The sequence below is a fragment of the Vulpes lagopus genome, chromosome 1, assembly GCF_018345385.1.
Source record: "Vulpes lagopus strain Blue_001 chromosome 1, ASM1834538v1, whole genome shotgun sequence".
Taxonomy (NCBI): domain Eukaryota; kingdom Metazoa; phylum Chordata; class Mammalia; order Carnivora; family Canidae; genus Vulpes; species Vulpes lagopus.
In genome coordinates, this window is record NC_054824.1 from 47,851,421 (window position 1) to 47,995,599 (window position 144,179).

The 144,179-nt window shown below is 37.7% G+C and overlaps 1 pseudogene; it reads left to right on the top strand.

The window, feature by feature from the left end:
• The first annotated feature begins 12,579 nt into the window (after positions 1 to 12,579).
• Positions 12,580 to 69,518, top strand: LOC121486646 (annotated as a pseudogene).
• The last annotated feature ends 74,661 nt before the right edge of the window (positions 69,519 to 144,179 follow it).

Below are 144,179 nucleotides of genomic sequence, written 5' to 3' on the forward strand. Positions count from 1 at the left end.
GCAGGGAACCTGACGTGGGACTCGATCCCAGGTCTCCAGGATCAGGACCTGGGCTGAAGGCGGCGCTAAACCGCTGAGCCAACCCGGGATGCCTATATATAAAGTTCCTGATAAATTAGTTACATCAGTTGTCTGGTGTTAAACATTAGGAGGTAATAACAATACATGCCACATACACCCATTGCTTATGACGCACCTACCCATATCAGGAACTGTGGTAGATGAGAGATTAGCTATAGATTGCCCTCAAGAAGCAGTTCACTTCTCCCTTTCTTGCTATTTAATGAAATAATGAATAGCTCAGCTTTTTAGAGGAGATTCCCAACATTCCCTGAAGATAAAATATATTCATGTAACTAATAGAATGTACACAATTTAGAAGTATACTATATCCACACTTCTCCTGAGACAGAGCAAGAATTTTGACAACTTACCAAAGAATATTGGTAAAGCATTAATTAGGGTAAAAACTTGCATCCTGCCAGATGTCATGGATGATCAAAATTCAGAAGCACCATCAACACTAAAAGCCTAAACCCTTCATTTGAGTGCTTTGGTGCTTTGTTTCTCTTAACCACAGGAGATACAAGAGATAAGAATGTTTAAGAAATGCTATGTTAATAATAGCAAGGGATGGATGTAATCAAATACTCGGTTGACTGCATAGTGTTTAGGTTGCACATGTACAGTTATAGCTATATCTTTGTTACTGAAATGTACCACTAAAAATCTGACACTGAAACTATAGTTTATAAATGAGATCTTCTACACACTTTTCCCTATTAATTTAATTATGTCTTTTTTTATTTCACAGGTTTTCCTAATAAGATAATTATCAGAAAGAAAAGAAATAAAAGTTGGCAAGAATGTGAAGAAAAATGAACCCTCATACACTGTTGGTGGCAATGTAAGTTGGTACAACCACTGTGGAACACTGTATGAAAGTTCCTCAAAGGATTAAAAATGGGAATAACATATAATCCAATCATTCCACTACTGAGTACCCAAAGGAAACAAAGACACTAATTCTAAAAGATATATGCACCCCCATGTTTATTGTAGTATTATTTATAATAGCCAAGATATAGAAGCAATCTAAGTGTCCATTGATAGTAGGATGGATAAAAAAATATGATACACACACACACACACACACATGCACACATGCACACATACACTGGAATAATACACAGCCATAAAAAGGATGAGATCTTGCCATTTGTGATAACATGGGTGGACTTAGAAGGTATTATACAAAGTGAAATAAATCAGATTGAGAAAGACAAATACGATTTCACTTATATGTGGAAACTTAAAAAAAAAAAATCAGAATCAGACTTATAAACACAGAGTACAAACTGATAATGGCCAAAGGGAAGGGAGCTGAGGGGATGGGCAAAATGGGTTGAGAAGAGTAGGAAATACATGCTTCCAGTCACAGAATGAGTGAATCATGGGAATAAAGGAACAGCACAAGGAATACAGTCAGTGATATTGTAATAGTGCTGACAGGTAGATGGTAGCTACAATTGAGATAAGCAAAGCACAATGCACAGAGAAGTTGAACCACTATTCCATATACCTGAAACTAATTTAGCACTGTGTGTCAACTACACTCAAAAAATAATTATTATTATTAGCATGTAACAGAACAGCCTGTATAGGATTAAATGGTAAAAAAGAAATGATAGGTGCTTAAAAGGCACTATACAAACAGATAGACAAAAGAAAACCCAGATAAACAAATGGTAAAAATGGATAGAGTATTTTCGAAGGAATTTATTTATTTATTTATTTATTTATTTATTTATTTGAGAGAAAATAAAGCATGAGCATCCAGTAGATTGCCTTTTCATTCTATTGATGGCTTCTTTTTCTGTGCAAAAGCTTTTTATTTTGATGTAGTCTCAATTGTTTACTTTTGCTTTTGTTTCCTTTGCCTGAGGAGACATATCCAGAAAAATACTGATAAGGTCAATGTCCAAGAGATTACTACCTATGTTTTCTATCAGGAGTTATATGGCGTCAGATCTTACATTTAGATCTTTAATTCATTTTCAGTTTATTTTTGTATATGATGTAACAAAGTGGTCTAGTTTTATTCTTTTGCATGTAGCTATCCAATTCTTCCAACAAAATTTATTTGAGGGACTGTCTTCTGTCATAGTATATATTCTTGCCTCCTTTGCTGCAGATTTACCATATAAGCATGACTTCGTTTCTGGGTTTTCTATTCTGTTCCATTGATCTATGTGCCTATTTTTGTGCCAGTACCATACTGTTTTGATTACTATAATGTTATTGTATAGTTTGAAATCTGGATTATGATATCTTTACAGTTTTGTTCTTTCTCAAGGTTGCTTTGACTATTCAGTGTCTTTTGTTGTTCCACACAATTTTAGGATTATGTGTTCTAGTTCTGTAAAAAATAGTATTGGTATTTTGATAGGCATTGCACTGAATCTGTAGGAATGGACATTTTAATAATATTAATTCTTCCAATCCATAAGGATGGTATATCATTCTGTTATTTGTGTCATCTTTTATTACTTTCATCAATGTAATGGTTTTCAGAGTCCAGATATTTCACCTCCTTGGTTAAATTTATTCCTAGATATTTTATTCTTTTCAAGGCAATTGTAAATGGTACTGTTTCTTTATTTCTCTTTCTGATAGTTCATTACTACTTTTGTAAATTACAACAGGTTTCTATATATTGATTTTGTATCCTATGACTCTTTTGAATTCATTTATAATTCCAATAGTTTTTTGATGGAATCCTTAGAGTTTTCTACATATAGTATTATGTCATCTGTGAACAGTGATGGTTTTATTTTATCCTTGTATTTCTTTTCCCTGTCTGATTGCTGTGGTAGAACCACCAGTAATGTGTTGAAAAAAAAGTGGTGAGAATGAACTGTCTTGTCTTGTTCCTGATTTTAGAGAAAAAGTTTAAGCCTTTCACCACTGAGTATGATGCTTGCTATGTGTTTGTCATATATGGCCTTTATTATGTTAAGATATGTTTACTTTATATCCACTTTGTTAACTGTTTTTATTATGAATGGATGCTAAATTTTGTCAAGGGCTTTTTCTGCATCCATTGAGATGATAATTTTTATCCATCATTTTATCAATGTGGTGTTATCACATAGATTGATCTACAAATATTGAACCATCCTTGCATCCCTGAAATAAATTCCACTTGATTGTGGTGAATGATCTTTTTGATGTATTGTTGAATTCACTTTATTAATATTTTGTTGAGGTTTTTGCATCTATGGTCATCAGGGATATTGATCTACAGTTTCCTTTACTTGTATTGTCTATGTCTGGTTTTGCTATCAGTGTCATGCTGGTCTGGTATAATCAATGTGGAAGTTTTCTTTCCTCTTCTGTTTTCCAGAGTAGTTTGAAAAAGATATATATTAACTCTTCTTTAAATTTTTGGTAGAATTCACCTATGAAGCCATCTGGTCCTGGATTTTTGTTTGCTTGGAATTTTTTGATTACCAAATTAAATTTCATTACTAGTAATCAGTCTGCTGGAATTTTCTATTTCTTTTTTATTCCATCTTAGAAGACTGCAAATTTCTAGAAATTTATTCATTTCTTCTAGGTTGTCCAATTCATTATTGTATAATTTTTCATAGCAGTCTCTTAAAATCCTTTGTATTACTGTGGTGTCAATTGTAACTTCCTTAAATTCTGATTTTAAGTCTCTTTTTTTCTTGATGAATAGGGCTATAGGTTTATTTATTTTGTTGATCTTTTCCAAGAATCAGCTTTTAATTTCACTTATCTTTCCTTTTTTTAATATTTTATTTATTTATTTACAAGAGACACAGAGAGAGAAAGACAGAGACACAGGCAGAGGGAGAAGCAGGCTCCATGCAGGGAGCCTAATGTGGGACTCGATTCCGGGGCTCCAGGATCATGCCTTGGGCCGAAGGCAGGCTCTAAACTGCTGTGCCACCCAGGGATCCCTTCATTTATCTTTCCTATTACCTTTTTATTCTCTATTTGATTTATTTCCCCCCTGATCTTTTATTCCCTTCCTTCTACTAACTTTGGCCTTTGTTTGTTCTTCTTTTTCTAGTTCCTTTAGGTATAAAGTTAGATTGTTTATTAAGATTTTTCGTGGGGAACCCTGGGTGGCGCAGCAGAGAACCCTGGGTGGCGCGGTGGTTTAGCGCCTGCCTTTGGCCCAGGGCGCGATCCTGGAGACCCGGGATCGAATCCCACGTCGGGCTCCCGGTACATGGAGCCTGATTCTCCCTCTGCCTATGTCTCTGCTTCTCTCTCTCTCTCTGTGTGTGTGACTATCATAAATAAATAAATTTAAAAAAAAAAGATTTTTCGTGTTTCTCAACCTAAGCCTGTATCACTATCATCTTCATTTTACAGCTGCTTTTCCTATATTCCAAAGATTTTAAACAGCTGTGTTTCCATTTCCATTTGTCTCAAGGTATTTTTTTATCTCTTCTTTGATTAAAATCAAATTTACCCACTGGATATTAGTAGCATGCTGTTTAGCCTCCATGTGTGTGTTTTTCCCTTGTATTTGGTTTCTAGTTTCCTATTTTTGTGGTCAGAACAGATTCTTACTATATTTTTAATCTTCTTCAATTTATTGAGACTGGTTTTATGGCCTAACATTTGTTTTAACTTAAAGAATGTTCTATGTGCACTTGAAAGAAAAATGTGTATTCTGCTGTTTTTGCATGGAATGTTATATACATCAGCCAAGTACATCTGGACTAGTATATCATTCAAAACCACTGTTTCCTTATAGATTTCTGTCTAGAAGATCTACCCATTGATGTAAGTGGAGTGCTGTTAAATTCCCCTACCATTATTATATTACTGTCAATTTCTTCCTTTATGTTTGTTAATATTTGTTTTATATATTTAGGTGGTTTTATATTGGGTGCTTAGATATTTTAAAATGTTATATTATCTTATTGGATTGATCTTTTTATCATTATGTAATGGCTTTTTTTTTCTCATTACAGTATTTGTTTTAAAGTTTATTATGCCTGATATTGCCACCCCAGTGGTTTGTTTTTTGTTTTGTCATGTTTTTTTCCTCCATTTGATGATATATCTTTTTATATCCCTTTACGTTCAGTCTGCATGTCTTTAGGTTTGAAATAAGTCTCTTAAAGGCAGCACAGTGATGGGTCTTGTTTTTTATCCATTCACTCCCCCATGCCTTTGGATTGGAGAATTTAGTCCATTGACATTTAAAGTAGATGTTGATAGATGTACAGTTCCCATCTTGTTCATTGTTTCCTGGTTGTTTTTGTAGTTCTCTGTTTCTTTCTTCTTCTCTTGCTCTCACCCTTGTGATTTAATGACTTTTAGTGGTATGCTTGAATTACTTTCTCTTTATTTTTCGTTTACCTCTAGGTTTTTGATTTATGGTTACCACTGGGTTCATATGTAACATTTTATGTGTACAGCAGTCTATATTAAGTTGATGATCACTTAAGTTCTAATACATTCTAAAAGCATTAAATTTTTACTACCTCCTCCACCTTATATGTACAATTCATAGTATATTTTTACATATTTTATTTTGTATATCCCTTGATATATTTGTAGGTACAATTGATTTTACTACTTTTGTGTTTTAAACTCTGTACTGGCTTTATAAGTGATTAATCAACTATCTTTATTATATATTTGCATTTACCTGTTAAATTTTTTTCTTTCATACCATTCTTACTTTCAGTTATGGCCTTTTCCGTCTACTTAAAGAAGCCCCTTTAACATTTCTTGTAAAGCCAGTATTTTATTTTTTATTTTTTATTTTTATAATAAAACAATTTTAAATTGGTGTTCAATTTGTCAACATACAAAATAACACCCAGCGTTCATCCCGTCAGGTGCCCCACTCAGTGCTGGTCACCCATTTACCCCCACCCCCGCCCTCCTCCCCTTCCACCACCCCTAGTTCGTTTCCAAGAGTTAGGAGTCTTTATGTTCTGTCTCCCTTTCTGATATTTCCTACCCATTTCTTCTCCCCTCCCGTCTATTCCTTTTCACTATTATTTATATTCCCCAAATGAATGAGAACATATAATGTTTGTCCTTCTCCGATTGACTTATTTCACTCAGCATAATACCCTCCAGGTCCATCCACATTGAAGCAAATCGTGGGTATTTGTCATTTCTAAAGGCTGAGTAATATTCCATTGTATACATAAACCACATCTTCTTTATCCATTCATCTTTTTTTTTTTTTTTTTTTTTTTTTTATCCATTCATCTTTTGATGGACACCGAAGCAACTTCCACAGTTTGGCTATTGTGGACATTGCTGCTATAAACATCGGGGTGCAGGTGTCCCGGCATTTCACTGCATCTGTATCTTTGGGGTAAATCCGCAACAGTGCAATTGCTGGGTCATAGGGCAGGTCTATTTTTAACTCTTTGAGGAACCTCCACACAGTTTTCCAGAGTGGCTGCACCAGTTCACATTCCCACCAACAGTGTAAGAAGGTTCCCTTTTCTCCACATCCTCTCCAACATTTGTGGTTTCCTGCGTTGTTAATTTTCCCCATTCTCACTGGTGTGAGGTGGTATCTCATTGTGGTTTAGATTTGTATTTCCCTGATGGCAAGTGATGCAGAGCATTTTCTCATGTGCGTGTTGGCCATGTCTATGTCTTCCTCTGTGAGATTTCCCTTCATGTCTTTGCCCATTTCATGATTGGATTGTTTGTTTCTTTGGTGTTGAGTTTAATAAGTTCTTTATAGATCTTGGAAACTAGCCCTTTATCTGATAGGTCATTTGCAAATATCTTCTCCCATTCTGTAGGTTGTCTTTTAGTTTTGTTGACTGTATCCTTTGCTGTGCAAAAGCTTCTTATCTTGATGAAGTCCCTATTCTTGATGAATAGTTCATTTTTGCTTTTGTTTCTTTTGCCTTCGTGGATGTATCTTGCAAGAAGTTACTGTGGCTGAGTTCAAAAATGGTGTTGCCTGTGTTCTCTTCCAGGATTTTGATGGAACCTTGTCTCACATTTAGATAGTTCATCAATTTTGAGTTTATCTTTGTGTATGGTGCAACAGAGTGGTCTAGTTTCATTCTTCTGCATGTGGATGTCCAATTTTCCCAGCACCATTTATTGAAGAGACTGACGTTCTTTCAACGGATAATCTTTCCGCCTTTATCGAATATTAGTTGACCATAAAGTTCAGGGTCCAATTCTGGATTCTCTATTCTGTTCCATTGATCTATGTGTCTGTTTTTGTGCCAGTACCACACTGTCTTGATGACCACAGCTTTGTAGTACAACCTGAAATCTGGCATTGTGATGCCCCCAGCTATGGTTTACTTTTTTAAAATTCCCCTGGCTATTCAGGTCTCTTCTGATTCCACACAAATCTTAAAATAATTTGTTCTAACTCTCTGAACAAAGTCCATGGTATTTTGATAGGGATTGCATTAAACGTGTAAATTGCCCTGGGTAACATTGACATTTTCACAATATTAATTCTGCCAATCCAGGAGCATGGAATATTTTTCCATCTCTTTGTGTCTTCCTCAATTTCTATCAGAAGTGTTCTATAGTTTTTAGGGTATAGACCCTTTACCTCTTTGGTTAGGTTTATTCCTAGGTATCTTATGCTTTTGGGTGCAATTGTAAATGGGATTGGCTCCTTAATTTCTCTTTCTTCAGTCTCATTGTTAGTGTAGAGAAATGCCATTGATTTCTGGGCATTGATTTTGTATCCTGCCACGCTACCAAATTGCTGTATGAGTTCTAGCAATCTTGGGGTGGAGGCTTTTGGGTTTTCTATGTAGAGTATCATGTCATCAGTGAAGAGGGAGAGTTTGACTTCTTCTTTGCCAATTCGAATGCCTTTAGTGTCTTTTTGTTGTCTGATTGCTGAGGCGAGGACTTCCAGTACTATGTTGAATAGCAGTGGTGAGAGTGGACATCCCTGTCTTGTTAATGATCTTAGGGGAAAGGCTCCCAGTGCTTCCCTATTGAGAATGATATTTGCTGTGGGCTTTTCGTAGATGGCTTTTAAGATGTTGAGGATAGTTCCCTCTATCCCAACACTCTGAAGTGTTTTGATCAGGAATGGATGCTATATTTTGTCACATGCTTTCTCTGCATCTAATGAGAGGATCATATGGTTCTTGGTTTTTGTCTTGCTGATATGATGAATCACATTGATTGTTTTACGAGTGTTGAACCAGCCTTGTGTCCCTGGGATAAATCCTACTTGGTCATGGTGAATAATTTTCTTAATGTGTTGTTGGATCCTATTGGCTAGTATCTTGTTGAGAATTTTTGCATCCATGTTCATCAGGGATATGGGTCTATAATTCTCCTTTCGGGTGGGGTGTTTGTCTGGTTTTGGAATTAAGGTGATTCTGGCCTCATAGAACGAATTTGGAAGTACTCCATCTCTTTCTATCTTTCCAAAAAGCTTTAGTAGAATAAGTATGATTTCTTCTTTAAACGTTTGATAGAATTCCCCTGGGAAGCCATCTGGCCCTGGACTTTTGTGTCTTGGGAGGTTTTTGATGACTGCTTCAATTTCCTCCCTGGTTATTGGCCTGTTCAGGTTTTCTATTTCTTCCTGCTCCAGTTTTGGTAGTTTGTGGCTTTCCAGGAATGCGTCCATTTCTTCTAGATTGCCTAATTTATTGGCGTATAGCTGTTCATAATATGTTTTTAAAATCATTTGTATTTCCTTGGTGTTGGTAGTGATCTGTCCTTTCTCATTCATGATTTTATTAATTTGAGTCTTCTCTCTCTTCTTTTTAATAAGGTTGGCTAATGGTTTATCTATCTTATTAATTCTTTCAAAGAACCAACTCCTGGTTCTGTTGATCTGTTCCACAGTTCTTTTGGTCTCGATTTCATTTAGTTCTGCTCGAATTTTAATTAACTCTCTTCTTCTGCTGGGCATGGGGTCCATTTGCTGTTTTTTTCTCTAGCTCCTTTATGTGTAAGGTGAGCTTTTGTATTTGAGTTCTTTCCAGCTTTTGAATGGATGCTTGTATTGCGATGTATTTCCCCCTCAGGACTGCTTTTGCTGCATCCCAAAGATTTTGAACGGTTGTATCTTCATTCTCATTAGTTTCCATGGATCTTTTTAATTCTTCCTTAATTTACTGGTTGACCTTTTCATCTTTTAGCAGGATGGTCCTTAACCTCCACGTGTTTGTGGTCCTTTCAAACTTCTTGTTGTGATTAAGTTCTAATTTCAAGGCATTATGGTCTGAGAATATACAGGGGACTATCCCGATCTTTTGGTATCGGTTCAGACCCGATTTGTGACCCAGTATGTGGTCTATTCTGGAGAAAGTTCCATGTGCACTTGAGAAGAATATATATTCAGCTGAGTTTGGATGTAAAGTTCTGTAGATATCTGGAAATCCATCTGTTCCAGTGTATGATTTAACGCTCTCATTTCTTTGGAGATGTTGTGCTTAGAAGACCTATCGAGGGTAGAAAGAGCTAGATTGAAGTCACCAAGTGTTAGTGTATTATTATCTAAGTATTTCTTCAGTTTGGTTATTAATTGGTTTAAATATTTGGCAGCTCCCACATTCGGGGCATATATATTGAGGATTGTTAAGTCCTCTTGTTGGATAGATCCTTTGAGTATGATATAGTGTCCCTCTTCATCTCTCACTATAGTCTTTGGGGTAAATTTTAGTTTATCTGATATGAGGATGGCTCCCCCTGCTTTCTTTTGAGGACCATTTGAATGGTAAATGGCTCTCCAACCTTTTATTTTCAGGTTGTAGGTGTCCTTCTGTCTAAAATGACTCTCTTGTAGACAGCAAATAGATGGGTCCTGCTTTTTTATCCAGTCTGAAATCCTGCACCTTTTGATGGGGTCATTAAGCCCGTTCACGTTCAGAGTTACTATTGACAGATATGAGTTTAGTGTCATCATGATATCTATTCAGTCCTTGTTTTTGTGGATTGTTCCACTGAACTTCTTCTTAAAGGGGAATTTTTAGAGTCCCCCTTAAAATTTCTTGCAGAGCTGGTTTGGAGGTCACATATTCTTTCAGTTCCTGCCTGTCTTGGAAGCTCTTTATCTCTCCTTCTATTCTGAATGAGAGCCTTGCTGGATAAAGTATTCTTGTTGCATGTTCTTCTCATTGAGGACCCTGAATATATCCTGCCAGCACTTTCTGGCCTGCCAGGTCTCTGTGGAGAGGTCTGCTGTTACCCTAATATTCCTCCCCATAAAAGTCAGGGATTTCTTGTCTTTTGTTGCTTTAAGGATCTTCTCTTTATCTTCGGAATTTCCAAGCTTAACTATTAATTGTCGAGGTGTTGAACGGTTTTTATTGATTTTAGGGGGGGATCTCTCTATTTCCTGGATCTGAATGCCTGTTTCCCTTCCCAGATTAGGAAAGTTTTTAGCTATGATTTGTTCAAATATATATTCTGGCCCTCTGGCTCTTTTGGCGCCCTCGGGAACCCCAATTAAACGTAGGTTTTTCTTCCTCAGGCTGTCGTTTATTTCCCTTAATCTGTCTTCATGGTCTTTTAATTGTCTGTCTCTTTTTTCCTAAGTTTCCCTCTTTGCCATCAACTTGTCTTCTATGTCACTCACTCCTTCTTCCACCTCGTTAAGCCTTGTTGTTAGGACTTCTAGCTTGGATTGCATCTCATTTAATTGATTTTTAATTTCTGCCTGATTGGATCTAAATTCTGCAGTCATGAAGTCTCTTGAGTCCTTTATGCTTTTTTCTAGAGCCACCAGTAGCTGTATAATAGTGCTTCTGAATTGGCTTTCTGACATTGAATTGTAATCCAGATTTTGTAACTCTGTGGGAGAGAGGACTGTTTCTGATTCTTTCTTTTGAGGTGAGGTTTTCCTTCTAGTCATTTTGCTTAGTGCAGAGTGGCCAAAAACAAGTTGTATGGGTAAAGGAGAAAGAGAGAGAGAGAGAGAGGGAAAGAAAAGAGAAAAAGAAAAAAGAGAAAGAAGAAAAAAAGGGAAAAAAGAGAAGAAAAAGAGAAAGAAAAAGAAAGGTGAAAAAAAGGGGGTGGGGGAAGCAATCAGAAATCAAAAAGGAAGAAAGAAAAAAAAACACAAAACAAAACAAACAAAAAACAAAAAACAAAAAACACAGGGGAGTATCTTCTGATTCTGTATACTTTAAGTCCCTTGACTTCTCCTGGAACTGGTCCGTCTAGCTGGTCTTCCAGGGTGGGGCCTGCTGTGCTGATTATCAGGTGTGAGCACTTGGGGCTGCTGCTCTGCCCCCTGCCTGGTGCAGGGCTCAGTGGGGGTTGTTTTCCCCGTGAGGCCCCAGCAGGAAGAACCGCAGTGGCGGCCACCAGCTCTGGAGCTCTGGAGTCGGCTCCTGCAGTAACTCCGGAGCTCTCAGTCTGCAGCGCCTGGAGGCTGCGGGGCGGGGCCGCCAATCTGCTCAGCTCAGGGCAGGAGCATCCTTGCTGTCCTGGGCCCTCCCAGCCTCTGCCTGTCCCGGGGGGAGGCCGAATCCTGGGATGTGTCCCGGCGCCCTGTGCTCCGGGGCCTGCGCTGTTGGATTCACGCTCCCGGCCGCGCAGCCCCCTCCAGCCCCCTCCGCCTGGAGCCTCTTCCTCTGCCCGAGTCCCTTCGAGCTGCTCCGAGTCCCGCCCTGCGTGCTGCAGCCCTTAGGGAGCTCAGCGCACTGTCCTCGGGGCGCAGGTGCCTGTTAGTGTCCCCGGGAGCCCGAGGGCATCCCCGCCCTCCTGGGTCCTGCTCTAACTCCCTGCGGGCCCCTTTCCGCCCGGGAAGGTTGGTGAAGCTCCTGCTTCTCCAGGACGGGGCTCTCCTGTCCTGGGGACACTCACCCCGGTCTCAGCCCGGCTCCTCCCCCCCCTCCCCCTTGGAGGCCTTTGTTTCTTTATTTCTTTTTCCCCGGTCTTCCTACCTTGAGAGAAGCGCAAACTCTTCTCACTGTAGCGTTCCAGCTGGTCTCTCTTTAAATCTCAGGCCGAATTCGTCGATTTTCAGGATGATTTGAAGGTTACCTAGGTAATTTGTTGGGGACAGGTGATTTGGGGACCCTACTCTTCCACCGTCTTGCCCCTCCCCTCAGTAGCTCATTTTCTGAATCCATTTCCACTTTAGTAGAGACTTTTTCATTTAGGTTTTCTTGTGTCATACCTTCCTCCACACCATTCCTATAGAAGTAGATACCTTTCCTAGATGCTAGTCGCCTGCATGACTTTGAATCAACTTCCCAAGCATACTCATGTTAATTTTAATAATCAAAAGAAATACTCTTCCTCCATCCTGATTTCGGACATCATTATGCATATGATGCTTATGATGGTATGGTAAGGTAATACCATATGGTATTACTAATATGGTAAGGTAAGAAGGGTTCCTTGTAACCAAATGTTGGTGCTTTCTTTTAAGCACTTCTTTTATAATTTTGTACAGAAGTCTGATTCTGAGATGAGAAATATGCATAAATTTAATCTGTATGGATTCCTCATGAGACTTTCTCACAAGCAAGGCAGTTAAAAGAACACCTTTACCTCCTAGGCTTCTCTGTGTGCTTCTTTTCACATGAAGCAAAGGATGATAACATGGAGTTTGGAAGATGTTCAGTTTTCCCTGGTAGTCCTGACCCAGTGGGTTCTAGTGGAAATCCCTGTGGTCATGCCTGGGAGGGAGATGGTGTAACATGGTATAAGGATGGAGGGCATGAATGGGAGAAGATGTTGGAGGATTGGAAGCTGAGAGTGGGAAAAGGAAAGTTAGGGGAAGTGAGTGCTGTCCTTTGGAGCAGTAAGGAAGGGGGCAGTGAATGTTGAGAAAGGATTAACCCAGATGTTTAGCTGTTCATTAGGAAAGACTGTTATCTTTTGGGCTTTTCTCAGGAGACTGAATAGGAGTTGGCATACTTTTAGTTAACTTTTGTTTGCTGGACATTCCTTAATTAGTTTCTCTAAGTAGAATATGGATAATTATTTGTGCCCTGTTGTAGAATTTATGGGCAGATAGTGGGACCTATACCTATTTATCAGTTCTGCCATGGTATAGCCCTACAATGGATTCTCACTCTTTTCTGGGAAAGGACAAGTGGAAGATGTCTGTTACTTATCCTGAACATTTTCTCTTTGCTTTTTGGTATAGGATTTTTAGGACAAGGTGTATTTTTAAAGCACATGTAAAGTTTTTTTAATGTTTAATACTTTCTTGACCACAGACTTATACCAGACTTCTTATCTGGTATTTATTCTGTTGTCTCAAATTGTATCAACTTCTGCTTCTATTTATAAACTTCCTGATAAGTTCATTGAAATACTGTCATTTTATTTTTAGATACAACATTTTAGTCAGTTTTGATGCAAGCATGACCATGAGGTCCATTTCCTTTTTGTTCTAAAATTCTGGACTTTACAAGTCGTATTATTTTTTTATAGTTCCTTGAAACTCATCTTTAATAAAAAAGGCCCACAGTCTGCTTTTTTATATTGTGAATGTCTTGATATTACTATTTTTTTTGTTTAAAAATAACCTGTTTTTCCCAGAAAAATATTTAGCTACTTTCTAAGATAACTTTCCTTTGCAACTGTTTTCATTTGGAGGATAGATTTTTAAACTTTTGTAGCAAATAAATATTTACATACTTGAATGGACCTAATCAGTGAGAAATGTTGCATTTTGAATTGATTACTGCTGAGTCCATTAATCTGAATGAAAAAACAAAAAGACTGTCTTTAATTTTGGAATTATATGTAAACTCTACTGTTGAAAAAGACACACTGGAAAAAACCTTTCCTTATCCCTGGTGAATTTGAATATATATGTAAATACATTATACTACATAAGAGAGTTAAGAAGAGGTTTTCTTCAGTGTGTGTTACACACATACACACACACAAAGCTACCAAAATTTTTTGAGAAGTTTATATTTTAGGCTTTTGTTTGGTTGTTTCTATACATGCATATATGCATGTTTACAGTACAATTCACTTTAGTAATTTCATAATTTGCCTTCTAGTAAAGTACTTCTTTCTGTTTTAAACAAATTACCTTGGTCTTTTAAAAAAGGATATGGGGAAAATAATGATTTTTTTTTTTTGTATTTTATCCCCAAAGCTCATTCAAAAGCTTTAGAATTCTCACAGAAAGTAGCAAGCATTTACTCAGAAAGTAAATCCAAAGAAAAGAGGATTTATATGAGACCAACTAACCAAGCAGGCAGTGAATTCCAAATTCAGAGAATAAAGAAGGTTTATTAAAATGTGTCAGCTCATCACTTCTAGGCTATGCTTTTGAAATAGCCAATGGCCCTCTTTTAGGTAATTTCAGACAGTGGTTCATTTTCGTTTAGTTAATAGGAATGAATAAATAGAGAAAGAAGTATTTCTGGCTAATATTTAATCCCTTGATGCTGGCATGTACCATCATGTTATTAACTATACTTCTGTTTATGATTCAAGTTTTTGTTCTGTTACATTTAAATTATAGAAATAATTTCAATCTGTAACCATTTAAAGTGTATCCTAGCTCAGCTCAAATAGACAATAAGCCTCTTACTGTTCGCTGAGCCAATATGCTGGTGACCCATGAGGACATCTGTTAGCATGTATTGATATGCCCAAGAGATTTTGTTTTAGGTTAAAGCAGAAAGAATATTTTTTTTTATTTTTTAAAACGATTTTCTTTATTTATTTGAGAGAGAGAGAGATAAAGCATGTGAGCATGAGTGGGGGGAGGGACAGAGGAAGAGGGAGAAGGGAGAAGCAGGATCCCTACTGATCTGGGAGCCCAACTGGGGTGGAGGGCTTGATTCCAGGACCCTGGGATCATGACCGGAGCCCAAGGGAGATGCTTAACCAACTGAGCCACCCAGGCATCCCGAAAGAATTTCTTTTTCAATTGCAAGAGCACCTCAGGCTGAGGTGGAAGAAATATCAACCAAGGAGGGAGCAGAATGGCTACAGCACATTTGGAGTTTTGAGCACTGATAGAGTGAGGTGGAGGAAAAAGCTGAAGGAGCTGCTTTGATGAGAAATACTAGGTATTTGCATGATACCTGTGGGAGGAGCTAGGTTTCTCCAAGGATGATGATAGAGCACTGGACAGAACATGTGGGAAGGACTTCTTTCCAACCTCAACAATGGGCAAAGCTCTGAGTTTTCAGGGACCCACTACTTTGGAACACAGGAAGGTGGCACCTTGACATGGGCACAGACATTTCACAGGGCACATGAAACAATGGCAGTGACTAGCGATTTTCATGCTGGAAGGCATCCCCCTAGAAGGAAGAGTTGGGAACAGATAACGGCAGATTTTTTCTTTGCCTTACAAGGATGCCCACAAATTCCTGGGCAGGGGATCTTTCCAGGGACTGGAGTCCTTCCTTCATGAGTCAGTAGGAATATTGACCCAGAAAATTTTGGATGTCTACTGTTAATGTACTAATGTCAACTGGAGTCATCTATATTGTCTTTTTAAATCATGTTTCAAAATTACCATGATTATCCTCTTTAATAAAAGGTCTTTCTAATTACAGACAAATAAAAAAACTCCACAAACCTGATATTTTCTTTCTTTCTTTCTTTCTTTCTTTCTTTCTTTCTTTCTTTCTTTCTTTCTTCTTTTTCTTTCTTTCTTTCTTTCTTTCTTTCTTTCTTTCTTTCTTTCTTTCTTTCTTTCTTCTTTTTTCTCTTTCTCTTTCTTTCTTTTTCTTTCTTTCTTCTTTTCTTTCTTTCTTTCTTCTTTTCTTTCTTCTTTCTTCTTTCCTTTCTTCTTTCTTTTTTCTAACTGATATTTTCTGATATAGTTTTGCTTCTACAGTCTGGGTTCATTATAAAACATCTGAAATGTCTTTGTACATAATAATGAGTTTAATAATTAGATGAAGAATGCATAGTTTAGGAACAATTAGTCAACATTATTAAAACACATCCTATAAATTGTATCTATATTTATTAGAAAGATTGCATTCTCAGTTTGAGAATTTAAGAATTATATATTAAATTATCAGATAACTTATTTGATAGTAAAATTAGGATTATAATTCTATTTTTATTTATTCAGTGCTAGGACATAGCATTAAACTAAAGTACACGTTATTTGAATATGCTGTGCTGAAAAATGAAGGTTGTTAGCTAGACAATGAACAATTTTCAACATACCCTATGCTATGTTATTTTACTTTAGAACTTCAAAAAACTTCAGATTGAGGAATACTATTGCTATACTATGGGATGTTGTGATTCAATATTAATATATTTAATATATTTAAGCTTCATGCTTCTACTCTATTTTATAGTGATTGGGGCTGTGTGGCTCAGAAAATTTACATTCTGTCCAAAAATATATATTCAAGAGCTATTTATTTCATTTGCATTCTTTGACTGCTGAAGCAATAGTATGGTCTTCCACTTATTGACTGAAAGATATTGAACAAGTCATTGATTCTCTTTTAGTCTCAATTTTGTCCTACTCTATAAAGACCGGATAAAAGAAGCCCTAATCGTGATGCATTAAGGAACTGAGATATGCTGGCTCCCAGCATCTGGTTGTTGGGCATTCTCCTTCCTTCTTGCAATGCACTTCTTCTAAACAGCAAAGTCTTGTCCTTAACTTTCAGTGAGTGGTCTTTTTTTTTAGGCTGATAATTATATTGTCTTCATATTATAATTCTATATTCTTAGGTTTGCTACTGTTAATGAAACAGGAGAAAATATATCTATTTTTAATTCTAGTAAATCTCCAATTCCATTATGTTCCTTTGAAATGTCTTTTATATTTTTTATTTCTCTGACCTTTCTAACAGCATAATTCTAGTTTGGGTCCTATCCTCCTCATGCAAGGGTTACTGAAAAACACTAGCAGGCATCTATCTCTAACAGCAGATTCCCCCCATTTCTATTTGTTGTGCATTATAATGCCAGAATTACTTTTCTTAAAAATCATATCATTCCCCTCATGAACAAAATAAAATTTTAGCAGATTAATAAACATTTAAATATATCATGTCCTAATGGACATGGAGCTAGATAAAAGTTCTTGATTTTTTTTTCTGTAGAAGTGAGATTTTGCACTATAAACTTCTCAAGTATAGCAGTTATATTCAGTTCTTACTCTCTATTACTATATTTATCATGTTGAATATTCAGTGGCTATCTAATGAATGTATTCTAGTTGCTTTGAGGTGGGTTCATTCAAGCTATATCATAGGGCAGTTTCCATGGTGATTTTAACCATTTTTTTAATTGATTAATTGATTCTAAAATTATGGTCATTATTGAGGAGAGACCTTGATATCTGTTTTGCCTTAAAAAAATCTCAATTTATCAATAGGCTTTGCTGTGCTATAGATAATCTTAAGACTTAGAGGTTTAGAAAGATGTCATTAGCTCATTCACTGATGATGCTGTGGGTTGATAATTTGGGCTAGGTTCAGCTGGGCAGTTTTTTGAGTTCGCTTCTATGGATGCAGTCAACTGTCAGTTAGGTTGGGATCTGGTAGCTTTACTCACAAGTGTGCCACTTGGTTTGGTGCCTAAAGTTACTGAGTCATTTATCTACCCTCTAGCAGACTAGGCCAGATTTCTTCTTGGGGTTTCAAAAGCAACAGGAAAGAGCATGCTACAGTGTGCAAGCTTTCTTCATGTCTCTGTCTCATGTTTACTAAGGGTTTCTGGCCAAAGAACTCATGTGGCTAAGCCCAAATTCAGGAGAAAGAGAAAAACATTCTGTCTCTACATGGAAGGAGCTGAAACTTACTCTGATCATTTTTTTGTTTTCTGTCTACCAGGTTGTCAGTATCAACACATGGCCTTGTTTTTTCATGTGGTATAACCCCCTTGTGAAAACTGTATTTTCAAAGTATAACATTAATATGTTTTAAAATAGATTGAAGCCATACATAAAGGATCTGAAATGGCATGAGGCTTGGATTTCTTCTTTGTTTGAATTTATAGTTTAAAATATTTTTCAACAGGTTTTTTTAATCAATTGCTTGCCTTTTTGTCAGACTTTTCAGGGTATGAAAATTACAAAATACTAAAATCACTGTGCATTAATCATATAAGACAATTGCATTACAAAAATGTTAACATCAAATCACTCCCCAAAGTAGCTTTGTCCTTTTAAATTTTAATTTCTATACAATATCAAAAAAAAGGAAGAAGGGAGTAAAAAAGCACATATAGAGTAAAATTGTAGTCATAAATCTATTGAAGTTACCTAAGTTATTTGGAAGCTAATTATGACTGTGTGCAAAGCAAATGATGTGAGAACTGAATTAATGAAGACTAGCTACCTCCCACAAGCTAATGAGGCATACTTTATACCAATAGTGCCACATATTGAAAAATTAAACCTCTTGGTGGAGAGAAAAAAGGAGCAGCCCAAGTTAAGAATAACATGCAAGGCCAAAGAAATCCTCAAAGGCCCTTTCTGCAATTAACAGTCTTTGCTTGCTTTTGTATGATATAGAATATAGAATATAAAATCCTTGAAATTCCCTTGTATTTTATCCTTGCTGCCCCTCCCCCCATAATAATTCATAGACACTGTAGTTTGCTTTAGCCCACAGAATCAGTGTAATGCTAGCATTCAAATGTATCTCCATTTCTCAGGTATTGGCACTTACCATATATGAAACTATATATATGAGCTTATTACATATAAATTCAAAAGGAATATACATTTGTGTATTTCTACATATTTATATTTACATATAATGCAACTTGCTCTGAAAACAATCTAAAAGATTGGCAGAATAGATCTTACACAGTTTTAAACAGAAAGATAAGGCCAAATCAAAAAGGATAGAAGGGTCAGAGATACTGTTGGACACCAAATCTCTAATGTAGTAACCCAAGGTGTCAGGGATATACAGGCACAGAGATCCTCCCTGGGTGAGGAGATCAAGCTCCATATCAGGTACCCCTGGCCCAGGGGATCTATGCTGGGAAGATGAACCTCCATAATGTCTGGCTTTGAAAATCAGAAGGGTTTAACTCTTGGAGAGCTGAAGCACTTTGGGAAACTAGGACTCTATAAAAGGGCCAACATGCTATATCACTGGGTCTGAGATTCAGCATTGAAACAGCAGCTTTAAAAGCATCTGGGTTAAATGTGCAGGAGTATATTGAATAATTTTAGGGTATGTACCAAAGGATCAGGGACCTGTAGGAACTTTCTACAGGAATGGAAGTGCTGGAAAATGCCATTTTTTCTCTCCCTTTCAACCTATCTGATACTCTGACACTCTTCATCTTCTTTGCTAGCACCATTTACTTTGCCTTCTCATTCTCCTGCATATCTGTCCACCCTGGCAGGTGCCTCTCCGAAGTGACTCCTACTTGTCATACCTGGCAGGCAAACTTAGTTGGGACTGGCATCTCTTCAGAGTAGCTACTATCCATCACACTAGATGGGCACCTCTGGCCAGGAATGACATTCCTCCAAAGTGACTTGAGCCCTGATGTGGAGAAGAATCTGTTCCACTCAATAGCACACCATGGCAACTGTGGCTAGGCCTCTCAGCTACTTGTGCTGGGGGCTAACCCCACTACCAGCAGGCCTGCAGCAGTTACAACCTGCCCTCCCAGCCACATGCACCAGGAGCAAACCCCCACCTGCTAGGAAGCTGGCAGCGGTGACAGCTGGGCCTTTCAGCCAGTTACACTGGGAGCCATTCCTGCTTACCAGGGCTCCTGCATTATTCATGGCCAGTCATAGCTGACAGCTAGGCTGAAGGCCAATGCCACCTGCCAGTTTACCTGCAGCAGTTCCAGCCCAGTCACAATCAAAGGGTATGTACAACCCACCCACAGGGGGACACCACTGGATGGCCTGGTTCTGGTGGCCTGGGGGCAGGGTCCGGGGGGGGGGGGCAGCATATTGCACTACTGAGTCCCATAGGTAGTCTTCCACATAGGCAGCTATTTTCAAGAGCAGATGTTGCTGATCTACTTAATATAAAGAAACAAACATGGGAAGATCAGACAAATGAGGAGACAGAGGAATAGGTTCCAAATGAAAAAAACAAAACCTCACAAAAAGTTAAATGAAACAAAGATAAGAAAACTACCAGGGATCCCTGGGTGGCGCAGCGGTTTGGCGCCTGCCTTTGGCCCAGGGCGCGATCCTGGAGACCCGGGATCGAATCCCACATCAGGCTCCCAGTTCATGGAGCCTGCTTCTCCCTCCGCCTGTGTCTCTGCCTCTTTCTCTCTCTGTGTGACTATCATAAATAAATAAAAATTTAAAAAAAAAGAAAAGAAAACTACCAATAAAGAGTTCAAAGCCATCATCATAAAGATGTTCATCAGACTTGTAAGAAGAGTGGATGAACTCTGTGAGAACTTTAACAAAGAGAAAATATAAAAATGAATCCGATGAAAACCAAAATAACTGAAATGAAAAATACACTTGAGGGGATCAACAGCAAATTAGAGGATGTGGGAGGGATCAGCAATCTGGAAGATAGGGTTGTGGAAAGAAATTAAGCTGAACAGCAAAAAGAAAAAAATGAGAATAGATTAAGGGAATTCTGTGACATCATCAAGCATAAAAACATTCACATTATGGAGATTTCAGAAGTAGAAGAGTGAAAGAAGGGGGCAGAAAGTTTATTGGACAGAATCATAACTGAACACATCCCTAATCTGGAAAGAAACAGACATCAAGATTCAAGAATCATGGAGAGTCCCTAACAAGATGAACCCAAAGAAGCCCACACCAAGATACATAATAATTTAAAAAGGCAAAATATAATGATAAAGAGAGAATTTTAAAGGCAGCAAGAGAAAAGAAAGCAGTTATGTACAAAGAAAATCCCATAAGGCTATCAGCTGATTTTTCAGCAGAAATTTTGCACACCAGAAGAGAGTGACATGATATATTCAGAGTGCTGAATGAAAAAAACTGACAACCAAAAATACTCTATGCAGTAATGTTATCACTCAGAAAAGGAGAGACAAAGACTTTTCCAGACAAACAAAAGCTAAAGGAGTTTATTATCACTAAATAGTGGCCTTACCTCGGAGGAGGGGCAAGATGGTGGAAGAGTAGGGTCCCCAAATCACCTGTCCCCACCAAAGTACCTAGATAACCTTCAAATCATCCTGAAAATCTACGAATTCGGCCTGAGATTTAAAGAGAGAACAGCTGGAATGCTACAGTGAGAAGAGTTCACACTTCTATCGAGGTAGGAAGACGGGGAAAAAAAGAAATAAAGCAAAAGGCCTCCAAGGGGGAGGGGCCCCTCGAGGAGCCGGGATGAGGCCGGGGCGAGTGCCCCCAGGACAGGAAAGCCTGGTCCCGGAGGAGCAGGAGCTTCACCAATCTTCCGGGATGGAAAGGCGCTCTCAGGGAGTTAGAGCAGGACCCCAGGAGGGCGGGGATGCCCTCAGGCTACCTGGGGCACTAACAGACACCTGCGCTCTGGGGAGAGTGCGCCGAGATCCATAAAGGACTGCAGCGGGCACGGCGGGACCCAGAGCAGCTCAGAGGGGCTCGGGCTGCGGCTCCACGGAGGGGGCTACAAGGCCGGGAGCGCGAATCCAACAGTGCAGGCCCCGGACACAGGGCGCCAGGACACAGCCCAGGATCCGGCCTCCCCCCGGGACAGGCAGAGGCCGGGAGGGCCCAGGACAGCAAGGACGCTCCTGCCCCGAGCTGAGCAGATCAGCGGCCCCAACCGCGGAGCATCCAGGCCCCTGCAGACTGAGAGCTCCGTAGTTACTGCAGGAGCTGACTCCAGGGCTCCAGAGCTGGCCGCCGCCACTGTGGTTGTTCCTCCTGGGGCCTCACGGGGTAAACAACCCCCACTGAGCCCTGCACCAGCCAGGGGGCAGAGCAGCACCCCCAAGTGCTGACACCTGAAAATCAGCACAACAGGCCCCTGCTCCAGAAGACCAGCTAGACGGACAAGTTCCAGGGGAAGTCAAGGGAGTTAAAGTATATAGAATCAGAAGATACTCCCATGTGTTTTTTTGTTTTCTTTTTGATTTCTGCTTGCTTCCCCCACCCTTTTTTCCTTTCTTTCTTTTTCTTCTCTTTTTTTTTTCTTCCTTTTTTCTTTTCTCTTTTTCTCTTTTCTTTCCTTCTTTCTCTCCTCTCTTTTTCTCCTTTTCCCAATACAACTTGTTTTTGGCCGCTCTGCACTAAGCAAAATGACTAGAAGGAAAACCTCACCTCAAAAGAAAGAATCAGAAACAGTCCTCTCTCCCACAGTTTTACAAAATCTGGATTACAATTCAATGTCAGAAATCCAATTCAGAAGCACTATTATACAGCTACTGGTGGCTCTAGAAAAAAGCATAAAGGACTCAAGAGACTTCAACACTGCAGAATTTAGATCCAATCAGGCAGAAATTAAAAATCAATTGAATGAGATGCAATCCAAACTAGAAGTCCTAAGGAGGAGGGTTAACAAGGTGGAAGAAGGAGTGAGTGACATAGAAGACAAGTTGATGGCAAAGAGGGAAACTGAGGAAAAAAGAGACAAACAATTAAAAGACCATGAAGACAGATTAAGGGAAATAAACAACAGCCTGAGTAAGAAAAACCTGCGTTTAATTGGGGTTCCCGAGGGCGCCGAAAGGGCCAGAGGGCCATAATATATATTTGAACAAATCATAGCTAAAAACTTTCCTAATCTGGGAAGGGAAACAGGCATTCAGATCCAGGAAATAGAGAGATCCCCCCCTAAAATCAATAAAAACCATTCAACACCTCGACATTTAATAGTTCAGCTTGCAAATTCCAAACATAAGGAGAAGATCCTTAAAGCAGCAAGAGACAAAAAGTCCCTGACTTTTATGGGGAGAAATATTAGGGTAACAGCAGACCTCTCCACAGAGACCTCGCAGGCAAGAAAGTGCTGGCAGGATATTCAGGGTCCTAAATGAGAAGAACATGCAACCAAGAATACTTTATCCAGCAAGGCTCTCATTCAAAATGGAAGGAGAGATAAAGAGCTTCCAAGACAGGCAGGAACTGAAAGAATATGTAACCTCCCAACCAGCTCTGCAAGAAATTTTAAGGGGAACTTTTAAATTCCCCTTTAAGAAGAAGTTCAGTGGAACAATCCACAAAAACAAGGACTGAATAGATATGATGACACTAAACTCATATCTGTCAATAGTAACTCTGAACGTGAACGGGCTTAACGACCCCATCAAAAGGTGCCGGGTTTCAGACTGGATAAAAAAGCAGGACCCATCTATTTGCTGTCTACAAGACTCATTTTAGACAGAAGGACACCTACAACCTGAAAATAAAAGGTTGGAAAACCATTTACCATTCAAATGGCCCTCAAAAGAGAGCAGGGGTAGCCATCCTCATATCAGATAAACTAAAATTTACCCCAAAGACTATAGTGAGAGATGAAGAGGGACACTATATCATACTCAAAGGATCTATCCAACAAGAGGACTTAACAATCCTCAATATATATGCCCCGAATGTGGGAGCTGCCAAATATTTAAACCAATTAATAACCAAACTGAAGAAATACTTAGATAATAATACACTAACACTTGGTGACTTCAATCTAGCTCTTTCTACCCTCGATAGGTCTTCTAAGCACAACATCTCCAAAGAAATGAGAGCGTTAAATCATACACTGGAACAGATGGATTTCCAGATATCTACAGAACTTTACATCCAAACTCAGCTGAATACACATTCTTCTCAAGTGCACATGGAACATTCTCCAGAATAGACCACATACTGGGTCACAAATCGGGTCTGAACTGATATCAAAAGATCGGGATAGTCCCCTGTATATTCTCAGACCATAATGCCTTGAAATTAGAACTTAATCACAACAAGAAGTTTGAAAGGACCACAAACACGTGGAGGTTAAGGACCATCCTGCTAAAATATGAAAAGGTCAACCAGTAAATTAAGGAAGAATTAAAAAGATCCATGGAAACTAATGAGAATGAAGATACAACCGTTCAAAATCTTTGGGATGCAGCAAAAGCAGTCCTGAGGGGGAAATACATCGCAATACAAGCATCCATTCAAAAGCTGGAAAGAACTCAAATACAAAAGCTCACCTTACACATAAAGGAGCTAGAGAAAAAAACAGCAAATGGACCCCATGCCCAGCAGAAGAAGAGAGTTAATTAAAATTCGAGCAGAACTAAATGAAATCGAGACCAAAAGAACTGTGAAACAGTTCAACAGAACCAGGAGTTGGTTCTTTGAAAGAATTAATAAGATAGATAAACCATTAGCCAACCTTATTAAAAAGAAGAGAGAGAAGACTCAAATTAATAAAATCATGAATGAGAAAGGACAGATCACTACCAACACCAAGGAAATACAAATGATTTTAAAAACATATTATGAACAGCTATACGCCAATAAATTAGGCAATCTAGAAGAAATGGACGCATTCCTGGAAAGCCACAAACTACCAAAACTGGAGCAGGAAGAAATAGAAAACCTGAACAGGCCAATAACCAGGGAGGAAATTGAAGCAGTCATCAAAAACCTCCCAAGACACAAAAGTCCAGGCCCAGATGGCTTCCCAGGGGAATTCTATCAAACGTTTAAAGAAGAAACCATACCTATTCTACTAAAGCTGTTTGGAAAGATAGAAAGAGATGGAGTACTTCCAAATTCGTTCTATGAGGCCAGAATCACCTTAATTCCAAAACCAGACAAAGACCCCACCAAAAAGGAGAATTACAGACCAATATCCCTGATGAACATGGATGCAAAAATTCTCAACAAGATACTAGCCAATAGGATCCAACAACACATTAAGAAAATTATTCACCATGACCAAGTAGGATTTATCCCTGGGACACAAGGCTGGTTCAACACTCGTAAAACAATCAGTGTGATTCATCATATCAGCAAGACAAAAACCAAGAACCATATGATCCTCTCATTAGATGCAGAGAAAGCATGTGACAAAATACAGCATCCATTCCTGATCAAAACACTTTAGAGTGTAGGGATAGAGGGAACATTCCTCGACATCCTAAAAGCCATCTACGAAAAGCCCACAGCAAATATCATTCTCAATAGGGAAGCACTGGGAGCCTTTCCCCTAAGATCATTAACAAGACAGGGATGTCCACTCTCACCACTGCTATTCAACATAGTACTGGAAGTCCTCGCCTCAGCAATCAGACAACAAAAAGACACTAAAGGCATTCGAATTGGCAAAGAAGAAGTCAAACTCTCCCTCTTCACTGATGACATGATACTCTACATAGAAAACCCAAAAGCCTCCACCCCAAGATTGCTAGAACTCATACAGCAATTTGGTAGCGTGGCAGGATACAAAATCAATGCCCAGAAATCAATGGCATTTCTCTACACTAACAATGAGACTGAAGAAAGAGAAATTAAGGAGCCAATCCCATTTACAATTGCACCCAAAAGCATAAGATACCTAGGAATAAACCTAACCAAAGAGGTAAAGGATCTATACCCTAAAAACTATAGAATACTTCTGAAAGTAATTGAGGAAGACACAAAGAGATGAAAAAATATTCCATACTCCTGGGTTGGCAGAATTAATATTGTAAAAATGTCAGTGTCACCCAGGGCAATTTACACGTTTAATGCAATCCCTATCAAAATACCATGGACTTTGTTCAGAGAGTTAGAACAAATTATTTTAAGATTTGTGTGGAATCAGAAAAGACCCCGAATAGCCAGGGGTTTTTAAAAAAGAAAACCATAGCTGGGGGCATCACAATGCCAGATTTCAGGTTGTACTACAAAGTTGTGGTCATCAAGACAGTGTGGTACTAGCACAAAAACAGACACATAGATCAATGGAACAGAATAGAGAATCCAGAATTGGACCCTGAACTTTATGGTCAACTAATATTCAATAAAGGAGGAAATACTATCCATTGGAAGAAAGACAGTCTCTTCAATAAATGGTGCTGGGAAAATTGGACACCCACATTGCAGAAGAATGAAACTAGACCACTCTCTTTCACCATACACAAAGATAAACTCAAAATGGATGAGAGATCTAAATATGAGACAGGATTCCATCAAAATCCTAGAGGAAAACACAGGCAACACCCTTTTTGAACTGGCCCCAGTAACTTCTTGCAAGATACATCCACGAAGGCAAAAGAAACAAAAGCAAAAATGAACTATTGGGACTTCATCAAGATAAGAAGCTTTTGCACAGCAAAGGATACAGTCAACAAAACTAAAAGACAACCTACAGAATGGGAGAAGATATTTGCAAGTGACATATCAGATAAAGGGCTAGTTTCCAAGATCTATAAAGAACTTATTAAACTCAACACCAAAGAAACAAATAATCCAATTATGAAATGGCAAAAGACATGAAGAGAAATCTCACAGAGGAAGACATGGACATGGCCAACATGCACATGAGAAAATGCTCTGCATCACTTGCCATCAAGGAAATACAAATCAAAACCACAAAGAGATACCACCTCACACCAGTGAGAATGGGGAAACTTAACAAGGCAGGAAACAACAAATGTTGGAGAGGATGCGGAGAAAAGGGAACCTTCTTACACTATTGGTGGGAATGTGAACTGGTGCAGCCACTCTGGAAAACTGTGTGGAGGTGCCTCAAAGAGTTAAAAATAGACCTGCCCTACGACCCAGCAATTGCACTGTTGGGGATTTACCCCAAAGATTCAGATGCAATGAAATGCCGGGACACCTGCACCCCGATGTTTATCCAGCAATGTCCACAATAGCCAAACTGTGGAAGGAGCCTCGGTGTCCATCGAAAGATGAATGGATAAAGAAGATGTGGTTTATGTATACAATGGAATATTACTCAGCAATTAGAAACGACAAATACCCACCATTTGCTTCAACGTGGATGGAACTGAAGGGTATTATGCTGAGTGCAGTAAGTCAATCGGATAAGGACAAACATTGTATGTTCTCATTCTTTTGGGGAATATAAATAATAGTGAAAGGGAATATAAAGGAAGGGAGAAGAAATGTGTGGGAAATATCAGAAAGGGAGACAGAACATAAAGACTCCTAACTCTGGGAAACGAACTAGGGGTGGCGGAAGGGGAGGAGGGCGGGGGGTGGGGGGGAATGGGTGATGGGCACTGAGGGGGACACTTGACGGGATGAGCACTGGGTGTTATTCTGTATGTTGGTAAATTGAACACCAATAAAAATTAATTTATTAAAAAAAATAAATGAAAATAAAAATAAAAAATAAAAATTAAAAAAAAAAGAAAACGAGCTACTGGAGAGCAGGAAAGAAACTACATGTTACCAGAAAAAGAGACTGTGTCAAGGTGTTTCCTGTTATATTCAGCTAGAGATGTATACAACTCCATTTGAATGATTTTTAAAGATTTGTTATTACTACTTTTAAACACAGGCTTTGCTATAAAGAAGCTTGTTTCAAAAAGAATTTGTGGAAATATCATCATATTTACATACAAATACATACACACAAACACATCTACACATTGTTTTTAATCTAGTCTTACACTCTATAAGCCTGAAACTTGGAGATAAGACTAGAGGTAATATATAGAACCTGATGAAAATAAAATAACAAATTGGGAATGAGAGATAAATTCCTGTCACATAACCCTTCCATAAATTTTATAGTGACTAAATGAAGACAGATGTACCCTTGTGAATTGTTCAACGAGCAGATGATGCTCTTCAAAATTGTCAGTACACTTGCTTTATTCCCCCTTGTATGAAAAGCTCAACTATTTATTGGTCATGTAAGAAGTATAGTACTTTTGGGCACCTGAGTGACTCAGTGGTTGAGTATCTGCCTTTGGATCAGGTCGTGATCCTGGGATCAAGTCCCACATCAGGCTCACTTCAGGGAGCCTACTTCTCCTTCCACTTCTCTCTCTCTGTGTCTCTCATGAATAAATAAATAAATTTTTAAAAAAAAATACAGTGCTTAAATGTAAAATATTCCAATAAATTCTAAATGATGATTAAATATAATGATTCTTTGTGATTTCATCTCAATGAGGTCCATGTAAATATTTCTTCTAGTAAAATGGTAGTCAATATGGAGCAATTTTGCCTAAAAGAGAACATTTGACCCTATCTGGGCACATTTTTGTCAAACCTGGAGGATGCTACTAGCATATAGAGCCAGAGGTGCTGCTAAACATATCGCAATGCACAGGACAGCCCCTTGCAACAAAGAAGTGTCTGGCCCAAAATGTCAATAGTATTGAGTTCTTTTAGTCCATGAAGAATGTATGCTAATTTGTGAATATTCTTTCCCTTTTACCTTCCCATTTCTCCATCTCCTACTCCAAATCCATTCAGAAATCTTCATTCAGAATCTTATAGTCCACATGATTTAACATGGTTGCTTTGTACTATTTCAGCTTGCCTGGTCATTTCTGTGGTTCCATACTATCATACAAAGGGCACAGTGCCGGTTTTCATATTCCTAGTCACCTACTTCAGGCCAGATCAGTGTCTGGGTAAATCTATGCTGCAAAAACCATAAGCACCCAAGATGCTAGGCACAACTTACCCGGAAGTTCATACTCAAGAAATCCTTCTTAAATTAATGAAGAAATAATGAAGTTCTTTTTAGAACACTGAGTTGGAGTAGAAGTCAACCAAAAGTAAATAAATGTCTTTATCAAGATTTTTTTAAATTTTTTTTTTTAGTTTTATTTATTTATGATAGTCACAGAGAGAGAGAGAGAGGCAGAGACACAGGCAGAGGGAGAAGCAGGCTCCATGCACCGGGAGCCCGACGTGGGATTTGATCCCGGGTCTCCAGGATCGCACCCTGGGCCAAAGGCAGGCGCCAAACCGCTGCACCACCCAGGGATCCCTATCAAGATTTTTTTAATTGGCTTATTTTCATAGCAGTTTTGGGTTAACAAAAAAAAAACTAAGAGGAAGCCACAGAGATTTCCCATATACCCTCTGCCCTTATGAATGAATAGCTTCTCCTATTATCAACATACCTCACCAGAGTGGTACATTTGTTGAAACTGATGAATCTATATTGACACATCATTATCACCTAGAGTCCATAGTTTACATTTGGATTCATTCTTAGTGTTGTACTTTCTATGGGTGTGACCAAAATTTTAATGACATGTATCCACCTTATAGTATCATACAGGGTATTTTCACTGTCATAAAAATGCTCTGGGCTCCATGTGTTTTGTCTTTTCCAGAATGTCATATAGTACATACCCTTTCAGATTGGCTTCTGTTAGTAATAAGCCCCTTGTCTATTCATGGCTTGATAGCTCATTTTTTTTAGTGCTAAGTAATATTCAATTTTCTGGAGGCACCATAGTATATTTATCCTTTCACATACTGGAGGACATCTTGGTCAGGCTGCTTCCAAGTTTTGACAATTATAAATACTGACATTTGGGGTTTTTTTCCCAAGATTTTATTTGACAGAGAGAGAGCATGCACAAGCAGGGGGAGCAGCAGTCAGAGGGAACCCAATGTAGGGCTCCATCCCAGGACCCTGGGATCATGACCTGATCTGAAGGCAGACTCTTAACCTACTGAGCCACCCAGGCACTCCAGTGACATTTGTTTCTTAAAAAGCAAATATTATTTTAAAATCTCTGAGAATGAACAGTCATTAGAAGTAAAGTAGAAAGAAACATTTGGTCATATCTTGGTCCAAGTATTTATCAAATACCAACCATTGCATTGGTTGTTTTTTTTTCTTTATTGGTCTTCCTATCTAAACCATAATGTATAGGAATCTAATAAAATTTGTTTCTTGTGTTTTATAATATATCACTAAAAATAAAATAGTTCTGAAACTAAGATAAGTATCAGAATCACCTGGGGAACTTAACAAAAAAGTCCTGGACTTGGTCCACCTCTCAAAATAAAAATAGACTGAATACTTGACAAAAACAGCAAGGCAATTTTATTAGGTCTATTGCAAGTAAGGGAGAGAGATTTTAGTATAGGACTAAGCTCAACTCTGCTGAAACAAATGATGGGAGGGTTTTTAGGCACTGGAGTGGGCTAGTGAAAAAGTACTGAAAAAAAAAACTGGTCAATGTGATTAGAGCACCTGTGTTTGCTAATTGTCTATTATTGAAGGTAGGCTCCTTATCCTAAAACAGAGACTGGGAGACAGGGACACTCTCTTATTACATCTCAAAGGAATTGCTCCCAGGTTCTTGAGAAAAACATTAATGTTTTGTAAAAATGGCAAGTGGCTGGAAGAAGTTTTAAATCTAAAAGGGCAAAAAAATAAATAAATAAATAAAAAATAAATAAATCTAAAAGGGCAAAGATAAAATTTACAATTGCAATTTTACCAAAATAAATGTTCTAAGAAAAGGGAGATCAGGGACCCATAATCAAGAAGAAGCCCTTCTAAAGTTTAGTCAAGCTGAGGGGGAAATGTTAGGGCCATCTTGATCATACTTTAATGGATTTTATCAGTTCTCCAAGCAAGAATCTACTAAGTACTCAAATTTGGAAATCAATACTTTAAAATATTTTTTTAAAAATCTCAAAACTGCTCCAAACTAAATTATATGAAATTTTGGCAAAATAACATTATCATATCAATCTGAATATCATCTGTGCCATTTTCATGAATTCTTATTATCTGTGACAAGAGAATAAATGTAATTTTTATGCTAGATTTAAAAAAATAGAACTCAAAAAAAATTTAAAAAATTAAAAAATAGAACTCAAATGTAGAGTTTCCAGATACAATACAGGGTGTATGGCACACACCTGTTTTCCGAAATTCAAATTTAGCTGGGGGGCATGCAATTTTATTCACTAAATCTGGGCACTCTGTGATGGAGATCATACCTATACTTGCCCTATTAGCACACAGAAAGTTCCTAATTAAAAATAATAAAAGAAAGGATAAGAACCATATGATCATTTCAATAGATGCAGAAAAAGCATTTGACAAAGTAAAACATTCATCGTGCTAAAAAAAAAAAAAAAAAAAAAAAAAAAAAAAAAACTCTGTACAAAGTAGGTTTAGAAGGAAAATACCTCAGCATAATAAGGGCCACATATGAAAAACCCACAGCTAACATCACCTTCACTGGGGAAAAACTGAGAGCCTTTCCCCTAAGGCCAGGAATAAGACAAGGATGTCTATTCTCAGTGATTTTATTCAACACAGTAGTAGGAGTCCTAGCCACAGCAATCAGACAGCAAAAAGAAATAAAAGCCATCCAACCTGACAAGAAATCAAACGTTCGCTATTTGCAGATATTATACTATATATAGAAAACCCAAAAGACTCCACCAAAAATCTGCTAGAACTGATGAATGAATTCAGTAAAGATACAAGATACAAAATCAATGTTCAGAAAACTATTACATTTCTATATAACAATAATGAAGCAGCAGAAAGAGAAATTAAGAAAATAATCCCATTTACCAAAACAATAAGATACCCAGGAATAAACCTACTCATAGAAGTGAAAGACCCATATTCTGAAAACTATAAAACACTGATGTAAGAAATTAAAGACAACAAAAAGAAATGGAAAGATATTTCATGCTTATAGATTGGATTGGAACAAATATTGTTAAAATGTCTACAATACTCAAAGCAATCTACAGACTTAATACAATCTCTATCCAAATACCAACAGCATTTGGGGCACCTGGGCGGCCCTGCCTTCAGCTCAGGACATGATCACAGGGTCCTGGAATCAAGGCCCCTATGCTTCTCTCTCCCCCCTGCATGTGCTCTCTTGTGCTCTCTCTCTCAAATAAATAAATAAAATCTTTTTTAAAAAACTTTCACAGAACTAGAACAAACAATTCTAAAATTTGTTTTGAACCAGAAAAGATCCTGAAATAGCCAAAACAATCTTGGGAGGAAAAAAAAAAGTAAAGCTGGAGGAATCACAATTCCACGCTTTAAGTTATATTACAAGGCTGTAATAATCAAAACAGTATGATACTGACACAAAAAATAGACACATAGATCAACAGAACAAAATAGAATATCCAAAAATAAACCCATAATTATATGGTCAATTAATCTCCAACAAAGAATATCTAATGGGAAAAAGTCTCTTTAACAAATGATGTTGGGAAAACTGGACTGCTACATGCAAAAGAAAGAAACTGGACCACTTTCTTACACCATACACAAAAATAAATTCAAAGGGGTGTAAACCTAAATATGAGACCCGAAATCATAAAAATCCTAGAAGAAAGCACAGGCAGTAATTTCTCTGACAGCAGCTGTAGCCACTTTTTTCTAGAGAGGTCCCCTGACACAAGGGAAACAAAAGCAAAAATAAACCATAGGGATTATATCAAAATAAAAAGCTTCTGTACAATGAAGAAAACAATCAACAGAATTAAAAGGCAACCTATGGGATGGGAGAAGATACTTGCAAATGACATAACTGATAAAAGGTTAGTATCCAAAATACATAAAGAACTTATAAAACTCAACACCCAAAACCCTAATTAATCCAATTAAAAAATGGGCTGATGATATGCACTGATATTTCTCCAAAGAAGACATATAGATGACTAAAGGAGACATGAAAAGATGGTTATCATCACTCATCATCAGGGAAATGCAAATCAAAACCACAATCTCATGTCCGTCGCAATGGCTAAGCATAATAACACAAGAAACGAGTGTTGGCAAGGATTTGGAGAAAAAGTAACCCTCATGCACTGGTGGTGGAAATGCAAACTGGTGCAACCATTCTGGAAAACAGTATGGAGGTTCCCCAAAAAGTTAAAAATAGAACTACCCTGTGATTGAGCAATCACAGTACCTGGTATTACCCAAAGAATATAAGAACTCTAATTCAAAGGGATGTCTGTACATCTATGTTTATTATTAGCAACATTATTTACAATAGCCAACATATGAAAGCAGCCCAAGTGTCCATCAATTGATGAATGGAACCAGAACATGTGATAGATAGATTAGATATATAGATAGATAGATAGATAGATAGATAGATAGATAGATAGATAGAGACAGAGATAGATATGCAATGAAATATTATTCAGCCATAAAAAAGAATGAAATTTTGCCATTTCCAATGGCATGGTGGAGCGAGAGAGTATAATGCTAAGCAAAATAAGTCAGAGAAAAGACAAATATCATATGATTTCACTCATATGTGGAATTTAAGAAACAAAGGAGCAAAGGGAAAAAGAGCGAGAAACCAAGAAACAGACCCTTACCTACAGAGAACAAACTGATGGTTACCAGAGGGGAGGTAGCTGGGGGAAAGGATGAAATAGATGGTGGGGATTAAGGAGTGTATTTATGGGGATCCCTGGGTGGCGCAGTGGTTTGGCGCCTGCCTTTGGCCCAGGGCGTGATCCTGGAGACCCGGGATCGAATCCCACGTCTGGCTCCCAGTGCATGGAGCCTGCTTCTCCCTCTGCCTGTGTCTCTGCCTCTCTCTCTCTCTCTCTCTCTGTGACTATCATAAATAAATAAAAATTTAAAAAAAAATTATAAAAAAAAGGAGTGTATTTATGATGAGCACCAGGTGATTAAAATAAAAACTTTTTAAAAAGTCTTAAAGCTATTACCTCAATATTTTCACGGAGAGTAATTTTTAACTGAGTCAAGACAGAAAGGAATCTTTAGTACATTAACTTTTTAGAACTGTCATTTGCTGAACATCCCTTCTCCACAATTCAGCTGGCTTAACAATGCAGCTTCTTGATGTGCCTACAGTCAGGTGGCTCTCTCAGCCATTGTTTGTGAGGCAAGTCTTTGCTACCTGGGGTGCCTTGATTTGTAGAAGCCACTTATTCTCTTTTAAATGTGAGGAGCTCAGCAGGTTGAAATATAAACATATTTTTCCAACCAAGTTCAAAGAACATGAACAATCTACAAAGGACATAATCAAATGTCATCCAAATTGCAAAGCCATAGGTTCCAGACCCCACCAGATTTCAGTTTTGTGAATATTTCATCAACCATTTGAACAAGAGAGAGCAGCTGACCTACCTGGCTTAGTTATCAAAGGGATCTGTTGTTATCCTGTAATGACAAAAGTAGGTCTGCATGACAATTTAACAGCAAAAGCCATTTCTTTCAATTTTATCCTTTAAAAAACTGCCAGGTAATTAACTTCACAGCAGTTTTGTTGGCACAGTAATACTACAGATAAAATGAAACTTTCATTAATAATCGACCATGAAAGCTGTAGTTATATGCTGTTGAGCTAATATAATGACTAATGGAAGTAGGTAGAGCAAAATGATTGTGAGAGGCTGGGGCAGAAGCAATCACAGGGTGTTACAGCACTAAAGGGCTAACAGATGAAATAAAGTGGGAGATAAAAAAAACAAGAGGCAAACTATTATTTACAATACCTGTATTTTTACATATTTATTGGCTAAACAATTGATTACACTATTCAAAGTCCAACTTGAATTCTCCTTTAAAAGACACTTACTCAGAAGTCTTTCATTTGAATGAAAACTCAAAAGAGAACACATGACCATGATAAATAACCTAAGCCCATCATAGCACATGATGAAATACCCAATTAAGCCATTGATAACTATTCATCAAAGCAAGCACCTTATTTCTACTTTAAGGCCTATGTTTTGTCCATTTTATTGTCCTCTAACTAGTAGGCCTATATCTTGTCCATTTTACAGTCCTCTAAGTGCTACTGACAATGACTACTTTTCCAGTTACAGTGTGACTGTTGTTTTTTTCCCCACATATACAATCTTCTGAATAACTTCAGCAAAAAATAGTTTGAGTTCAAAGGAATCTTTGGATAAATAAAACCTTTCATCTACAAAACATCTACAATTCCTTTTATGCAGAAAACAAAACAGAAGGCAAAAGAAATAATTTCCTTTTCCTCAAAGGGATGTATATCTTAGCTTTAGTATCTAGGTTACCCAAGCAATTTGAGCAAAATCATGGAAAGTAGGGAGACTAACCTCACACTAAAGATAATTTCTTAGCTTTTATACTTGTATGCTGTTAAAATGATGCATATTTATACTACTTTGATCTGAAGATCACTAAAGAGAATCAAGTCTTTTCTACTGATAATTAAGTATCTTCAAGGATAAATTAAACTTCCATTTTTTTATAATGGGGAGACCCAGATATTGAACTTGCTACTAAATTGCTATGGACAAAGATCAGAAATAGAAAATAAAATTTTCCACTTTTGTTAACCTGTTCTAAGCAGCAGACCACATTATATCCTAGGGAATTGTTTTTAATAAAATTGTTAAAAAGGAAAAAAGCAATGATGTTGCAGAAAAGGGATACAGGGCACGGATATAGTCATAAACAAAAATCTCTATTGCAAAGGACTTTTGTTGCACCAATGGTGGCATTAGAACATCAACAATCTGTTTTGAACTGGTCCATAATTTTTGGTGTAATTCAGAAATAATTGCTAATGTGCTTTTTAACTTGCAATTTTCAGAGTCATAAACCTTAAAATTCACTCTGGAAATATTGGGGCTCTTTATTTTAAAATCTGAGAAAGGAAATGCCTGATATCTTTTCTGAATGAGACTAACAACTCTCTGGATCTATAATAGGGAGGTATGATTTGGTCTGTTATACAAAGGACCAAGGGCATGAAAAAAAGGTGGGAAAAGGTAAATAGAGAGGAGTACTTGGCTGCCCCTCATCAAACTAATACACAAAAAACTACACTTTTCTGACTCAAATATTTTAATTAGTTTAAGTCAAATACAGCCCAGTTATTTGGCTTTAAAGTGAAAAAAAAAAGCTTATTCTTTAAGCTAAAACACAATTTATTTATGAAGAATGATTTTGGATAAATAACTTAATGCCCAAATACTGGAAAATATACTATTATGGATAATTTGTGAGGTTTCTTTTAAAGAACTCTAACAAAATACATTACTGCACAATCTATTTTCCCATTTAACAAACTTAAAATCTTTTTTACAAATCTAAAGTAATTTTAGCGGTGACTGTACAGTTATACACAAAGCCTGGCAAAATCATACTAATTGAATTTAAAATAAATTTCTAAGATAAATACTGAAAGTAAAATATTTTGCAAATCCATTCCCAGTCTAATCAGTTGTCTTTCTCACCAATGGACTGAACAAGCACACTGTTAAATCATTGGCCTCAACCGCAATTACAAACCAGTTACCTCCCAGTTGATTCGTCTTCATCTACTCTGGGCTCTTTCTTGGCTGATGCTTGAGAGTGCTGGAAAATGACATTCCCACTTCACGTCTTCATGCCACAGCTACACATGGGACCACAGGAAGCATCCATACAAGATACTTCATATTATAATAACCCTAATCTAAGACATCTTCCTCCAAACACACACATGCACACATACACACATATATACATACAAAAGCACACATACACACACACACACACACACACACATACACAAGATCCATATTGTTCTGTCCCTGCAAATGGCTCAAGCACACATCCTGCCTCTCCTGATATGAGCTTTTCCTATTAGAATGAAGAATTCTGGGTTTTATGACCAGAATTAGATACAAGCTCCCAGAAGAACAGGGTCTGCCTGATGAGTCTGGCGCTGCCTCACTATCCCTTATCAGAACAGATCACCTCAAAATAGGCTCCCTGACAGGTTTGTGTCTAGACAGATACTTAGATATTGAAAGGTTCATGGACATGCCTGTTGTCTTCTGAAGACTGGAATACAAAGGTCTTTAGCTTTCTTCATCATTTTTATAATATAAGAAGTTTTATAAGTATTTACTTTATAAACTATTCTCTTAAAAGGTATTTTATCCCTAAATATTGCTCTGCTCTGTGTCATTTATCTGCTTTGATTCACCAAAGCTGAATAATATCAGTATTGAACAAGATTACCCGTGCTACTCTGTTTCTTTTTTTTTAAATTTTTTTTTATTTATTTATGTTTCTAAACAAGTCCTTAACTTCAATTATTATTTTAGATTACAGGTACATCTTTAAAATTACTATATGCTTAGAAAATCCGTTACACATAATAGTGATTCTAAAACTCAGCTTTTGCTATAAACTCAAATACAGTCTCTGAATCATTTTAGGTAACAAACTGAATCATAGGTTATACATTGATTTCTTAAAAACTCGCTTACAAAGAGGATAAATTTCTTAAAAGCTTTCCTGTGATTTAAATAATTTATAAAAGTAGATTTTCCATTCCATTGAATTAAAGTTTGAGATGTATTCTACATAAAATAGCTGAAATAAATTTTGAGTTTTTAGTGGGGTTAAGTGGCTAAGTTCCTAAATTAGTATTGAAGAACCCCCGCCCCCCCTTGTGAGTAGGACCAGCCCTAATCCAGAGGCAGCCCATCCCTGCACCTCCCTGGAATTTAAGCAACAAAAAAAATATTCTGGTTGTCCAAGATAAGAAAACCATCCCCCCGCCCCACGTCCTGACTGAAATGTCCCTGAACAGGTTCATGTTGAGAAATCAATAACCTGGATGCTATGCTACTCCCCCGGTTTCTTTGCCTTTAAGCGGTCTTTTTGCCTTTAAAAGATGCCTGTAATTGCTAATCGGGGCTCTCTTCCTCTTCGGAGGCGGAGAGCCCATTTGCGCAAACGTCCAATAAACCCTCTTGCTAATTGCATCTGCCTGTCTGGGGTCTGAGTCTCTGGGGCGTCCGCCGGGACACGTTGGCACCCGTGAGCCAGGGTCCAACAGTATATATTTTCCTACTATAATATGCTACCCGTTAAACTACAAATGTTTTTTAAAGTTAGATATAATTTTATGAAACATAGAAAGGGCTAATGACTATTTTTAAAGCCTTGCGATATTTTGGTTAGCTTTTTGTGTTCCAAAAAATTTTTATTTACAAAATTAGGTGCTGAGCTGGATTTGGCCATGGACTGTAGTTTGCCTACCTGTGTGTGCTATAGAAGATTGTTTTATCTGGAATATCTGGGACTCTATTCTCAATTAGGAATTGCAAATACATACTTTAAAACAGTTGTTACTGCCAAAATGTGTTATACCTAAGGATTTTCTCAATATAGAAAGATCATCAATGATCCTACAGTCATGGCTGGAGATTATTGTTTATCAATTCTTTTTTTTTACTCTTTTATTTAGATATAGTTGACACACAATGTTACATTAGTTTTAGGTGTAAAAGATAGTGATTTCACAACTCTATACTATGGTCAACAGAAGTGTAGCTACCAGCTGTCACCATACAATACTATTACAATACCAAAGATTATATTCCCTATACTGTACCTTTTATGCCTGAGATTTATTCATTCTATAATTGGAAATCTGTATTTCTCACTCCCCTTCACCCATTTTGCCCATCCTTCCAACCACCTCCCCTCTGAGAACCATCAGATTGTTCTCTGTATTTACAAGTCTAATTCTTTTTTGTAAATTCATTTTATTTTTTTAGATTCCACATAAAAGTGAATCATGTGGCTATTTTGTCTTTCTCTGTCTTAGTTCACTAAGAAAAATACTCTCTAGGTCCATCCATGTTGTCACAAATGGCAATATTTCATTTTTTAAATGACTTCATAACATTCCACTGTGTGTGTGTGTGTATGTGTGTGTATCGCATCTCCTTTATCCATTCATCTATAGATGGACGTGTAGGTTCCTTCCACAGCTTGGCTATTCTAAATGCTTCTGCAACATTAATGTAAAAGTGCATATATTTTTTTGAATTACTGTTTTCACTGAGTAAACACCCACTAATGGAATTATTGGATCATATGGTAGTTCTATTTTTAATTTTTGAGGACCCTCCACACTGTATTCCATAGTGGTTATACCAATTTACATTCTTACCAGTAGTGCATGAGAGTTCCTATTTCTCCACATCCTCAACAACACACTTGTTATTTCTTGTATTTTTATTATAGCCATTCTGACAGATGTAAGATGATATCACACAGTGGTTTTGATTTGCATTTTCCTCATGATTAGTGATAATGAACATCTTTTCATATGTCTGTTGGCCATCTGTATGTCTTCTTTGGAGAAATGTCTGTTCAGGTCTTCTGCCCATTTCTTAATTAGATTATTTGGGTTTCTGGTGTTGACTTGTTGTTCTTATATGTTTTGGAGATGTCTATATAATATATACTTTATATATATTCTGCATTTTATATAAACATATATTATATACACTTGTATATGCATATATATGTATATATATAAAACTCCTTACTGGATATATCATTTGCAAATATCTTCTCCATTCAGTAGGATGCCTTTTTGTTTTGTTGATGGTTTCCCGCACTGTGAAAAAGCTTTTTATTTTTATAGTTTATTTTTGCTTTTGTTTCCCTTACCTCAAGACACATATCTAGAAAATGCTGGTACAGGCAATGTTAAAGAAGTTACTGCCTATGTTTTAGGAACTTTATAGTTTCAGGTCTCACATTTAGGCCTTTAGTTCATTTTGAGTTTATTTTTGTATATGGTATGAGAAAGTGGTCCAGTTTTTCTTTTGCCTATAACTATTCAGTTTTTCCAATGCTATTTGTTAAATAAATTCTTTTCCCAAATGTATATTCTGCCTCCTTTGTGATAGATTGACCACATAAATATGTGTTTATTTCTGAGATCTATATTCTCTTCCATTGATCTATGTGTTTATTTTTGTACCATTACCACTCTATTTTGATTACTATAAGCTTTGTGATATATCTTGAAATCTAGAACCATGATACCTCCAGCTTTATTATTCTTTCTCAAGACTGCTTTGGCTATATGGAATCCTCTGTGGTTCCAAATAAATTTTAGTATTAAGTGTTCTAAATCTGTGAAAAATGCTGCTGGTATTTTGAAAGAGATTGCATTGACTCTGTAGATTTCTCTGGGTAGTATGAAAATCTTAACAATATTAATTCTTCCAATTCATGAGCATAAAATAGCTTTCCATTTGTTTGAGGCATCTTCAATTCCTTTCAACGGTGTTTTACAGTTTTCAGAGTACAGGTCTTTTATCTCTTTGGTTGAGTTTATTCCCAGGTATTTTATTTTATTTGGTCCAAACATAAATGGGATGGTTTTCTTAATTTCTCTTTCTGCTACTTTGCTATTACTATATAGAAACACTACCAATTTCTGGGTATTAATATTGTATCCTGCTAACTTTACTACATTCATTAATTATTTCTAATAGTTTTTTTGGTGCAGTCTTTGGGGGCTTCTATGTATAATATGATGCCGTCTACAAGTAGTGACAGTTTAATTTCTGCCTTGCCAGTATGGATTCCCATTATTTCTTTTTCTTGTCTAATTTCTGTGACTAGGACTTCTAATACTATTGAATAAGTAGTAAGAATGAATATCCTTGTCTTATTCCTGACCTTAGGGGAAAAGGTCTCAATTTTTCACCATTCTGATATTGGCGTTAGGTTTTTCATACATGGCCTTTATAACATTGAGGCATGTTTCCTCTAAAGTCACTTTGCCGAGACTTTTTGTCATGAACAGGTGTTGAATTTTGTCAAATGCTTTTCCTGCATCTACTGAGATGATCATATGATTTTATCTTTCCTTTCTAATGGATATATCACACTGACTGATTTACAAATATCAAACCATCCTTGCATCCCCTGGAATAAATCCCACTTGATCATGGTGAATGATCCTTTTGAGCCTTAGGATATTTTTTAACTTGCCAGGGAAACAGACAACTGACTTTTGTGGCTGGTCAAGGTAAAACGATAAAATGAAACAAGAATTCTTATTTACCCATCTGTACAGAGTCCTATATAATTTACCTACACATGGCCCAACTATTAAATCATGTTACCTCTATAAAGACTTAATGAAGATACCAGATTTATGTGGTGTTTCCAATCTAAAAATATTGTGCCCTGATAAGTATACCAAATATTTCAGTCAGAATTATATTCTATGTGTTTACAAACAAATTATATATGCATGACAGGACAATGCTATATTTTTTTCTATATCTCCAAAACCTACAATGTTTATAATATATGAAATTACTCAATGAATGTAAACTGAATTGATATGAAACACGTATCAGCTAGTAAAAGGAAGAGAAAGAATGAGAGGAGAAAGAGACCTATATTGGCCAATTATATGTACTCATGTACCAAGTAGTCCAAACATGCATACAGAAATATATTTTTAGGTATAAGAAGCTGAAACCCATTCCTAAAGTTTCCAACAAGCCAAAAATACACATTTTTTTCATTCATTCATACACATTCATATAGGAGGCCTGTTTTAAGTTATAAATATAGCTTATATATTAATGCATATAACATGCATACAGAAATATATTTTTAGGTATAAGAAGCTGAAACCCATTCCTAAAGTTTCCAACAAGCCAAATACACATTTTTTTCATTCATTCATACACATTCATATAGGAGGCCTGTTTTAAGTTATAAATATAACTTTATCATCCTTTGTTAGGAATGTATAATGAAAGGAAGATAGACCCCAGGGTACTGATTTACTGTACTCTTGTGCCTTTCCTTGCTGATTTATTAAGGTGCCATGAAAATGCCTTTGGAAGAAGCCTGTTTCCTTTTTCAGGGAATAGTTATTTTCTGACATTCATCTATAGAGCACAGAGAGCAAAATATAGAAATTAAGATGATAAAAAGTAATTTTTAGGTAAAATATGTATTTTTCTTCATGCCCCATTAGTTTTTACAAATAGTTAGTATTTGAACAACAGCAGGTTATATGGAATTATGCTATAAACTTTCACTACCAAAAATAGTACCTGTCAGTGTTTATAAAGTCATTAGGTTCTAACATTCTAAATAAATTTTAGGTGACAAAATACTGCAAAACAGTCCTAGTAAAGTGAAGAAAAACATTAACTGATTTTGTTTGTTGTTGTTAAGTAAAAACTACAGAATTTTTCTGATTAAGAAATGGTACATAATTCCTACAATGAAACCTACAATACTTATACTACCAATAACAAACAGACATGTCCAAACCCAGGACTGTGTAAAATTCTAGGAAAGGTTGAAGTTCCTGTTTACCCCATCCCCCTTCTTGAGATCAATGCAACTACTAATTACCCTAGCAGAGCAGCGCTGCCTTCCTCCCCACTACCCACCCATTGCCCATAACACATACCAGCAGCCACAGACCAAACCGACATGGGCTACCTTGTGAAGTAGCACTGCCAGAGGAAAAGATGACTACTGAACCAAAAAAGAACAAGAAGATGTGAGAAGATTTAAATTCAGCATGACAAAAGACACAACAGGATTTTCAAATTAAAAATTTAGTAAAGAATTTAAGAAAAAGATGGACAAAAAAAACAAACAAACAAACAAAAAAACAAAAAAAAAAAAAAAAAAACAAAAAAAAAAAACAAAAAAGATGGACCACCTCCTCTTTTTTTTTTTTTTTTTAGCCTCTTGGGCCACTAATTCAGCTCCCAGGTGGACAAATATCTAAAAACAAACATCTTCAGGAAAAAGTTAAGGGTCTTTAAGTGTATATCACAAAGGATACGTGGTTCAGAATAAGGAAAAATTAAATGGGATAATGATACAGAGAACAGACAAAATTTCTTTGAGCTGAAGAAAAAACCTTAGTTTCCTAATTAAAACAGCTCACCAAACGTGATAAATGTTTGACATACACTTAACCACATTCTGGTACAGTTATTAATTTTGTTACAAATGATCCAAATTTTCAAAAATGAAGGAAAAAATCTTAAAACCTCCTAGGTAGAGAGTACTTGACACCTTACAATACAAAGTAAAACACCCAAATCAGAAGATACTTCAAGATAGTAAACAATAGTGGGAGTGGGAGTGGGAGAACATACATAAATATGTTATATAACAACATAATTTCATATATATATGAAATGACACTTAGGTTAAGTGTATCTCTGACACTTAGGTTAAGTGTATCTCTTCCTTAGTATGAAATTGAGATATCACTATTATTCACATTGTATTATTATTGGCTATTTGGAGCATATGTTGGCCCTGGATATACCTCTCCTTTTTTAAGACAAGGGGGGAAACGTAGAACAAATAAAAATATTTGGTAACATAAAATAAAAAGATGAGCATGCCATAGAAAACAGAAGTATGTGTTTTTTTAATGACCTCAATTTTTCTTAAATGTAACTGGACTACAAAATGAGAGGAGTCTAAAGATTGATTAAAAAAAAAAAGTCTAAACCAAAAGGTTATTTTGCTGAAAAAAGGCAGAAGAGCTAGGTGAGTCACTGAATTTGAACTAAATGTCTTAAAATCACTAAAGATCAGAATCAACAATGCAGAAAATCTAATGGAAAAAATGCTTTAGAATTTTACCTATAACACAGAAAGAATAATTAAGAGATAAAAAAATCATAAGAGAAAATAGATATGTAGGAAAGTGATTCATCAGTACATATAATCAGAGCTACTAAAAAGGAGGAAAGAACAAATGGAAGCAAAGTAGTATAAAAAGTTGTAATACAAGAAAATTTTCCTAAACTTATAGAAAACACATATAAATCTATTATTTAAAAGAATTCATCATAATTAAAGCAAACACAATGAATATAGGCCAACATTCAAAACTATGTTGGAGTAAACATTTCACTTTTAAGAGTAAATAATGATTTATACATATTCAATTAAAAAATAGATTTCATGTACAAAGTTCAAAAAAGAAAAGGAGAATTAAGCCATCTTCATTAAAAAGTGAGACACAGTGAAGCAATGTCTACAGAATTTTAGGTGAAAAAAGTCTGACCCAGAGGTCTACACTTAATCCTGCTAACATTCATACATGAAGTCAACAGAAATGTATTCTTCAGTCATACCAAGGACAAAAAATATTCTACTACATACACCAAAATCAATTTCCAATATATTAAAAAGTAAAATGTACAATGAAATAAAAAGGTATTAGAGAAAAATATTCATTACTACTATTCTGATTTCATGATAAGAAAGACTTTTTAAGCATAAATACAAAGGTAGAAAACATAGAGAGGATAATAGATTTTGCTTTCAAAAATGCATTTGTATACATAAATATCAAAAGCCAAAAGCTTATAAACTGAAAAAGTTAAGCCCAGGTATAAGACAGCTAGAGGTATAAGACAGCTATACACTTAATATAACAGGAAATTTCACAGTAGTGTGAAGAATAACTCAATAAAAAATAAGTATAAACTATGATCAAGTAAATCACTGAAAGAAAATTTAAAATGTAATAAATATGAAAAAATAAAAAATGATCAACTATGCTTTTATACACACACACATACACAGGGAATAATTATTTTTTGCATATACAATATATTTTATTGTGCACATTCTTTTTTTTTAAGATTTTATTTATTTATTCATAGAAACACAGAGAGAGAATGAGAGGTAGAGCCTGCAGAGGGAGAAGCAGGCTCCATGCAGAGAGCCCAACGCCGGACTCTAGCCAGGGTCTCCAGGATCACGCCCTGGGCTGCAGGCGGCGCTAAACCGCTGCGCCACCGGGGCTGCCCTACTGTGCACATTCTAACAGAGAAATTCCAATTTCAGAAAATCACCCAGCAATATTTATGGTGGCCCTAAATGTAATCACCAAAAATGACCAACAGTATTTGATTGTTTCACCATGCTTCCAGAAAATGGAATACCATGCGGCTACTAAAGATGTAATAGAAAAATATCTAAACCCATGATGATTTTCAATAAATATTTAGTAAATTAATAAGCAAATGATTAACTGATACAGTGAAAAACAGAATACAGTGCTAATTTCATTTAAATTATCAATATACATATAGAATATACTTGAAAAAGTAATTGAAAGATCTATGCCAAAATATTCATTATGACTATCTTTGAATAATGGAATTATTGGTGATTTTGTGGTCTTCATTATACTTGCATGAAAATTTCCAGAATTATTACAGTAAGCATGCGTTAACTGATATAACTGAAAATGTACAAAAATTTTATGTAAGGTACTGAACACAAAGTAAGAAATCAATAAATTACAGGCATTTTAAGCATTAAGTAGTGATTTTCTCTCTTTAATGAAAAGCAGCTCATCAAAGCTAAAGACAAAGACAGCTAATATTATGAAAAATATTTACTGAGAACCTACTTTTTTTTTTTTTTTGAGAACCTACTTTTATATTAAGTCTTATAATATTATTTTTTAGTCCTTTCCCTCTGGTAAAGAATTATGACATTTTATATGAGATAGTTAGTGCCTAGTGTTTGAAACCACCATTAGAGAATTTCTCAAGAACTTGGATGCCAGTTCATTTATTCAGATATATCCAGGGCATAGTGCAATACCTCTGGTTCATAACACATAGAGGGGATTAATAAATGTAATTTTTAAAAAACTAATCTAAATCTATCACAGTCATATGATGGCACGGGAATTGATTTTTATATAAAATCACCTTAAACCAAAAGAAATGAAGCTTTTACTATAAAAAAAAAAATTTAAGCCAGAGATGAGGAGAGAGTGAAGAGAACTTCCTTGCTTTCCATGAACAGCTAAGCACCCTTAAAATTCATGCCTTCTGTGTGCTATGACCATTTCTTCCCTATATAGGCACTATTTATTTTCAGGGTAGGCCTGCAATTGTACTACTCAAGTCTGTTCTGCAGGATAAAATCCAACTTCCCAGGCAGAACTGGTATAAAAATAATTAGTTTTACAGAGCAAGGAAGATCTAGTACTAAAATTATATGGTGACAATAATAGTAATCACAGTGATCACAAAAGCAAGCATACATCAGACTCAACATAAAACATAAAGTCAACCCCACCTTGACAGATTTATCTAAACCTCACAGACAAGACAAATGAAAAGGAAGAGTAAGGAAAAATTATAAGTGGGAACTGAATATCTATCACAGAAAAAATATCTGGAAATAGGTATATGTGGTTAAAATACACAGATAATGATCTTTCAGTAACACAAAAACATTCCTTATCTTCCTTATTCGTGAACTCATACTATTACATCAAAACTGATATAATCTGTGTTCTCCCATCCAAGGTTGAAGTCTGCATATACTGTACTATTAGCCTGGAGACACCACAGGAACTAGGAGAATGCCAGATAGGATGAATGTGTCTGTCAAGAAAGAAAGAAAAATCCCAGTTTTCCCCATCTCCTGAGCTTTAAAGTGGATTTTTCATTCAACTGTGCTTGAGACATCATTACTGTACATACTGCATTATCCTATAATGTGTATATTTACAAATAAACACTTAAACCAGAATATAATCTGTGACCCAAGACAATGACATACAAACAAAATTTTTAAAGTAACAATCAAAATGTCAATCTATACAGGCACATCACATAAAACTTGAGAATATTTATACTCATTTTTCTACTGTAAATTATGAACTATGGTCATAATTAATATTACAAAAACAAGGTTTATGAAAAACATTTTAAAATAAAATCAAGATACTTTAAAGTACTTTTATAATATTTACTCTACACAATGTGCTTTTATTAAGTATAAGGTATTACTATTTATAATCATCTCTCAATTTTTAGATAAAAATGTAATATCACTGTAATATATTATCCCTTTTCTGTGTACCTTAAATGAGCTAGAGTTTTAAATTAGATAACTTCAGATAATGTGAGAGGTTTTGTACTTGTAAGGAAGTTTTGCAATTATAAAAATTAAATCAATCACTAAACATTAAAGAACATTTAAATTCAACAATATATAGGGACACCTGGGTGGCTCAGCAGTTAAGTATTTGCCTTCGGCCCAGGGCATGATCCAGTCCCACGTTGGGATCCCTGCTTGGAGCCTGCTTCTCTCTCTGCCTATGTCTCTGCCTCTCTCTCCATGTGTCTCTCATGAATAAATAAATGAAATATTTAAATATATGTATATATATATATATATAAATAAAATAAGTGTGCATTTAATAAAAAAACAGAAAAGAAATATCCCTCCAACTCTAATTGTTAATATGTAAGAGTAATGGAATTATAGTTGGTTTATTCTCTTTTCCAAAGTTAATTTCCTCTCATCTTACTGTTTTGTAAGTAGCAATAACAATGACAATAATAATAATCCAAGTAATTTTGAAAAATTTATAAGGAGAAATAAAATAGGTAGAGGCCTCAGTAAGACAGTTGAAAAAGAGTCCTGAAATTCATTTACCTCGAAACAAGGAAGACAAAATTTGATGCAATGTGGTCTGAGAATATTTTAACCAACACAACATAGAGAGTAGAAGTGAGTGATATATTTATTAGAAAGATAATGCCCTATTTTAATTGTTTCAAAAGTTCCAATCAATACAACAAAGCTGAAAACTCTTCACTTTTGAAAAAAGACAAAATGATCACTATTTTTAAATATTTTGATGTTCTATCCAGATAGAATATGAAAAATAGCTGGAAAATTATTAGAATTCATAAAATTAATTATTTAATAAAACTACTTGAATTCTAATAGCTTTCATATATTATTGAGATATTTAGAAAACAAGATAGAAAAAGATCCCAGTAACAGAATGAGATATGAAACTAACAAGAAGTCCCCAGAACTTATATAAAGAAAACTACAAAACTTTATTGGGAGGGATAGATAAGACTTGAAAAAGTGGATAGACACAACCCTGCTCTTGAATGAAAAAGAATATTACAAAGATTTCAAATCTCCCTAAATTAATGTACAAACTTAGAACTTCACCAAATGATTTTGAAGCTTAGCTAAGAGATTAAAGGACCCAGGGAAAAAAAAAAAAAAAAACAGCCAAGACCAATTTGAACACAAAAATAATCAGGGGAAGTGTAAACTATCAGATAGTAAAGCATATTATCAAATTCTAATAAAATTAAAAGCAAATTAGCAAAATATCCTAAAAAGTTCTCAATTTCCTATCACTCGAAGTATAACTAAGAGACATAGTAGAGTATAATAAAGAGTATAATAAAGAGTATAATAAAGAGAATCTTCTTATTGAGCTATAAGCTGTTCTACATTATTTCTAGTTTCCTTGAACATTATATTCTATGCCTCTATGTATTAACAATGATACATCAGATATCTCTGAAATACATATTATTTTACAGTGAGAATTTCATAATTTACCTTGAGTCATAAGTATATACATGCTGAGTCTGCCTGCCTCTAACTCAAGTGCCCCAACACAGCACAAATAGCAACCTATACATTCCCAAAGGGTACCCACCTAGTAACAGCAGGAGGTCCAGAAAGTAAAACAAGTGCAAAGGCCTTGAGGTAGAAATAAGCTTAGTGCCTTAGTGTCTGCAAGGTAAGCAGAGAGTAGTTGGAGAAAATCTGCAAGGGGAAGAATAAAGAAAGATAATGTTGAATAAATACTCAGAGATCAAATCATGCAGGGCCTTAAGGCTACTGTCAAGCTATTTGATTTGATTTTATATACCACTGGAAATCATTAATGGGTTTTAAACCGGAGTGGTTAATTTTTTTCTTTTTTAAAGATCACTCCAGTTGTTATGTGGAAAATGGACGGAGGTAGGCAAAGAAGGAAATAAGATGAGCATTGTAGGCAAGAGATGATGGTGATTTGTTTGGTCATTTGTTTTTGATGATGGTTTTTATAAGGGTATTTTCTGATGTGAAAAGCTGGGAAGGGAGATAGTACCAATTACTAAATGGAAGGAGAGCATGTTTGAGAGATGGCACTCAGGAGTTCAATCTCGAACATATGTATGAAGTGTAGTATAAGCATCAGGACCATGAAACTGCGAACTGAGCTGGAGATAAGAATTTGAGTTATTGGGCACCTGGGTGGCTCAGTGGTTGAGCATCTCTCTTTGGCTCAGGTTGTGATCCCGGGATCCTGGGATCAAGCCCTGCATCAGACTCCTTGCAGGGAGCCTGCTTCTCCTTCTGCCTGTGTCTCTCCCTCTCTCTCTCTCTGTCTCTCAAATAAATAAATAAATAAATAAATAAATAAAATCTTTTAAAAAAATTGAGTTATTTGCCTAGAAGTGGTATTGAAAGTCATAAAACCACACAAGATGACCAAAAGAGAGTGTACAGTGAAAGAAAGAAAGAAAGAGAGGGGGGAGGGGCAAGATGGCGGCAGAGTAGGGTCTCCAGGTCACCTGTCCTCAACAAATTACCTAGAAAACCATCCAATCATCCTGAAAATCTACGAATTTGGCCTGAGATTTAAAGAGAGACCACCTGGAACGCTCCAGTGAGAAGAGTTCGCACTTCTATCAAGGTAGGAAGACGGGGAAAAAGAAATAAAGGAACAAAAGGCCTCCGAGGGGGAGGGGCCCCGCGAGGAGCCAGGCTGAGGCCGGGGCGAGTGTCCCCAGGACAGGAGAGCCCCGTCCCGGAGGAGCAGGAGCTGCACCGACCTTCCCGGGGGAAAGGCCTCCCGGGGAATTGGAGCAGGATCCCCAGAAAGGCGGGGACGCCCTCGGGCTCCCTGGGACAGTAACAGAGGAACTGCGCCCCGGGAGATGCGCCGAGCTCCCTAAGGGCTGCAGCGCTCGGCGGGACCCGGGGCAGCTCGGAGGGGCTCGGGCGGCGGCTCCGCGGAGGGGGCTGCGGGGCGGGAGCGCGAATCCAACAGCGCAGGCCCCGGAGCACAGGGCGCCGGGACACAGCCCAGGATCCGGCCTCCCCCGGGACAGGCAGAGGCCGGGAGGGCCCAGGACAGCGAGGACGCTCCTGCCTGGAACTGAGCAGATCAGCGGCCCCGCCCGGGAGCCCCCGGGCCCTGCAGACAGAGAGCCCCGGAGTTACTGCCGGAGCTGACTCCAGGGTCCCAGAGCTTCCCCCGCCACTGTGGCTTCCTCCCGGGGCGAACAACCCCCACTGAGCCCTGCACCAGGCAGGGGCAGAGCAGCTCCCCCAAGTGCTAACACCTGAGAATCAGCACAGCAGGCCCCTCCCCCAGAAGACCAGCGAGACGGACCAGTTCCAGGGGAAGTCAAGGGACTTAAAGTACACAGAATCGGAAGATACTCCCCCGTGTTTTTTTTTTTTTCTTTCTTCTTGATTTCTGATTGCTTCCCCCACCCCACCCCACCCTTTTATTTTCTTTTTTCTCCTTTCTTTCTTTTTCTTTCTTTTTCTTCTCTTCCCCCCCCCTTTTTTTTCTTCTTTCTCTTTTTTCTTTTTCTCTTTTCTTTCCTTCTCTCTCTTTTTCTCCTTTTCCCAATACAACTTGTTTTTGGCCACTCTGCACTGAGCAAAATGACTAGAAGGAAAACCTCACCTCAAAAAAAAGAATCAGAAACAGCCCACTCTCCCACAGAGTTACAAAATATGGATTACAATTCAATGTCAGAAAGCCAATTCAGAAGCACTATTTTACAGCTACTGGTGGCTCTAGAAAAAACCATAAAGGACTCAAGAGACTTCATGACTGCAGAATTTACATCCAATCAGGCAGAAATTAAAAATCAATTAAATGAGATGCAATCCAAGCTAGAAGTCCTAACGACGAGGCTTGACGAGGTGGAAGAACGAGTGAGTGACATAGAAGACAAGTTGATGGCAAAGAGGGAAACTGAGGAAAAAAGAGACAAGCAATTAAAAGATCATGAGGATAGATTAAGGGAAATAAATGACAGCCTGAGGAAGAAAAACCTACGTTTAATTGGGGTTCCTGAGGGCGCGGAAAGGGACAGAGGGCCAGAATATGTATTTGAACAAATCCTAGCTGAAAACTTTCCTAATCTGGGAAGGGAAACAGGCATTCAGATCCAGGAAATAGAGAGATCCCCCCCTAAAATCAACAAAAACCGTTTGACACCTCGACATTTAATAGTGAAGCTTGCAAATTGCAAAGATAAGGAGAAGATCCTTAAAGCAGCAAGAGAAAAAAAGTCCCTGACTTTTATGGGGAGGAATATTAGGGTAACAGCAGACCTCTCCACAGAGACCTGGCAGGCCAGAAAGGGCTGGCAGGACATATTCAGGGTCCTAAATGAAAAGAACATGCAACCAAGAATACTTTATCCAGCAAGGCTTTCATTCAAAATGGAAGGAGAGATAAAGAGCTTCCAAGACAGGCAGGAACTGAAAGAATATGTAACCTCCAAACCAGCTCTGCAAGAAATTTTAAGGGGGACTCTTAAAATTCCCCTTTAAGAAGAAGTTCAGTGGAACAATCCACAAAAACAAGGACTGAATAGATATGATGACACTAAACTCATATCTATCAATAGTAACTCTGAACGTGAACGGGCTTAATGACCCCATCAAAAGGCGCAGGGTTTCAGACTGGATAAAAAAGCAGGACCCATCTATTTGCTGTCTACAAGAGAGTCATTTTAGACAGAAGGACACCTACAACCTGAAAATAAAAGGTTGGAGAACCATTTACCATTCAAATGGTCCTCAAAAGAAAGCAGGGGTTGCCATCCTTATATCAGATAAATTAAAATTTACCCCAAAGACTATAGTGAGAGATGAAGAGGGACACTATCTCATACTCAAAGGATCTATCCAACAAGAGGACTTAACAATCCTCAGTATATATGCCCCGAATGTGGGAGCTGCCAAATATTTAAACCAATTAATAACCAAACTCAAGAAATACCTTGATAATAATACACTTATACTTGGTGACTTCAATCTAGCTCTTTCTACCCTGGATAGGTCTTCTAAGCACAACATCTCCAAAGAAACGAGAGCTTTAAATGATACACTGGACCAGATGGATTTCACAGATATCTACAGAACTTTACATCCAAACTCAACTGAATACACATTCTTCTCAAGTGCACATGGAACTTTCTCCAGAATAGACCACATACTGGGTCACAAATCGGGTCTGAACCGATACCAAAAGATCAGGATAGTCCCTTGTATATTCTCAGACCATAATGCCTTGAAATTAGAACTTAATCACAACAAGAAGTATGGAAGGACCACAAACACGTGGAGGTTAAGGACCATCCTGCTAAAAGATGAAAAGGTCAACCAGGAAATTAAGGAAGAATTAAAAAGATTAATGGAAACTAATGAGAATGAAGATACAACCGTTCAAAATCTTTGGGATGCAGCAAAAGCAGTCCTGAGGGGGAAATACATCGCAATACAAGCATCCATTCAAAAACTGGAAAGATCTCAAATTCAAAAGCTCACCTTACACATAAAGGAACTAGAGAAAAAGCAACAAATAGACCCCACCCCCAGCAGAAGAAGAGAGTTAATTAAAATTCGAGCAGAACTCAATGATATCGAGACCAAAAGAACTGTGTAACAGATCAACAGAACCAGGAGTTGGTTCTTTGAAAGAATTAATAAGATAGATAAACCATTAGCCAACCTTATTAAAAAGAAGAGAGAGAAGACTCAAATTAATAAAATCATGAATGAGAAAGGACAGATCACTACCAACACCAAGGAAATACAAACGATTTTAAAAACATATTATGAACAGCTGTACGCCAATAAATTAGGCAATCTAGAAGAAATGGACGCATTCCTGGAAAGCCACAAACTACCAAAACTGGAGCAGGAAGAAATAGAAAACCTGAACAGGCCAATAACCAGGGAGGAAATTGAAGCAGTCATCAAAAACCTCCCAAGACACAAGAGTCCAGGGCCAGATGGCTTCCCAGGGGAATTCTATCAAACGTTTAAAGAAGAAATCATACCTATTCTACTAAAGCTGTTTGGAAAGAGAGAAAGAGATGGAGTACTTCCAAATTCGTTCTATGAGGCCAGCATCACCTTAATTCCGAAACCAGACAAAGACCGCAGCAAAAAGGAGAATTACAGACCAATATCCCTGATGAACATGGATGCAAAAATTCTCAACAAGATACTAGCCAATAGGATCCAACAACACATTAAGAAAATTATTCACCATGACCAAGTAGGATTTATCCCTGGGACACAAGGCTGGTTCAACACTCGTAAAACCATCAGTGTGATTCATCATATCAGCAAAAGAAAAACCAAGAACCATATGATCCTCTCATTAGATGCAGAGAAAGCATTTGACAAAATACAGCATGCATTCCTGATCAAAACCCTTCAGAGTGTTGGGATAGAGGGAACTTTCCTCGACATCTTAAAAGCCATCTACGAAAAGCCCACAGCAAATATCATTCTCAATGGGGAAGCACTGGGAGCCTTTCCCCTAAGATCAGGAATAAGACAGGGATGTCCACTCTCACCACTGCTGTTCAACATCGTTCTGGAAGTCCTCGCCTCAGCAATCAGACAACAAAAAGACATTAAAGGCATTCAAATTGGCAAAGAAGAAGTCAAACTCTCCCTCTTCGCCGATGACATGATACTCTACATAGAAAACCCAAAAGCCTCCACCCCCAGATTGCTAGAACTCATACAGCAATTTGGTAGCGTGGCAGGATACAAAATCAATGCCCAGAAATCAATGGCATTTCTATACACTAACAATGAGACTGAAGAAAGAGAAATTAAGGAGTCAATCCCATTTACAATTGCACCCAAAAGCATAAGATACCTAGGAATAAACCTAACCAAAGAGGTAAAAGATCTATACCCTAAAAACTATAGAACACTTCTGAAAGAAATTGAGGAAGACACAAAGAGATGGAAAAATATTCCATGCTCATGGATTGGCAGAATTAATATTGTAAAAATGTCAATGTTACCCAGGGCAATTTACACGTTTAATGCAATCCCTATCAAAATACCATGGACTTCCTTCAGAGAGTTAGAACAAATTATTTTAAGATTTGTGTGGAATCAGAAAAGACCCCGAATAGCCAGGGGAATTTTAAAAAAGAAAACCATATCTGGGGGCATCACAATGCCAGATTTCAGGTTGTACTACAAAGCTGTGGTCATCAAGACAGTGTGGTACTGGCACAAAAACAGACACATAGATCAATGGAACAGAATAGAGAACCCAGAAGTGGACCCTGAAATGTACGGTCATCTAATATTCGATAAAGGAGGAAAGACTATCCATTGGAAGAAAGATAGTCTCTTCAATAAATGGTGCTGGGAAAATTGGACATCCACATGCAGAAGAATGAAACTGGACCACTCTCTTTCACCATACACAAAGATAAACTCAAAATGGATGAGAGATCTAAATGTGAGACAAGATTCCATCAAAATCCTAGAGGAGAACACAGGCAACACCCTTTTTGAACTTGGCCACAGTAACTTCTTGCAAGATACATCCACAAAGGCAAAAGAAACAAAAGCAAAAATGAACTATTGGGACTTCATCAAGATAAGAAGCTTTTGCACAGCAAAGGATACAGTCAACAAAACTAAAAGACAACCTACAGAATGGGAGAAGATATTTGCAAATGACGTATCAGATAAAGGGCTAGTTTCCAAAATCTATAAAGAACTTATTAAACTCAACACCAAAGAAACAAACAATCCAATCATGAAATGGGCAAAAGACATGAAGAGAAATCTCACAGAGGAAGACATGGACATGGCCAACATGCACATGAGAAAATGCTCTGCATCACTTGCCATCAGGGCAATACAAATCAAAACCACAATGAGATACCACCTCACACCAGTGAGAATGGGGAAAATTAACAAGGCAGGAAACCACAAATGTTGGAGAGGATGTGGAGAAAGGGGAACCCTCCTGCACTGTTGGTGGGAATGTGAACTGGTGCAGCCACTCTGGAAAACTGTGTGGAGGTTCCTCAAAGATTAAAAATAGACCTGCCCTACGACCCAGCAATTGCACTGTTGGGGATTTACCCCAAAGATTCAGATGCAATGAAACGTCGGGACACCTGCACCCCGATGTTTCTATCAGCAATGGCCACAATAGCCAAACTGTGGAAGGAGCCTCGGTGTCCATCGAAAGATGAATGGATAAAGAAGATGTGGTTTATGTATACAATGGAATATTACTCAGCAATTAGAAACGACAAATACCCACCATTTGCTTCAACGTGGATGGAACTGGAGGGTATTATGCTGAGTGAAATAAGTCAATCGGAGAGGGACAAACAGTGTATGTTCTCATTCATTTGGGGAATATGAATAATGGTGAAAGGGAATATAAAGGAAGGGAGAAGAAATGTTGGGAAATATCAGGAAGGGAGACAGAACATAAAGACTCCTAACCCGGGGAAACGAACTAGGGGTGGTGGAAGGGGAGGAGGGCGGGTGTTGGAGGGGAAGGGGTGACGAGCACTGAGGTGGACACTTGACGGGATGAGCACTGGGTGTTTTTCTGTATGTTGGTAAATTGAACACCAATAAAAATTAATTAAAAAAAAGAAAGAAAGAAAGAAAGAAAGAAAGAAAGAAAGAAAGAAAGAAAGAAAGAAAGAAAGAAGAAAGAAAGAAAGAAAGAAAGAAAGAAAGAAAGAAAGAAAGAAGAAAAGAAAGAAAGAAAGAAAGAAAGAAAGAAAGAAAGAAAGAAAGAAGAAAAGTAAATACATAAGTAAGGCTGAGATGGAGTCTTGGTAACTCCAACATCAGAAGTCTGTGAACAAATAGCCACTTCTATGTAACTAGTCCCAAAGAACTTACATCAGTGAGCAATGCCAACTGCATCAATCAGATGAGAAGACTGAGATCCCCTATGGTAGGACAAACTTTAAACCCTTCAGTTACATGTCCCATATTATCAACATACACATGTACAGCTTTACATGCATCAGAGCCCAATAAATGTGGGTTAAGAAGTTACTCATTACTGACTGATTATGATGTATCAGACATTATACTAGGTCATTTGAATACATTAGGAAAAGTCACTGGGCTTTGGAGAGTAATGGCTAAGCACAGAGTACAAAGTTTAACAAAGATCTATAATCTTGGTGCCAGGCAACAGCACACCAACTTTGAGAAACAAAGACAGCAGGGGATGTCAGACTCCAAATCTCTCTCTGTTCAAGCACATAGAAGATTAATTCCTCCCATTTCCCACTCTGAACTAAATAAGATCCCAGGGTTCTTTGGCAGGCTCAAGAAGAAAATGCTACATTTTGGCTAATAGGACAGAAGGGAACTCAAATGAGATGTTATAATAGATGTACCCAGATCTGAAACAGTGAGTCATAGGAGTTAAATATATATAACTAGTGTTAAGTAAGCTTATTCAGGAAGATACACCTAAAAATTGTCTTTTTCCCCTCCTTCCTATTGTCTTTCAATCTGGTCTCTGCATCTCCCATCCCTGTTGGTAGGTTACAGTGGAGATAAGCTCCTATTTTACAGTCTCCTAATAACCAGCGCTGACATGCAGAACGAAAGACAGAACCACTTAAAAACCACCTCTCAGGCTGAGGCCACAGCATCAGGGAGAATCTGTATGGGATGTACTGAAACAGGAAGGCAGGATCATGCATTTAAGGTAACCCCTTCAAATGAATCTTTTATTCTGATCAGTTCGCCTGCAGATTTTCTCTTTATATGTGGCCTTTGTGTATCAAGATGACTTTGGCCACTTCTTACCAAGTCATTCTCTTTAGAATGTTTGGGATCTTGTCACCTATTACCTTTAGCATTGAGGATCCATCCAAGACTCTTAAACAACAAGGTTGTAACCCATTAAGCAAACGCTTTGTCATAAATGATATCATCCCCATTTTCCAAATGAGAAAAATGAGGCTCAGAGAGATTAAGTGACTTGCCCAAGGTACAGAGAGGCAAGGTGAGATTTGTTCCAAGTCCTGTCAAACCCCTAAATTTTTTTTAATTGCACTGCAATGATACATGTTGGAGAAATGAAGCCAGATGTAATATAAGTTAGAACCTATCCACCATATTAATTAGTCAGTATATAACAAATTAGTCATCTTTCTCCAGTCATGGATTAAAACCACTTTTTAAAACTATAGATGCCAAAATCTCAATCCCAGCACTCTGATTCAGAAGTCTGAGACAGAATTTATTAATATGTATCTATATTCATTTTTAACATGGAAGCTCCTGGGTTAAACTTTCAGCTTTTATTTAGTATGTTATTTGAAACTGTCTTAGAGCCTACTGGAACTTCTAGCAAATAAACCTGTTAAGAAATCTGTAAACCTAGGAATGGAAGCAAATAAAGTATATTTGTTTCAAGTAAAATGAAGAAGAAAATTATATTGTTGGAGTATATGTCATTAAGGCACACAAAGAATAAGGAGGGCTCCTTCTATAAGCAAATAACAAAGCCAGCACAGAGGCAAGTAAAGCAGTGATTACCAACTACCTTGACATCTGCCTGAATTCTGTCTGAATTTGATCAAAGTATAGCACAGGTAAATTCCTAATTTACCTTGCTCATAACTTCATCTCTTCAAAAGCAAAGGAACAATGAGGATTTCTTAATTAAAACAGCATCTGTTAACATCCCCTAATGTTGCCTCTCCTAATTTTCACCAAAGTATTTATAAACACATAGGAAAAGATGAAAACACACCATCTAAAATTTAGGATTGGTTTAAGACAACTTAAACATCTGGAAAGAATCTCCACAAAGCAAGAGATATTAACCAATTTGACCTCAAATGGAAGACTGAGAATGTTTTTTTTTTCTCAAACTGACCTCCAAATATGAATCTGAGAAGTGGATTCAGTTATGATTCACATGAACAGAGACTAAAAAAGATAATACAACATCTTGTCTAATGAAAAACAGCCTAGATAAATAGCACCTCTTTCAAAAGGTTAAGAAGTAGAAAACAGCCAACATGAAATCTATAAAATATTTCTTAATAACTTACTTAAGATCATAAACTCTTTCTCTGAATACCGCATTATCTGATCCCACAAGTTTTGATATGTACTTTTGTTACTGTTCCATTCTTAAAAGAGTTATTTGGGAATACATATGTTTTTTAGTTTCCAAACACATGTATTATTTTATGCGATTTTCCTTTTATAGTTAATTTCTAATCAGATTATTTTAGGATGACATAAAATAAAATCCATATGATACATATTTTTTGAAATCTGTTGAGACTACTTGTGAGTCAATAGATGCTAAATGTATACTTGAAAAGAATATGTTTTGTCTTGTGTGCAAGATTTCTGTGATTTTATCTTAGATCAATATAACTAAGATAAAATACAGCCAGCCCAGAGATAACACAAAGCAGAAAAAATTACAAAATCTCTCATTACTAATAAAGAACAGGAAAGTAAAATCCTTTGGTATTCCAGACACTGAACTGATTGAGCTTATTTTGATGGTTGTAGGCTACATAAGAAAACCAATGTTTATTATCCTAAATATAATAGATGCTCCTAATATCTAAAACCCTTTTCTATAATAAAATTGGAAGTGATCCTAAAGATAAAGATCTGTATATTATCTTTTCTAATAAATGCTAGTATTTTGTATCTAGAAAAAAAACAAGCTTTTAAATAATTATAAATTATGCTTAGCAAGAAGCAAATGTCCTATCAACCAGTTCAGACTTTGATGTTGACCACTTCTGGATGGACAAGTAAAATATGAATTGTCCACATACAGAATAACAATATTAGACAAACAATGATGTCTGCCTCCTGAAAGCAGAAAGAAAGAGCTCAAGTTTTGATATATTTGTAGTGACTGCCATTTCTCACCAGAGAAGCAGGGTTTCTGCACTAATCATTGCTAGCTGGTGGTACCATCCTGGAATAAGTTCATCTGGAAATAAGACACACATTCAAATTTTTACCTGAACAAAAGATTGCTATGCATTGAACTGTGCCCCTCCCCCAAAATTCATATCTGAAATCCTAGCCCTCGTACTTCACAACATTATGACCTTTTTTTTTAAGCGAGAGCATTACAAATGTAATAAGCCAAGATGAGGTCATACTGTTGTAGAGTAGGTGGGCCCAATTCCATATGACTAGAGTTCCTAAGGAAAATTTCAAAAAAAGAATACCATGTGAAAATACAGAGGTATGGAAAAATGGAGAACTAGAATGATGCATCTACAAACCAAGGAACACCAAAGATTGCCAGAAAACCACCAGAAGCTAGGAATGTAAAAAAAAAAAAAAAAAAAAAAAAAAGATTCCCCTACAGATTACCGAGAGAATATGGTCTGCCAATACCTTAGGATATAGGACTTCCAAATCCTAGAACTAAGACAACAAATTTCTGTTGTTTTAAGTTACCCAGATTGTGGTACTTTGTTGCATCAGCTTTGGGAAATTAATACAGAAATATCTGCAGATACTTCTTAGAGAACCTGATGAGGAGTTTGTAATAGCATCACAACGTCAAACAATTCAAAATAATATTTTTTAAAATAAAGTGGGATAAAAATCTAACTGGAAAAAAAAAAAATCTAACTGGAAACACTGAATGAATATCTAGGTTTTCACTCTGTGAAATCTATAGAATCTATAGAAAATCTAGAATCTATTTGTACTCATTTCCAATGCTCATTCCTGAAAAGTCAATATCTAGAATAACATTTCAGCATTTTTAAATTCCTAAATTAAAAACAGTAGAATGAAAATTTAGCAATTAGCCTTTGTCTGATACATGTCTGTCTTAAATACTCTTCAAAATTTCTAATAATGCACTAAACATATGTTGTGCTCTTATGAAATCTTAACCTAATGAGACAATATATGTGTATACGCAACCACATGAACCTTGAGGAAGGTTAACCAAGCTTTTCCTTTGGATATCAAGTCTATGATTTATTTTATTCCATCCAGTAATGAGGTTGAGCAAGGGATAATTATTAGTATGGAAGGTTTCAGCAATCATTTTTTTCAAAGGAAGAAAATAAAATTTAGAAATGGGAAATGACTATTATAACACACTGAGCAATAACACTCCTTTTTAGTAGTATATAAAAACATGTACATCATTAACCCATGCTATGATAACATTTCAATGAATTGAACTCATTCTTTTGTACTAATCTTTCAAGGTTATGGACCCTGTTACCAGCTTAATGGCTTTTTAAATGTGTAATTATATATGCTTCTAATATGTATAATGACAGAGTTCAAATGTTATCAGTTTAGTCTTATTTTTGCTCTCCTATCTATTGAATGGCAGGAAAGAAACTTTACTGTTTTCAAATAAAAAATTGCAAATGGCAATTTTATTCTTTACAGTAAATTAATTCATACAAATTAAAATTCATTACAATACCAAAAAAATAGTATATAGCATATTTTGGTAAAATTGGTTGTGTTCCAAGACACCTCTTCCCACCCCTACCATCAGCCTGTGCCCAATGCAGCCATCTTACAATGGAAGCGTAGGTGCCATGTGCCTGGAAAAAACCTGGCCTGCACCTGAGCCAGAAGTCCTACCAAAATGGCCAGGGTGTAAAGTGCCCCAGAACCCCAGCTGGCTGCACATGATCTAGTCACCCCACCAGAGCAGACCCAGGGTTGCATACCTGGGGCCCCCAAACCGAGCCTAACCTATACCTGCTCCAGTTGCAGCCATCCTGACAAGGAGGTAATGGCATGATTTACTCCAAGACTCCTAGCCATAACCTGCTCCATCTCCAGCCATTCTGCCAAAGCCTCCAGGCATACACAGTCTATACAGGAAATGCTCCTACACAAGGTCACTGTTTCAACACTAGAAGAGGGAGCTCTTCCACTTAATTCATAGAAACAAACAGAAAATGCCAAATAAAATTAGGAGACAGAGGAATATGTTCCAAATGAAAGAAAAAGACATAATCCAAGGGGGGAAAATCCCTAATGAAAAAAGATTAGTAATTTACTTGATAAAGAGTTCAAAGTACATCATAAAAGATCCTCATTGAGCTTGGGAACAAAATGGATAAACACAGTAAGAACTTCAACAAGAGTTTAAAAAATAAGAAAAAAAGAACAATCAGGGCTGAAGAATACAATAACTGAAATGAAAAAAAACACTAGAAGGAATCAATACCAGATCAGATGTTACAGAAGAATGAATCAGCCATCTGCAGACCAGAATAGTGGAAATAACCCAATTCGAGCAGCAAAAAGAAGGGTACCTGGGTGGCTCGGTCAGTTAGGTGTTCAACTCTTGATTTCAGCTCAGGTCATAGTCTCAGGGTCATGGGATTGAGCCCTGCATCAGGTTCCATACTCAGTGGGGAATCTGAGATCCTTTCCCTCTTCCTCTGTCCCTCCCCCTGCTTGTGTACACATTTGCATGTGCTCTCTAAAATAAATAAGTAACCCTTTATTAAAAAAAAAAAAAAAGAACAGCACAAAGAAAAAATAATCTTTAAAAATGAAGACAGAATGAAGGACTTCTGGGACAACATCAAGCATACCACCATTCTTAGTCTGGGGAAGGAAACAAAGATCCAGGTTTAGGAAGCACGGAGTCCTAAACAAGATGAACCTAAAGGTATCCCTACAAAGATATTATAATTAAAATGGAAAAAACGAAAAATAAAGAGAATCTTAAAGTCAGCAAGAGATAAACAGTCATGCCCAAGAGACATCCCATAAGCCTATAAGCTGGTTTTTCAGCAAAAAATTTTTCAAAACCAGAAAGGAGTGACAGGATATATTTAAAATCCTAAAAGATAAAAATGTAGAATGAAGAATACTCTACCTGGCAAGGCTATCATTCAGAATTGAAGGAGAAATAAAGACTTTCCCAAATATGCAAAAACTAAAAGAATCCGTCACCACTAAACTGGCCTTCTAAGAAATGGTAAAGGGTTTTCTTAAGCATAAAGAAAAATCCATAACTAAAATTAAAGAAATACATGAAAGGGAAAAATCCCACTGGTAATGGCAAATGTATAGTAAAAGCAGTGGAGCGACACCAGGCCACCATGAGTTATGTGCCCAGTCACCTTCAGTTTTCAAGGTCGAAGGGAAGGAGAGTTAGGCCCACTGGCTGCTTCTCTGTCCCCTGCCTGTCAACTAGTGACAGCCTGAGCAGAAATAGTGTGTGGAGAAGTTCTTCCCAGGTGCTGGATACCATGGTAAAAGGCCAAGTGGTGGGGGGCGGGGGGGGGGGGGGAGCAGGAGACTAAAGACCCCACCCCCTGATGAATGTGCTGTATCTCCTCATTTGAGCCCTTCCTTTCCATTATTCCCCAACCACCTTATACTGATGCTATTTTTATCACAATTAAAAATGTTTATTGGTAAAGAAAAAAAATTAATATGAAATTAAAAGACAAAAATGCCAAAAATCAACTATAACTATAATAAGTAGATAGGGATACTCAAAATAAAAAGATGTAGAATATGAAATGATAAGCATAAAATGTGAAGGAGGAGAGTAAAAATGTAGCGCTTTTAGAATGTGGTCAATCTTGGGGCACCTGGATGGCTCAGTGGCTGAGCATCTGCCTTTGGCTCAGGTCGTGATCCCAGAGTCCTGGGATCGAGTCCCACATCAGGCTCCCTGCAGAGAACCTGCTTCTCCCTCTGCCTATGTCTCTACCTCTCTCTGTGTGTCTCTCATGAATAAATTTTAAAAAATCACAAAAAAAGAGTATGCTCAAACTTAAGTGACTATTGGCTTAAAGTAGACTGCTATGTATACAGTTTGAAAAATGTGAACCTAATGGTAACCACAAACCAAACCTACAGCAGATACACAAAAAATAGGGAAAAGAATCCAAACATAACATTAAAGAAAACCATCAAACCATAATAGAAGAGACCAAGAGTAAAAGAAAAGAAAGAGAAGAACTACGAAAACAACCAGAAGACAATTAACAAAATGGCAGTAGGTACATACCTATTAATAACTACTTTAAAGGTAAATGGACTAAATGCTCCCATCAAGAGACACTGGGTGGTTGAATGGATTAAAAAAATAAGGCCTATCTATTTGCGGCCTGCATGAGACTCAATTTAGATCTAAAGGCATACACAGACTAAAAGTGAAGGCATGGAAATATTATTCCATGCAAATAGAAACAAAAAGGGAACTGAAAAAAACAATATTCCTATCAGACAAAACAGACTATAATGAAAGAAAATGGATAGCGTTACATAACAATTATAAAATAACGAACATAAAGACTCCTAACTCTGGGAAACTAACTAGGGGTGGTGGAAGGGGAGGCGGGCGGGAGGTGGGGGTGAATGGGTGACAGGCACTGAGGGGAGCACTTGACGGGATAAGCACTGGGTGTTATTCTGTATGTTGGCAAATTGAACACCAATAAAAAATAAATTTATTATTTAAAATAAATAAATAAATAAATAAATAAATAAATAAATAAATAAAATTACCAAACAAGAAGATACAGCATTCATAAATATGTATGCACCTAATACAGGAGCACCTAAATAGAGCAAATATTAAGATATATAAAGAAAGAAACTGACAATACAATAGGAGTAGGGAACTTGGGATGCCTGGGTGACTCAGTGGTTGAGTGTCTGCTGCCTTCAGCTCAGGGCATGGTCCTGGGGTCCTGGAATCAAGTCCTGCATTGGGCTCCCCGCGGGGAGCCTGCTTCTCCCTCTGCCTGTGTGTTTGCCTCTCTCTCTCTGTCTCTCATGAATAAATAAATAAAATCTTAAAAAAAAAAGAGCAGGGAACTTTATACCCCACTCACACCAACGGTTAGCTTATCCAAACAGAAAATCAATAAGGAAACATTGACCTTAAATGACACATCAGACCAGATGGACTTAATATGTATATACAAAACATTCCATCCAAAAACTGAAGAATAAATATTCTTTAAAGTACACATGGAATGTTATCTAGGATAGATCATAAGTTCAGCCACAAAACAAGTCTTGATAAATTTAAGAAGACTGAAATCATATCAAGCATCTTTTGCAACCACAAAGATATGAAACCAAAAATCAATTACAAGAGGAAAATCTTAAAAAACACAAACACAGAGGGACTAAATAATGTTACCAGTCAATGGGTCAATGAAGAAATCAAAGAGGAAATAAAAAAATACCTGAGACAAATGATAATGGAAACACAACTTTCCAAAATCTAGGGGACATAGCAAAAGTAATTCTAAGAAAGAAGTTCATAGCTATACAGGTCTACTTCAAGAAGCAAGCAAAATCTCACATAAAGAATCTAACTGTACACCTAAGGAACTAGAAAAAGAAGAACAAACAAAATCCAAAGTTGGTAAAAGTCTCCTAAATAAATGGTGCTGGGAAAACTCGACAGCTACATACAAAAGAATGAAACTGGACCACTATCTTATACCATGTATAAAAATAAATTCAAAATGGATTAAAGACATGAAGCTCTGAAACTATAAAATTCCTAAAGAAAACATAAGCAGTAAGTTCTTTGGCATCAGTCTAAGCAACATTTTTCTGGACCCACTCCTCAGGCAGAGGCAACAAAAGCTAAAATAGACAAAAGGCATTACCTCAAAATAAAAAACTTTTGCACAGTGATGAAAACTATCAATAAAACAAAAAGTCAGATTACTGAATGGGAGAAGATACTTGCAAATCATACATTTCATAAGGGGTTAATATCAAAAATACATAAAGAGCTCACACAACTTAATATTTAAAAAAAACAGCCTGATTTAAAAAATGGGCAGACAACTTGCATAGACATTTTTCTGAAGACATACACATGGCCAAACAGGCACAGGAAAAGATACTCAGCATTACTAATCATCAGGAAAATGCAAATCAAAGCCACAATGAAACATCACCGCACATCTGTCAAGTGTAATAATTGGCTATTACTAAAAAGACAAAAAATAACAAATATTGGCAAGGTGTAATATAAAGGAAAGGGAAATTTCATACACTATTGGTGGGAATTTAAACTGGTATAGCCACAAATGGAAAACAGTATGGAGGTTCCTCAAAAAATTAAAACTAGAATTACCATATGATCTAGTAATTCTACTATTAGATAATTTACCCAAAGAATACAAAAACACTAATTTGAAGGGATATATGCACCCCTATGTTTACTCCAGCATTATTTACAATAGCCAAATTATGGAATTAGCCCATGTCCCTTGATAAAGATGTAGTGTGAGTGTATGTGTGTATATATAAATATAATCAAATATTACTCATCCAGAAAAAAAGAATGAAATCTTGCCATCTGCAGTAATGTGAATGGATCTAGAGGATATTATGCTAAGTGAAAGAAGTCAGAACAAGATAAATACTGTATGATTTCACCTATATGTGGAATCTAAAAAATAAAACAATCAAAACAGAAAGACTCACAGATACAGGAAACAAATTTGGTTACCAGAGAGGGAATGGGTAGAGGGACAGGAGTGGGTAGGAAAAATAGGTAAAAAGAATTAAGAGGTACATACTTCTCATTATAAAATAAATAAATCCTGCAGACATAAAAACACAGCATAGGGAACATAGTAAATAATATTGTAATAAAGTTATATGGTGACAGTAGTAACTAGACTTAATGTGAGGATCATTTTGTAATGTATAAAAATATCAAATCACTATGGTGTACACCTGAAACTAATAGGATATATGTCAATTATACTTCAATAAAAACACACTGCACAAATAGTTACGAGGAAGAGGTCAAATTTATTTTTCTTATTAAAAGTAAAGGGAAACAATACATAAGACTGGTATCTTACTATCTACAGTATCATGGCTTTATTGCGCTCATATCGAGATTGAGATTATTGAAAAATAATTCCAAGAATATTTCAATTAAGATATTCTTCAAATATTTTTAATATTATTTTAAAGCTTCATATGAATGTTACCAGTCATTTTCTTAATAGAAGCCTGTGATGATAAGTTTCATCCACATCTGTCATGTGCTGCTTAAAGCTAACCAGGACTCATCTCTAAGCCTTGATTTGTCTCTCTTCCTGGAATATTTGTGTTTCTCTGGAAAATCCCTCCTCACCTCTTTCAGGATTTATTTTTTTTTTCTTTCAGGATTTAATGCAAACCTCATCTCCATATAAACCTTCCATGCTTATTTCTTTTCCTAAGAGCTTTTCATTAGGGAATGAATCAAATAAATTGTAAATTATAGAAAGAATGGAATATTACACAACCATTTAATTGAATGGCTCTAAGTATACCAAGAATAAATTTCAAAACCCACTGTTAAGAGTAAAAAAAATATTTATTTCTATGTATTTTTAAATATCTAAAGAATAGTATCTACTTCATTCACATATACCTGCATTTGTAAATAGTAAAAAACATGCATAGAGACAATATAGATATCAATTTCAGACGTGGTGTGACACCCATGACAAAAAAAAGGAGCAAGAGACAATGTATGAACTTTAGCTATAGTTGCAATGTTTTTATTAAGAGTGGTGGTGATGATGATAAAGAAGAATAAAAGAAGGAAAGAAAGAGAAAAAGACAAAAAAAGGGGAGGGAGAAGAATGGAGATGGGAGAGGGAGGTAGGAAAGGAAAAGAAGGGAGGGGAAATGAGGAAGCAAAGAGGGGCAAATTATTAACATATATTCAATTTTAGTGGTATATACATAAGCACAGTATTATTTTCTCTATTTTTATTATGATTTGAACATTGCTCTTTAAAGTTCAAATTTTATGTGAAAAATAACTTTAATGTCTCTTCATTCATGCACAGTGGTAATATTTAATAGTTTCCACTAATTTTAGCCAATATATCCTGACAATGGCTTCAAAAAATTATCAAAACCTGCACTGTATTTATTTCTTAAGTGTTTGGCTTTCACAGAAATCTCTGTGTGGTAGGAACCTAGGATATCTTTGGCTATGTGATTCCAAGATCTCAGTCTAATGTATAAAATAAAAGTAGAATTCAGCAGAAATTGTAGATAAAAAGGTGAAGGAAAAATCTCTGGTAACAAGAAATAGGTAGGTAGATGGGTAAGTGTGTGGATGGATGGATGAATAGATGGATGGACAGACAGAACAAATTTATTTTTTATATTTTTTAAAGATTTTATTTATTTATTTATGAGAGATACAGAGAGAGAGAGAGAGAGAGAGAGAGGCAGAGACACAGGCAGAGGGAGAAGCAGGCTCCATACAGGGAGCCTGAGGTGGGACTCAATCCCGGGTCTCCAGGATCAGGCCCTGGGCTGAAGGCGGCGCTAAACCGCTGAACCACTGGGGCTGCCCAGACAGAACAAATTTAAAGAAAAAGCCACATTCTGTAATAAAGTTATATTTCAGATGCTTAGAAATTATTTTCACCTGAGATACATAGGCTGGAATCATTTATTAAATGGCTAAATGTATAAAGCCTGTATATGATAAAATCATAGTACCTAGAAAGATATTCTCTGCAGTATTGTCAAGTCATTCATTCATTATTTTATTTAATCACATGAGCTTTGCCTACTTAAAGCTTAGATTACTGATTAGTTTGAACACAGTTTCCAAATGCAAAAGTTAACTTCATTGAAGTGACTTAATGAAAATTTATTCTACCTCACTGTGATGTTATTTTAGGAAATATATTTCTATATTGTTTTACTGAAGAAGTTTATTTACTCACCTTAGGTGAGTGTAAATACTAAATGAGAAGGATACTCTTCCTAAATGTTTTTATTTCATATGCTCCATTACCAAGGTCCCTGAATGACAATAATACTTTCCATCAAAATACACTTAAATGGAGAGACTAAGCTTTTATTTGGAAATAGTCATCAATCAATCAATCAATCAATCACTATCTGCTAGTCACTGTTAGAAACTGGTATCTTTGCCCTCAGCAGAGTCTCTATACCATAGTAGTTCTCAACCTTGGCTGCACCCTGTAATCACTTGCGGAGCATTAAAACATATATACAGGGCGGCTGAGGCTGTCCGGGGGGTTCCGGACTCCAAGTCAGTGTCTCCAGGTGCCAAGGGCAGGGCTGAGGCGTGCTGAGGGGGACGTGGGGCACCGGAGGGGATGCGGGGCTGGGCCATGGTGGGCTTCTTCTTCGGGCAGCCTGCCACCGTGGGAGCCTGGGCTCAGGGAGCTGCTGGAGGAGTTCTCCCTGACTCAAGACAGGGCCAAGGACTGCAACGGGACAGGTGGCTCCAAGGTTGAGCGCATGGAGAAGAGAGATGTCTGGAGCTGTTTGGCCGAGACTACTGTTACAGTGTGACCCAAAATGTGAATGGGGATATCTGTGGCCACTACCCCCAGCACATCGTGTTCCTGGAGTATGCAAGTTCTGAGGAGAAAGACACATTTCAGAGCACTGTGCAGGTGAGCAAGTTGCAAGACCTCGTCAACGGTAGCAGGATGGCCAAGTGCAGAGGACGGTTTGTCTGTCCAGTGATCCTGTTCAAGGGCAAGCACATTTGCAGGTCTGATAACCTGGCTGGATGGGGAGAACTGTAGGGATGCACTGGCTACAACTATATCTTCTCAGGGGGTACAGACGATGCCTGGGCAGATTCTGAGGACATCCCAGAGGAGGACTGCGCTCAGAGGCTATGACATCAAGCTGCTTCGATACCTGTCAGTCAAATACATCTGTGACCTGATGGTGGAGAACAAGAAGGTGAAGTTTGGCATGAATGTAACCTCCTCTGAGAAGGTGGACAAAGCCAGCGCTATGCCGACTTCACTCTCCTTTCCATCCTGTATCCAGGCTGTAAATTTTTCAAGGAATATAAGGATCGGGATTACATGGCAGAAAGGCTCATTTTTAACTGGAAGCAGGACTATGTCGATGCCCCACTGAGCATCCCTGATTTCCTGACTTGCTCTCTGAACATTGACTGGAGCCAGTATCAGAGTTGGGACCTGGTGCAACAAACACAAAACTACCTGAAACTGCTGCTTCCCATAATTAACAGCGATGATGACAGCGGGCTGCTGGTACACTGTATCTCAGGCTGGGATCAGACCCCCCTCTTCATGTCTCTCCTATGCCTTTCCTTGTGGGCTGATGGACTTATCCACACATCCCTAAAGCCTGCTGAGATCCTCTACCTAACTGTGGCCTATGACTGGTTCCTCTTTGGGCACATGTTGGTAGATCGGCTCAGCAAAGGAGAGATTTTCTTCTTCTGCTTCAATTTTTTGAAGCATATCATCTCTGAGGAATTCTCTGCTCTGAAGACACAGAGGAGGAAGAGTTTGCCAGCCCGGGATGCAGGCTTCACTCTGGAAGATAGCTGTATGCTGAGACGAAAGGGCTGAGGCAGCACCACCAGCCTCGGCAGCGATTTCTCTTTGGTCATGGAGAGCTCTCCAGGAGCCACCGGGAGTTTCACCTATGAGGCTGTGGAGCTGCTCCCTGCAGGAGCACAGACTCAGGCATCTTGGAGGAAGAGCCATTCATCCTCTCCACAGAGCGTGCTCTGGAACCAGCCACAGCCCTCGGAGGACCGCCTGCCTTCCCACCAGGGGCTGGGGGAAGCCAAGTCTTCTAGTTCCTCATCCTCGAACCATTCTGACTTTTTCAGGATGGGTGGCAGTCTCCTGGAGGTCCCCAAGCCCAGATCAGTGGACCATCCCCTGCCGGATCCTCTCTCCACAGACTTTGGCAGCTGGCAGACTGTGGCAGTATTCAGGAATGGGCTGTCCCGCACACAGACTCCTCTCTCCCTTTCAGCTTCCCCGATGAGCTCCCTAACAGTTGTCTGCTTGCAGCCCTAGGTGAGTGGAGACTCAGCTGCAGGAAATACGTTCAGCTTTCTTGGCCGCATACAGCAGCACAGTGGAGCTTCAAGCAGCAGCCCCCAGTCCCTGTGGTGCTATTGGAGGCCTGCTGGAGCAGTTTGTCAGTGGTGTTGGACTCCGGGGCACCAGCAGCAACATCTTATGAATTAGCCAGCCTACAACTATTTCCTGTTCCTCTCACCTGGGCCCTGAACGGAATCAAAGCCATGCCTGGACAAGGGGTGCTTCAAGATAGGAGGGAAATGTTTTCACTCCTCCTCCTCCATCATGTACATGACAGCCCCAGAACTGAGCAGGGCTAAGAACAGGGTTCTCCAACCCCCAGCTTCCTGACTGGTGACCACCACCCCTCTTGTCATTTCCTTTCACCCACCCTAGTCTTTGTTGGGATTCCCATCAACTCTCAGAACTGTGTGGGGTTTCCCTGGGGCCTTGTGGGGGCTGAGACCTCATGAAAGACTCCCCTCTTCCCATTCTTGTTTCCTGGAGAGGAGGGATCACCTGCACTGAGAATGAGACAGTTTGACACAGATCACAAAATAAAAATCTTTTTGAACAATAAATAAATAAATAAATAGTAAATAAATAAATAAATAAATAAATAAATAAATAAATAAATAAAACATATATACAAAGCCTGGATCTCACCCTCAGAGCTTCTGATTTAATTGTTCTTAAATGCAACATGGGTACTGGCATAAGGGAGAAGTTCTCATATGCCAAGACTGAAAACCACCCCTGGGATTCAACAACCTAATACCCTTTTCTTCCTGTCTGAGGGCATAGGCTTCCATAATCATGGGACTAAACGCAAAGAATATTTGAGAAAAATTAACAAATGAAGATATTCACTAGGCATAATGTATTTAGCTATGTTTCATCCTTTCTTTTTCAAGCCAACTCTAAAATAAGAGCTGCTCTTTTTCCTTTAATCCTCACTCAGATACAATAACAATTCCAACATGTATAAACAAACACATTGTCCTTTCATTATCTCATCCAATCAACCCAACAATCTAGAAACCTACAAACCTCAAATCTCTCCCTCATCTAGAAAGAATCCAGCATTTCTTCTTTCCTCAAGAGAGATAGGCAGTTAATTATAAAAACTGCTTTCTTCCATTAGCATTTTCATATGCCAAAATGGGAAGAAGTAAGATGGTACACGTTTCAAACTGCCTCTAGCTAGAAAAGGGAAAATAGTGAAATTGGCCTTGTATGAGCTTAAAAGGCTTGAAGAATTCACACAATAGGCCACAGTTCTTTGATTTCCACTTTCCTCTATAGGAATGAATATTAGGTAGGATAATAAGTATGTCAAGGTCATGTTTACCTAATTCTAAGGAAGCAAAGCATAAATCCCAAATTGTTAACCAATTGCAGGGAATGAGTGTATCTTTTTTTTCCAGAAGCCAAGTAATTTAAATGGAAAAATGTGTTTAGTGTTAAAAAGGAACTAGAATGTTACTATATTAGATAAGAGAGCAATCCGTGACCACATAATGTCATTAAAGTAATCGGAAATTATGTGGTCCCTTAAATTGCTTTATTTCCCTCAGCAGAATATTAATTTCAGGTGAGTAATTTAAATTGCATTAACAGCAGACTCCTTAAGATGACACTTCATTTAGTCTTGAAAGTTGCTGCTGTTTAAGATATCCCCCCAGCCTGCCATTTCATACTGGTGCTAACTTGTGCCAGATTGTATATTGTTTCTCCAAAATACCATGGGGGTGTCAAATGCTTTATTGCAAACCTGCTGCTTTATGGGAATATGCAATGTAAATAAACTAGAGAGACACTTCTGCAAATTGCCCTATTTTAGATGGAAAATATTTCTATTAGATGTATGAAATCAACTGACAGTTTTATGAGCCAAATCATTTTGGAAATATCCTTCACATACACTGAATATCATCATATTTTCAGAGACCATATGGTAAAAAGTAGATGCATAAGCTCTTCAAGGACAGGCAATCTTACAGTCAGCATGAATCTCGATTCCAGTACCTGTTTCTCTTTCACTAACAAATATCCAGGTAAGACAACTCTCAAAGTTGCTAATTTGGGACGCCTGGGTGGCTCAGCAGTTGAGCTCTGTCTTTGACTCAGGGCCAGATCCCAGGGTCCAGGACCGAGTCCACATCGGGCTCCTGCAAGAGAGCCTGCTTATCCCTCTGCCTGTGTCTCTGCCACTCTCTGTCTCTGTCTCTCATGAATAAATAAAATATTTTTTTAAAAATTGCTAATTTGGTGAAAAGTATGAAAAAAGTGTGTAACAAATTATTTATCACTGCTATTTTCCTCATAAAAACAAGATAAATCCACATTCCTCTACATTCTATAGGCCACAAATCCAGAAACTCAAATAGAGACAGATCATGAGAGCCTGGACTAAATAGATAACAAGAGCTACAGGGTAAAGGATGAGTTTGTATAATTGTTGTTTTGTTAGGACCCTAGAACATCAACTTGTAGCATGTTTATGTGAGAATAAAATTTTCATGGATGACTGAATGACATTATTACAAGTTTTGAGATATTTCAACCCAGTAGCAAATATATTATACAAGTTGAATTTACCTTTGACCTCCTAAGCCCTCCTCAAGAAAAGGAAATGGTATAAATTGGATACCACAGTCATTGTTTCAATCCCCCACCTTTATCAGGTAACTCTTCTTCTATTCCTTCTTTTCCATTATTAAAGAAGGTTTACAAGTGCCTTCAGAGAAATGAAACATCTCTTTACAACACAGGGTCTTTGCTTTCAACCATAAATCCTGTGACATGCTTTCCTTTTCCCCCACAAATTTCCTGTTCTAATCAGCAACACCTCTGTCTAATTGCTTGTGCATGCTCTCATGCATTTGCTATATGGCTCCTGCTTTCCTTACTCCCCTGCTTTTTTCTTCTAAGCTATTCCCATGCTGTTTAATTCAGTTGCCATGAAACTTCACTATCCCTGATTGTTGAATGCCTCCTGAATCAAGTTCACATATTCCAAGGCCATCTTCCCAGTAAAGAATTTCAGGTCATGGATTCACTCCAGCCAACCACTGATTTGACTATGTCTAATTCTCATTTTCTGAAGGATGGAACAAATTCTTTCCAGAAACCCTAGTTTTTAGAAAGAAGAAAAACCCAGCCTTCCCAGAAGACCACCAGCGGGAGTAACCTTTCCAAACTCTGATTTTACCATGCTTCTTGTTTATTTCCCTGAGGATTATCCCTACCACCACTGTGAAACCACCTAGTCACAATAAGGTAGCAAAGCTGCCTGTCACCCAAGGGGCTATAAAAGATAAATGTACGTTCTCAAACAATCAAATGGAGAAATTTGAAAACTTTCAAGTAAGTAATGACAAAAAAGGATTTCAGTTACTCATCGAGACCAATATCCAAGCAAATTACATACAGCTATCTGGAACAGTCCTTAAATTGTGGATAATCCAAAGTTAGCTTCTGTTAAAAATATAAGGAAAAATTAACGCAGAAAGAAGAAAACACATTCTCTTTATTATGAAGGGAATCAGAATATGCCCCCCAATTATGCCACTTTGGCATGATTGTAACTTGTTCAATCAAGTTACAATCCATTTATATAAGCTATTTTATATGAGACATAAAAGTCATTAAGTTTAGACACAAAAATTTGCTTGCTCCTTAGGGATCCTACTTGATATAGCAGGTATTTTTTATTTTATTGTGACTTGTAACTTGTAACTCAAAATCATTATTTTGAGCTGAAGGCAATTAAAAAGGAACAGATACAAGAGGAACTCTCTGCTTCCCCCCTTCCTTTCTTTCTTTTAAAGATTTTATTTATTTATTCATGAGAGATGCACAGAGAGAGGCAGAGGCAGAGTTAGAGGGAGAAGCAGGCCCTGTGGAAGGAACCCAATGTGGGACTCGATCCCGGGACTGTGGGATCATGCCCTGAGCTGAAAGCAGATGCTCAACCGCTGAGCCACCCAGGTGTCCCTACTTCCTCCTTTCTGCCAAAAACAGGGCATAAACTTGCCTTTCCCTTTCCCTTTCCCTTACAAGAAGGAAGACATGACTCTTATTCTGGTGTTATCACTGACTTGAGGTCTGCATAAACCTTACTGAAATAACCCTTACCTTTCATTACTTTCCTCCATATACTTGCCTTCCCACAATTTACTGTCCCTGGAATCCCAAATCCCTTTTCCTTCGTCCTGTCTCCTTTCCACAATTCATCACCCTGTATTAAAATGGTACATAAGTTCTGGACCTAAAATCATGTTTTTAGAGTTTTCACTTCTTTTCTGTAACACTCCTGTGTGCATGCATAACAACCTTTTCCTCCCATGAAATTTTCATTTGTTGGTTTAATTCATAAGCCTCATTCACTGAACTTAAGAGAATATCAGGAAAGTTTCTTTCCTCTCCTACACTTATATTAAACACAATTAAAATCATATTTTTATCCTTTACCAAAGCTAGGAAAACCCTCCAGAAAACTGGTATGTTTCTTTTATAGTAATGAAATGATGCAGGAAAATGGGGAGAAATCATGAATAACTTTAAGACTGCCTCTGCTATGACATATTTATTGTATGTTGCTTTTAAGATGCTTCTTTAAAAAAAAATGAAAAAGCTTTTAGCTCCAACCCCTGATAAATATGATCTGGGTCATAGGTCACTGTTGTCTTGACACACTGGGTAGTAAACAGCAGCAGGACTCTAATGACTAATGCTGTAGTCACAGGAGCCGAGCAGCTGACAGAAATAACACCACTCAGTCTCTGAGGAACTAAAGGCAATTTACAGGCTTATTTAATTTTAGCCTATCTTGAAATGACACTATAAAGTTGTAGGGGAACAGACTGTCACCATATCATGACAAATATGGAAAACAGGGCTCCAAAAGAACAGAGGAACTCAGTTACGTGCCAGAAGAGAAGATACTGCTTTAATATGTACCCCAAGCTGACAGAGTGAACTGGTAGGTGAACCTTCATTTCAACATGAACCTTCCTTGCCCTCTTTAGTTTATAATGCCTTTAGCCTGAGATGATACCTAAAGTGATATGTGCTCACCTCTTCAATCCGGCTTTCAGAAAACTGTTTTCCTAACAGAATGCAGCTTCTCTTCCCGGGGCATCTTCTAATTCTTACAAAAGTCATTAAGTTTAGACACAAAAAATTGCTTGCTCCTTAGGGATCCTATTTAATATAATAGGTATTTTTTATTTTATTGTGATAAAAATATACACAACATAAAATTTACCATTTCTCATTTTTGAGTGTAGAGTTGAGTGGCATTAGGTACATTCACACTTTTGGGCAACTGTCACCACTATTCAACTCCAGAAATTTTTCATCTTCTCAAAATGAAATGCTGTACCAATCAAACAATAACTCCCCATTGCCCTCCTCCCATAAGTCCCTAGTAACCAGTATTCTTCTTTCTCTTTGAGTTTGGCTATTCTAGCTCATATAAATGGAATCATACAATACTTGTTTTTGTATCACTTAATGTCCTTAGGGTTCATCCATTTTGCAAGCATGTAACAACTTCATTTCCTATTAAGGCTAATAATATCTCATTATATATATATATATATATATATATATATATATATATATATATATACCACATTTTGTTTATCCATTTATCCTTTAACTGACATTTGGGTTGTTTCTACCTTTTGGTTACCATGAATAATTTTGCTATAAATGCTGGTATATAAATACCTGCTTAATTCCTTCCTTTCTTTTTTTTCAGTATTTTATCTTTTATTTATTTTTTTAAGATTTATCTAATTATTTTAGTAATCTCTACACCCAACATGGGGCTCGAACTGACAACCCTGAGATCAAGAGTTGCATGCTCTTCTAACTGAGCCAGCCAGGTGCCCCTTCAAGTCCTTACTTTCAATTCTTTTGTGTACCCACCCATAAACGGAATTACTAAATCATATGATAATTCTGTTTAATTTACTCAGGAACCTCCATACTATTTTCCATAGTACTTAAACCATTTTACATTCCTATCAACAATATAAAGAGTTTCAATTTCTCTACATTCTCACTAAATACTTATTTTCTGGGTTGTTGGGTTTTTATTTCCCTTTTTCTTTCTTTATTCTTTTTTTGGATAATATATATCATAATGGATGTGAAGTGATATTTCATTGTGGTTTTGATAGGCATTTCTCTAGTGATTAATGCTGAACATCTTATATATCAGGTTTATGCCTATTTTATTCATTTATGTTTAGCTGACGTTATCTAATTTTTTTCTTTTTAAAGCTTTATTGAAGTATAATTGGCATACAATAAAATGCACATAATTAAACAATTTGTTAAGTTTTGACATAAGTATACACCTTTGAAACTATCACCACACATCAAGACAATAAACATACTATTGAGCTTAATAAAACAAAAGATCCAGTTATTTCATCAGCAAAATTCGTTTATTCAGGAATAGCAGAGAAATTATGATTTAGGATGAGCAAATTATGGCAAACCACAGGCAAGTCTGCAGAGCAAAAGAAAAGGGATTCCTTTTATAGGGGAAAGGAAGAAGCTGGGAAGAGGCTGTTTCACTGAGTTTTCATTGGCTGAGCTGCTGTTGGGCAAGGAGAAATTCTTCCTTCTTCCTGCTGGGATATGTAAAGGAGTGTCTTCCTGTTGGGGAATGCGAGCTATGCTTTTCATAGTGAGTAGTAGTACATGAGAGGTCCCCCTGCAAAGGTGCCTTATTCTATTTTAAATGAGGTTTCCCTTATTTTCACTATATCCATCATTACCCAAAGTTTCTTCATGTCCCTTTATTACACCCCTCCTTTCACATCTCTGTTCTTATTTTCTCCCCAGGCAAGCACTGATCTATTTCCCAGCAATATAGATTAGTTAGCATATATTAGAATTTATGTAAATGGAGTGACAGATTATATACTATTTTATCTGTCTCTTTTCACTCCACATATTCTGATGTTCATCCATGTGGTTATATGTAGCAATAGTTCATTCCTCTTTATTGCTGAGTAGTACTCCATTACATATTATTTATCCATTTACCAGCTGATGGACATCTCAATGGTTTCCAGTATGGGGCTATTTCCAATAAACCCTTTAGGAATAATCACATACAAGTCTTTAAATGGATGTATACTTTCATGTCTCTTAGGTAAAAATACAGAGGTGGAATGGGTGGGCCACGTGGTTAATGTATGTTTAACTTAAAAAAAAAAAAACTCTGTCAGGCTATTTCTCAAAATGACAGTACATGACTACCATTCTACACTATACTAGCAATGTACAAGAGTCTCAGTTCCTCCACATCATTGCCAAAACTTGGTATAATCAGTCTTTTAAATTTTAGCCATTCTAGTGTATTATACTATCTCATTGTGGGTTAATTTGCATTTCCCTGTGACTAATGATGCTGAGTGTCTTTTCATGTGCTTACCTTCCACCTGCAAATCTTTTTTTTTTTTTTTTTTTAAGATTTTACTTACTTTTTCATGAGAGACCTTGAGAGAGAGGCAAGACATAGGCAGAGGGAGAAGCAGGCTCCCCATGAGGAGCCTGACGTGGGACTCGATCCCAGGACTATGACCTGAGCCAAAGGCAGATGCTCAACCACTAAGCCACCCAGGTGCCCCCATCTGCATATCTTCTTCAGGGAAGTATCTGTCGAAATCTTTTGTGCATCTTTTGGTTGGGCTATTTGTCTTCTTATCATTAAGTTGTAAGAATAGTATGTGATTTTATGAGTATATGACATATGTCATACATTGTCAGACTAGCTTTGCAAATATTTTTTCCCAGTCTGTCATTTGACTTTTCATTTTAATAGTGTCTTTTAAAGAGCAAATGGCTTAACATTGATTAAGGTCAATGTATTGATTTTTTTATTCTGTAGCTTGTGCTTTTTTGTTATATTTAAGAAATCTTTGCTAATCCTAAAGTTGCTAATATTTTCTATGTTTTCTCTTATGTATAATTAACATCTTATTTTAAAATTTAAATAAGAAATACTAAAACAGCAGGATGACCTTAATTATCCAAACCCTACCTTAAATTAGTGCCACAGACTCTCTCTTAATATCTTTAGACTCTCTATCCTTGATGGTCCTGTTGGCCTACTCTGAAGGTAGCTGACAACTTCATATATACACAAAGCCTAAGAACTGGGCTAACAGAAATTTGTGCCCTCAATAAAAATTTCCCATCATCAGCCCATCTTTTACTCAAATTTGTTCTTCTTTTCCCAAGACTGTCATCATTCTATATATCTACCTTCCTATTTAATGACTTCCTTCCTTAGGACAGCTGAAGTAGAAAGCCCATAGACTCAAGCTGCAAAGAAGCTTTCTCTGGGTAGAGAAACTCATAATTCAACAATTTTAGTCAAGTCAGAAATATGTAATTCATTAACTAACAAGATTCTATCAAATCTTTAAAAATAGGAAGTAGAGTCAACAATTGAATCCATTAGAATCAAATTAGTTTGCCATCTTAATCTTAAAATATTGAATGGAAGCCAACATGGAATAATATAAAAATTTTATTTATATCTTTATTCCAAAAGACCAGTGTTATTTAATAATTAATACAAACATTTGAACATGACTCTGTGTCTTTTCACTTCAAAAGAGTAATGTTCAAACAAATACACGTTTCCTTCCTTCTCTGAAATTCACTCTGATTCCCATTATTACTGTCTCTTCAATAACCCCTGGCCATAAGTAAAAGTATGCTTTCAAGCTAGTTTAGGCAACAATGGTGAATTTATTATAAGAAAATACAGGTATCACTCAGAGTCCAAGACAGACATCGAATGTTATTGATACCCAAGACTCTTACTCTCTGTGTCTCTCTCAGGCTATATGATTTCACACATCTACTTCTCAGAATGTCCACTTCTTCAGTGAATACCTTTCTCTGATTCAGCATGTACACAACAGATGATTTCTACCTAACAACTGTCAAGTTTACTTATCTTTAATTCAAGTGAACAACCTATGGAGTTTAGGTATCTCTCAATCCCAGTTCTTAATTAGAAGGAAGAACCCAACTGGCTAAGCTTTTTTCATCTAAAGTAACTATGATCCAGAAGACAGGATCACAGGATACACACCTGACTGACAGGGCCCTTCCCTGTGTGTAAGGGGTGGGAGGGAAAAAGTTCTCTTATGATAAGGGGTTGATAAACTGAGGAGATATCACATAATATGTCCACTACTCACATGAATAAATGGAATTATAAAGTAGAAATATCAGTGTTTCTTTTTTTTTTTAATTAATTTTTATTGGTGTTCAATTTACCAACATACAGAAAAACACCCAGTGCTCATCCCGTCAAGTGTCCACCTCAGTGCCCGTCACCCATTCCCCTCCAACACCCGCCCTCCTCCCCTTCCACCACCCCTAGTTCGTTTCCCCGAGTTAGGAGTCTTTATGTTCAATATCAGTGTTTCTAAAGATCTATAACTAATCTAGAGATGAGGGCTTACAGATATCTGTAATTAATGGGTACTAAAAAAATTTAAAGCACTATTCATATACTCGTAGTGGTTTCATCCTCTAATTATACCTAAAGATATTATATATAGGATACAAAAATATTGACCACATCATAACTGGGTAAAGATTCATTCTCCTATCTATTGATTTGACAAAGACAACCAGAAAATTAAAAATATTCTAGAAATTTGGCAAGATAAGACTTGAGAAGAGTTCAGGAGGGAACTTCTGGTTTCAGTTCTGACATGGAAAAGGGTTAAAAGTGGTCACTCTTGCCCTTACAACAATAAAAAACTGAACTTAAAACCAGTAACTCTTCTTGGACCCTTCAAAGAACTAAAGGTACAGAATAAACCACCCCAAAATCCAGAGTGATAGGTACATCCAAAGAGATAAAGCAACTGAGATCTGGTTACCTGGAGCAGTAGCCACTGAAGCTACAAACTGGTAGGAATACTTGTATGGAAATTTTGAAAAATTACTGGAGACTAAGAGTGGACTAGTAGGAGAGTAAGAAATTCCCCACACTTTCATAGGCTTTCTTTCTCTCCAGGAATACCACCAGGCCCTCACAATAGGGACCCAAGAAATATCCCCAGTTGGCTTGAGCAGTGAGAGAGGAAAAATAACCATAAAGCCTTCTTTATAAAATAGACCTGCTCTCCAAGGAAAAGGGTTTTTCATAGTTCATTTCTAAAACCTTATCCCAGTGAGGCAAAGCAAAGGGCCTCCTCACCCCAGGCCTTCCAACCAGCTCTAGCCTTGCTGTTTCACATAAGGGGGGAGGGGGGACTAAACCCTAGTTAATAGGGGCCAAGACGTCAAGGATACAAACCAGAAATACCTCATCCAGAGAAGAGGGTAGTGGACAAGTTCTCCTTTACACTAAAAAAACACTGGAAGGCCCCAAAACACACACTTTCAAAAAGAATGAATTATGGAATGCTTCCTTTTCCCAGACCTTACCACCACGACAACAGGGCTCCAGTATTAACAGTGGATTGTAGCTGAAAGAACAGTAAAACACTGACTAAAGACAATAGGAGAGACAAAAACAAGGATACCAGAGGAAATGGGGCCTCTAGTATCTAAAGCTATAACAAACAGTAAACATAACCCAATTCATAGCCAAATTAACATAAATCATCATGATAAAGATCTATTTGCCTCTATTACCCAATAAAATATATCTAGTTTTCCAGAGAAAAATTATATGCCAAATGTAAGTAGAGAAAGCACTCTGAAGAGATAAGGCAATCATCAGAGCCATATTCAGAAAGGACAGAGATGTTGGAATTTTTAGACAGGGAATTTTAAATAACTATGATTAATATGAAAAGGGTATATTAGAAAAATTAGACAGCTTTCAAGAACAGATGGGTAATGTAAGCAGAAAGACTAAAACTAAAAAAGAATCAAAAGGAAATTCTAGAAATAAAAAATACAGTAACTGAAATGAAAACCACCATCAGAGAATTCAATGTAAACTTTAAGTGACTGACAAAAGAATCAGAGAACCTGAAGAAGGGTTAACAGAAACTGCCTAAACTGAAATACAAAGAGAAAAGAAGAAAACAAGAAGAAGAAGACAAGAAAGAATTAGGGGACAATATTAAAAGGTATAACATATGTAATTAAAATGCCAGAAGGAGAAGAAAGAGAACAAAGCTGAACAATATTTGAGGTAATAATGGCTGAGAACTTTCAAAAATTTAATGACAGACACCAAACCACAGATACAGGAAGCTGAGAGAACACCAAGAGGGATAAATGCCACAAGAAGCACACCTCAGCATATCATATTCCAACTGCAGAACCCCAAAGACAGAGATAATCTTGAAGGAAACCAGAAGGAATGAGGGGAGGGCTATCCTATGGAGTAATAAAGGATAAGAATTACAACAGGCTTCTTGTCAGAATTCAGCAAGTAAGAGGAAAGTAGAATGAATTAAACCACCACCCTAGAATTCTATATCCAGCAAATTATCCCTCAAAAATAAAAAAGACATACTTTCTCAAACAAAAAAGTGAGGGAACTCATCACAAACAGACCAGCCCTAAAAGAAATGCTAAAAGAAGTTATCCAGGCAGGAAAAAATGATATATCAAGATCTACATAAAGAAAGGAAATGTTTTAAAGAAGAAATGTATGAAAGTAAAATAAAATCTTTTTTTTCTTTACTTAATTGACCTAAAAGATCTTTCTTTAAAGCAATAATAGTACACTGAGTGATTACTGATCATAACATATCAATAAATAAAATAATGACAACAATGCCACAACAAACAGAAGGCATTAAGAATACTCTGTTATAAGGTAACTGTACTCCATATGAAATGGTATACTGTTATTTGAAGATAGATTTAGATTAGTTTAGAATTATGTACTATAAACCATAAGACAAGCACTAAAAATTTTTGAAATTATTGATATCCTAAAAGAAGAGATAAAATGAAATCATATAAAATGTTCAATTAAAACCAGAAAAGGCAGAAAAAGAGGGAAAGGAGGAAACAGAGAAAAATGCAAGAAAATAGATACAAATGTGATAGATTTTAATCCAACTATATTAATAATCAGTTAAAATGTGAATAGTCTGATTAGACAAATATTAATTCTCTTATCTACTGACTTTACTGACATTTTTTAAAGGGTTATATGGCAAGTCTTTATATCAATTTTGCTCTTCTATAAATTTTTAAATATTCTAAAATAAATATTTTATTTATTCACAAATTAAAAGGTTATTTAAGAAAGAAACACAGCTAAAACCAAGAGTCCATAATCTTAGATACTTTTAAATACTCCTCCCAAAATACATTGCAGTAAAAACCAACAGTATTTGAGTTCACCAATAAATGAAGATTTAAAGACAGTGTTGTAGAGAATAGTATTCAACTCTTCATTTAGACAAGCAACTCACTCTACTATCCAGTTCTAGCATCTGTTTTCTCATATTTTATAGGTTCTACGATTTTCATAGTTGGAATTCAATGACAACATACATTTCAAAAAGTTTTTTGTCATCTCTACCAGCCTATCTACATAAGTATAATTTTACAAGTATAATATCCAAAGAACAAAAAATAATATCAATCCCAATTTTAGAAACACCTCATTTTACCCAAATTATAGACTACTATTTTCCTAGATACTCTCTATGACCAACTTTCATCTCAAGAACTGTCTATGAACTAAACTGTTTGAAGAATGGATTCTAAGTATCATCACATATTTAAAGCTTGTATCATAGTACTACTAGTTTTCAGTTAAAAAGGAATCTCTGAGTTAGAAGTTCCTAAAATGGGGTAATCCAAGTTCCCACTAAATTATCTCCCTGAAGGTAAAGACAAAGACTATACACAATAGCACTGAAAACTAGGACTAATTTCATGGAAAAATCTTTATTAGTCATCAGGTGGTCAGTGGAACTGGACTGGGAAACACAGGCTGTCTTATGCCAACTTAGCCATTAGAAACAGGGGCAATTTGTCGCCCTGAAATAGGCACAAAAGGTTATTTGTTCTCCAGTCATTATCTCCCACTTCATTAAAGATCTTTGTTGACCTGCAAACTGGAGAACTATTCCTTTACCTCAAAAGAATAATTATTGAGGCAGCTCCAGTGAGTACTTGTCTTTTTTTACATGCTGAGGAGACAAATTTTTCAACAAGAAATTCAGCCACAATGAAGACCCTGTAAGTGACCCAAGATGTGCTATCCCCAGGAGGCAGAAGTCAGTAAAGCTCTGATGACGCATGGTAGATGGTCTTGCCCAATTCAGCTTCAGGTGATGTGGGAAAAGAAATTTCTAAGTAACAGACACAATGTCATTGAGTCATTGTCAGGCAGGGAACATCTATCCACTCACTTCAGAGGAAGGTTTCTGGAAAACTGTAGGATGACCACAGACTTGATTGAAAAGATGATCATCTGAAACTCATAAAAAATGATAAAAGATACAAAACAATGAAAATATGATAGGGGATCCCTGGGTGGCGCAGCGGTTTGGCGCCTGCCTTTGGCCCAGGGCGCGATCCTGGAGACCCGGGATCGAATCCCACGTCGGGCTCCCGGTGCATGGAGCCTGCTTCTTCTCCCTCTGCCTGTGTCTCTGCCTCTCTCTCTCTCTCTCTCTCTCTCTCTGTGACTATCATAAATAAAATAAAATTCTTATATGAAGTACTTAAAAGAGTCAAATTTAAAAAAAAAAAAAAAAAAAAAAAAAGAAAATATGATAGGAATGGAAGCCAATCAGTGGAGAACAAATTGAGAACTAGCTTTTCCTCAAGTTGTAACCAGAAAACATGTAACAGAAACAATAGTCAGAAATAGAATTGAAGAAAACTTGCCTAATCTGATAAAAGATACTATACTCAGTATAAAAGCCCAATAACTTTCCAAGTAAATTTCAACTAACAGACCGAATATCTACATATTCTATTAAAGTACCCAATTAATAGGCTAAAACAAAGTCCAATAAAGCTCTAGGCAGTGAAAACAAACTGGCTTCTCTACCAAGAAATATTAGTCTGGCCTGAGGATGTTTTTCCTTTAAAATATTTAGTGACCAAACAATGATATTTTTAGGGAGAAAAAGCTATAACCCAAGACTGTAACCCTGCCAAGTTGTCATTCTCGTGTGAAGATAGTAAAAAGACATTTTCAACTACAAAGGGGATTTATTTGTTCAGAAAACATACCTGCCATTATTTTTTAAAAGATCAAGGGCAGTTATGTTGGTAGAACATTTTTCCTTCACTCACATTTCATTTCCATCTCAAACTACAAAAACCATACTCCTGCTTCAGTTCAATGTCTACTTTCCAGGGAATGCTGTGGGACAATTCCTTGTGCCTCAAAGCAATAAATGGGCCCCACCCATTCTTTCTGATCCTTATCTCTGACTCCACTGTAACTGCCTGATCAGGTGAAGCATGCTCTCCTCTTCTTCCTGTCCTTAAGTGGTAGGCCGCCAGTATGAGCCTCCAGGCTTGAGAAAAGGATGCATGCAGTACATCCGTGCTTGTGACTGAACAGATAAATTCATTTCTGGGAGATATCCTCAGCTTCTTCAGCTATAACACTGTGGTAGATAAGATTTGCCTTTGGGCATCAATTCTATCTTCCTTGTAGAGAATACTCCTATAAAGTTGGGACTAGAAAACTAAACAATTCAATTTGTAGGCTCCTTTGCAGCTCAAGTTTCCAGGTATGATTTAGATTTGGACTGTCAAATGCAGTTACCAGAAATGTGAAAAAGCATTAGTGTTGCAGAAGCCATCTTCTGCAGCTGTTGCTGCTATTTCTGCTGACAAGCACGATCATGGAAGCCTTTGGTTTTCCTGGGGGAGCACTTGCAGTCCAGTCCCTAGCTTCGTGAGCCATCCATTTTGTTGGCACATTTTGTAACAAGTGAGACATAGTTGTAGAGTCAGCAGCAACAGAAGCAGTTTCCTGATCACAGCCATGAAAGGACCACTCTGGAGCTGCCTGCTTCCTGATTATAACAGAGGGAGAAGCTTTCTAAGTAGACTGATTCTGGACTGTGGCCTAGGACTTGTTCTTGTGCATTTAACCTAGAGTCTGTTTCTTCCGCCTTTTTGATAATTTCATAAACTATTTAATACATTACAATTTTTTCCTGCTGAAACTAGTAGGAGTAGATTCATTTTTCTGCTACCAAATTCCCTGGAACTAAACTTTTACTAGTAGAGCCAAAGAGCTAAGTACGTTAGGCATTATTGATCCTTCCTGGCTCCTTGTGTCTGTTACCAATTCTTTAGAACTTGGAGAGAAAAAGAAATGGAAGGTTAGGCTCTTCTAAACCTCAAAGGCAGTCAACTAAGAATGACATCAAAATTAAAAATTCAGGGCAGCCCAGGTGGCTCGGCAGTTTAGCACCACCTTTGGCCCAGGGCATGATCCTGGAGATCTGGGATCTGAGTCCCACATCAGGCTCCCTGCATGGAGCCTCTTCTCTGCCTGTGTCTCTGCCTCTCTCTCTCTCTCTCTCTCTCATGAATAAATAAATAACATCTTAAAAAAATTAAAAATTCAACATTTTAAACAACATTACTGCATAAAAGTACTGGTGGTGAACACTGAAATCAAATCATTGACTATACAAAATTCTAAACATAATTACAAAATGAAATAAAAATCTCAAAAAAATTACATAAAATATATGTAATATAAGAAGTACTAATTATTACTCTAACTACTCATATGACATACAACCCAAGATAAAACTAATGAAGATCAAGAATTTAATAATGGGTCAAAATAAAAGTGACATTAGAGACATTTAAAATGCTATGTAATTCTTACTAAAATAAAGACTTGAAATGTACCTGGAAAGTTGTCTTTAAAAACACATTGAGGGACGCCTAAGTGGCTCAATGGTTGAAGCGTCTGCCTTTAGCTCAGAGCGTGATCCTGGGCTCTGGAGATCGAGTCCCACATCAGGCTCCCTGTGAGAAGCCTGCTTCTCCCTCTGCCTGTGTCTCTGCCTCTCTCTGTGTGTCTCTCATAAATAAATAAATAAAATCTTAAAAAAAAACAAAACAAAACCCACAGTGAACCTCTTATATATCTTCTAATCATTGGAAGAGGGAAAAAAAGCAAACAAAACATAGGTCCTCTATAGAAAAAGTCATAAAAGAAAATACTACCATAGTAAGAAAAAGTAAACCATAAAATATGATGACAACAGAGCAAACACTTTAGACCATAAATGTGAAAGGTATAAATTTCTCAATTAAATAATAAAGGCACTACATACTACTTACAAAAGAAACTAAAATTAGAATGATTAAAATGAGTTAAAAGTAAAAAGCCTGATGGGAAAGATACCAAACTCACACCAAAAAATAAAAAATAAAAACAGAAGCATAAATAAAACAAAAACAAAAAATACCAGGAGCAGCATATTAACTTTAGACAAAGCCAAATTTAAGATTCAAATTAGGCAGGCAAAAATGGTCATTTTAAAAATCTAATCCACAAGAAAGGAAATATACTTTGTTTTTCTTTTTTTTTTTTTAACTTTTTGTGGATATGACATTTGGTAGCAGCTCTTTGGCACTGACTTCATTTTTTTTAACTCAAATTTTGTTAATTAACATATAGTGCAATATTGGTTTCTGGAGCAGAATTCAGTGGTTCATCACTTATATGCAATACCCAGTGCTCGTCACAAGTTCCCTCTTTTATAACCATCATCCATCTAGCTCATCCCCAACCCACCTCCCACCATCAACCCTGTTTGTTCCCTGTCATTAAGAGTCACCTATGGCTTGTTTCCCTCTCTCCTTTTTACTTTCATTTGATGAGATATGTGAAATAAAAACTAAGAAATACCAGGAGAAATGTATAGGCACGCAATCATTTGTGAAGCTCATAACATCAAGTTCTGGCAGACCATATTAATGTAAACATAAAAATACACAGATATTTTAAACAATATGTAGAAGGAAAGAGAACATTTGTTCCTTGTAAAATGAGAATAAACTCTCTAAAAATACTCATCTGTTCCTGGTTATAGTGTAAAAAGAAAGATCTTTTTTTGAAAGAAAAAGTTGACAACTTGTGTTAAGAATACTAAAGGATTTATAATTCTAAGTCCAAAGACTTTCACAAATAAAGGCAATTCTAGGTATAGAGATAGGTATAACAGTTACCATTTGAGTGCTAATTATGTCCCAGGCCTTATGATGGGAGTTTTATATATGTGTATATACAACAATGACATAAAAAATAAAAATAGGGAATGAGGAATTTTTACTAACATGAAACAATCACATGATACAATATGAAGTAGGATACCAAACTAAATAACAGTAATGTGAGTTTTTGTGTACTTGTATGTACATATACAAATAGCATGATCAACTTTTATTTATGAAAACAGAAGTCTGAAAAATGAAACAAAAGCAGCAAAATATTCACAGCAGTTTTCTCCAAGTAATGAGATTACAAGTGATTTTACTTTGTTCTTTGTATTTTTCTGTAGTTTCCAATTTTTTCTTCTATAACTTACTTCTATTTCATTATCCAAAAAAAAATGTGTTTTAAAATAAAACACGTAGAGAAAGTCTCAGATGAATAAAATCTCAACTCATTACAATATGAAATATGACCATTTTCCAGCCCCTTATCTTAAATTTTACTTTAATAATAGCAACCATATGAACTAAATGGATGTTCTCCCCAACTGTAGCAATGTAGTTAGTTTAGTATATCTAACTAGCAGTTGACTTGAAAAAACCTACTAGCTAGTTATGAAGAACAAAGAAATGGCAGTTCAGCAGAAAAATCTAATAAAATCAAAATACTGCCATGGTGTTACAGATCTGTTCCCATCATATAAGAGACTGTTACCAGTTGTGGCCAAGGTAATTAAAATGTATGAAACAGGCCAATCAAAAACACTAAAAATGAAGAACTGTAGGGGTACCTGGGTGGCTCAGTCAGTTAAGTGGCTGCCTTTGACTCAGGTCATGATCCCAGGGTCCTGGGATTAGCCCCTTGTCGCTCCCTGCTCAGCGGGGAGTCTGCTTCTCCCTCTCCCTCTGCTCCCCACCCCCCGCTCATTCTCTCTCTCTTGTTCACTCTCTCAAATAAATAAATAAAACCTTTAAATATAAAAGGAAGAACTATACAATGTTTGTATGTATATGAGAAGGGAAAAAAGTTACCCAAACTTGTTGAAACTGATTAAAGTATTAAACTATCATACCTTGGAGAAGAATTATTAGTACAAGACAAAAATGAATAAAGGCTTACTTGGAAAACAAAACCTGAGGCTTATCATGAGTTAAGCACACATACACTGTTTTTGTGAAATCCAAAACAAACAAGAATAATCATCAGTAAATTAAGAATGTGAGAGTAGGATGTACTGAGGAAGAATCCACAACCAAATTGACCACTGCCATTTAAAATTCTTGCCTTCTGCAGCTCCTCTATGAAATTTGAAATTTTGTTTTGAAATAACAAAAACTCACACATGCTTGCAATTTGCCATTCACTATGCTAAGTCCAACACATCTGTTTAATTCTTTCATCAACTCTATGTAGTAGATATGATTAGCATTTCCCTTTCACAGATGAGGCAACTAAACTTAGAGAAAAGATTTTTTAGTTGTCCAACTAGAAAATGGTGGAAGCCAGGACTTTAAACTTAGGTCCATCTAACTCTAAGTCCCTGCCCTTAACCATTATGCTATTTCTTTGTATAAATGTTTCCTTACTGCAACCACCTTTTGCACAACACTTTAATTAATTCAAATCCAAATTAATCATAAATTAAAATGTTAAGAACAAATGTGGTGATAAAGCTAGAAATTATGCTTTGCTAAATCCCCTGCCCTGTATCTTTACAGACTGGAGTTGGCTTAAAGATGAATGTTCACAAGCAGGAAGTGGAAGTCAGGTTTAGCCAAGATTCTCTGACAGCCACTGTGGTTAAATATAAGGATAGACTGATGCAGAGCTGGCAGGAGGTTCCAGTTTGCCCTGGCTGTCCTCAATTCCACAGACACTTCCTCTCAACAGTATCCCTAGGCCCACCTACAGAAGTTTGGCAGTGGACGCACAGAGACATTTGCTATCCAAAGTTATAGCTCCCCACAGGTTCTTCCATGACCCTTCCCTTCACAGTCTTATTTTGGCAGCTGGACAACTTTGGATTTTCATATTAACTAATTGATTTTTTTTTTTCTGATCCTTCAATTTCCTTTATGGACCTTCTGTTTTCCAGCTCCTCCCACAACTCTGTAAGTTCTAACTCCTCTGATAAACCCCTTCTCTCATTTCCATAATGGTTCTGCTTCAATCACTGAAACTAACTAATTAAAAAAAAAAAAAAGTGTAACTTTTTAAATATAAACTTACTAAAATATATTAAATATAGTTTCAAAGACAAAATAAAGTAGCAGGGCATAAATCCTAATAAACAATCTTTGTCTAAAGAATAAGAAAATGCTAAGGAAGGTTGTTATCCTATCTTTTGCTTACATCAAAGCACAAACAGAAAAAATATTCTGACAGTGCTGACATTGAATTTTCTTTCACTAATAATATGTTTCTTTCCAGAGAGAAGAAAATAAGTCATATTTTAATTAACAAGAATAAATGAACCATTATTCACATATTTATGGATTTCTTATTGTCTTAATCCACTTGGGCTGCTATGACAAAAATACCATTGATTACGTGGCTTCCACAACAGTCATTTATTTCTCACAGCTCTGGAGGCTGGGAAGTCCAAGATCAAGATGCTAGCAGGTTCAGTGTCCAGTGAAAGCCCACTTTCTGATTAACACCACTTTCTGATTAACAGAAGATTGTCTTCTCACCGTGTCCTCACACGGCAGAAGAGACGAGAGATCTTTGCCATCCCTTTTATAAGCACGTTAATCCCATTCATGAGGGTTCTACCCTCATTTAGTCACTTCCCAAAGGCCATGCCTTTTAATCCCATCATACCACAGATTAGGATTCCAACATATGAATTTGGGGGGCACACAGACATCTAGTCCATAATACTTACTATCTACAAAGCAATGATAGGCCCTAAGACAGGACATAAGAACATCCTGGTTTTTCTGAGACACAAAAATAAAGACTGCACACTTACTTAATTTGCCACTAAATGAAAACCTATATATAATAAAGCTACATCAGGATACTGTTACCTAGGCACCACGTCATTTTTCCAAACAAAACACCTACCCCCAGGATGCTTGGGTGGCTCAGTCAGTTAAGCATCTGACTCTTGATTTTGCCTCAGGTCATGATCTCAGGGTTTTGAAACCAAGCCCTTGTCAGGCTCTGCACACAGCTTAAGATTCTCTCTCTCTCTCTCTCTCTCTCTCTCTCTCTCTCCCTCTGCCCCTCCTCTACCTCTCTCACTCACTAAACAAACAAACAAAACCTACCCCCAAATATTCAGATAAAATAATATATCTAATTGGAAACCTAGCAGTAAAAGATATACTCTTTACATATGATTGGGATTGTGCTATAAAGCCCATTGTTAAAAAAAAAAAAAAAAAAATTCATTGTAAATAGCCTTAGTGTGTAAGTGTGTGTATGAATCTTTAGTTGAGGGCTGGTAAAGGCCAATTAAATTAAATTATATCAACAAATCAATCAATATGCTTTGGTTGCAAGGAAGAGAAAAGATTTGTTGAGATAATTTAATCCACCCCCAGGAATCCATTCCTGTCATGGTGACAACAGAGGACAAAATGGCTGCCAGCAGCTTCAGATTTACATATTCTTTTCTTCTCAAACAAAGGAGAAAAGAAGGGTTTCTCTCACCCAACAGGTTGGACAAAAGTCCTGGACCCTGATTTCACTGGCCCAAACTGAGTCATGAACCTATTCCTAAACTGATGCCCGTGGCCTGGAGGATATAAGCTATACTGATTGGCTCAGGCTGCATGCCAAACTCAACCACATCCAGACAGCATTAAAATTATAATAACAATAACAACACCAACAAAAATATAATAATTAAAGGAATGGAGGCCTGCCAGGCTCACAATAATGTTCACTACTGTCAGATTTCCCATTTGAAAAACCATATGGGAAATGAACTGAGATAAAGAAATGAATTTAGGGAAATATCTCCCAGCTTTGCTTTTTTTATCTTGGTAACTGCTAAATACTCTGTTTTTCTTTAGTCATGCAGCACTCACTATAACTTCATCCCAGTTGTCTATGAAGCTAGGGAACACATGTCCCAGAAAATCTACTATTACTCAAAGAATACTGACTAGATTTGGCCTTGCTGAATGTCCTTAAAATTTTCAACTTTTAAAAAAATCCTAACCCACAAATTTCCAATCATTCTTCTAGACAGATCAGGATTTGTGACTGAAACTGTTCTCAATTTTTATTAAAAATCTCATTTGCCAATAGCCTCATATATTTTTTAAATGTCTGGCCTAATTTCCTCAAATCTGCATATATCACATATTTTTCTTGGCTATAATTAGTCACTGAGACTTATTAGCATAGGAGTAGCTCCAAGAAACTCTAAATTACAAATCGGCACTGATTTTTGTTTTTGTGTTTTTCTTGACTCTCACAAAAGGTGTTTTTTCCTCCTGGAAGAAGCCACCACATTGTTTCCTCTTTTCACCCTTTGGGAATAGCTATTATTAATAGAAGGGAGCATTAGTATAAATTCTTAACACATCAGAAGTATTAGGTTGAGTTTAAGCAGTCTCTCAATTCTGTGACTAGAGTGCAACAAAACTTCCAAACATCAGGAGAAAAGCAAGTTAAAACAAACCCTTTACCAGCTGCTACATATGGGGTGGATCAATAATACTAACTGACAACTTTTCATATGAAATTCAAGCAGTCTGAAGTTTCCCTTTTCTATTCCCTGAATATCTGTTCTCTCCACTTCAAAGGATTGTCTGCTGCAGAGCAAGGAGAGGTGGTTCATACACAACGGCACTCGTCTTCTGTTTAAATCGTAACATCCGGCAGTTCTGGAGCTGCCAGGCAATGATAAAAGGGCACAGGCCTTTGATTGTTTATACTTCAATAGCAAAAGCAGAGGAGCACCGTGAATAAGGGCACAAGCTCAGTAGATGAGCGTTGCTGGGTTCCAACCACAGCTCTGCCACCTACCAGTCCTGTGTGTGACCTTGAACAAATTACTTAACTCTCTGAGCTCTTCCTTTCCTCATATGTAAAATTAATACTACAATAACAATATTTCTCTTTCTTGGTTGGGTAGGAGAATTACGTGAGCATCCACTGTAAAGTGCTTAACCAAAAACTTGCACTGTAAAATAACGGCTAACATTTACTGAGCATTTATTATGTCCCAGGTATAAAAAAACACTCAGTTCATCTATTTATCCATTTAACAAATATTTATGAGTACTTTGTACCAGGCACCGTTCTGAACATTACGGTATCAATACGAAAATAAAGATTCCTTCCTGTACTTTAACACTTCTTAGAAAGCTATTAAGATTATAATAAAAATTAATAAGCATAATGCACATAATATACAAAAAGAACAATAATCAAAATTAAATGAAATTCCTCAAAGTTAACAGATATGATAAAAACTTACCTAACATCCTTAAGAGCTGTTGGCCTCTGCAAACACTTCAGGGATAATGGCCCAATGAAGTCAGCCAAGCAAACTTCAGGAAACAGAGACTCTCCTGCACCAGGGGTTCTGATATCATTTCACAGTTGAGTTCCTTCTGACTGGAGATAAATGAAAATGAAAGCAATATGAAGATTTTCTGCAATGCTGAAATGCTACTAATGTTCTGAAGATCTAAGGAAATAGAGTAGACTATTCATCTTTCTCAGTTTCCACAAGATTTTTAGGATAGTCACTGCTCTCCCACAATTTCAAATTACACCAAAGGGCCATTTAGCAATATACTAAGATTGCAGTGACATGTGGAGCAGAGCTGTGATTTTCAGTTTCTATCCACTGGTATCTGCTCCTCTCACACACAAAGTTACATTTTCATTTTTGGACAATATTCCTATTCTTGACCTGAAAAAATATGTGCGTGTGTGTGTATTTTTAAAATATACATATTCTTTAATAATACGGTCTTTTAGATTTGTTTAAGTAATCGCTATACCCAATATGGGGCTCGAACTTACAACCTGAGATCAAGAGTCACATGCTCTACCAACTAAGCCAGCCAGGTACTCCTTGAATATATCTTCAGTATCAACCTTCCAAATCATAAACAGGATCAGTATCATTTAAAGGGAAGCCACCATCCATTGTGTTTATCTCTATTGGTGGTTAGTTAGAAAAGGGAAAAAAAAGAAATTTCACTTGACAAAAACAATGGAACATGTCTACTAGGGGCTGAAGGAGGGTGCAAAAAGTGTTGGACAAGCCATCAGGAAAATACAAATCAAAAGCACAATGAGATACAACTTCAAAACTACCAAGATGGCTATACTCAAAGATAAAGATAAGAAAAAGACAAGATAAAATCAAGTGTTGGTGAGACTATGGAGTAACTGGAAGCCTCACACATTGCTGGTAGAAACTTAAAATGGTACAGCTGCTTTGTAAGATGGTCTGGCAGTTTATCCAAAGGGTTAATAAACTTAGAGTTACCATAGGACCTAGCTATTTCACTCATAGGTATATCCCTAAGAGAAACAATTCGTCCACACAAAAACTTGTACATGAACATTCATAGCACATGATTCAAAACAGCCAGTGGAAACAACCTACATTGCCAACCAACTGATGAATGGATAAACCAAATGCAGAACATCCATACAATGGAATATTACTTAACAATGGAAAGGAAGAAATATGAATAGCTGCCATAACATGGATGAACCTTAAAAGCATCATCTAAGTGAAAGGAGCCAGTCCAAAAAAATTACATATTGTGTGACTACATTTACATGAAATGATCAGAATAGGAAAATCCAAACAAAGTAGATTTCTGGTTGCCAGAAAGGGAGGAAGAATGGAGAATGACTGCTAATGAGAACAGCATTTCTTTCTGAAGTGATGAAAATGTTCTAAAATTACAAAGAAGTGATGGTTACAGAACTCTGTGAATACACTAAAAACTGAGAAGTACACAAATGGTTGAATTGTATGGCATATAAATTATATCTCAAAAAAGCCATTTTCTTAAAGCACTGGACACTGTAGGCAGAAAAAATTGTCTTTACCCAAAATATTTCTTTTTATTGTTACTCCGTATTTTACTCCATGGTGTGATTGCACAGACATGGGGGGAGGATTCACTGTCCCCGAACTGATCTCTTGCCCTTGCCCTACTCCTATTTCACTACCTTGTGAAATCATACTTTATTAACTTCATACTTTCAGCTTAAAGCTTTGCTAACAAATATTCACAACAGATCAGAGAAATATTTCTCATTGAGCCTTTTCAATCATGTGCTGTTTAGTCTGAATGAGTTTGTCAGATCTTCTGCTGACCAAGGGATTTGGTTGAGGGCAAACAGGATGATAAAGTGCTAAGGGATGAAGGACGAGGGTGCAAGAGAAAAGAAGTTTAGGAACATGCAAATTTTCATTTTAGTATTTTAGTATCACTGATCCTATTGCCTACCTGTCTTTGCTAATGCCCTGACCTGTTTCCTCTTTTTCTTCCTTTTTTCATCCACTGATGCATAAAACCTCTGCATCTTGCAGGGCCTAACTGAAAGGCCTCTTATACCAAAAGCCAAGATTGCATACAATTACTACTCATATTTCTATTTCTTCTGCTTTTGGTCCATATCCATATTGATTTTCACTTGAAATTACTTTGAAATTTCTTCATTCTGCTTCACATATATTGGTTTCCATCCTAGTATAAAAAATTCATTCTAGGGGACGCCTGGGTGGCTCAGCGGTTGAGCATCTGCCTTTGGCTTAGGGTGTGATCCTGGAGTCTCTGGATCGAGTCCCACGTTGGGCTCCCTGCGTGGAGCCTGCTTCTTCCTCTGCCTGTGTCACTGCCTCTCTCTTTGTCTCTCTCATGAATAAATAAATAAAATATTTTTTTAAAAAATTAGTTCTATAACATACCTATGCCATAGATAGTGGATAGGCTTTCTTTGGAGGATCAACTCCAGTGCATAGTCAGGAACTGTCTGAAAAGGACTCCAAATCAAGTCCACTCTCAATAAAGAGTATTGTTGCAATCAACTAGTTAAGTCTGCAATGAGCACGGGAGTGGGTAGAGAATAGGCATTTTATCTCTGACAGCTGTCACTGCTTATAGAATCCTTTGTTATTTGATATTTCCCTCTACCTTATAATCAGACATGATGTTTAATTACACAGTAGAGAAACTTTCTTCATTGTTGCATATCAGTGTAGGCTGACTTGCTAGTGATATCATTTGCTAATAATCCTAATAATCTGTACTTGAAAATACTGTGTGATACTACAATATTTCATCTTTCCACACTATGTGTCTTAGATCTTCTGATCTCCATTAATAAGAAAAATAAATTTAAATATAGGTATTTAACATATTGTATATAGCAGACAATAGGATTGTTGTTATACACAACATTTTTTCTACCCAAAAATCCATCTCCTTTATCCTTCCTTTCTCCTTCCAGAAACAATTATAATATTGTTCTATTAGCTACCCTTCTCCACAGGTCCCCATGATTAAAGGAATACTGATGCCACTACCAACCAAGAGTTGAAGTCAATTTGAATGAAGACAATCATGACAATCCTATTCCACGGCCTGGGGTTGGTTTAAGCCAGGAATGTGATGCAATTCTGATGAGGGGAAGTCTCCTGGGAAAGCCTGCTCTCCTTTCCAAGACTCATAGAAATAGATATTCTTTCTCTAGATATTGTTGAGTCTAGATACTATGGCTAGAACTGCTACAGACATCACGTTGTGGGTCTGAAAACAAGGCTTACCCACAGAGGAAGGTGAAACAGGATAAAGGACAATGAGGCAGAGCCAGAGTCCTAACAACCTGCACCTGGAGCTTTCCCAAAAAACGGACTTCTTGTTAAAAGAGGTAATGATCCCGGTATTTTTAAAACCCACTTCAGTTCACTAATAGTTCACCCTGGGATCCCTGGGTGGCGCAGCAGTTTAGCGCCTGCCTTTGGCCCAGGGCGCGATCCTGGAGACCCAGGATCGAATCCCACGTCGGGCTCCTGGTGCATGGAGCCTGCTTCTCCCTCTGCCTGTGTCTCTGCCTCTCTCTCTCTCTGTGTGACTATCATAAATAAATAAAAATTTTAAAAAATAAATAAAATAATAGTTCACACTAAGTAATATATATATTCATTCCAAACTATCGCTATACCTACATATTTGACAGCACAGACATAAACATTTATCAGTAATCAAAATAATATTTTCCGTGTATGTGTGTGTAATTTTAAATGTTCTAAGAATTCTATAAAGTCTATAAAGTAGCTATTTTATAGGAATTACCATCTTCAATTAAAATATAAAGTAACTGAGACCCAGACATGCCAGAGATCACACAATTGGTTAGTGGCATTTTTCATTCATGCATTTCTCTAGGCCATCTGAGTGGCATTGCTGAGCAACACAATCATTGTTCCATCCAAGAAAAGTCAACTGCATTATTTGTGCCAGACATCAATTTAAGGACTGGTGATCTGCCTGAAAGGACCTTTGATCTCATGGAGCTCTTAATCTGTAGGGAAGAAATATAATAGATAACTACTGGGGGAAAAAAGTTACACAATTAAATTCTATTAGTCCTATGAAGGGAACAGATTTAAGAGTTTTCAAAAGAATGGAAAAGTGTATTACAGGAACCTAATCTGGACCTGGATGTCAGAGTAGTCTTCCTCATGGAGCTGAGCTTTACCCTAAAATCTGAAGACAGGAAGGAGTTAGTGCATTGAGATGGAGGAGTTGGGTGGAAAGCATTTCAAAGAAAAGGAACAGTATGTGAATATATGCAAGACCCTTAGGCAAGAAGGAGTTTCGGTTTCTCCAGGAACAGAGAAGGCTAATCTGCAGGAACATCATGTTCTTGAGGATGCAGACATACCATGGGACAAGGTGATATGAGTCTGGAGTATCAAGAAGAATCTGAAACCATTACAGAGTTTTAATTAGGTAAGTAATAGCATTTGATTTATAAAGATTTGGAAGATGCATTATAGAGAGGCAAAAGTGGAAGGTGTAGATGTGATTACTGAAGAATAGGCAAGCAATGATGGTGGTTTAGATGAACCTAGTATCTCTTTCTTCTTCCTCTTTCTGCCATACAAATCCTGCACTCCAAAGTAGTTTCTCCTATCCTGGCAACAGCACAGCCTACAAACCTTTAAAGCATTGGGACTCAACTGCCTATCAATGCAAGATAACTGGACAAGAGTCACAGAGATACAGTTCTTAGGGGCCTGAAGTAGGTTTCACAAAAGTGGATGTTACAGGTAGCAGCATGCCAGTGAAGGGAAGGTGTTTTTAAAACTTCATTTTCAGGGGATCCCTGGGTGGCTCAGCTGTTTGGTTCCTGCCTTTGGCCCAGGGTGCAATCCTGGGGTCCCGGGATCGAGTCCCACATCGGGCTCCCGGCATGGAGCCTGCTTCTCCATCTGCCTGTGTCGCCGCCTCTCTCTCTCCCTCTCTGTATATCATGAATAAATAAATAAATAAATCCTTGAAAAAAATAAAATAAAACTTCATTTTCATATGTATGTGATGTGGGTCCACTCATGCACAGGGCTCCTGCCAGGGGGCCTGTCAGCCTTGGGTGTCAGAGTCGCCTGGCTGAGCAATACAACTTACTGTTTTTTCATCAAAGATAAGCCAGTTACTAAGTGTGTGCTAAGTAGCTGAAGGAACTAAGTTGCTAATAAGTCCAGGATTGTTAAATACCAGCCGGTTACATGTTGAGGAACCATCATCACCAATGACAGCCCTAGTTTTAGAGTAGGAGAGTAGGACAGGTCTATTCTGAAACTAAGCTGTCATTGGTGATGGTGGTTCCTCAACATGTAACCGGCTGGTATTTAACAATCCTGGACTTCCTAGGTTAATAATCGCATGGCAAATTCAGTTTTATGGGCAGCCCGGGTGGCTCAGCGGGTTAGCGCCGCCTGCAGCCCAGGGCGTGACCCTGGAGACCCGGGATCGAGTCTCACATCGGGCTCCCTGCATGGAGCCTGCTTCTCCCTCTGCCTGTGTCTCTGCCTCTCTCTCTCTCTTTCCGTGTCTTTCATGAATAAATAAATTTAAAAATTTAAAAAAGAAGATTCAGTTTTATACCAAGGATACTAGTGTGGGAGATCCAGAGAAGGCGCTGGCAGCGGAGGCCCACCCCGGTGCACAGCGACAGTCGCAAAGGCACAGCCGGCTTGCAGTCACGCCCAGGCGGGGTGCGCGCAGGGCCACCGTGGCGGCAGCCGCAAAATGGCCATTTTCCGGTGCACACAGAAAGGCCTGTTGGTGTCCTCACCTTCACCCTCCCTTCCGGGAGACCATGGCGGGGGTCGGGGGAAGCTTCCCAGGCGGGCTGAGTGGGCCGCGAGAAACCCGCCGCGGGCAGCCCGGGGACACGCCCAGCAGCACCCGGCCTGCTCGCCTGTAGGTCAGCCCCGACGCTGGAGGCCGGAAGCCGGCGGCCGGAAGCCGGCTGCGGCTCCCCTCCCCGACGCACCGGGCCTGCTCCCAACAACCACTGCGGGTGGAGGAGGGCGGGGCCTATCCGGCCCCTCGGTGAGAGAGGAGCCTGCGGCAGGAGCAATATGGCGGCCCACACGAGCGACGATGGTGCCGGGGGAGTGCTGCCTGGAAAGCACGTTGTCGATCCAGGCTTGTCAGTGTTTCGGGTGATTTCATCTTGAAGGTCACGTGTGAGACGACAGACACAGGACGGGAAATTTTAAGACTTTGGAAGGCCACACGTCGTTGCTCAACATAATAGAGCGAGAATTAGAAACTAAATGAAACTACACCAAATGCATCATTACGTTCTGGAACGTTCATGTAAGATGTTTTCATCGTGCTAATACACAGATACAAGTATTAAAATCAGCAGCTCGGGGACACCCATTCTGTCTAAAAATGAATCCTCCTGTAAGACTAAGTTGGCCTCAAGGTGCTGGGGATAATGTTCATGTAATGAACAAAACGCGAGTCTAAATCGTGACTGAACACTGAAATGAAGAGGAAAGTAGAAGAGAAATGTCATTGAAGTACTGTGGCACCCAGGAAATTTGACAAAAATCCCCTACCCCTGGACAAGCAGAGCAGGACTAACTCCATTTTGTGCTGCACCTGCTACCTCCTGTATCGCCCCCACATGACCTGCTCATTGCTTAGGGCACTGGCACACCCTAATCAGAAATTGGCTCAGTGATAGGCCAGTTCAAATGGATACTTTAGGGTAAAATGTAATTCAATCGGCCACCTGCGTGTGGAGGACATGACTGTGCAACGTTCTGCGTACCCCATTGGCCACTGGCCCCTATAAAGCTACTAAGCCTCTTAGTCTTGGGGTCCAAGTCCCTGCTCCGCTGTGTCAGGTATACTTGGACCCAAGCTCCAGCTTGTAAATAAACCCTCGTGTGCTTGCATGGGTGTCAGCTCCTTGGTGGTTTCTCAGATTTGCGATCTTGGGCACAATAGTACCTATCTATCTCTTCTGTCTCCCTGATCCAACAGTTTGTTGCAATTAAGGATTCAGTCATTTTATCCAGAGATGATGACAATAACAGGACTAACATAAGAGAAAACGTATCTCATGAACTAGATGATCCAGAATGCTCTTCCCAGTCACCATCCTCTGGAAAGGTAGCACTGAATAAAAAGAACCAATGGAGAAGAGCAGGAAGTAAGAAGCATTCTAGCAGATTCAGAGTTAAACACATATACATGACCAAGAAAAGCAAGAATAAAATTACTAGTTTGATAATTCTATTGCCAACACACCTTTAAAATGTCCTAAGTGATATCTCGGGAAATTTTAGTTGATCTAATATCTTTAAGCTGGAAATTCCTTTGAAGGTATCATTTTAAATCGTGGAAGTGTACAAATAAGAACACTCTTCTGGTTGTAAATAGAGCCTGTCATTTTATTCTTGAGATCTTATCGAGATATAGCTAAAAGAACTGGAAAATGATCCCTTAAATATTACTTTAAATATCTCTGGCTGGGGATGCCTGGGTGGCTCAGTTGTAAGTAGCTGGCTTGGGCTCAGATCGTGATCCCAGGATCTTGGGATCTAGCCCCTCCTCCGGCTCCCTGTTGGCAGGGAGCTTGCTTCTCCCTCTCCTCCATGCTAGTGCTCTCTCCCGTTATCTCTCTCTTTCTGGCTCTCAAAAATCTTTTAAAAAAATATACTTCTAGCCTAACTAAATGTGAATGGTGCAATGTCTGAAAACTAGGATAATATTTCTACAGATGGTACACCCGTTTATCAAAGGCTAAGAATAAGCCTGCAGAGAATAAGGATAGAGTTTGGAATAACTGGAAAGAAGTAAGTTAACTATTCTGGAAGAATAATATATTATTTTAATTTTTCAAGCTGGCCTGATCCTCTACAAATATGATATTTGAAATTATTATTACTAACATTGACATACCAAATAATGTTTCTAATTTGTCTGTGAAAATTTCCTTTCAAGAAGCCAAGAGCAGATGTGTTGCCTGTGAAGGGAACATCAAAGGAAGGTGTGTACAAAAAGAAAACAAAATTGTAAATGTATTATTTCAATCTAAAATGTGACTTTGAAATAAACCAGAGTTCCAGTGTTTTGATGAGAAAGAAATTAGACAGAGCCATATCATTTCCACTGGACCTAAAAAAAAAAAAAAAAAAAAAACAAACCTGATAGTATATTAAGCACCTCCAACTAAAGGATGCTGTTACTAATGAGGACCTGCACTACCTCATCATTCAAAAAAATTTCTTTTAAGGGTAAGAATCTCTTAATGAAATTATCACAAATTTTTATTTGAAATAAGTTAATTTTCCACTAAGCTTTTAGCAAGTCTTAGCTTTCTATCACATTCTGTGTATTTACTTTCTGGTGTCAAATTGTCTGGGTTTTGAATTCTAACACTACCACTTATTGTGTGACATTAAGTATAGTTAATCTGTCTCTACCTGTGTTTCCTCACTTTAAAAATGAAAATAATAATATTTGAATAAAAGAGTTGCTGTGAGAATTGAGTGAGATAGTTTATGTCAAGCCCTAGGACTAATGCCTCCTATATGTGAAGTGTTCAATAAATGCTAGCCTACTATTTTGTTATTGTTACAGTGTTTTAGCCCTTCTTTTTTAAAAAAAAATGTTACTACTTTAGATCAGGTAATGATTTGTTGAGCAAGTACAAAAGTATGATGTCATTCATTTACTTCAATATTCTAAATACCCCTCACAAAAATTGCCACCATTACCATCATCATCATGTCTCTTTTTTTATGTGAGGATATGGTTTTCTCTAATCCAAAATAGCTATCAAGATATTATGTTACAAATTACTGAGAATCAGAACTCTGTCCCTCTTATCTGCAGAAAATCAATTGTTATCTGATTAATCAAAAGATCATTATGAATAACCCCAGCTCTCACCACAATACTTTTTCTTTTTCTTTCTTTTTTTTTTTTTTTTTAGAAACTGTTTTCCAACCTTATTTCCATTTTCTTTGCCTTTGTAGAAGAGCAGCTTAAGAGCACTCAGTGGTTGTTCCTACCCATTCAGTAGCCTGAGCTGTGGGAGCTGCAGACCAGTCTTCAGTGGCCTGCTGAGCACTCCAGTCTTCAGTAGGGAACTGCTGAATAGTCACAGAGGGTGCCTGCATGCCTTCAGACCAGTCTGCAACTTCAGGTTGAGTAGCAGTGAATGCAGGAGCTGGAGCAGTCCATTCACCCTGATAATATTTAAAGCAAAATTAAACATAAGCATGAATAACTGGGAGAGAAATCAATTTCGTTTTGTCCATAAATTGAAGGCCAATTAATTGTCTACAATGTCAAAACTGCAAACAATCTTGTATTATCATAAAGACATATTTCTATGAGGTAAAGAGTGTAAGTCAATAACAGAATAGCTATGCTTAAATCTTCCCTGTTTTCTTAGGAGGGACATTAACATAAGAAATCAAATTTGCAATTCACCAAGAAGTACAAGGCCTATATTGTCAAAGGAATTTATTACACACAAACAGGTCTATAATTCTTCCTCTAAAAAACAAAAGGATGGATTATATTTAGGTAAAATCTTGCATTAATAAACAAAGAAATTGACAAGGATTGGAAAATACCACCTGAAGTCTAAATAATTCAAAAGACATAAAACCTTCCACAAATAACTTAAATTCTTAAATCCACGATAGAATATGAGGAGGCATAGGGAAATGGTTCAGTATAAAATACAAGGCAGATAATCTTCCTTTATAAAGCTGGCAAATATAAACATGTCACAAATCTACCAATCCTCTGCCTCACTTTCCAAAATTCTACCTCTAGTAACAATATTTCAAAATCCATTCTTATTGCTCAGTTTGATGGCGCTTTCCATATTGTTTTATTTTACCAGATTTTTTAAAGGGTTTTAGGATTTGAAGTCAATAAAATCACAAGTAGATGCTTCTGATTTTTGTTTTATATGTCAATCACTAACTCTTTCTTTATTGTTGTTTTATTGTGTTTTGTATTGTTTTTGTTTTATTTGCTACCTAAAAGCCTTTGTCAAAGCAAAAAGGTGATTTCCACATTTTCTAGGATACCATGTGTATAAAAACACCCTTAGGGGGATCCCTGGGTGGTGCAGTGGTTTAGCACCTGCCTTTGGCCCCGGGCGTGATCCTGGAGACCCAGGATCGAATCCCACATCGGGCTCCCAGTGCATGAAACCTGCTTCTCCCTCTGCCTATGTCTCTGCCTCTCTCTCTCTCTGTGACTATCATAAATAAATAAAAAATTTTTAAAAATCTCATTTAAAAAAAAAAACACCCTTAGGTTATCAAACTGTTGACAGGATATAGGAAATTTCTCTTTAAGTTACAATTGTGGACTGTGAGAACAGCAGGAGAACCAATATATCTTAAAGCCCCCTTTTGTTTATCTTAGTCATCTCTGCCTTCTAATCTCATTAATCTAACCGTGAGTAATACTGGTTCTGGTTTATTTGGCTTTTTTCCTAAGATGAAAATAAAGGATGTTGTCTTTTGATATTTAGTCCAAAGCATCCATCTTAAGAAGATCTAGGCAGAGATGGCTTAACATTAAATTATCTATATTGCCGGTTCTCAGAGAAGAAATGTGGCTAAAGTCTCCATTACTGTTCTTACATCTTCCTGTAAAAGGGAAGATCCATGGAGATGGGACCCACTGCAACCACTCTAGGAAATGGCTCCTTTACTTTTACATCAGTCTTGGTAATCAGTGACCAGTGACAACAAATACAGAGAAGTGTGTAAAATAAATAAATTATTATCAAGAAGACAACCAGTGCGTGCCAAGAATACAGAATGCGCCTTGACTGTAGTGGTAAATGCTAAGAAAAATCCCTGTCATATGAACTAAGGATCTCAACAGCAAACCCAATCCTAATCTCAGCCAACCTTTTTACCTGCAATCACAAACAGTAAAAAACCCAAAACAGTGAATATGGAGAACTGAATGTTATAACTTCTCTTATCTTCTCTTATAGTTGTATGATATAAAAACTCTAATAATATTATTACATTAGTGTGTCATTTCTTTCATGACCCCAACTGGATACATTCCTTAATATAGGACAGATAATGGATCTTATAAGGTATAACCAAGTAGTTTAAAATCTGTTTAATTCATTGCCCCAGGCACAGAATTTTGTCCTAAATCTTAAAAGCTAAACTCATCCAGTTCAAGGTAGAAGTTTATAGGGTTCTGGCAATAATTGTTGTATACTAGATGATGTTAATGAGGGAGACAAATTAGGAACTTTATTGAGAACTCTCACCATGAAGACTAGGGGAAAAAGGGGAATTTATTAAAAATGTATTTATTATGTTATAATAAGATACAATAAAATTAGGTAAAAGAACTTTTTTAAAAAGTGACAAATGAACTAAATTCACAATTGGGATTAAATATTAAGAGTTAAAAATACTGAAATAAGACATGAGCTTTGAGATGTTAAGTCTATGCCAATAGAATAAAAAAAGAAAAGGAGTGCAAAAGAGATAGTGGATTTTTTAAATGTGAATTTAAACTAGAAAATGTAAAAACATGTAGGATTCAGGTTTAGCAACAGAACAAAGCACTAAAAAAAAGTAAATAATAGTAAAACTATAACAGTAGGATGGGAAATATATTTTTGAAACAATCAAAATACTATGAGAACTAGAAAAAATGTAAGACAAAAAAATTAAAATACACAAAAGAGCAGAAGTAAAATACTTGAAATCTAACAATAACTAACATTTCTCAAGTGCTTTCAATTTGTTAATGTTCTTCTTCATCATGGACTAGACTGTGGTATAAATTAAAATTTCTATTTCTTTCTGTCTATATTGTAATTTCAACTTTATGAATGCTGCTTCTAAGTAATCTGTTGGCTTTTAACTATGATTGTCCCATTTCTAAAATGGAGGTGATAATTGTACCCCCTCATATAACCTTAGTAAAACTCAAATGAGTTAATTCCTATAAAAAGCTTATAACAGTGGGCAGCCCAGAGGAAAAAGGATTCTGTCTCTTAATGGGGGAGTAGCAATGTCACATTGCAAAAGAGAAGGTGAGGTACATGTTGTGGCCATCTTTTGAAACACAATCTGCCACAGAAAAAAATACATTAAAAACATGTAACAATGGTTACCAGAGGGAGTGGGTGAACACAGTGTATGAGATAGAATAAGAGGAAGATGGAAGAAGTATGTAACTTTTCCTTGGGACTAGCTATGTCATTTATGCTCCCTAATCTCCACACCTGGAGAACACCTCACTCTACCTTCAGGCTTACACTTCCCCAACAAAATGACTGAAATTCCAACAAGACATCCTTGCATGGTTAGGCCATTCTTCTGGGATCATACCACAGTTCATACATTAAAATCACTGTATGTGTTCATCCTAATATACTTGGTATGCTTCTTATAAGGTGAAGTGAGAATTTAGAATCCTCTAATCATCTTCTTTATAATTATGTCATATATATTCTTTATAAATAATATGTTATTTTAAAAATATTATTAAAATATCTGATGCTTAAATATATTCAAAATAAATATGTGCCACTGTTCATGTTATTACATCTGGCAAGATTGATGCCTACCTGCTCTTTGCTTAGACAAAACTTAAAGAAGATCCTCATTTTAAATTCAAAAATCTCCTAATACATGGTCCTTGATTCAAGCGTGTAGAACTCAAGGCAATAATTCTATCCTCCCTCTGTCCCCAAAATGCATGAAATAAAACCTCAAATATAAAATCACAACATCCCTCACATTCATTTGGGTAACAAAGTAGCTGAGGCATACTATCACTCCCGGGATAGACCTAGCCTCTATCACCCTATAAGACTCCTTAATCCTATTCAGTTCAAAAACCAAAGCCCCAGGGAGCCTGGGCAGAGCCTATGAGAGCCTTCTAGGACCCATCTTTGTCTCCTCAAGTCCTGCCTCCCAAGGACCTTTGCTAACCCAGTGCATGGTTAGATCACATGTGTTGTTTTGATAGCTGGATTTCTGGACCATTTTTTTGGTCAGAAATCCTTTCAGTAGCTTTTCAAAGATGCCATGGAGTAATGTAAGCAAGTAGAAAAATAAGGTTGAAATAAGCAGTCGTTGCGTACCAGAGTATATCACATTGAATCCACCTCCAAAAAATCAGCTTGCAATGAAAGCCCACTTTGGCTCTTTTAGGAAGATTTGATGATACACATGTGCATTCTTGACTCAAGTGACATCATCTTATCCTTATTTCAGAGCATAATGAATTAATCTAAATTTTACAGTTAAAGTAACTTTCCAAAATACATAACATGTCAATTAGCATACTGAGGAAGAGATTTTTTGGGTTTTTTTCATTTTTTTAACTCATTAAGGGTGCTTTCTCACTTTATAAATGAAAGTCATTAATATAATGCAAAGTATGACCATGTGGTAAGGAAATGACATGTTGCCTAGGAAATTCCATGCTTTCCTTTGTGGTCATATCCACCACTGAGCTGCCATCCCTTCTATAGTATCTATCTTTTCAAATATTTTCCTTTAAAATGAATCTCATTATGTCCAATACCTAGGCCAAATCAACCATTGCAGTATATAATAATTTTCCCATTCTTTCTGATAAGTGCATTTCACCATGACAAATACTACATCAGGTGTTCAGTTACAGCAACTGGAAATGTAACAATCTTTACACCACCTCCTAAACTAATCAGGATGCTTAATGGCTTTTTAGATACAAGTGGATGCAAGATCATGATGTCCTAATAAGCTCACACAGTAATTTTCCTCTTTTCTTTTTTTCCTCTTTCTTCTTTTTTAAAAATAAGTCTGAAATTTAAACCAAAAAAATCCATCAAAATGTTCTAGAAAAAGAGCCACATTATTACCCATTTGTCAGCCTAAATTATATGCTTCTATCACCCTCCCCACCTTGAAAATAGACTCGTTAATAAACACAGGAGGAAAAAATAAATAGGTTAACCAGGAGAAAGGTCATGCCTTGTCTGTTGTAATACAGTCTGATCACCCAAAGTGATTGATTTCTTAAAAGAATCCATATCTGTGGCTCTTATAGACATCCTGCCATCCTACAGCCATCTACAAGGTAGCTTGCACTTCTGAGGTCATTCAGAGTACTTGAATCCCTGTGGTTCTCTCAGGAAACCCAAGAAGTTCAGTAGTCACCTTTTTTTGTGGTTTGAGTCTTTTCAGTCCTTTTCTTTCCCTTCAAAAAAAAAAAAAAAAAGAAAAACTATGAAAATGGAAGTGCTAAATACAAATGATTTAACAATACGATGTATTTTTGCAAACCAATACCTTTGCCTCCATTCTTATAAAATCAAGGAAAACTATTTTCCATATGATAACATATTTCTATTTTTCTCTCTCTGAAAAGACATGTGATGGTGAAAGCTAAATACATGTAGTCCTTGACCCAGTCCAAACAGAGCTAATTCAAAGGAACCATTGATTCTTTTTGACTGCTTAGTATTAAAAACAAAAACGAAAACTCTATGACTTCTCCTCCATTCTTGCCTATACAGTCTTTCTTCTCCTTCATGTGGATTCTTTCTCCTCTTCCCCAAGAAACACAGTGATGGGGCAGCCTTGGTGGCTCAGCGGTTTAGCGCCACCTTCAGCTCAGGGCATGATCCTGGCATGATCCTGGGGTGATCCTGGGGACCCAGGATCAAGTCCCACATCAGGATCCCTGCATGGAGCCTGCTTCTCCCTCTGCCTGTGTCTCTGCCTCTTTCACTCTCTTTGTCTCTCATGAATAAATAAATAAAATCTTTTTAAAAATAAAGAAAGAAACACAGTGATGTAAATTCCTAACACTGTTGTAAAATCAGTGAAAGTAATAAGCATTGAGTTTCTACCACTGCCTGGCAGCTTCTTCCTCAAATAAAACAATACAAGAAAAATGAACCAGAAATGGAGAAAAGCAAAAAAATTCATCACACTATGCTAACTCTTTACCATCTACTTTGTTGTGATCTGTTTCATAGCACCCACTCTTCACTACCATTGTCACTAACACCACAACTACCAGTAATTATTTAGCATGTAAAAACTAAAATTTAGTCCAATGCAATTAACCTTAGTTTCCCCTGATAACCTAGGCTCTCTCTTTATGTAATTCAGCCTCTGTTTTTATGACTCCAGCAAATCTTCCATGTTCCATTCATCCCTCCCCTCCTCCTCTTCAAGATGTCATCAGGTGAATGAGGAGGGGTGTAACATACAAGGCATTAAAGATTGGGAAAGGGAGCCAGGATTGCACTACTCAATTAAATATTTAATCACATTTATTTTTATTTTTTGGTGTGAGTGATGACTTGCTGACTCTAATCACTGAAGTCCTTGAACTCACCCATTTGCCTCTAATCATATAGTATCTGAATGCTAGTATCTCCACTCTACCACTCTGTACCTCCACAGCTCTCCCCAGGGCACACCGATGTTTCCAGGTCCCTTTGGTAACCAGTTTATCTGAAACTGGGGTATTGAACAAATCCAATGTGATCAAAACACAACTTTTTAAAAATCTTTTTATTTAAACATTTTTTAGACTAAGAAAATCTTCTTCTCCCCTGCACTTAGAAAAAAACCTTCAGTCGTTGCAACTCATGAAACTTTCTAATTTGGTAAATTTAAGCTATTCTATATAGTAATCAAAACTCAAAACATGACTTTAACTAGCATCTCTTCTCCTCCCTTTTGCTGGGGCCTGAGCTGCCCGCTTGCAGTGGGAAAGGATGGTTGAGATCCTTCTCTTTCCTTGCTTAATCTTACTCCTTTTCTTCCACAAGCTTAGTAAGGAAAATTTAGAACTCTCAGGGTTGGGCCCAGAGGAAGAAATTATTAAAAGCAGTAGCAGGCTCCATTGTTTGTTGTCTGGTGAGGAAGTCTTCTGGGAAAGATGTTTAACACTGACTCTACAGGGGAGTACATGTGCCCCTTGGGGATTGCCTTTACTGAGAACCTCCATCTCTGTCCCATGGACTGATGTCATTCTTGAGCCCCTAACTTTCAGTGTCTCATTCAATTTGGACTCTCACTAAAAGATCCCTTATCTTTCCAACCCTGGGCAAGATCTTGTTCCATATGGGCTACCACCAGGAACATACATCCTTTGTCCCAACAAACTCTAGGGAGGGTTAGCCAGTTCTCACACTGCCACCTCTACCCTGCTGTCATAGACATACTGATTCCTGACCTCCCAACTCTCACCAGCAGATCACTGACACAGAATTTCTGAAGCTGGAGCTGGGGATCTTATTCCCTACTTGCTGTAATTCTGAGGGTCAACTATGTTTGGCAACTACTATTTTTTATCATTAAAATTGAAGTCTATTTACAAAACCCAAAGCTAGGAATGCATTTCAAACTCTGAGTGGTCCCATTAAAGCCACCTCCCAAACTGAGCCTTAAGCAAAGGAGATAGAAACATCTCACCCTTCCCAGACACGTGTATGCATACTCACATATGCACGTCTCTTTTCTCCTCAATAATCTCTTTATATACACTTTCCCTACCTTTTTCCTGATCTTGATGTAGATGAGGGGCCCATGAGATGTAAAATTTGGTATTTTCCATCTCTTTTGTAAATTCAGTATATGGTAATCTAGGATCTCATTTTAGAATTTTACATAATTTCTATTGTGGGAGTCCCAATACCTGAATTTTACTTCCTTTTACACATCTAACTGTTCTTCTCTTTGATTCATGCCATCCCCCATTTGTTATGCTATGCTGTGGCATTAAGCTGAAGGCTGATTTTCTCCTAAGTTCTTGTAGTCTTCCTAATAAATTCAGAGAAGCTGGCCATACACTCCAATATCCCTGGGCTTCCCACGCTATTTGGTCAAACCAAAGTAAAGCTCCTCCACATCAAAGTTTAAAGGACGGGAGGGAGGGAATCAGACATCCTGTTGACTGACTCTCCCATCTCTCCCCCCTGTCTTCCTGCCCATAACCCACTAGGATCAGAAAGGGAAGGGGGTGGTGTTTTCCTCTACTTCTTTTTCTGAGGGGCCGTGGCTGTCTTCTTATTCTCCTTCATTAAGACTATCAGGTGTTGTTACCTGGGAACAAAGCCATAGTATTTCTGCCAGGAATACTGCAATAAGCAGCAGGCCTATTGAAGCAAATGTCCTCTATTACATGTATTGACACTATAATTGCTTGAAATTTTGCCCCTCTAAATTCATGAAGTTGGTTTTTTTCTTCTCTTTCTAGTTGCTAAAGTAGGAAATATGACCACCTCTATAGTTAAATATAAATATGGCTTATTACCAGAATTACATGGGGAGAGTTTTAAAATATTGATTCCTGCCCTCCCAACTCTCACCAGTAGATCACTGAGACAGAATTTCCGAAGCTGGAGCTGGGGATCTTATTCCCTACTTGCTGTAATTCTAATGGTCAACTATGCTTGGCAACTACTATTTTTTATCATTAAAATTGGAGTCTCTGTAGAGGTTATAAACTACAGAGAAGAAATATTAGAGATAGACAATAAGAATCCTCTGTAATACTTTCAATTTTAATCTCCCCCACATTTCCAGCAATTTCTGGAATATGAGGATTCATGGATACTTCTAAAGTTTTGCTACTGATCAATAATCAATATAAACCTATTAATTAAGGCTTAATTTTTGGAAAGTGAAACACGTACTCCTACTGTAGTTCACACAGTACTTTCATAACAATAATTGGAATTGATTGGGGGGGATTTTTTTTATTGCCTTACTTTCATCTGTAGGAAGGTCAGAGTAAGCATTAATAAATTTTGATTTACATTTTCTAAAATGCTAAAGGAACAAAAGCTGAATAGCACTTTGACAAAAACAAAATATGTGGTTCTCACACTGTTAGAGAATTCAAAATCCTCTTGATGTCCAAGGGATATATGATATGTGAATGGAATATATCCAACGTTTTTAATGGCTAAGCCTCACAAAATAAGTCAGAAAGAAGAGGATGTTATTATCAAGAAGCTTTTGAGGATGAGAAAAAGTCTTCATTGTACCTATTCCCAAATACACTTGCTGGTTTTACACAATGATACAAAAAGAGGCTTAGGATAAAAATTTAAAAGACTTCTATCTTAAGAAGTTATACCTCCTCATGCTAGCCTCTTTTGAACAAATAAACTTGCATAGTTCAGATACATCTTAAAAATTCCTAAGCCATAATCTGAAGATGGTTTTAACATCAACTGTTCCTGCAAATAATATTAGGAGGAACTTTTGTTGTCTCTATAACATATAGTCACTCCTACTATGGATTATGCTTCAAAATTTAGAAGACAAGTATAAAATATTTAGAGGAAAAAAATACAGAAAACAGACTGTATCATGTTTACCCCCAGATTAAGGAAAGCTATTACTATCTTTCCCAGAGTTAAATATATTGTACCCTGAGGTTTTAAGAAACTACTTACAAAGAAATTAGTTCTAATGCTATAGCTATGTAGAATAGTGATTTCCAAACTTATGTAAGAAACAAGTCCCTTTAGCAATCTAAAATTAAGGAGAAGTAATCAGAAGTTTTGTTTTAAGTGTTCTCTCCAAAATAACACTTTTAATCTCTTTTATGTCCATTTTTCTTACAGTCTTTTAAGATCAATTATATTAGTAAATGTTTCAGCTCTCCAACAGTCTCAGAGCATTTGTATCTGTATCTTCATTAGAACCATTTTGTAGCTCACAAGTTCAGTTCTGGGGTATTTTATTTTACCTGAACACATTAGATCTCTAAGAGACTGATAGCATTTCTCATAGATGTTACTTAATGGGTTTAACACTATTCCTCAGCAAATGCATATGTGAGTTAACCTGTACTTTAAACAGCTTAATTGGAACTTAATTGCTGGACTTCTCTTCCCTAAAATCTTGTCCTTAAAAAAAAAAACAACAACAAAAAAAAAAACAAAAAACTTGTCCTTAATGGAATTCATACAGTAGTGGAGTTAAATGAGGTGATTTTAAATAGTTAGTTGTCAGGAGTTGTAGCTACTTTTTTGAGTATGACATTTGTCTTTACATTCATTACTATAAAATAAAGCAAAATTCACCTTAAATAGACAGCTTTTTTTTTTATATTATCAATTCATCACATTATCAAAAATGGTCTCCAAGATGGTGTTCCCCACTCCTACCAGAGGGTACTCAGGCAATCCATTTGAGTTGAGAAGAAAATATTAAAATTCTGTTTATTTTTTTCATAAGAAAGAAAATTAGGAGAAATTAAGACCTGGTAGTCTTAATGAAAGTAAAATATACCCACTGCTGTCAGTTTTACTCACTGAACTTCATAAAGTGACACTAACATCAGAAGTAATAATGGATGTTATTTTGTTTCTAGGTTTTCTCTCTTTTGTTTCTCTCTTTTGTTTTCTCTTGTTTCTCTAGGTTTCTCTCTTCATAAAGTGACACTAACATCAGAAGTAATAATGGATGTTATTTTGTTTCTAGGTTTTCTCTCTTTTTGTTTCTCTCTTTTGTTTTCTCTTGTTTCTCTAGGTTTCTCTCTTTTGTTTCTAGGTTTTCCTCTTCCAACCCTTCTCTATCCTTTCTGAATATCAATTTCCTTTTTTTTTTCCTTCTGTACAGTAAGTTACCGGAAGATTATTTCATTAAAAAAAATTTTTTTACCCAATGAATTATAACTCCAAGCCAAATTTTGAGGCTTATTAAGTTCTAGTAATGGAAAAGTCCTGAAGAGACTGTTGAGCATTTTTCCCCTGTTCCTAGGAGGGAGTGCCCTCAAGAATCCTAGATAGATGAGTCTTGTGGTTATTTATTATAGGTGTTTTGTAAAACAGGAAGCAGGAGGAGATTCTGGCTTTTAGCATGTGACTCTGTATTTAACAAGTACCAGTTAGTAGTGATGAGGATAGTACACTATTAATAAAACAGCTAAGAAAAGGACTAGAGAATTATGGTGGCTAATGGTCTGAAGAACATCTACTATAAACCTGATTTTATGATACATTTTAGAAGAGCAATTTGATCATAAATATTCACTCTCTTGTGACATGTTGCACATAAAGTCTGATCTCAGGAACATTTTTAAAATATCTTTTACAATTACAGGAAATAAGAAAAGGCAGCTTTCATATGCAAGGGAAAGCTAGGTTTTTGCCACCCTTGGAGTAGGAACCCTCAGTCAAATTATTTCTACTAAAGATTTACCCTTAGGGAAACTCATAGTAAAGTGAACAGGTCAACTCACTGAGAATATTTTAACTTCTATAAAAGCATGAGACTTTTGTTTGGGTTACAAGCGGCTCGTAGGTGTCTAGTTTGGGATTCTATGATAATCACAAGCATTTTTTGCTATTTCTGGAGTTGAAGTGCTTGACCTTTTAGTTATACTTAGTTATATATCTTTTCTCTTCTGTCAGGTAATGGCAACCATTACCTCAACCTTCCTTAGAGGTACTAATGTTAGTGAAAACTCCTTCACTCTACCCCAGGTATGATGGATTGGGCCATAATTTCAAACATAGCCAGTAAAGTTAGTACAGAGATAGTTTCCTGCTACTACTTCCATAGTTCCTCAGGGCATATTTTAATCTGGGATTAAATAAATGTGGCTTTCTTAAATCAGAACCAGAGAGGAGAACCTAACTGTATTGCAGCTCAAGTTGCTGTAGTTTTGTTTTGTCTTGGTTTGGGTTTTTTTTTTTTACACCTCAGGAGTAGTTCCTTATTTAGTCTGAGTTGGGCAATGGAGAAATGTGCTGAAGAAAGGAAGATAAAAGAGATATTTAGAACTTTTAAGCTCTGAGTCAAATCTTCAGTGTGGGACTTATTATTTTTAGCTTGGTGTGTATTCCTAAAATATAATGCACACTCGTATTCAGAGTAAGTATGAGAACAGTAAAACATATCTCAATAGTGTGTATATATATACTATATGGGTTACTTCATATTTTCTACTGTGTCTCTTCTTTCTGTCATTTTTGTAGGTCAATGATCCATAGTTTAATTCATTGAACAAAAAAAAAAATTTTTTTTAATGAACTAATCTTCCTGGTAACTTCTATACAGAAGGGAGAAAAAAAGGGAAATTGACATTCAGAAAGGACAGAGAAAGGTTGGAAGAGGAAAACCCAAAAACAAAAGAGAGGTACTTTCCTTCATCCATTATTACTTCTGATGTCAGTGTCACCTTATAAAGTTCAGTGAGTAAAACTGACAGCAGTGGGTATGTTTTACTTTCAGGCTCAGTCGTGTGCTATCGAGAGTAAGTGGAGGCACCTTCTAGAGGTCTCTGACAACCCCAGAGGAAATCTTTCTGCTTCCTCACTGAAGCCCAGAGGAGAAGGCTCATGGCAGTTCAGCTGAACCAGATTGCTTATGTGATGAGGATGGACAGCAGGAGGAGAGTGAAGCGATTCTGCACAGTGGATGGTGAATAATCAAAGAGAAGACAGATAACAGGAACTTCAAGGACTCAAGGGACACCATCTGAAGCAAAGTGACATTGATATCAACATCTAGGAAATGATAGAGGCAGATAAATTGCTCAGGCAAGAAAAAAAGAGATAGGATGACCCAGTTTAAGCAAAAAGTAATTTGCTAATCACAAGGTAAAGAAATAACACAATAGGCTCCTCTCTCCACTCACACACAGCAGGTATAGCCATTACCCAGATAAAGTGGTAGACAGAAAAGGAGATCCACTCAAATGTAACTGGTGCTCAAGCCACAGAGGGCTTCTTTGGAACAAGAGCTCACCCCAAAGAAAAATTGGCAGCCAGTGCCACCTGCAGAGGAAAGATATATCTTCTGCAGGCACCAGCTCTCCAAAGCTGACAGGCTGATATATTCTGCTGAATAAATCGAAAAACTTTCAAGTGGTCTAAAAAAGGTAGTCTGAAGTAGACTGCACTGCAGGGATCCAATCAAGTTAAGAATGTCAGGAGCCTGTGGCAACATCCACACCAGGAAAAAAGGCCCCCAAACTCTGAGTTAAGTGCAAATGAGAAAATATCATGGTGGGTTTTGTTTCTTTGTGTGAGTATATTTTGAATTTTTTTTCCAGTGGTTGTATGTTGTGGTTTTTTAAAAGATACAAAACTGCAAATGGTTCTTCTCATATATGCAGAAAAGCAGACGCAGAAAGTACTTTTTTTCAGGAGCACATATCAGGTGTGTTACTTTCTCCTGATTTTTTTTTTCTTCAGCTTTTTGACCCAACCTGGAACTAACTTTCCCTTCTTCCAGGCTCTGCTCAAATGCTGCCTCCTTCTTAAGTCTCTCCTGAATGAATCTTTCATTGATCTCTCTTCTCCCTCAACTTGTAATTTGCTTATTGCCTGAACTATTCAATGCAGAGCTTAATTAAATACTGTTTTACCTACTAATTGCTTCCTCTGGGCAAATGTCACCTCCCAAACAAAACTACAAGATCTTTGAAAACACGGTTACGTCCAACACATATATTCTATTCCTTCAGCCAAGCTGAACAACCGTAGTAAGGATTTGTCTCCTGTCATCTAATTTGAGAAGTGTGAGGAAGGCCTCCTTACTCAAAAATATCACCCTCTCCTGTGTTTATTTTCTTTAAGCCAAAATATTCACTCATTTGGGTTAATAAATTAGCTCAGTTACATTATTGAAGTTTCTAGGATGATTTATACATTATTCTATTCTGTAATGACATGCAACGGTAAACCTGGGTTTGACTTCTAACTCAGTCATTTTCTGATGATGCGACTTTGGCAAGTTATATCTCCTGGTTTGTTCATTTAAAAAATGGGGAAATAACCTTCTATTCATGGTTGCATGACAACTGAAAGAAAAGATACATGTAATATTTAGCACATAGTAAGTGCTTAGTAAACAGTTTTGTTAACAATAGTTATAACAGTAAGTGCTGAGAGAAAAACTGTGGATGGTCTGAGATTTAACCCTAATTGCACACTGACAACCCATCCTGCCAGTGCCATGGACACTGGGAGAGGACACTATCCTACTTTGTCAGAGACAATGGACTTTGCTACTCACAGCACAGTGAGAAGCTTGAGTATTCTGTTTATATCACTTCCACTCACTCCTCAAGTTCCATGAGCTTTGTCTCATAGTCCAGAAACTTCGAGCCTAAGAAACCCAAATCTTTTATAGTGGCTGCAAGCCAATCTGCCTGACCTTCACTCAGGAGGGGGCTATTACCCTTTCTATAATCAGTCATCAGACCTGCCCTGTGCTCCAGAGGGAGACATTCTATATTCCAAGGCAGTTCGCTATACAAACATCCTTAAAAAAATAGGCCAGGATCAAGGCTGACAGTGCCATCACTCCCAATGTGTATAAAAAACAAGCAATCCATGCAGAACTGTCTCCCAACAAAAGTTTCCCCCTACTAGCAAGGGTTTTATAATCTGTAGGAAAGGAAAGAGAAGTAAATTTAAATATTGAAGGACAGGGAAATTAGTACTATTTAGAAAACCACTGGATACAATAAATGCATAAATAAACAAAATACCAGGTAGCTTTACAGAAGAGTGAAGTCGTGTATTTAGTAACATAAAAAATGTTCATGAAAAATTGTTGATTGAAGAAAGTGGGCCTGAAAGGTAAGTACAGTTTACTTCCATTAATATTTGCAGGTAAATCATTTATATGGCATATTGTCAGTGGTCAACAAGTAAATTTATTTACATAAAACATTAAATTCACAATATATATTTATAAATATAGGTAACTCCCACTTTTCAAAAGTTTGTATTTACACCATTTCACTTTTTAGGAAAGCCCTACATTAGTACCTATTTTCACTAACTGAAAGAAATCTCAAGAAGATTTTTGCTTTTATAAAAAAATGCAAAAAGCAAAAAACAGCGTTCAGTGTTTGTTTTGCAGAGAGCCATTACAGAGGAAGCTTTCACCCACACCTGAGTGGCAAGAATGGTTCCACCATGTTGCTTCTCCCAAGAACTACACTTCAGCATCTCAGCATCAAGCCCCCTCAGCTATGAACTCTATCAGGGTTCATAAAAAATATTGATTAAAATCTGTGCTTTATCTTGATCGTTTTTGTGAATCCTAGTAATATGTGTCCTAAGGTATCAGAAAAGCCTAAGAGAGGTTAATTTTGGGGTCTGGGAACACTCAAGAATTTTTCCAAAAATTAATGACAATTGCTTCTTCACTTTATACCACTTAAGCTTTCAAAATGTTTCATAAAGATGCTCTACTTTTGGATAGCAAGGGAAACTTATATTGTCCTAGAATAATATAAAGTTGGTCATGCCCTTCAATGTAAGAGCAGTGCATACGAAGTTATCCAAAAAGGACAGGATTCCAGGCAGGTTTCCTGGAGGAAGTAATGATTGAGTAGAATTTTAATTAGATATGAAAAGAAGAAAATTCAGTAAAGACAGATGTGAACACACTAAAGTTGGAATAGCATGATGTATTCATGAAACCACAACACTGCATATTGTTTGATGTAGCTGGCATAAAAGATGAATGTGATAGGACACCTGGGTGGCTCAGCGGTTTAGCACCTGCCTTCAGCTCAGGGCGTGATCCTTGGAGTCCAGGGACGGAGTCCTACATCAGGCTCCCTGCGTGGAGCCTGCTTCTCCCTCTGTCTGTGTCTCTGCCTCTCTCTCTGTGTGTGTCTCTCATGAATAAATAAATAAAATCTTAAAAAAAAAAAAAAAAGAGCCAGGTCAATGCTGTGCATATGCTGCTGCATATACCTACTCTTTTTTCTATGTTTCCTTCTCAGGAACTGACACTACCATACCCCTGTACCCCACACCAAAACCCAGTTCTCCCTCCATTCTCCTTACCATCATTCCCCTCCCCACCCCCTAAAAGTCCAGTCAGACATATTTTATTTCTGCTATATCTACAACCTCTTAGTTCAGCCCCTTGTCATGACTCTCTGGATTCTTGTAGTGGCTTGCTGCCAGGTCCCTACATTATATCTTCTATACAGCCACCAGGATGGAAGTGCTAACATGATCATGTCTACAAGGTAAAGTTCACATTCCTTCTCATGGGATGTGAGCTCATTCATGATCTGGCCTGTTTGCTTCTCTGGCTTTGCCTTGACTGCAACCCTAGAAGCGCTCCACAGTCCTGACATTGTAAACTACAAAGGTTCTTCAGAAGATACCATCCTCTTCCATTCCTTCTTGTCTTCTCATTGGCTATCGCCTCTGCCCAGAAAATTCTGTCTCTCCTCCCAACACCCCTAGTCTTTACTTTAGCCAACCAGGGAACTATTTGTTATCTTTCAAAATCCAAATGAAGCATCAATCCCCTCAGGAAGCATCTCCTGCACAGTTAAGTGCTTCTTCCTTCCTGTGCAAGCAACTAGTATTATATGTAGCTTGCAGCAGATATGTTACAAATACAAAAACTGATACATTGCTTTGATTATTTGTTTATATCTCACTTTAATATAAATATTAACTAGTTTGTGAAATCCTGGAAGGCAGGAAAAAATCTTATTCTTTGCATTTTTAGTGCTCACCACATGATGGATACTTTGTAAATATTGGTTAAATGATTGGCTGGATGGATAAATGGATAGATTGTTGTTTTCTAGTTATTTGCCTATTATTAACATAACTCAAATTGTTAAAAGAACATTTCCCACAGAAGAGACATGCTGTCTTAATCCTAGCTCATCTTAATGCCTTAATGTCTTCTTTTTAAATACATGCACATGCGTACATACATGCACACAAGAGATTGCCTTAAAGGAAGGTCTGGTTATAGGAAATATGGTAATAATCACCAAAGCCAAATATATTCACTCAATCTAATAACTATTTAAAGAACATTTAGCTAAAAATATTTCTATTTATTGTCTTCACTATAAGGCTTATGTATCTTACAACCCCCTATGATGTATGCATTATTATTTCTACTTTATAGATGAGGGAACTGCCTATTAGGGCATATAAAGATACATGGCTAGGAAAAGGCCAGACTGGAAAAGGCCAAACTATGAATATCTTACCTAAAGTCAATGCTTTCATCCACTTCTAAAATCAAATCATCAAAATTTACATTGGGAAAAACAGCATAAGGGATGTGACTTTCTCTTTAATAATTATGTAAACAGTATCCATATTTTCTTGGACATGTTAAAGATAGGATTTAACCAACAGCTCCACCATGAGTAGAGCTGGAAAGCAATAGCACAACTGGTCAATACAAAAATTCATTTTATACCACATAGTTTACACTGCCTCATTTATAGTTTGTTTAAAAAAAAAAAAAGATGAGTTTGCCAACAATAATCTGTAATTATTTTTGCAATGAATATGAATAAGACAGCAATGTTTCCGTTTCAGGCCATGTTCTCTAAATTGTTTTCAAACAATCCAAAAACAATCCTAGCAGGTTAGAGAACAGAATTCTCAGTAAATATTGTCATAAATGTTTTTAGTTTTAAGAAATGATTTATTTTGGTTTTTTTTCTCCCTAATGAGAATGAAGAATACAAATAAATTGGGGCTTAGCTACACTGTGGAGAACCTTTTGTATAGAATTTGATTTTCTCAGCTTTGTCTCACATAACTGCTTAGAGCATTAACAAATACTAGAAGCTCAAAATAAGAAGAAACACATACCTTACCTTTAACAGCACTATGGTAGACAGCCTTCAGGGTGATCCAAAGATTCCTGACTCGTGGTGTTCACACTCTTATGTAGCTCCCTCCATCCCCATGGTTGATCTGTGTGACCAACTGGAATACAGAAGTTATAACAGGACTTGCAAAGCTAGGTCATAAAACATATTTTGGTTCCTCTATCCTCCTTTCCTTCTCTCCCATTCTGTCTCGCTCTGGGGGAAGCTAACTTCCATGACATGAGACTAGCCCACCTGCCTCTCATGCAGCCCTCTGGAAAGGACCACATCATGAGACACTGAGGCCTCCCACCAAAAGCCAGTGAGGAACTGAAGTTTCCGACCATATGAGTGACCATCATGAAAGTGATCTTCCAGCCTGTCAACTTCCATATGACGGTAACCCTTCTCAACCGCATGAGAGACTCTGAATCGAAGTCATCCAGATTAGCTGCTCCCAAATCTTGACTCTCAGAGTCTGTGCAAGAAAATAAATGTTTGTTGCTTTCAGTTGCTAAGTGTTGGGGATAATTTGTTACCTGGCAATAGGTGCATGATAAAGACACTATCCAAAAGTCTACGCACAACACTTATACTTCTTGAATCCCATTGTCCAAAAATGTAGCTTCCCAACCACAATTTGATAAGTGTTAGTGTAGGAAAAGCAATCTTTCTTCTAGGTAGCCATGAATCCTGTTAAAAATTAGGAAAAAGGCAGCGGTAAAAAGATACTAGGAAATAAATAACAGTCTATAGGAGACTCTGACATTGGCAGCCTCCAATAAACCACACTTCCCAGGGCATCCATGTAAAGTTTCCTCCTGTGTGGACCTAGCCATGTGATTCACATTGGCCACTGGCATATTAGTAAGCATGATGCAAGCCAAGGTTTACAGATTGGGTCTCATCCTCTTGGCTAAGAGCCTTGCTGCCATTCTGTAAGGAAATCCCAGTGATCCTGCTGGAGAGAGCCCATATGAAGAAGGAAAGTGTCCCAGCTGTATGAGTGATCCCAGCCAACACTATGTGCAGCAAAAGAAATCCACACAGAACCACAAGAGAGAACCAATGCTGTTTAAAGCCATCAAATTTGGAGGTATTTTTTATACAGAATAGATAACTTAAACACAACTTTAGCACATACAAAATAATTTACCTGAAAACACACTTCAAACTATAAATTATTTTCTAAATAAAGGCGTTTTTCATTCTGTCATACAATAAGGAGTCTTCTATCCTTGATTTTTTTTTTTTTTTTTATGATAGGCACACAGTGAGAGAGAAAGAGAGGCAGAGACACAGGCAGAGGGAGAAGCAGGCTCCATGCACCGGGAGCCCGACGTGGGATTCATCCCGGGTCTCCAGGATCGCGCCCTGGACCAAAGGCAGGCGCTAAACCACTGCGCCACCCAGGGATCCCTGCTATCCTTGATTTCAACCAGATAAGGCAATTGACTTACACAGTTGAATCACACAATTAAGATTTCTTACAATAGAAAGGGTAATATCTTACAGATGACAGTAATTAGCTATTCTTATACTAAATTTAATATTAGGTTTTTCCCTAAAGCATCATTTTTTTAGACTTATTTATTTATTTGAGAGAGAGAGTGAGAATGCACATGCATGCACAGGCTGTGGAGGAGGGGGTCAGGGGAGGGACAGAGAGAGAGGAAGAAGCAGACTCTCTCTCTGCTGAGCAGGGATCCCAACCCAGGGCTCAATTCCAAGACCCTGAGATCATGACCTGAACCAAAGGCAGATGCTTAACGGATTGAGCCACTCATGTATCCCAAACATCATTTCTTAAACCGTGGCCTAGAGTCCATGGACTGACTTCAGGAACCACATGAAGCAGATGCCAAATTCTTTTCTTTAATTTTTTCTAGGTACATTTGAGATAAGAGTCAAGCAAGACTTTGTGATATATATTCTATTTATAACAAACTAAGTTATTAAAGCATTTTTTACTCCAGATAATATAGAATAGCAGTGCACTATCTGGTCATTTAATTTATTTCCATTATTGTTTTCTTGCTAAGATATATAAAATAATTTTCCTTTAGAAAGAATAAAAGAAATCTTAAACTGCAATTATTTTTATAGACATATGATTTTTACAAATTGTTTTCTAGAGCTTAGCTGTAAAATATCAAAGGAAATGAAGTATGATAAATTTTCTATAATTTTAGATTTTACTTCTATAACTGAACATAAAGTCTCAGAGCTTTAGGTGTTAAAGGCCTTTTCCAATAAAAACATGAAACCAACAAAATTCAAAGGAGTATCTTATGTCTGTCCATGATACATTAGACAATGTGAATCTTCATGAAAAGAAAACTGGATTTGAAAAGGCTGGGGTTTTACTAACTCTTGGATTTGCCCCAACACGAAAGTCTTGTCTTGAAGCACTTGAAAAGAATCTACACCTGACTGAAAAGATCTCATTGAAACTATGTCTGTTTTGTGACTTGGAGCAGAAAAGTGGTAATGAAGCAGTGTCCTTGTAAAATAATATCTCTGACTCCATGAAGCAGGTCATGAATTATAGGCAGTTATGCCATTTACCTACACCTGAATGAAACCATCTGGAGCTCTTGGAGTAGCTAAAAATCTGCTTCTTACAATAATATACACTGATTTGATAAGGTTTTGGGGGATATTGTAAAGGCCATCTTTAAAATAGAAAAATGTTTTGGGGGGCCTGGGTGGCTCAGTCAGTTAAGCATTCAACTCTATCTCAGCTCAGCTCTTGATCTGAGGGTCGTGAGTTTAAGCCCCACGTTGGGCTCCACACTGAGTGTTGAACCTACTTTAAAAAAAAATAGGAAAATGTTTCTTTATCAAGAAAATATCCGTCTGGGGGGGGCAAGACTGCGGAAGAGTAGGGTCCCCAAGTCACCTGTCCCCACCAAAGTACCTAGATAACCTTCCAATCATCCTGAAAATCAACGAATTCGGCCTGAGATTTAAAGAGAGACCAGCAGGAATGCTACAGTGAGAAGAGTTCACGCTTCTATCAAGGTAGGAAGACGGGGAAAAAGAAATAAAGAAACAAAAGGCCTCCAAGGGGGAGGGGCCCCACGAGGAGCCGGGCTGAGGCCGGGGCGAGTGTCCCCAGGACGGGAGAGCCCCGTCCCGGAGGAGCAGGAGCAGCACCAACCTTCACGGGCGGAAAGGGGCTCACAGGGAGTTAGAGCAGGACCCAGGAGGGCGGGGATGCCCTCGGGCTCCCGGGGACACTAACAGGCACCTGCGCCCCGAGGAGAGTGCGCCGAGCTCCCTAAGGGCTGCAGCGCTCGGCGGGACCCGGAGCAGCTCGGAGGGGCTCGGGCAGGGGAAGAGTCTCCGGGCGGAGGGAGCTGCACGGGCGGGAGCGCGAATCCAACAGTGCAGGCCCCGGAGCACAGGACACTGGGACACAGCCCAGATACCAGCCTCCCCCAGGGACAGGCAGAGGCCGGGAGGGCCCAGGATAGCGAGGACGCTCCTGCCCCGAGCTGAGCAGATCAGCGGCCCCGCCCCGCAGCCTCCAGGCCCTGCAGACGGAGAGCCCCGGAGCTACTGCGGGAGCTGACTCCAGGGCTCCAGAGCTGCCCCCGCCACTGTGGCTTCCTCCCGGGGCCTCACGGGGTGAACAACCCCCTCTGAGCCCTGCACCAGGCAGGGGCAGAGCAGCTCCTCCAAGTGCTAACACCTGAGAATCAGCACAGCAGGCCCCTCCCCCAGAAGACCAGCTAGACAGACCAGTTCCAGGTGAAGTCAAGGGACTTAAAGTATACAGAATCAGAAGATACTCCCCCGTGCTTTTTTTTCTTTTTGATTTGTTTGCTTCCCCCACCCCTTTTTTTCCCTTTCTTTCTTTTTCTTTTTCTTTTTCTTTTCTTTTTTTTTTTCTTTTTTTCTTCCTTTTTTCTTTTTCTCTTTTCTTTCCTTCTTTCTCTCCTCTCTTTTTCTCCTTTTCCCAATGCAACTTGTTTTTGGCCACTCTGCAATGAGCAAAATGACTAGAAGGAAAACCTCACCTCAAAAGAAAGAATCAGAAACTGTCCTCTCTCCCACAGAGTTACAAAATCTGGATTACAATTCAATGTCAGAAAGCCAATTCAGAAGCACTATTATACAGCTACTGGTGGCTCTAGAAAAAAGCATAAAGGAATCAAGAGACTTCATGACTGCAGAATTTAGATCTAACCAGGGCAGAAATTAAAAATCAATTGAATGAGGGGATCCCTGATTGGCACAGCGGTTTGGCACCTGCCTTTGGCCCAGGGCGTGATCCTGCAGACCCGGGATCGAATTCCACATCCGGCTCCCGGTACATGAACCCTGCTACTCCCTCTGCCTATGTCTCTGCCTCTCTCTCTCTCTCTCTGTGACTATCATAAAAAAAAAAAGTTTTAAAAAAAATCAATTGAATGAGATGCAATTCAAACTAGAAGTCCTAATGACGAGGGTTAACAAGGTGGAAGAACGAGTGAGTGACATAGAAGACAAGTTGATGGCAAAGAGGGAAACTGAGGGAAAAAGAGAGACAATTAAAAGACCAAGAAGACAGATTAAGGGAAATAAACGACAGCCCGAGGAAGAAAAACCTACATTTAATTGGGGTCCCCGAGGGCGCCGAAAGGGACACAGGGCCAGAATATGTATTTGGACAAATCCTAGCTGAAAACTTTCCTAATCTGGGAAGGGAAACAGGCATTCAGATCCAGGAAATAGATCCTCCCCTAAAATCAATAAAAACCGTTCAACACCTCGACATTTGATAGTTAAGCTTGCAAATTCCAAAGATAAGAGAAGATCCTTAAAGCAACAAGAGACAAGAAATCCCTGACTTTTATGGGGAGGAGTATTAAGGTAACAGCAGACCTCTCCACAGAGACCTGACAGGCCAGAAAGGGCTGGCAGGATATATTCAGGGTCCTCAATGAGAAGAACATGCAACCAAGAATACTTTATCCAGCAAGGCTCTCATTCAAAATGGAAGGAGAGATAAAGAGCTTCCAAGACAGGCAGGAACTGAAAGAATATATGACCTCCAAACCAGCTCTGCAAGAAATTTTAAGGGGGACTCTAAAAATTCCCCTTTAAGAAGTTCAGTGGAACAATCCACAAAAACAAGGACTGAATAGATATCATGATGATACTAAACTCATATCTGTCAATAGTAACTCTGAACATGAACGGGCTTCATGACCCCATCAACAGGCGCAGGGTTTCAGACTGGATAAAAAAGCAGGACCCATCTATTTGCTGTCTACAAGAGACTCATTTTAGACAGAAGGACACCTACAGCCTGAAAATAAAAGGTTGGAGAACCATTTACCATTGAAATGGTGCTCAAAAGAAAGCAGGGGGAGCCATCCTCATATCAGATAAACTAAAATTTACCCCGAAGACTATAGTGAGAGATGAAGAGGGACACTATATCATACTTAAAGGATCTACCCAACAAGAGGACTTAACAATCCTCAATATATATGCCCCGAATGTGGGAGCTGCCAAATATATAGAACAATTAATAACCAAAGTGAAGAAATACTTAGATAATAATACCCTTATACTTGGTGACTTCAATCTAGCGGTTTCTATATTCGATAGATCTTCTAAACACAACATCTCCAAAGAAATGAGAGCTTTAAATGATACACTGGACCAGATGGATTTCACAGATACCTACAGAACTTTACATCCAAACTCAACTGAATACACATTCTTCTCAAGTGCACATGGAACTTTCTCCAGAATAGACCACATACTGGGTCACAAATCGGGTCTGAACCGATACCAAAAGATTGGGATCATTCCCTGCATATTCTCAGACCATAATGCCTTGAAATTAGAACTAAATCACAACAAGAAGTTTGGAAGGACCTCAAACACGTGGAGGTTAAAGACCATCCTGCTAAAAGATGAAAGGGTCAACCAGGAAATTAAGGAAGAATTAAAAAGATTCATGGAAACTAATGAGAATGAAGATACAACCGTTCAAGATCTTTGGGATGCAGCAAAAGCAGTCCTAAGGGGGAAATACATCGCAATACAAGAATCCATTCAAAAGCTGGAAAGAACTCAAATACAAAAGCTAACCTTACACTTAAAGGAGCTAGAGAAAAACAGCAAATGGATCCTACACCCAGCAGAAGAAGAGAGTTAATAAAGATTCGAGCAGAACTCAACGAAATCGAGACCAGAAGAACTGTGGAACAGATCAACAAAACCAGGAGTTGGTTCTTTGAAAAAATTAATAAGATAGATAAACCATTAGCCAGCCTTATTAAAAAGAAGAGAGAGAAGACTCATATTAATAAAATCATGAATGAGAAAGGAGAGATCACTACCAACACCAAGAAAATACAAACGATTTTAAAAACATATTATGAACAGCTATACGCCAATAAATTAGGCAATCTAGAAGAAATGGACACATTCCTGGAAAGCCACAAACTACCAAAACTGGAACAGGAAGAAATAGAAAACCTGAACAGGCCAATAACCAGGGAGGAAATTGAAACAGTCATCAAAAACCTCCCAAGACACAAAAGTCCAGGGCCAGAGGGCTTCCCAGGGGAATTCTATCAAACGTTTAAAGAAGAAACCATACCTATTCTACTAAAGCTGTTTGGAAAGAGAGAAAGAGATGGAGTACTTCCAAATTCGTTCTATGAGGCCAGCATCACCTTAATTCCGAAACCAGACAAAGACCCCACCAAAAAGGAGAATTACAGACCAATATCCCTGATGAACATGGATGCAAAAATTCTCAACAAGATACTAGCCAATAGGATCCAACAATACATTAAGAAGATTATTCACCATGACCAAGTAGGATTTATCCCCCGGGACACAAGGGCTGGTTCAACACTCATAAAACAATCAATGTGATTCATCATATCAGCAAGAGAAAAACCAAGAACCATATGATACTCTCATTAGATGCAGAGAAAGCATTTGACAAAATACAGCATCGATTCCTGATCAAAATTCTTCAGAGTGGAGGGATAGAGGGAACATTCCTCAACATCTTAAAAGCTATCTACAAAAAGCCCACAGCAAATATCATTCTCAATGGGGAAGCACTTAGGGGAAGCCTTTCCCCTAAGATCAGGAACAAGACAGGGATGTCCACTCTCACCACTGTTATTCAACATAGTACTGGAAGTCCTAGCCCCAGCAATCAGACAACAAAAAGACATTAAAGGCATTCAAATTGGCAAAGAAGAAGTCAAACCCTCCCTCTTCACCAATGACATGATACTCTACATAGAAAACCCAAAAGCCTCCACCCCAAGATTGCTAGAATTCATACAGCAATTTGGTAGCGTGGCAGGATACATAATCAATGCCTAGAAATCAGGGGCATTTCTTTATACTAACAATGAGACTGAAGAAAGAGAAATTAAGGAGTCAATCCCATTTACAATTGCACCCAAAAGCATAAGATACCTAGGAATAAACCTAACCAAAGAGGTAAAGGATCTATACCCTAAAAACTATAGAACACTTCTGAAAGTAATTGAGGAAGACACAAAGAGATGAAAAAATATTCCATGCTCCTGGATTGGCAGAATTAATATTGTGAAAATGTCAATGTCACCCAGGGCAATTTACACGTTTAATGCAATCCCTATCAAAATACCATGGACTTTGTTCAGAGAGTTAGAACAAATTATTTTAAGATTTGTGTGGAATCAGAAAAGACCCCGAATAGCCAGGGGAATTTTAAAAAAGAAAACCATAGCTGGGGGCATCACAATGCCAGATTTCAGGTTGTACTACAAATCTGTGGTCATCAAGACAGTGTGGTACTGGCACAAAAACAGACACATAGATCAATGGAACAGAATAGAGAACCCAGAAGTGGACCCTGAACTTTATGGTCAACTAATATTCGATAAAGGAGGAAAGACTATCCATTGGAAGAAAGACAGTCTCTTCAATAAATGGTGCTGGGAAAATTGGACATCCACATGCAGAAGAATGATACTAGACCACTCTCTTTCACCATACACAAAGATAAACTCAAAATGGATGAAAGATCTCAATGTGAGACAAGATTCCATCAAAATCCTAGAGGAAAACACAGGCAACACCCTTTTTGAACTCAGCCACAGTAACTTCTTGCAAGATACATCCACAAAGGCAAAAGAAACAAAAGCAAAAATGAACTATTGGGACTTCATCAAGATAAGAAGCTTTTGCACAGCAAAGGATACAGTCAACAAAACTAAAAGACAACCTACAGATTGGTAGAAGATATTTGCAAATGATGTATCAGATAAAGGGCTAGTTTCCAAGATCTATAAAGAATTCATTAAACTCAACACCAAAGAAACAAACAATCCAATCATGAAATGGGCAAAAGACATGAAGAGAAATCTCACAGAGGAAGACATAGACATGGCCAACATGCACATGAGAAAATGCTCTGCATCACTTGCCATCAGGGAAATACAAATCAAAACCACAATGAGATACCACCTCACACCAGTGAGAATGGGGAACATTAACAAGGCAGGAAACCACAAATGTTGGAGAGGATGTGGAGAAAGGGGAACCCTCTTACACTGTTGGTGGGAATGTGAACTGGTGCAGCCACTCTGGAAAACTGTGTGGAGGTTCCTCAAAGAGTTAAAAATAGACCTGCCCTACGACCCAGCAATTGCACTGTTGGGGATTTACCCCAAAGATTCAGATGCAATGAAACGCCAGGACACTTGTACCCTGATGTTTCTAGCAGCAATGTCCACAATAGCCAAACTGTGGAAGGAGCCTCGGTGTCCATCGAAAGATGAATGGATAAAGAAGATGTGGTTTATGTATACAATGGAATATTCCTCAGCCATTAGAAACGACAAATACCCACCATTTGCTTCAACGTGGATGGAACTGGAGGGTATTATGCTGAGTGAAGTAAGTCAATCGGAGATGGACAAACATATATTCTCATTCATTTGGGGAATATAAATAATAGTGAAAGGGAATATAAAGGAAGGGAGAAGAAATGTGTGGGAAATATCAGAAAGGGAGACAGAACATAAAGACTCCTAACTCTAGGAAACGAACTAGGGGTGGCGGAAGGGGAGGAGGGCGAAGGGTGGAGGTGAATGGGTGATGGGCACTGAGGGGGGCACTTGACAGGATGAGCACTGGGTGTTATTCTGTATGTTGGTAATTGAACACCAATAAAAAATAAATTTATTAAAAAAAGAAATTTGAAAATGTTGAAAAGCAGAAAAGTAAATAAAAATAATACAAATTTTTAAAAAAAGAAAATATCTGTCTAGAAAAAAGTCATGATAATCTTTCGGAAATGCTAAGCCACAAATCTTAGTGTCCTTCCTTGAAGAAAAGAGCTCCATATATCACCAGGATTCATTGCTTCCAATGACATTATTCCCCGGTATCAGACTCTCCCAATACTCACTCTCTGAAAATCTTTAATATGAACAGAGTCAAGGCCTTTACTATGTGGAAGTTCACCAGCATTCAAGAAGCCAACGGAAGCAGATTTCAATTTGATATTGGTCACTAATAGGGTGATCTTGAGCAATTTCTCTAATCCCTCTGAGTCTAGAGTTTTCCCATCTGTAAATTGATAATAATACCTATCTAAAAGTGGTTGCTAAGGACCAAATATTATAACATATAAATAAAGGAACTATGGAAAATGTGCCTGGTACTCAGTAAGTTTTTGGTTGCTTTAAACTGAATAAAGATCTCAAATCTCCTCTTGTTGATTATTCTGAGGCCCCAACTCTAAATTTTCCCAGTGGGTTAAGAGCTTTTTTCCCTTAAGCCTTATCATCATTACCTGCAGTGCTCCAGGACTGGCAAAACAAAGTTTCTCCTAGATCCTCCAGCTAAGATTAGGGCCCCTTTTCTCAAGGTGAACCTGTGACTGCCCTAACAGAGCTAACAAGTGCAGTCTCTCTCCCCACTCAGATCTGGGCACTATTTCCACCCTTACATCTAAGCTCTCTCAAGGTGCTCTCTCAAGATACATAAGAAAATCCATCCACTTAACAAGGCAGAGCCTTTCTCTAAGCTGTGTATAGCTGTCTTCTCTGATGAGCAGGGCTACTTCAACTCAACATCTGTCATTTTAATTTTTAGTCAGTTAACATTTGACATCCACTAATCTAACCTTCCTCTACACATATGGATATTGGGTTAAAATAGCATATGACAACTACAATACTCAGTTGAACCCTAATTTACTTTGGTGTTTTAGGATTATTCATCACTCCATCTGTAGATTTTACAACTCACCATTTGACTATCAAGTAATTCCATTATTTCTAACTAACATCTATTGAGTGTTTTACACTTCAAACATTTTTAAATAGCTATTTGAACATCACAAAAATTCTATGTGGTAGGTAAGCCAAATAGTATTAGTTCCATTTTTTTTTTCTTTTAAGATGAGGGACAGAAATTTTAAGTCAACTGGCTAAAATGACTTGGCCAATCTACTGTCAGATAAACTAGATCCTAGGTCTTGTGGTTTAAAATCTACATCTTTCCTACTCCACCATGCTGTCTCCTAGTGTCACTGAGTATTTATTATCTTTTATCAAACTGGCAATAGAAATAGCCAAAACAAAAGGAAGCCTCTGAAATTTGTATCAGGATATGTGTATCAAGCCAAGTGATTAAAGAAAGCAAAGCTGTACAAGAAATGCTTTCTTTAATTTATATATAAAACACTATATTTCTTATAAAAGCAGAATTATAAAACTGAATTGCTTTTTAGGTTATAAAAACTGTGTATGGTAATTATAGAAAATATTAAAAATGTAAATAAGAAAATCACCTGGGTGCTGTTTTGCATGTATTGAATATTTCTTGAGCATTTTGAGTATGGGGAAAATGAGGTGACTTAGTTTTATGGGATTTATGGAACTGGGGTATACTTTAAACATCCAGATGATGGAGTCAATGTAGGAGGTGAACAAATTAGAGAAGTCAAGACTATCTCAGAATTTTGGTGCAATGGGAAAGAGAAGGGGAGGAGTAGGATTTGCAGGAAAAAGTCCTAGAATCCTGTTTTGGATATGTTATGGTTGTTGTATCTATTTGTCATTTATGTGGACTACCCAGTGGGCAATTGAATGTATGAGCTTAGAAAGCATGGGCAAGTTGGGGCATGGGACAGAAATGTAGATTATTATTGCACCCCCCTGTCTCAGTGCACCAAGACATCTTGAAATTTGTCTCAAATCATGCCTATATGATTCAAATAGCTGAACAATCAGTAGTTATTTCAGTCATCTAAGAAGGTCAATTTGGATCAACTCATTTAAATTAGTTGACTATGTGCCTGAAAGTATTAAGTTGATAATGCTACACTTGACCAAGCTGGGTAGAGCTTAGACAAAGAAAGTCATTTGCCTTTTTAATAATAATTTGTTTAATGATTGTTATAAGAAATTGTCCCAGGCATCACCTACTCCCACATGCTTTGTTGGTTTGGATTTTTTTGTTTTTGTTTTATTCTATTTGGGAATTGAGTACATCCTCATTTCTTTGTATTTAAGAGGCAAAGATATTTGCTCAGACACATAAAACAATTTTGTTCTATTTTTATTTTTAAATTATATTCATTTTGAATAGCAGCAATTCCAAAATTTTTAGCTGCGTGGTTTGATACTAATTCAAAAATAATTTCTGAATAACAAAGTACTTTTATCCTGCAAAAATAATGGCTGAATCAAACAGCTGTATCAGGAGGAGGGGGTCATCTCATGTCTCTTACACGGATTCCTAGATCACCAAGCAATCTTTTATTATCATTTAGCTTCCTATCTTATGCCAGTAAGAATATGCTAGACTGTATAATTCTCATAGAAATGATTGAATTGATCCTCTGAAATACAATACATAGATACATAACAAAACTTTTCACATGAGAAGCCAAGAAGCAGGGACACTTGGGTGGCTCAGCGGTTGAGCGCTGCCTTTGGCCCAGGGCATCATCCTGGAGTCCCAGGATCAAGTCCCACATCGGACTCCCTACATGGAGCCTGCTTCTTCTTCTGCATATGTCTCTGCCTCTCTCTCTCTGGGTTTCTCATGAATAAATAAATAAATAATCTTAAAAAAAAAAAAGCCAAGAAGCAAAAGAGATGTAATAAGATTTGGAAGAAACATAACAAAAGGAAGAGCTTAAGAGAAAACAGACTCAAGCGGATGGCCTTGACCTCAGCCATTAGAAATAACAACTGGGATTCAATAGCTGATGGTGAGAAGTAGTAGAAGAAAAAGAGAAATTAAATGATTCTAAAGCCTAAAGGGACATCTGCCTCCACAGACACTTACACTAAACTTAGGTGAATGTCTTTGAAGAAATGATGCATTGCTGTTGTGGGTTAATAATTATCTCCCTGAACCATGTTGGTCCTTGACAGTGTCAGGGTATTATGAAACGGACAAATCAAACGCTGTATGTAGTAGACTAGCACAAGAGGTGCAGGGAGAAACTGCTATATCCTGCACAGTCTAGTGACAAGCTAGGCTATTAATGATACAATACTGAATCCACAACAATTTTTTCTAATGTATACTTTATGATAGGCACCATGCTAGGCACCACTTAAATGTTTCATTTACGTCTCAAACAATCTTAGAGATAAATTACATCGCCCCTTTACCACTATGGCAGCAGAGTTCCTGAGAGATTACCATTGTCTAAATGGTATACACAAAAACAGCACAGCAGCACTGCTTTAGGCAGCCCTCTACTGGGTACCAGTGATAGAAAATCAATTTGAACAAGCTTAAGAAAGGAAAAAGAAGGTAGACATGATTCATGTAAGCCAAATGTGTTCACAAGCATGTAGCTGTTTCAGGGACACTGGCACCACAACTGGAAAGTTATAGGACTCTGTCACTCCTCCCTGCTTTTCTCACTGGGTTGGCTCAGTTGCCTCTTTCTTCAAACAGGCTTCCTCATCACCACGAGGAACAGAGCTGCCAGGCAGCTTTCAGCTCATGCCTCCCAACTTCACCACCTGAGAGAGATCCCCTCTTGCTAAACCCAGACCACTTACTTAACTTGGCAGGGTGAGGTGCCCTGACTAGCTTAGCTCTCCCAGTTTCTCTAACCTCTGCATTAACCATGGCCAGCAGGGCATAGGAGCAGCATACACAGATCCCTGGGGGATCATGGTGCCAGTTACCACCAGAGATCACATCCACTACACCGTCCTTAGAAATGATATAACTTTCCAAAGAGAAGATGCAAAACATGAAAGGAAACGAAATGGGACCTTAGCACACAATTTCAGAAGTTTAGTTCCAGAATATTCATGATAAATACCAGTTTGTCTGCATTATGTGATACCAGAACCTAGAAAAAGGAATACTTTAGAATATTCAGATTTTCATTTATCTTCATCTGGGAAGCAACACCTCCATATGTAAAATAATCCTCTTCCCCGAGTATTAAGAAATAAACAGCAGAGCTTATTTTAACCTTTGGAGTTCCAGTCCCCTTTAATAATTTCATTAAATCTATGGGCCACTGGTTCAGCGATGAAGCTATTACCTCTGGGCTCTCAATCCACCCAGCTTTGCAATAACCACCAACCACATTTCTGCTTTGTCAACTGATGCCTATTAGAGTCCACCACTAGGGGGCGCTTCAGAGAAACTGAAAAAGGAAGAGAGTACTTCGTTGGCTTCCAGTCAGCTTGTGGTTCCTGGGAACAGTGCTCCAAGCAATGCATTCTCACCCTTGCAGAAACAGTTTGTTTAGGAAACCGCAGTAAAGTCTAGGGAAGAGATTCCAACACTCTCAGAACCAGCCTCTTTGTGCCCCCTTGGAGACCCCGCACCAGGTGTTTGGTGTTCCTCCCTGGGTTCCCAGCACCATGTGAACAGTGGCTCCCCCAGCCCCTGACCTCTCTTTCTCCAACTCTGGAATAGCAGCAGCTTCCTGCGATACACTACTTCTCTGATAACTCGGAATTCCCTTTTTTGCCTTTTTCAATTACCTTGTTAATAATTTTACACTTAGTTAGCAGTTCATTGTATTAAATTCTCTCTAATAAAATAGCTGGTGTGATTTCTGTCTCCTAAATAGATAGTTATAGCCATATTCCCAGATATAAGTCATATTATATCGTCCATACTCTCCATTTGCATAAAAGTTTTAATATGTTCATCAATACACTAAAATTCATTTACAGCCACTTACAGAATCCATGAAGCCAAGATTAAGAATCTCAGTGTCTGATGCAGGACATGCTCAATAATGGCTCTCAAAAAACAATTTGAAAGTTTCTTGGGTCCCAGGCTACACACTCATTAGAAAGTCCAAACAGTTTTATAAGTAAATGCATGTACCTGCATTGTGTATTGTTTCCTGAAAGGTGGGCATTTCAAGTGAGATATCACATTAGAAGACTGTATATTCACCAGTGAAAAACAGTTAATAAATCATGATCCTGAAGGAGAATTTCATAGTCTTAAGGAGCTTCTTTTTGATCATAGTCTATTCTCTGAATAGTTTTAGAGAACCAATTTTTTTTCAAGTCTATTCTTGTAATGTTTTTCGACCTTTACGTTGGCAGATCCCAATGAATCAAGTTCCCTTGGGTTTAAGTAGACTCAAGGTAAAAGCTGATATTATTAAGATCTTCTAGAAAATTGCAGGGCTAGAGTCATGTGAGAAGTGTCATCTTTTTCCTCTAACAGAGAAAACTCCAAGATGAAATGCAGATTCCCTAGGAAGTGGACAAGATGATTTCCTAAGCATAGAAAGAACTTCTAGAGCTTCTATTTATATCCACATTTTATCTGATGCTTTTTAATTTCTATCTTTGTGCATGTTTTATGATGTACATAATATCAGTTAGGTAAAAACATATAAACATTTTATAAATAAAAATAAATGCCTGTACTCTGAGTACATTCCCAAAGATTTTTTAATAATAAAGATCAACTTTCAAAATATTTTTGGAAACCACTGCTTTAATGGTGAAGAACTATTTTTTGAAGCAAGGTTCAGCAACATTTAGCTGCAGGCCAAGTCTGATCCATGGCCTGTTTTTGACAGGAGAAGGGGGGAAATATGTGACAGGGACTCTATATGGCTCAAAAAGACTAAAATATGTACTCATTGCCCTTTCTAGAAAATGTTTGCAAACCTCTACTTTGGAGTAAGCCCACTTGAAGCAGCTCTAAAATTCTTTGAAAGGGTAAAAGAGATTTCCCTTCTCAATACATCAATAAAATGAGTACAAGTCAGAAGGGAGGGTGAATGCAAGTTGGGCTTGTGGCCCAACTATAGAATTATTAAATATATAATTATAAATAACAATTATTTGAACAGGGATGAAAAGTCAAAAACAAAGGGATCAATAGTGAAAGCACTGATAACTTCTCTCAAGATGATGAAGTCTCTTGAAGGGAGTATATTACACCATCCCAAAGAGTCTGAGACTGTTTCAAGTCTTCATTTTCTGAGAAAAAAAGCAAGAAAAGAGTTTTATGTCAATGTATATAACTATAAAATTTTATAATGACTGATGTTCAAAGGTGATTCTGAACCATCAAAATTAGGATAAATGATTTACAGTAACTATCCTTTCATTATGGACTCTGAGTCCTTTTGGTAACATTTATAGCCGAGAAAATCACTGAAATAAATAATGATGAACTTAATAGTTTTAATTCACATCCAAAAAACGGGGCTACACAGAATGACTTGATACCCAGTTGACCAATTCTTCATTATATAAAGATGGAAACAGAAGCTTAAAGCCAAAATGCTGAGAGCCAATTCATTGAAGATGCCCCTTAGTACCTGTTAATGAAGAAGAGGAAATTAAAATATAAAGTAATTAGGCTACCTATGTTAGGGGCAATAAGGCTTTCCAGTAGGCCTAATTAACTGTAATATCTTCATTCTGTTCCATTTCAGGCTTCACCAAATATGCTATTCACAGTGTGTGAAATCTGGAAGCTGGGAATATATCTGTCCTTTGACCACTGGATCAAACAGAATTAACCTTTTCAAATTTAAATATAAATGTCTAATAAAAAGCATACACCAACCACAGTCTGTGACTGCCAAGAAGGAAAGTTTTTATTGCTCACTGAAGCACCATATTAGAACAGCTTGAACACAGGGATCATGCTATGGCAGACATTGCCAGTCGACTATAGTACCCATTCCAGGTCTTCCTGTTTTGTTTGGGGCCACTGTATACCCAACTAAAAATACCCAATTTCCCAGTGAAGACTGGCCATGTAATCCAGAACCTGCCAATTAGTATGTGGATGAAGTCCCTAAGAAGAACATTCCCTCCGGAATAAAAATGCAAAGCTTGCAAGCAGAAGACTTTGAAGAAGACTTTCACCTTCTTTCTTCAGGACTGCAGATTTAGAGGCCTGGAGGAGCAGCAACCATCTGCCACCATAAAGATAAGAGCTACATGCTTAGGGCAGTGTGAAGGCAGAGCAAGCCTGGGACAGGCAGCATTAGTGAGGAGCTGACCCAGTTCTAGATTATCTATCTCTGGTCTTGTTGTTTGGTGAGAAAAGAAAACTCCTTAGTTTTTTAAGCTACTGCTGATCAAGTATTCTGTTCTCAGTCTAATGCAGCCTAATAACAATGTGTTATTATTATCAAAGTACAGCGCAAAGTGCTATAAAAACACAATCTAATTTATTTTTTTTCAGTAGCTCTACAAAGAGGAAATTATTATCACCCTTTTTACAGGGATTTTAAATAACTGACACAAGATGATGCAGCTAGTAAATAGCAGAACTCAAACTCAAATCCAGATCTAATGGGCTCTATTGCTTCTTGATACTTCTTACATGATGCTTCTTGCATGATGCAACCCAGTGTATTGTACATAGATGGCTGCTTGATAACAGTTTCGTTAGAAGATGTTTGCATAACCAACAGCCACAGAAACTAGAGAGAATGTCACTCTCATGGTCAGAGAGCAAATCTATTTACTCACTCCAAGATTTAAAAAAAAAAAAAAAGTCTTCCTGCTTTCCTCAGAGGAGATTTGTTTGTAGTCCAAAGTAATAGAAATAATGTCTTCTTGGGGACAAACATTGGGCAGGTTTACCAGCAGCCCATTAGAAGCGTAGGGGCTTTTAAAATCTCAGGGTTCCTCATCTGTGACAGATGTGCACAGTATCACCCTGGGACCACGTCCATACCATCCATGGAATTTGGGGGAAAATGATGTAAGCATTAAGTCATTGCATAAACTGTCTAAACACATTTTAACTTGTCCCTTTGCCAAAGGAATCTATGGAAATGTGGCTATTCGAAGTAGCAACTGCATTAGTCACTGTGGATTAGGATCTGCTTGACCAATTGACAGTGGACAGGAGATATTTAGGTAATCCAGCTGAGACACCTCTTTTTGGCCCTACATAATGATGCTAAAAGAATTAAGAACTTCTCATACAAGTGCCTCACACTATTTTCTTTAAGATATAATTGTCCCAAAGGAGTAGTTCTCAATCATTTTGGAATTTGTCACACTCTTAAATTTTGGAATTTTGGCAGCATATGGGAAGGGATTAAATACCAAAATCATCATCATTAAAGCTACTAACAATAATATGGAAATCACTGTCATAGTATAACAACATCTCACAGTTTCTATAAAAGCTTCCCTAGTTATGGCTTCATTCATAACCTTCATGTAGTCTCCCTATAAGGCTTTCTGTATCGCTGTTTGGATAAAACTGTCTTGTCCTCTGTTCTCTTATATCCTTAAGTTGCAAAAGATCTCACATGTTCCAATAAACATGTTCCTTCTTCAATGGCAATTTTATATAGACTAAACTGCATCATGGAACCCATTTGCTCTGTTACATCTCATAGAGTTCTGAGTGACGGTATTCAGTTGTAGCAAAGACAAAAATGTTATATTTTTATAAAATGTTGTGTCATGTAATTTGGTGAAGGAATATGGTACACATCTGTCTAGCACATCAGATGAGAATCACTGCCCTGGGGCCCTGGACAGTGATCAATGTTTACTAAACACTCACTATGTGCAGAGCATGATGTTCCAGCACATGGAACATGATGACAGATTTTTTTTTACAGGAAAAAAAAGCTTTTAATAAAATTCAACACCCGTTCATGACAAAATCCTAGAAAACTACAAATAGAGATACCATTCCTTAATTGGATAAAGAGTGTATTTTGAAATAATCCAGGTCAATACAATTCTTAAAGGGATAAAATTGAAATCTTTCCTTCCGGGACTGAGACTGAGATAAAGCCGAGACCATCACTCCTACTAGTCAGCTTTTTGCTGAAGGACTATCAAATATGATACAGCAAAATGAAAATTTAAGAAGCATACAAATGATGCAACAAGTAAACTTGCTATTATTTACAGGTGACATGAATTTGTATAAGAATATCCAAATGACTCTACAATGACAGATATTTTTAAATGATCCTTGCTATCAGATATAATGTACTTTGGAAAATAGGACATGTGTGAAATATTCAAAGAATATATCTACAAATAATACCATAAGAGCCAATTAATGCAGTGGGGATAAGCTCAGTCTGTAATCCAGGTGCACAGAAAACATTAAATAAGCTAAATTCAAGTTCCAGTACCAAGCCTACTGAGGTTTCCTTCCCTTCAGAACACAAAAAAGCTGTATGTGTTAAAGCACCAAGGGTAGAAGGGAACTCTCTCTCACCCCCTGCTTCCTACCCAGTCCTGGTTCATCCATCTTCATCAATCACTGCTGAGATCTGGCTGAGATCATCCCTTCTTTGAGACATGGGATTCTTAGGCAAGGCTGGAAGGCTCTGTGCTCAAAATGAAGGCTCCCTGTGTGAACCATGCAACCTTCAAGAAAACTCTCCACTCATTCAGAGAGTTTATTTCCATGGAGGAGTACCAAGGAACACATTGGCTGTGATCCACCAACCTCTCTCCCCTTCCTCATCAGGAGAAAGACCCTCTCTCTCTTGCCTTCCCTCTTTCCCTCTCTCCTTCTCTATACTTCTCTTTTTTCTTGGACACTTAGCATTACCTCAACTACAACAGTTATACAATTATTATACAATACAACAAAACTACCAATTAGATGGTGTTTGTTCTAGTGCCAGGCACTGTTCTAGTGCTTTATTATACCTACTATGTTTACTCATTTAATCTTTACATAAACTTCTATAGCACTACAGTTATCGCCATTTCACAGTTAAGAAAACCAAGGTAGAGGGGAGGGGCAAGACGGCGGCAGAGCAGGGTCCCCAAGTTACCTGTCCCCAACAAATTACCTAGAAAACCATCCAAACATCCTGAAAATCTACGAATTCGGCCTGAGATTTAAAGAGAGACCAGCTGGAACGCTACAGTGAGAAGAGTTCGCGCTTCTATCAAGGTAGGAAGACGGGAAAATAGAAATAAAGAAACAAAAGGCCTCCAAGGGGGAGGGGCCCCGCGAGGAGCCGGGCTGAGGCCGGGGCGAGTGTCCCCAGGACAGGAGAGCCCCGTCCCGGAGGAGCAGGAGCTGCACCGACCTTCCCCGCGGAAAGGCCTCCCGGGGAATTGGAGCAGGATCCCCAGAAAGGCGGGGATGCCCTCGGGCTCCCTGGGACAGTAACAGGCACCTGCGCCCCGGAGAGTGCGCCGAGCTCCCTAAGGGCTGCAGCGCTCGGCGGGACCCGGAGCAGCTCGGAGGGGCTCGGGCGGCGGCTCCGCGGAGGGGGCTGCGCGGCTCCGGGAACAGCTCAGCGGCGGCGGCTCGGGCGGAGGAAGAAGCTCCGCGCGGAGGGGGCTGCGCGGCTCCGGGAACAGCTCGGAGAGGCTCGGGCGGCGGCTCCGCGGAGGGGGCTGCACCGCCGGGAGCGCGAATCCAACAGCGCAGGCCCCGGAGCACAGGGCGCGGGGACACAGCCCAGGATCCGAGCTGAGCAGATCAGCGGCCCCGCCCCGGAGCCCCCAGGCCCTGCAGACGGAGAGCCCCGGAGCTACTGCGGGGGCTGACTCCAGGGTCCCAGAGCTGCCCCCGCCACTGTGGCTTCCTCCCGGGGCCTCACGGGGTGAACACCCCCCCACTGAGCCCTGCACCAGGCAGGGGCAGAGCAGCTCCCCCAAGTGCTCACACCTGAGAATCAGCACAGCAGGCCCCTCCCCCAGAAGACCAAGGAGACGGACCAGTTCCAAGGGAAGTCAAGGGACTTAAAGTACACAGAATCGGAAGATACTCCCCCGTGGTTTTTTTTGTTTTTGTTTTTGTTTTTATTTTTGTTTTTGTTTTTGTTTTGTTTTGTTTTGTGCTTTTTTTTTCTCTCTTTCTTCTTGATTTCTGATTGCTTCCCCCACCCTCCCCCCTTTTTTTTTTTTCTCCTTTCTTTCTTTTTCTTTCTTTTTCTTCTCTTTTTCCCCTTTTTTTTCTTCTTTCTCTTTTTTCTTTTTCTCTTTTCTTTCCTTCTCTCTCTTTTTCTCCTTTTCCCAATACAACTTGTTTTTGGCCACTCTGCACTGAGCAAAATGACTAGAAGGAAAACCTCACCTCAAAAAAAAAGAAGCAGAAACAGCCCACTCTCCCACAGAGTTACAAAATATGGATTACAATTCAATGTCAGAAAGCCAATTCAGAAGCACTATTTTACAGCTACTGGTGGCTCTAGAAAAAACCATAAAGGACTCAAGAGACTTCATTACTGCAGAATTTAGATCCAATCAGGCAGAAATTAAAAATCAATTAAATGAGATGCAATCCAAGCTAGAAGTCCTAACGACGAGGGTTAACGAGGTGGAAGAACGAGTGAGTGACATAGAAGACAAGTTGATGGCAAAGAGGGAAACTGAGGAAAAAAGAGACAAGCAATTAAAAGATCATGAGGATAGATTAAGGGAAATAAATGACAGCTTGAGGAAGAAAAACCTACGTTTAATTGGGGTTCCTGAGGGCGCCGAAAGGGACAGAGGGCCAGAATATGTATTTGAACAAATCCTAGCTGAAAACTTTCCTAATCTGGGAAGGGAAACAGGCATTCAGATCCAGGAAATAGAGAGATCCCCCCCTAAAATCAACAAAAACCGTTTGACACCTCGACATTTAATAGTGAAGCTTGCAAATTCCAAAGATAAGGAGAAGATCCTTAAAGCAGCAAGAGAAAAAAAGTCCCTGACTTTTATGGGGAGGAATATTAGGGTAACAGCAGACCTCTCCACAGAGACCTGGCAGGCCAGAAAGGGCTGGCAGGATATATTCAGGGTCCTAAATGAGAAGAACATGCAATCAAGAATACTTTACCCAGCAAGGCTTTCATTCAAAATGGAAGGAGAGATAAAGAGCTTCCAAGACAGGCAGGAACTGAAAGAATATGTAACCTCCAAACCAGCTCTGCAAGAAATTTTAAGGGGGACTCTTAAAATTCCCCTTTAAGAAGAAGTTCAGTGGAACAATCCACAAAAACAAGGACTGAATAGATATGATGACACTAAACTCATATCTATCAATAGTAACTCTGAACGTGAACGGGCTTAATGACCCCATCAAAAGGCGCAGGGTTTCAGACTGGATAAAAAAGCAGGACCCATCTATTTGCTGTCTACAAGAGACTCATTTTAGACAGAAGGACACCTACAACCTGAAAATAAAAGGTTGGAGAACCATTTACCATTCAAATGGTCCTCAAAAGAAAGCAGGGGTTGCCATCCTTATATCAGATAAATTAAAATTTACCCCAAAGACTATAGTGAGAGATGAAGAGGGACACTATCTCATACTCAAAGGATCTATCCAACAAGAGGACTTAACAATCCTCAATATATATGCCCCGAATGTGGGAGCTGCCAAATATTTAAACCAATTAATAACCAAACTCAAGAAATACCTTGATAATAATACACTTATACTTGGTGACTTCAATCTAGCTCTTTCTACCCTGGATAGGTCTTCTAAGCACAACATCTCCAAAGAAACGAGAGCTTTAAATGATACACTGGACCAGATGGATTTCACAGATATCTACAGAACTTTACATCCAAACTCAACTGAATACACATTCTTCTCAAGTGCACATTGAACTTTCTCCAGAATAGACCACATACTAGGTCACAAATCGGGTCTGAACCGATACCAAAAAATCGGGATAGTCCCCTGTATATTCTCAGACCATAATGCCTTGAAATTAGAACTTAATCACAACAAGAAGTATGGAAGGACCACAAACACGTGGAGGTTAAGGACCATCCTGCTGAAAGATGAAAAGGTCAACCAGGAAATTAAGGAAGAATTAAAAAGATTCATGGAAACTAATGAGAATGAAGATACAACCATTCAAAATCTTTGGGATGCAGCAAAAGCAGTCCTGAGGGGGAAATACATCGCAATACAAGCATCCATTCAAAAACTGGAAAGAACTCAAATTCAAAAGCTCACCTTACACATAAAGGAACTAGAGAAAAAGCAACAAATAGACCCCACCCCCAGCAGAAGAAGACAGTTAATTAAAATTCGAGCAGAACTCAATGATATCGAGACCAAAAGAACTGTGGAACAGATCAACAGAACCAGGAGTTGGTTTTTGAAAGAATTAATAAGATAGATAAACCATTAGCCAACCTTATTAAAAAGAAGAGAGAAGACTCAAATTAATAAAATCATGAATGAGAAAGGGGACATCACTACCAACACCAAGGAAATACAAACGATTTTAAAAACATATTATGAACAGCTGTACGCCAATAAATTAGGAAATCTAGAAGAAATGGACGCATTCCTGGAAAGCCACAAACTACCAAAACTGGAGCAGGAAGAAATGGAAAACCTGAACAGGCCAATAACCAGGGAGGAAATTGAAGCAGTCATCAAAAACCTCCCAAGACACAAGAGTCCAGGGCCAGATGGCTTCCCAGGGGAATTCTATCAAACGTTTAAAGAAGAAATCATACCTATTCTACTAAAGCTGTTTGGAAAGATAGAAAGAGATGGAGTACTTCCAAATTCGTTCTATGAGGCCAGCATCACCTTAATTCCGAAACCAGACAAAGACCCCACCAAAAAGGAGAATTACAGACCAATATCCCTGATGAACATGGATGCAAAAATTCTCAACAAGATACTAGCCAATAGGATGCAACAACACATTAAGAAAATTATCCACCATGACCAAGTAGGATTTATCCCCGGGACACAAGGCTGGTTCAACACTCGTAAAACCATCAATGTGATTCATCATATCAGCAAGAGAAAAACCAAGAACCATATGATACTCTCATTAGATGCAGAGAAAGCATTTGACAAAATACAGCATCCATTCCTGATCAAAACCCTTCAGAGTGTTGGGATAGAGGGAACTTTCCTCGACATCTTAAAAGCCATTTACGAAAAGCCCACAGCAAATATCATTCTCAATGGGGAAGCACTGGGAGCCTTTCCCCTAAGATCAGGAACAAGACAGGGATGTCCACTCTCACCACTGCTGTTCAACATCGTTCTGGAAGTCCTCGCCTCAGCAATCAGACAACAAAAAGACATTAAAGGCATTCAAATTGGCAAAGAAGAAGTCAAACTCTCCCTCTTCGCCGATGACATGATACTCTACATAGAAAACCCAAAAGCCTCCACCCCAAGATTGCTAGAACTCATACAGCAATTTGGTAGCGTGGCAGGATACAAAATCAATGCCCAGAAATCAATGGCATTTCTATACACTAACAATGAGACTGAAGAAAGAGAAATTAAGGAGTCAATCCCATTTACAATTGCACCCAAAAGCATAAGATACCTAGGAATAAACCTAACCAAAGAGGTAAAGGATCTATACCCTAAAAACTATAGAACACTTCTGAAAGTAATTGAGGAAGACACAAAGAGATGGAAAAATATTCCATGCTCATGGATTGGCAGAATTAATATTGTAAAAATGTCAATGTTACCCAGGGCAATTTATACGTTTAATGCAATCCCTATCAAAATACCATGGACTTTGTTCAGAGAGTTAAAACAAATTATTTTAAGATTTGTGTGGAATCAGAAAAGACCCCGAATAGCCAGGGGAATTTTAAAAAAGAAAACCATAGCTGGGGGCATCACAATGCCAGATTTCAGGTTGTACTACAAATCTGTGGTCATCAAGACAGTGTGGTACTGGCACAAAAACAGACACATCGATCAATGGAACAGAATAGAGAACCCAGAAGTGGACCCTGAAATGTACGGTCATCTAATATTCGATAAAGGAGGAAAGACTATCCACTGGAAGAAAGACAGTCTCTTCAATAAATGGTGCTGGGAAAATTGGACATCCACATGCAGAAGAATGAAACTGGACCACTGTCTTTCACCATACACAAAGATAAACTCAAAATGGATGAGAGATCTAAATGTGAAACAAGATTCCATCAAAATCCTAGAGGAGAACACAGGCAACACCCTTTTTGAACTCGGCCACAGTAACTTCTTGCAAGATACATCCACAAAGGCAAAAGAAACAAAAGCAAAAATGAACTATTGGGACTTCATCAAGATAAGAAGCTTTTGCACAGCAAAGGATACAGTCAACAAAACTAAAAGACAACCTACAGAATGGGAGAAGATCTTTGCAAATGACATATCAGATAAAGGGCTAGTTTCCAAAATCTATAAAGAACTTATTAAACTCAACACCAAAGAAACAAACAATCCAATCATGAAATGGGCAAAAGACATGAAGAGAAATCTCACAGAGGAAGACATAGACATGGCCAACAAGCACATGAGAAAATGCTCTGCATCACTTGCCATCAGGGAAATACAAATCAAAACCACAATGAGATACCACCTCACACCAGTGAGAATGGGGAAAATTAACAAGGCAGGAAACCACAAATGTTGGAGATGATGCGGAGAAAAGGGAACCCTCTTACACTGTTGGTGGGACTGTGAACTGGTGCAGCCACTCTGGAAAATTGTGTGGAGGTTCCTCAAAGAGTTAAAAATAGACCTGCCCTACGACCCAGCAATTGCACTGTTGGGGATTTACCCCAAAGATTCAGATGCAATGAAACGTCGGGACTCCTGCACCCCGATGTTTCTATCAGCAATGGCCACAATAGCCAAACTGTGAAAGGAGCCTCGGTGTCCATCGAAAGATGAATGGATAAAGAAGATGTGGTTTATGTATACAATGGAATATTACTCAGCAATTAGAAACGACAAATACCCACCATTTGCTTCAACGTGGATGGAACTGGAGGGTATTATGCTGAGTGAAGTAAGTCAATCGGAGAAGGACAAACAGTGTATGTTCTCATTCATTTGGGGAATATGAATAATAGTGAAAGGGAATATAAAGGAAGGGAAAAGAAATGTTGGGAAATATCAGGAAGGGAGACAGAACATAAAGACTCCTAACTCGGGGAAATGAACTAGGGGTGGTGGAAGGGGAGGAGGGCGGGTGTTGGAGGGGAATGGGTGACGGACACTGAGGTGGACACTTGACGGGATGAGCACTGGGTGTTTTTCTGTATGTTGGTAAATTGAACACCAATAAAAATTAATT